The sequence below is a fragment of the Mauremys mutica genome, chromosome 6 (genome assembly GCF_020497125.1).
Source record: "Mauremys mutica isolate MM-2020 ecotype Southern chromosome 6, ASM2049712v1, whole genome shotgun sequence".
In the NCBI taxonomy this organism is placed as follows: domain Eukaryota; kingdom Metazoa; phylum Chordata; order Testudines; family Geoemydidae; genus Mauremys; species Mauremys mutica.
In genome coordinates this window covers 20,789,877-20,934,055 of record NC_059077.1, presented here as the reverse complement: position 1 = coordinate 20,934,055, position 144,179 = coordinate 20,789,877, and the positions used below count along the sequence as shown (strand labels likewise).

At 41.7% G+C, this 144,179-nt stretch overlaps 2 protein-coding genes across 5 annotated transcripts; both read right to left on the bottom strand.

Annotated features, from left to right (window-relative positions):
- Positions 1–6,263: 6,263 nt before the first annotated feature.
- Positions 6,264–41,388, bottom strand: LOC123372854 (O-acyltransferase like protein-like). Its single transcript, XM_045021396.1, has 15 exons — positions 41,241–41,388; positions 39,792–39,931; positions 36,711–36,789; positions 33,169–33,307; positions 32,839–33,077; positions 31,113–31,292; positions 29,276–29,378; positions 27,868–27,969; positions 25,812–25,977; positions 19,012–19,091; positions 16,398–16,511; positions 13,457–13,586; positions 9,907–10,093; positions 7,196–7,338; positions 6,264–6,395 (listed from the first exon to the last, which is right to left on the bottom strand). Exons 1-15 carry the CDS (start codon positions 41,386–41,388, stop codon positions 6,264–6,266), a joined length of 2,082 nt encoding a protein of 693 aa, XP_044877331.1.
- An 11,572-nt stretch (positions 41,389–52,960) lies between these two features.
- Positions 52,961–136,781, bottom strand: ZNF532 (zinc finger protein 532). 4 transcript variants are annotated; one of them, XM_045021880.1, is made up of 11 exons: positions 134,573–134,952; positions 134,200–134,404; positions 133,677–133,785; positions 92,235–94,585; positions 84,067–84,248; positions 80,228–80,404; positions 72,189–72,351; positions 68,657–68,935; positions 59,231–59,343; positions 57,239–57,386; positions 52,961–55,233 (listed from the first exon to the last, which is right to left on the bottom strand). In XM_045021880.1, exons 4-11 carry the CDS (start codon positions 94,563–94,565, stop codon positions 54,739–54,741), a joined length of 3,888 nt encoding a protein of 1,295 aa, XP_044877815.1. In that variant the 5' UTR covers positions 94,566–94,585; positions 133,677–133,785; positions 134,200–134,404; positions 134,573–134,952; the 3' UTR covers positions 52,961–54,738. The 4 variants fall into 4 exon arrangements, with proteins under 4 accessions (XP_044877815.1, XP_044877818.1, XP_044877816.1 ...); XM_045021883.1 differs by lacking the exon at positions 133,677–133,785; XM_045021881.1 differs by lacking the exon at positions 134,200–134,404.
- Between the last annotated feature and the right edge of the window lie 7,398 nt (positions 136,782–144,179).

Here is a 144,179-nt window from a genome sequence, read left to right as displayed (position 1 = left end):
TAGATTCCCACTGGGGTTAGGAGAGTCTTTACCCCCCCACACACACACATCAGGGCCTCCCCATCTACACTGCTATTTATATCCATTCTAGGGGCCATGTAGTCTATGTACTTTACATGCCAACATCAGGAGTGTGCGGGGTTGATGCGCCCTACATTGCTATCCCCACTGACCCCAGTGCAGGAGGCATATTCAAAGGGAAGAGAGCAGAGCCTTGGTGTGGAGGGGTCACTCGGTGATGCCCCCTCACAGCTAAGTATGGTGCAGTAACACTGTCAACTCTGGCACCCCCTCTAGGCCTGTGGTGGTTTGCCCCGTCTCATAACTCAGCCTCCAGCCAGGGTAGTCTTGCGGGGTAGGTAAGAGTCCAACCAACAAAGACTAATGCTATTATGCAAAGTTCTTCATCCCCACCCTGAGCTCAACAGTCCTTGCCCTCTTGTCTCAGGAGGGCTTTTACACCCCCTTTCCTTGGTGGCAGGTAGGGAAATTGTGATATATTGTGATTTTTGGTTGGTCTTTGGCTTTTTGGACCCCCCCACCCGCCATCTATAGCGTGTGTGTGTGACAGCCAGTGTTGCCCACGCACCCACATTTATTGGGTAAGGTGATTTTGGCTCCTGCTGCAGGAGCTCTGACCCCCACATCTGCCCAGAAATTCATTCTGCCCTCCACCCTCATCAGTTCATCCCCACCTCCCCCGAGTCTCACCTCTGCTCCTCCTGGGGTCCTTCATCACCCTTTACCAGGCCTGGGGGGACTGCAGCCCCCTTTCCAGATTGAGGGCTCCAGAGGCTCTTCATCCCCACTCTCTTCTCCCAGGCTGGGTGCTGCAGGAAGGGTGGGGGAACGAAGAGTGGTGCTTCCCATTCCCATTGCTCCATAGGGGGGAAGAAGGAGATGCTAGTTTTTTTCTGAATGGCTCTGGATTGTAAGGGGGAGAGGGAGAGAGCTCTGCCAGCAGCAGCTCTGATTGGTTATTCTGCTCCAGGAGGCAGGCAAGTGGGGCCAGCAGCCAATCAGAGGGTTCAAATTTGCTAACAGGCCGGAGCTTCTCACATCATTCAGGAGACTGTACCATGCCACCTGGGCAAAAATCTCCAGAGTTGGCAACTGTCTTTCACAGAGCAGGTCATCCCAGGGCTTTGTCCTCGGGGGTTCCGGCTTCTTGAGCTGCTTCCCGCCCAGTGTGCAGTCCTCCCTTGCCCCTGCCCCCAGCTGCCTGGTTCCCAGCCTCTTCTCCCAATTGTTTGCTGGTCAACAATTAGCTGCAGCTGGGGAGGTAGCTACTCTGTCCTTTAACAGTTCCTGCCCCCAGAGAGCTTACAAGAGAAATGCCAGTGTAATTTATGCAGGAGTGTGGACCAGCCAGCTGGCCCCAGGATTGAGGGAACATGATAGGCTTGAAGTCCTAGGTCCCCTCGTTCCTCCCAGGTCCTGCGCTGAGCACTGATCAGACAGACTGGAGGATGTAGCCCATAACATTTAGACTCTTCATCATTGAACAAAATGTTCTGAAAAGGTTAAAAATATAGATGAAGAATGGATTTTTCAGCAGAAGATAAATTTCCTGGCAAACTGTGACGTTACATACTATGGTCACTGCACAACAATCTCCCCCACATGGGCATAAAATGTGGCCTGCCTGAATCATGAGACTTTAATCAATATGTCAAAGGAGAAACTATCTGGTTTTACAGAAGCCATGGAGATTAAATCTCTCCCCCAGAGCAACGTCTTTCAGGATACTAGCTAGATAGTTTGGACAGGCAAAACTGGAAGATTCCTGACTTGTAAACAAGCCACAAAGATAGACAAACAGGGGTGCTTTAAAAAAATATAGACACAAGATGGATGCTTAAAAAAGTAAAAACCGTGGAGAGTGATGAATGAGTCCCTTTGCATGTATCTATAGAGCCCTGCAAATCTGAGGACCATGTTTGTGGATCGCAGATCAGATGAGAATATAAATTGTGTATATGTGCAGGGCTATCTTTTTCTAAACACGGCTAGAAGAAATCACTATTTAACCCTTGTGTTAGGTGTTTTAGCATGCTGCTACTGTTACTATCACAAGGAAAATAATGCAGCAGCTGAATAAATCAAACAAGTCAACATTCCACACACAAAGGTATTTTAATAAATTTACTCCAGAACATAGTCTACAACTCTATAACATACACAGAAAGGGTGGGAGATATTCACAATAAGCATGTGCTTGTACCTGCTGAAGTTAAGCTGAATTATTTCATCGTATTTGAAAACACCAGATGCATGCTGGAGTATTTACATTTAAGATGTATTTCCATGCTTCCAGGTTTCTATACAGCTAACAGAGTGGAGATTTGCACATACTATTATGACGACACTTCCTTTGAGCCAAGGAAATAATCCTGGCCCGTCACCCCAAAGACACCAGCAGCTTTCAGGGACCAGGGTCTGACTGCTGCTCACTACCAGTACTGGGTCTGGCAGAGAACTGGACTGAATGAATGGTATTTTGTTTTTCCCTCTCCTGGGCATGACCATCACCCCAGCTTCTGAGCACAGATCTACCTTTACTTCCTCTGGAGTGCTGGATGGGAGCAGTGTCTTCCTTATTCCTCTAGTTATTGACATGGGACTTCAACTTTGCCTTCTTTTGGCTGCTGGGAAAGTTAAGGCTTTCCCCCTGCCCTGAGACACAGCCAGAGAGGAAGGGTGGAGAGACCATGTGATAAGTTAATTTTGTCATATGGTTCCATCTGACATGCACTTTTGACCACCTCCTCTACCCTCTGCCATCTCCCCCAGGACTTATTGAAGTATTCCCATACCCAAACAGCTTCAAACAGCGACCATTTATACAAAAATTAAATCAACCCAACAGGAAAATGCTTCATTTGTCCCACAGATGTGGAGTTTCCCCCTCTCACACTTAACTTTGGTCCAAAGCCCTTAGTGGACAAGGTCATTCCTGGTCCAGTGAGAAATTGTTTTATATTTTAATACAATAATAATCATCTCACGACCTCAAGGGCTAGAATAGGTGCTTTATCTCACTGTTGAGGGGAGATGCTCTTCTTTCTGATGGAAGCTAGCACTTCCAGGCCAGGGAAAAAAGACTTTAAAGTTGTGGGGTCAGATCCTCAGCTGGTGTAAATTGGTGTAGTGCCATTAAGTCAATGGAACTATGCCACTTTAATGGAGCTGTACTGACTTATATTAGCTCAGGATCTGGCCCATGATTTTCTTAGGTTTAGAAATGCAATTTGGGGTCATTTTTAAAGGTTTTGATGGCTCCCTCAAAGCCCTTTACAGCTGTATTCATGGCAACTATCACACTTGGCCTCCCAGGCTGAAGCATACAAATATAATTCTAGTGCTTTAAAAATTTTTTTTTAAACTGTTGTAAAATACTTTTTTCCTGTAGCTGATACGGCATATACAGAATACATGATGCCATGATATGCTGGACAGTTTGATTGGCATTCATTTGGGGTGACATGGATAGCTTGCGCTTGGCTTCACCAGTTATCAATAACATGCCCATCCCAAACTCATGCTGATAAAGCCTTTACAAGAAGGATGACTCAAACTGGAACGGGTACAAAGAAGGGCCACTAGAATGATCCGAGGAATGGAAGGCCTGTCGTATGAAAGGAGACTTGAGGAGCTCGGTTTGTTTTCCTTAACCAAAAGAAGGATAAGAGGAGATATGATTGCACTCTTTAAATATATCAGAGGGATAAATACCAGGGAGGGAGAGGAATTATTTCAGCTCAGTGCTAATGTGGACACGAGAACAAACGGATATAAATTGTCAGTCAGGAAATTTAGGCTTGAAATTAGACGAAGGTTTCTAACCATCAGAGGAGTGCAATTCTGGAACAGCCTACGGAGGGAAACAGTGGGGGCGAAGGACCTCCATGACTTTAAGATTAAGCTGGATAAGTTTATGGAGGGGATGGTATGATAGGATAACGGGTTTAGTCAATAACGTGCCACACTGGTAATTAGTACAAAGGGTCAATGTTGGGATATTGTTAGCCTTTTCCAGAGGGTCTGGCTGGAGAGTCTTGCCCGCATGCTCGGAGTTCAGCTGATCGCCATATTTGGGGTCGGGAAGGAATTTTCCTCCAGGGTAGATTGGCAGTGGCCCTGGAGGTTTTTCGCCTTCCTCCGAAGCATGGGGCAGGGGTTGCTTGCTGGTGGATTATCTGCTATTTGAAGTCTTTAAATCATGATTTGGAGCATTCAACAGCAGAGTCAAGGGAGATAATTAGTTCAGGAGTGGGTGGATCGGCTTATGTGGCCTGCATCTTGCAGGAGGTCAGACTAGATGATCATAATGGTCCCTTCTGATCTTGAATTCTATGATTCTATGAAATACTTACACAATTGCTCAGTTATGAAATCTCCAGTGATACAAAGGCCACTCACCTTTATTGTTATTTATTACTAATTAGGACCCTACCAAATTCACGGCCATGAAAAAAAAAAACGCCTCATGGACCATGAAATCTGGTCTTTTGTGTACTTTTGCCCTATACTATAAAAGTACCCTATACTATACAGTAAGAGTGTAGAAAAGTACAGAGCGTTTCTCAAACTGGGGGTCCTGACCCAAAAGGAGGTTGCAAAGCTATTGTGTGTGGGGACCCTTTCTTCTGTGCTGCTGCTGGTGGCAGCACTGCCATCAGAGCTGGGCACCTAGCCAACAGCCACTGCTCACCAGCCGCCCAGCTCTGAAGGCGGCGCAGAAGTAAGGGTGCAATAGTGTGACCCCCTCTACAGCCTTGTGACCCCCTTTTTGGGTGGCGACCCTCAGTTTGAGAAACACTGAGTCTTAAGGGATTTACATGGGCCTATTTTGCCGTTTTTAAATACATATACGTGTTTTGTTACAACACCATGACATTTAAGATTTAAATATCTGAAGCCGTGAAATTCAAGATTTTTAAAATGCCATGACCGTGAAATTTACAAAAATGGACCAAGAATTTGGTAGGGCCCTATTTATTACATGTATTACAGTAGCACTTAGAATCCCCAGCCAAGCCAGGGCCCTATGATGCTAGGCACTGTACTGACTCACAAAACAGGCCCTGCCCCAAGGAGCTCACAGTCTTTAGTTTAAGACAAGATGCAAGAGACACGAGACGCAAACAAACAGCTTGTGGTAACAATAATTTACCTGTGTTTGCATAGAGTGTCTGTGCAAACAAACTGTAGGAACAGAGGTTTGTTTGGTTGGTTGGTGATAGAGGTAGATAAAGATCAGTAGTTTCAGCTTGCTACTTGCCTAGCCATGATCACCTAATAATGTTTCACCAGTATCATGGTAAAGGTGGGATCTTAAGGCGGGATCTGATCTGATGGGTTAGGCCAGGGGCGGGCAAACTTTTTGGCCTGAGGGCCACATCGGGTTTCTGAGATTGTATGGAGGGCCGGTTAGGGGAGGCTGTACCTCCCCAAACAGCCAACTCCCCGGCCCGCTATCCGACCCCTCCTGCTTCTCGCCCCCTGACGGCCCCCCTGGGACTCCTGTCCCATCCACCCCCCCGTTCCCTGCTCCTGACTGCCACCCCATCCAACCCCTCCTCTCATTCCCGACTGCCGCCCCGGGACCGCTGCCCCCATTCAACCCCCCAGTTCCCTGCCCCTGACTGCCCCCTGCCACCCCATCCAACCCCTCCTCTCATTCCTGACTGCCCCCCTGGAACCGCTGCCCCATCCAACCACCCCTTCTCCCTGTCCCCTGACCACCCCTGGAACCCCTGCCCCTGAGTGCCCCCCCACCCCCATCCAACCCCCCCCTCCTTCCTGACTGCCCCCGGGACCCCTGCCCCCATTCAACCCCCCTGTTCCCCGCCCTCTGACCGCGCCAACCCCTATCCACCCCAGCTCCCTGCCCCCTTACCGCGCTGCCTGGAGCACCGGAGGCTGGCAGCGCAGCTCCCCAGGACAGGCAGCCACGCCTCCCGGCTGGAGCCAGCCATGCCACCGCGCAGCGCAGAGCAGTGGGTCAGGCCGCGGCTCTGCAGCTGTTCGACCCAGCAAGAGCTCACAGCCCCGCCACCCAGAGCATTGCACCGGCGGCGGGGCGAGCTGAGGCTGCGGGGGAGGGGAAACAGTGGAGGAGGGCCCGGGGACTAGTCTCCCGGGGCAGGAGCTCAGGGGCCGGTCAGGAGGGTCCTGTGGGCCATAGTTTGCCCACCTCTGGGTTAGGGCAATGGCCTTACACATATTTTCAGAGCACCATTCCGCCTTTGTTTTCCCTTTTACAACAAGGCCTTCCCGTGAAATTGACATGTCAGAGACTGCTTTAATCCTTCAAACGGCTTCTCAACCAGCACGGTCAATGCCAACCCGGTGATGAACGTCATCAGACAGTGTCCGAAAAACAGGTAGAGCTACAGGGAAAAGCACAGGATTGGTTAGAAGGGTTTCGTATGTGGGTTCAAAACTTTAATTTTCCCTTTGTTTTTTATGCAGATTATTAGTTCATTGTAGCCAGGGGATGCATTAAGTCAGTAATAAAATATCAACTGTGTTCAGCATGTACCTTAATCACTATAAAACTGAAGAACAAAATATCTAGAGCAGGGGTGGCCAAACGTACTTACTCTCTGAACCGCATACAACAATCTTCAGAAGTTTGAGTATTGAGGGTGTGTCTGCTGGGGCTTGGGGCTTCAGCCCCATGGGGAGAGGGGTCTCGAAGCCCCGAGGCCCACCACCCTGCTGCAGGGCAGAAGCTGTGAGCTCTCCGCCCCGCCCCAGTCTGGTAGGTGGATAATGGGAGAGGGGCTCCACGAGCCACATTTTAACTGTAAAAGCACCGCGGTTTGGCCACCCTTGGCTACAGCAATGCAGAAAACACATTGGGCCTGATTCTTCTCTCACACCTTTGTAATTCACACGTAACGCCTTTGAAGCGAATGCTCTTTCACCAGGTTCATACTGGCATAAGAAGAAAACAAGCCTTATCTATGAACCAACTGATAATAGCTCTTAGCCGACAGAATGTGCTGTCACAATGAGCACTAATGTATTAGAAACAAAGTCTGCTATAAAAATAATGTAATTTTCAACAGCAGCTCAAAGATTTAATAAAAACACAAATGATAATAAACGTTAATCAATCGTGTTTCATTTAACAACGAAAAAACAGATAGTAATATCTCCTGAAAGATCAGATAAGCCCACTCACCATGTTTATGTCTGAGTAGTGCATAAGAGTTTCCTGAAGTCCATTATAAAGTATGATTAACATCGGATGCACCAAATAGCAGGCATAACTAATTTTAGCTAGCAGAGTCCAAATGTCCCATGAAAGCACCCAGTTAGCTAAACCTGTTGGGAATAGAGCAGAATATCTGTTTCACCCGGCACCATACTGGTCCCTCTTTAAAGCCTGCAACAATTTTTACTAGTTTTCTTATCCTTAAAATAATAATAAAAAAAATCCGTGAGAGCTAGACCAAAACTGTACACTTTACAACAAGCACAAAGCAGACTAATTCTCAACGTAGCAATGTGATGGAGTGAATGAAACAAGCTTCCAGAACAATGTGAAGTTGATGCATGGTTGGATTTCAATTTTATGGATTGTTTCATGAGAAAATAAGACATGTTTAACTTTATTTTCTATTTATTTGAATGCATACATTTTTGAAGATTGTCTTAGACATTTTGGGCGGGGTGGGCGGAGCTATTCTACAGATTTACAGCCAGATAGCCTCACTTCAGCAGCAAATTCAGGCTTTTATTTAAATTCATCACAGCCCTCTTTTGTATGTTGGGTGTTTGTCCATACTTCTGTGAAAGGACATATCCAATAATGCCCTGATTCAGCAAAGCATTTAAACACATACTTACACATGTTCTTAAGACCAACGGACTTGAATGGGGTTGGAGCACATGCTCATGTGCTTTGCTGAATAGGGATGTACTTTAGCAAGGGCTGAAGTACTTTCTGAATTGGGATGCCTATGAATGGCATTCACTCCATTGCACAAGACCAATGCACCACCTTAGCAACATTTAAAAATTCTAGCTACGCTTTTTTAGAGACAGACACAGCCAAAGCAGTTAAAACTTGAATGTTGGCTTCCCAGTGAGGACTGGTTCCTATCAAGGGCTGGTGTTTGAGGGTGGGAGTTTAAAAAATGAGCTCATATGCAGTGGCCATGTGCTACAATATTTACCAGAGCTTTATAAAGCTCTGTCCTCTCTGTGACATCACTGTCTCCAAATCCGGCCTGAGCAGGGTGCTAGGCAGGAACAAGGCCTGATGCCGGGACAGTTTGCATGAGAGGGATGAAACACACACAGAAAAATCCTCCAGGTATATTCATCAGCGAAAGGAGAAATCATAGGTGTGAAAAAAATCACGTGGAACTCACAATTTTAGGGTGTCTCAGTTTTCCTACATTCTGCAAACTTCTGCAGATTCTACCTTTTCATTTAAAAAAAGAAATAGGAATTTCACTTTCCCCATTGCTGTGAACAGTAAGCTCTTGAATAAATGAATTTGTTTCAGTGCAGCTTCTCTGCACTACAGCAAACCACAGTTTGGGACTATTTTTCTCTAGCTCCACTGCTACGTCAACATTTCTAACCCTGTTTGCTCTGACACTGACAATTCCTGCACTTTGGTTATTCAACTAAAAAGTGTTCCACTGAGGCTGGAAGACAAATCCTATAACACACGGGGGCAGAACCTCAGCTGGTGTCAATCAGTAGATCTCTATTGAACCCAAAGGACCCAGGCTGATTTATATTAGCCGCAGATCAAGTAAATACAGTGTATAGTCTATTGTTTCTTCCATCTACATCCTTCCCATTGTTTCTCTCTTTCCTCTCCATCATGCCATCCCCGTGTCCACTCTTCTTCCACGTCTCTCTCTCCCTTACCATGTCTCTCTCTTTGTGCATCCTCTGGCCCCTACCTTTCCTCTCACCTCTCTCTGTCTGCAAGTGCCACCAGAGCGGCCAAACTAGATGCCTTGCCACCTGTTCTGCATGGATGTGCTTCTGCTCCTTGCTGAATCCAGGTGAGCTGCCTCTGCTTAGTGGGACAGTGTGCCAGAAGAAAGGACAGTCACATCTGAAGAGTGGGAGCCCCACCACAGCCCCCACACCTCCAGGGCCCACACCAGCAAAGCAAAGAGACAAGCACGATGCATGAAGCAATAGTGCCGCTCTTTGAACTAAGTTCAACATTTGGGAATGTCCAGAGCTGATCCCGTCTGAGACTCTTGTAGTATTGGGACGGTAGAAATGGTGTGAGAGCACATGCAATTTTATGAGTAGGTCAGAGGACCAAATCTGGGCCCAGGTTAAGGGCCTTTGTGCCCCTTCAGAAGCACAATGCAGAGTTGACTCAAACAGGCAGCTCAGGATTCCTCCGGTGGAGGGGGACCCTTGGATGGCATAAATGTGGTCGAGCTGGGTTCATGCCTCCCACTTTGCCTCTCTCAGCACAGGAGGCAGAAGAGGGTTTGTGGGCAGGGCTGGTATTCACACTGCTCTACCCAATCCTTGACCAGCAGATTGATTGCTACGGACTGCTCCACTCAGAGTAATGTGGCAAATCTTAGGCTGCCCTAAGTTATACCAGAAGACAAAATGACACCTGGTAGCCCCAGGATCAGGGAAATGGAGAGATGGTAGAAAGCCAGCTTTCTCCCTTCCCCTTCAGCTGTGCCAGTGTGAGCTTAGCCCATATTCGCCCCTGCACTAATTCCTATTTGCTATGTGCTCCTCCTCCTCCTCCGTAGCAGAGGATCTGGGCTGTGTAATGCACTGACAAAACAAACCAGCAGTAAGAGCACGTGCAGGTGAGCTGGACCATTGTTTAAGCCAGTCGGTTTTAAAGAATGGATTTACAGCCAAATCTGGTCACTAACTGTCAGGTACCTCCATAGCCTTCTTGACATGCAAAAATGATCCAACCAATTGCTGCAGCCCACAGGGTCCGGTGAAGTGCTTGATAAATTACAGCAGCAGGGGAATAGGAGTTCATGGAGTCTTCTATGGTATATGCCAAAGAGACTACCGCTAGCATGGCAAGCATTGCACAAAGCCACCCCAGAGAAGCCTGCACCTGTAGAGATGAAGAACAACATGCTTTGAAACAAATATTCTTAGTGAACTCTTTCAATAGCTCTGAATGAGCTCTTCCTTTTCATCTAACTGTTTCCCCCAGCTGCAGTTCAGTGCTTTATCCTCGTGCACCGTGTTACCTTTCTACCCTTTATTTCCCAGCTGGCAAGTTTCAACCTTGTCATGATGCCTGATGTGACTGCTGTACCTCTGGGTACCTCGCTCTCTCTTTCTACCTCTTCCCTGCTGCCTTCCCATTTAGTGGTCTGCCTTCTTCATTCTCGGTCATAAGCTTCCTCTTCACATGCCCTAGAGTGCATCAGCCTCTCTTGTCAGATCACGGCCACTGCTCCTCTTGATATTGAAGTGGAGCTTCACCCAAGCTCATCAATGACATTTTCACATTGTTCTAAAAGAAATCCCAACCACCACATAATATTGACAATCAAGGGGATTGTCTCAAGTCCCATGTGTGCCAAGCACTCCCTGGCACAAAAAGACTGCCCCAGGAAGAGACGCGTAGTCATTGGTTCATCCCAATAGAATTGTTTATTAATGTGATTTCCTGATCAGCCATGCTTATTACTTTGTCTTCCTCCTCCTCTTTATAGAGAGTGTTGTCTGACTCATTCCCTGCTTGTTTCATTATCCTTTGTCCTCACCCTGGAACATATACGCCTTTGCCATTTGATGGAAATGCAACTCACTGTTGGTTCATTGTTTCCTTACAATCTCAGAGCAAAACCTTCAGTCTTCACTAGGACTTTCTGCCAGAGTGGGTCATGAGTGAGGACTGCGGGATTTGGCAGCTCAGTCAAACAAAGTGAGCTGGTAAGTTCAGTTCTTTTACAACAATGATGCTAGTTTGCCTCACAGAGCTAATTTGTTCATCACATGGCACCAGTATATTTATAATCACTTTTCTCCAAGAGAAATAGCAAATTCCTTCCATTGCACAGTCTGGTCTATTGTTTTTTAAAACACCTGGAGGCAAAACACATAAACATACTGGAGGTCAGTTTGGGGGCTTTACAGTAGTTCCAAACAGCCGGAATAAGCAACTGTACCTGGCTTCTTTGAAAAAGACACCAGTGTGGCCTGGTTTGATTTGAAGGCATTTTTGATGAATCATCTCAAGATGCCTTGCCAGTGTAAAAAGGACTGAAATGGTGCCTGCTATTTTAAACGTCTGTCCTGCACTGGGTCATTTGTATTGCACTGCAGCATGACAGTCGTATTCTAACTGGGGCCCTCCACAAAATCAAGATGTGCATCTCATAAGGCTATTCCCATTGAGTAAAAATGGCAGTAGGTAAATAAAACCAGTATTCACAAAGTTCTTCACCAGATCTTAAGAATGCCCAATAATAGGATGTCTAAACCAGTAGGTCTCAGCCTTTCCAGACTACTGTACCTCTATCAGGAGTCTGATTTGTCTTGCGTACCTCCAAGTTTCACCTCACTTAAAAACTACTTACATACAAAATCAGACATAAAAATACAAAAGTGTCACAGCACACTGTTACTGGAAAATTGCTGACTTTCTCATTTTTACCATCTAATTATAAAATACATCAATAGGAATATAAATATTGTACTTACATTTCAGTGTACAGTATATAGAGCAGTATAAATAAGTCATTGTCTGTATGAAATTTTAGTTTGCATTGACTTTGCTAGTGCTTTTTATGTAGCCTGTTGTAAAACAAGGCAAACATCTAGATGAATTCCAGGAAGACCTCTGCACATCCCTGGTTGAGAACCACTGGTCTAAACAACCATTTCTTTCCAGGGCAAGAGACAGAGAGGACAACCTAAAGGTACACGCCATAGTACAATAATGGCATTATTACATCTGAATATAAAAGAGCTGTGCAAATGAGCCCAGGATAGGGATGATTGGCCCTGTTTGACTTCTGCCTGATGGTGTGGGAAAGATGATTGATGATGATGATTCACAAAGTAACTTTTAGCTGTTACTGGTACACATGGTTAGATTCAGAAAGCCTAGATTTTTCTGTGGGGAGAAATCCGGACAACTACTGGAGAATGCAGCTACTTATTTTAGCCTCAACTCAGCAAGGTACTTAAGCGCTCACCTAACATAAGTTCACGCGTAGTTTCACTGAAGTAAAACACTAGGTATACGTTTAAGTACCGTGCTGAATCAGGGCCTTGTCTAGCAGTGCACTTTGCCTGCAGCTCATTATACCTATGCCCCAGAGGGAGTTGATGATTAAACCAGAAGAAAACTCATATCAACATCAGGCTTTACAGTCTTTTTAGAGACCCAAAGGCGCCAACTCCGTGGGTGCTCAGCCACCGGGAGAAAAAATAGTGGGTGATCAGCACCCAGGAGCCAGAGCTTGAGTATGGAATGTGATGAGTTCTTGGGGCAGGGAGTTCGTTTATAAACAGAGGCAGGGTTATTAAGATAACAAAAGGCTTCTCATTACATTAAATTAAGCATCGTTAGATAATCCTGAAAGCATTCCCAGGCACTCCAGTTAAAAGATAGGAAACAAAGAGTAGGAATAAATGGTCCATTTTCAGAATGGAGAGAAGTAAATAGTGGGGTCCGGGAGTGGCTTGTGCTGTTGAACATATTCATAAATGATCTGCAAAAAGGGGTAAACAGTGAGGTGACAAAGTTTGCAGATGATACAAAATTACTCAAGATAGTTAAGTCCAGAACAAACTACAAAGAGTTACACAAAGGGATCTCACAAAACTGAGTGAGTGTGCAACAAAATGGCAGATGAAATTCAATGTTAAATGCAAAGTAATGCACATGGCAAAATACAATCCCAACTATACATACAAAATGATGGGGCCTAAATTAGCTGTTACCCATCAAGAAAGAGATCTTGGAGTCATTAGCAGGAATCCTTCTCACTGTGCCTGTATCATCCTGAGCTCATTCTCCAGCTTCAGAAGACTTAAAAATTATCTCCAGTCATCAATGGGACAGATGCAACTGAATAATGTAGCTGTCCTTAACGTGCGTCAAGACCATACCAGGAAACTAGATGTAAATAAGATTGCTGACAGTGAGGAATAATGTCTTTAAACTGGGATGTTAGTAAAGACAGCTTGTAGGTGATTGCAAGAATTTTAATATACTGTAATTCATGATAATGTAATTATATAGTTCATAACAATTGAATGATTATTAAAATATTAAAGATACAAATGACAGACACCTTCAGTAACTAGAATATGAAAGAAGTGTATAAATATGCTGAAAATAGCCTCAGCCCAAAACTGGCAAAGTGTCCCCTCCACCCAAACACACACACCTCTTCAAAAGCACCTACTAGCAAAAGCAAAAGTCAGTGCCTATGTAGAGGCTGCATCCATGTACCTTGTTTCTGAGGATTTGTGCTTGTTGGTGATACATGAAAAGCTCCAGAAGGACACCAACTAGAAATGGACCATATCGACAGTAAGGTTTTGTATAGTATTCTGTGAAATACATCACTGTGGACATTTCCCTAAAAGTAAATAGGAAAGGATTATGCTGAAGTTCTGAGTGAACAGTAAGACAGTTAACTATTGTTCATAAAGAGGCCAACCTTAGGCCTGGTCTACACTAAAAAGGGGGTTCGAATTAGGGTACGCAAATTCAGCTACGTGAATAGCGAACTACTCACCCGTCCAGACGCGGCGGGGTCGAACTCCGCGGCTCCCCCGTCGACTCCACCACCGCCGTTTGCAGTGGTGGAGTACCGGAGTCGACCGCAGCGCTTCCGGAGTTCGAACTATCGCGTCTAGATCAGACGCGATAGTTCGAACTCCGAGAAGTCGAACTCACCGCGTCGACCCGGACGGTAAGTGTAGACTAGCCCTTAGTGCATCTATTCTTAAATTGTGGTTCTCCAACCATAACTGCTGCAAAAATGGCACCATCTTATTCAACAGCTCTGCCCTGTATTCAGAGCTGTATGTGTTTGTTTTAGGGACAAATATAAATGTTTACTACTTGCTACTCCTTTAAGCAATGCAGGGGCACACAGCATTGGGAGAGCGAATGAGATCCTTTTTTATTTGCTGGTTTTTAATCTTACAATTTCTCCCCCACCCCATAAAAATGGAACTAAGCATCGGAATGGGCTCAGCACTGAAACCATTCCAAACAGTGTATGGTTGTTACTGGAGCTGCTCAAAGTTTTTCAAATGAAAGCCTTTATTTCAAAAATCAGGAATTTCACAATTTTTAATTTTTTCCCGATTAAATTGGAAAATGAAATGTTACTCATTGTTTTTTCTTTCCCCCTTTGTTCCTCCCTTCCTTCTTTTCAATGGCATTTTATCAGGAGTTTTGTGATATTTGGTTTTTCTGAAAGCCCCAGCTCCTGGAGGTATGCGATTAAGAAAAAAATCTCAGCTTTCATTAATAAAAAAGTAAGTTTCTTGCCCTCATGGTTGCAGAGTAGAGCTTGAACAAGTGAACCCTAAAAAAACCTCAAAAACCAGAAGGCAAAATAAAAGAACCCCAAATTTGTTTACAAAAAACCCACCACACTTTATGATTTTTAAGGCAATCTGATCCTTTTTTAGGGAAAAGGGGGAGAGCCTGAGTCATGATTTTTGAAAGCTTATGGTTGGCAATACCACTTCTTCTTCAACTTAAAGAATCATAGAAATGTAGGGCTAGAAGGTACCTCAAGATGTTACCTAGTCCTTCACTCATGCTGAGTCAGAATTAAGTACACCTAGACCATCAGTGACAGGTGTTTGTCCAACCTCTTCTTAAAAGCCTCCAATGTCAGGCATTCCACAACCTCCCTAGGAGATCTGTTCCAATGCTTAACCTTCCTTATAATTAGAAAGTTTTTCCTAATATCTAACCAAATCTCCCTTTCTGCAAACTAAGCCACAGTACTCCAGCTGAGGCCTCACCAGTTCCAAGCAGAGCAGAACAACTACTGTGGCTTACATACAACACTCTGTTAATACAACTGTCCCAAGCCCAGGCTGTGCCTCCGTTTCCTCTTTTGGCTGTATAAATCAGTCCCAGGTCAGACTTACTCAACAATAACCCCTTGTTCAGGGAGTCTGTGTCTTTGACAGCACTCTTGATCTTCCTACTTCCTTCCCAGGAGCCAGGCTCAAATTGTAGGCCTCTCTGATCTAGAGGCAGTCACCAGCTCTCTTCCTGAAGCTTACTGACAGAAGCGCTCCATTGTCTCACTTCCCAAGGGACTCTGACAGTTTTCTTGGGGCTTTTACTGTCAACTCTAAACCCTCATACATGGCTGGTCTACATAGAGGCCTAATCCACCTCCTGTGAGTTCCTCCAGCCTGCAAGAGCCACAGGGCATCTCTATATTCTCCTCTTTGTATTGTTCTATCTTTCTAACTCAGCTGCTCCATTTCTAATTAGCTAAATGATCACCACCTGGAGCACCTGATTGCTCCCAGGTATTCCCCAGGGGGGCATCATAGGCCAGTTAGGCCCTAATCCTTCCTGAAGAGCCACTGATCCCATGACAATAATCCAGAATGACATTTACTTTTTCACAATTGCATCCCAGTGTCGACTCATTCAATTTGTGATTGCTATAACCCCTAACTCCTTTTCTGCAGTACTGATGCCTAGTTGATTATTCCCCATTTTGTATTTGTACATTTGATTTTTCCTTCCGAAGTCCAGTACTTTGCAATCGTCTTTCTTAGAATTTGATATATTATCAAATACTTTCAAAATTAATGCATACCTGAAAAGAATGATTTTTCCTTTTACAAAATGTCAATACGTTTTGTTTCTAAAACCTAAAGAGGACAAACAGAGTCTAGAGAGGTTAAATACCTTAGTCTGGAATGCTCTTTGGCTCAGACTGCTTTGGGTGAATATTGCTTTTTTATTAAAACAATGTATTTTGTTTATTCAGATTTAAATACTAACTAAAAAGATGCCTATCCAAGCTTTAAATTCTCGGACACCCCATTAACAATCCAGTTAATAAAATTATGTCGTGCTGTAATGCTGGCCTAGAAAGTTAAGATAATAGGAAGGACTACACTTACTTAATTGTGACTGAACCTTTGTGTTAGGAAGAAGAGGGGAGAAGCTGCTGTTGAGTTGGCCATGCCTGGCTTCAACCAGGTATTTGAAAAAATGTCTTAAAACTGAAGACTTGTATATATTGGAAATTTCTCTCTTACTGTTATGACATTACAGAAATCATCCTTTGAATAGCTATTCGTCCTGAGTATCAACATTGTGGCCGAAGAGCTATTCAAAAACTAATTTCCATATAAACCTAGTAGTAAGAGATGAAGAGTATTTGTAGACCCCTTACCTCATATCTGAAGGAGATGCAACAGGAAGACTGAAAAATGATGACAGCAAGGCTGTAACAGTGAAAGATGCCAGGAACAGAGTGGTTCCTAAGATAATCAACCCACATTTGCTTCTACAAGTAAAATGTAAAGAAAAACATTTTTAACATCCAATTTTCTGATCTCTTTGCAAACATTTCTTTCATCCTGTAATTTTATTCCATTTGTTCCTTTTCTGGAGTCTCAAAATAATTTCTTCTAATTGTGGCACACAATCACTTTAGTGATCCGTTGTAAAATCTTGGTGTATCTCATTGTAAATGTCATGAGATCTGATTATTAATGCCACAACTGTGCAATTATAAGACCCTGATGCATTACAATACTTACCCATGTGCTTTAAAGGGACACGCTTTTCTCCATCATTGATTGAGGGTCATATTGTTTGTCGCTGTTCAATTTATTTACTTGATTAAAAACATCTTCAGAACATGGTATCAATGATAAAAAATTGGGGGTTTATAGCTATATGACAGTTGAACAGACAGATACTAATATTTATTGTTAGCATGTAAAACCAAAGCTGAACTGAGAGGCCATTGAGACTGAATCAGATCCAGAGTGAGTCTTCCGATCAGCCAGAAAACTCAGTGGGAGTCACATCTCTGAAAATCAGGCCAAAAGTTTGTCAAGATGTGTACCCAAAACCACTTATGAAAATTTGACTGCAGCCCTATCACATGCTATAGGGCCTAGTAGAATAGATAATGTCAAGGTGAGAGTCTCACCTGGAGGATCTGATCATTTCTTGCACTTCAACAAAGCGATAATGGAAAGCATCTAGCTTTTACTCAGTTCTCTTGAGACAGACCCTTCTGTGAGATGTTCACAGCAATCTTAAATCAACAATTCATCATATTCCTTAAGACTTTTCAGAAACCATATACAATTGAAGCTTATTATATTGTGTTCTTTGGGGGAAAATAGAGAAGCCAAAAAAAAAAAAAAAGAGGCAGAGAGATGTGTAGTATCTGAAGCATTGTTCAAAGCATACAGAATTTTAAATTTGACAAGAGACACAGGACCGCTGGTATTTAGAATTAGCATGTTTGATCTCAAGGTATTGATTTCTCAATGAACAACAGGAGGTGTTTTTGAACACACACACAAATACAAAGTAAGGATGAAATACTGGCCCCATTATACTCAATCGCAAAACTTCCTTTGACTTCAGTGGGGCCAGGATTTTACCCTAAATTTCTAGGGCAGTATATATACTTAGGGGGAATCGGGTGATATTTATTTTAGCCACTCCTGATCTGCAGACAACAGGCCAGATTTGTCTGAATGCAGCCTGGACAGAGCTTGGGGAGACTATCTCTTGGGTATTCCTGATGTTAAGATTAAAAAAGCAAAAGCAAACAAAATGTTTAAAATACCTTTCTGGCCTTTTTATGCATCATCATGAATCAAAAAAGGAGATCAGTCCAATTTAAAAAAAATTCCATTAGAAATCATCTTTAAGGACACATCTTTATGCATGACATAGCCATTAGCAGGGGCAGCTCTAGACATTTCGCCGCCCCAAGCATGGCGGCATGCCGCGGGGGCGCTCTGCCGGTCGCCGGTCCCATGGCTCTGGTGGACCTTCCGCAGGCGTGCCTGCGGAGGGTCCACTGGTCCCGCGGCTCCACCAAAGCTGCAGAACCAGCGGACCCTCCGCAGGCACGCCTGCAGGAGGTCCACCGGAGCCGCAGGACCAGCGGACCCTCCGCAGGCACGCCTGCGGGAGGTCCACCAGAGCCGCGGGACCAGAGGACCCTCCGCAGGCATGCCTGCGGGAGGCTGCCTGCCTGCCGCCCTCCCGGCGACCAGCAGAGCGCCCCCGCGGCATGCCGCCCTAAGCACGCCACTGGCTATTAGAGAGATGTGGTGGGTGAGGTAATATCTTTTACTGGACCAACTTCTGGTGGTGAGAGAAACAAGCTTTTGAGCTACACGGAGCTCTTCTTCTTGACTTGAAGAATAAAAGATATTACCTCACCCATCTTGTCTCGCTAATATCCTGAGACCAACATGGCTACAACTACATATGACAGCCACTGACACAGAACATCTGCAGAAAATACTTGGCCAGTAACAGTCAACCCTTCAGTTCCTAGCAGTTGTAGTGGCATATCTTGGAATAACAGATTATCCAGCAGCAACAGTAATGGATGGGCCACTCCTGCAATGACAGCACACAAGCAGACTGCTGTGCCATATGAAGCCCATTTGACTTCAGAACCTATCTATATGTTATCTAAGTGCAAAATACTATTATTTTTGCTATTAATAAAAATGATCGCAGACTGTCTGTCTGTATAAAACCTCTTTCCATATTTTTTTCAGTATCAGTTCTCTGCACATACAACTTGCATACCTCATGCATCCACTTGACTGAAAAAAATACCCTTGCAAAATATTCAAAGCCTAAACTATATCCAGTATGTCAGAAGAGAGGCATATAACTTTCCCCAGTATACAGCACTCGTAAAGTGCCTTTTAATGAACTGAGACTCTCCACTGGAAAAATATGCTAAGTCTAATGTGCCATTTTTACGGTAAACAATCTCACTTTCAAAGAATACTCACCTAGCATATAAAAAGATCACCAAAGGTGTTGTGAGATAGAACTGGAAATCATTAGCAAGATACCATGTCCATCCATTGCACTGAAAATAAAAGTGTTCAAGCTTTTATCACACTCTGGGTTATTACAAAAAATGATTTCCTACCAAACAGCTTTCTGACCTAGTTTTGACATTAGTGTCCACTGACGTAAACAGGAAGCCATGTTTCATGCAGAGCACTATTCTTGGATTTGCTTAGTTCTTCAAGAAGTTCAGCCTCCTCTTTTAGGGCTTGTCTACACTACCACGCAGGGTTGATCTAAGTTACGCAACATCAGCTACATGAATAGCGTAGCTGAAGTCAACGTACTTAGATCTACTTACTGCGGTGTCTTCACTTCGGTAAAGCGACAGCTGACGCTCTCCCGTCGACTCCGCTTGCACTCCTCGTTCTGGTAGAGTACCAGAGTCAACGGGAGAGTGGTCAGCGGTCGATAAATCGACCCCTGCTGGATCGATCCTTGCCCTAATTATTAGACTAATAATTAGACTCCCTAATAAAGGGATGAGATAGATCATTCCAGAGAGATCACATGTACAGCTTTGTTTAGGCCGACAAAGAAAATAACTTTTAAAGGGAGTAACTTGTGCATGCATGCAGAGTGGGATTAGAGAAGCAATGAGTTTGTAGCCCCTCCTTTAGAGAGAGGCTAGACCCCAAAAGCATCTAAAGCTGGTGCCTTGCACCCTGCTCCAGGCCCATAGGGAGGTCAAGTCCTACAAGGTTCCAGTTCCAATACTGATATGCATGCAAGGCCTTCTCACTGTCCTCTGACCAGGCTATCTTGAAGATCACCTTTCCATCAATAATCCATCAAAACCTTGAGGACATGAAAACACTCAGGGTATGTCTATACTACACTCTCAGCCTGGGCTGTGGCTCAGCTTTTCACCCAACCCCCACTTCAGTCCACACACAAATCAGTGTGGCTCAGGTCAGCAAGCACTTGGGACTTGGGTCCTAGAACCCTGCTAGGGGAGTGAGTCAGAGCCCAAGTCTCGCTGTAGCTGTGGCCCAGGCCCAAGCCCTGTAATTTTGCAGTCTGGATGCAAGTCAAGCTGCAGGATTTAAGGATTCTGGGCACTGAAACTCCCTGTTGGACAAGATCAAAATGAGACATGCTCATATGGTGACCAGACAGTAAGTGTGAAAAATTGGGACGGGGGTGGGGGGGTAATAGATACCTATATAAGAAAAAGTCCCAAATAGCGGGACTGTCCCTATAAAATGGGGACATCTGGTCACCTGACATGCTCAGCCTGTTTTCAGAACCGAGTGCAAAACCCACCTTTTTACAGATGTGAAACAGTAACAGACGTTGAAGAATGAGGTTGAAAGGAAAGGAGGAGGAGAAAGGAAACATGGTATCAATGATAAAAAATTGGGGGGGGTTATAGCTATGTAACTGAGGACTTTATCATAACCTTAATTCTGGCATTTCCTAACTTGTGTGGGCTTGATATTGCAACCATAACATTCTTTTAACTGAGGGGTGTCTGTTTTTGATGCAATAGTATCATAAGTGAGTATGACCCATGACAGACAAATAAGAACATGAGGTCTTAAATTTACCATCTATGATGGGCAGATAACAAAATGACAAGAAACCATGAAGAGAAGGAAGCAGTGGAGAGAGAACAGTAAATAATGGGAAGGAAATTTAGTTGTTAGGAGACTGATGTTTTCCAAGGAATGTAGCTCATATATATTTCTTGGGGGCAGGGACCTGTGTTTGTACAGTGCCTAGCACAATGGGGTCCTGATCCATAACTGAGGCTCCTAGGGGCTACCGTAATTAATAAATAAAATAATAATACATTTCAAGGGACAGTTTTTCCCATTATTTCTAATCATAGACTATCATGGTTGGAAGGGACCTCAGAAGGTCATCTAGGCCAACCCCCTGCTCAAAGCAGGACTGATCCCTAAATGGCCCCCTCAAGGATTGAACTCATAACCCTGGATTTAGGAGGCCAAGGCTATATGGAGGGGTGTCAGAGTGGGAGTAGATAACATGGCAGTGCGATTGGGGTAGAAAGCCACCCAAAAAAAAAAGAGTTTGGAAGAGAGCTTTTGAGGAGCGGGAGGCCCTTTGGTACATGAAAAGAGGAAATGGCAGAAATCGAGAGCAAGCTTAACTGACTGTTCTTAAGAGATTTCCAGGCTAGGTTTGCAGATTCAAGAGATTTGGATAAACTTTGGAGAGGCATCCAAAGTTTTGGTTGCCTGTCTGAATTACACACAAACGCCAACCTCCTGTTCACCCCTCGGTAGCTGACAGTGCTCTTATAGTGCGAAGTTATGTTCACTAACTGCAAATATAGAGCCAAAGCTTGAAGTCTTTACTCAATTTTTACTCTTTACTTAAGTAAAACTCCCTTTGATGTCTTAATCTATAATTCTTCTGTGACGCTGGCAGGCCAAGTGCCCACTCTTACCCATGCTGCAAGCATTAGCTAAGAATTAACAAACTCAGAGCTGGAGACCAGACCAGTTCACCTGTATGTTAATTTGCTCAGCGTAGCCATTCCTCTTGTAAGAATGTAATTAGTGTTTAGAGTCTATGAAATGCTTGTAAATTGCTGCATACCTTAATCTCACTTGTAATGTCTGTATTCCAGGCTATAAGAAAATATGTAAGCTTTGCTTCATAACTTTGAAAAAGTTTGCTCTGAACTTGTGAACCCAGGCATGGGAACCATCCTCCCCCTCTTTCCTTTGCCTCCTCTCCCCCACCCATCCAGAAGGACTGTCAAAGTCAGATGGGCCAGCAAGGTACATCGTAATACAAAGGATTGGTTAACGGCCCTAACGCACCTTGGAAATGCTAAGTGCAAGGAAGTTTGCCCTGGGGACTTGAAGGCTGAATGAAGGAAATAAAACAAAGGCTATGTCTGCACTGCAGAGTTTTGTCACCAAAAGTTATTAAAGCGCTTTAATTAAACTGCTGTTGCATGTCCACACTAGCTCCTTGCGTCAGCAGAGTGCATCCACACTAGCAGCTCTTGCATCGACACAGAGAGCAGTGCACTGTGGTAGATATCCCACCGTGCAACTGGCTGCAGGGTGCTTTGAGAAGGGTTTGCAATGCCTCATGGGGCAGTTACAGTTTCACATGATGCAGGTTTCTCAATCCCATTATTCCATGGGTGTCCTACTAGATTGGCAGCTGCATTTCAGCTGAGGTGTGTGTGGTGGTGGTGGGGGAAGTGTGTGACGGGGTGCGTGTATGTGTGTGGGGAGAGACAGAAACAGTGTGTGTGTTGGGGCAGCATGTGAGAGAGTGTGTGCGGGGAGTGTGTATGTGAAAGAGACAGTGTGTGTTGGGAGAATGTGTGCATTGGAGGAGAGTGAGTGTGTCGGCAAGCTGTCCCCTAAATTCAGACAGCCGCTGGAAGCAACCAGTCCTGAGGCAGAGGGAGGGGGACTTGTTCCTTTTAGCAACAAAACTCTGCAGTGCATAGGTTTCTGGAATTAGGGGTGCTGCAGAACCCCCTGTCTTGACGTGGTTTCCATTACAGACAGGGTTTGCAGTTTGGACCAATCACTCTCAGCACTCCCACTACACAAATTGTTCCAGCTCCCCTGCTGCAATGTAGACAAGGCCAAAGCCACAGGAAAATTTTCCAACTCTTTGCAGTTGGAACTGAAGCCAGAGCTCTCCTGGGGTTACCTCCTGGATCTGCCCTGAAAGACAGTTTGAACTGACAGATCACTACAAGTCTGTCACTCTTAGGATTTAGATGGTAATTCATTTGTGTATACCTTTGCTTACTTTAACCTGTAAATAACTCTTATTTCTGTTTCCTAGTTAATAAACCATTAGATAGTTTATTACACGACTGGCTACAGGCGTTGTCTTTGATGTAAGATCTAGGATACCAACTGATCTGGGGTAAGTGACTGGTCTCTTGGGACTGGAAGCATTCACTGTCATGAGCCACTCCAGAGAGTGAGACAATTGGTATAGTCTTAGCAGGATTCACATGCCAAAGGTCAATTGCATAGGTTCCAACTCTGTGGGTTCTGTGGGGGTGGAGAACCCATGGGGGAAAAACGGTGGGTGTTTTGTGATGTGCAGGGAGGCTGGGAGGGAGTGGGGAGAAGTGAGGACACGGTGTGCTCAGTGGTGGGGGTAGACCTAGGTGGAAAGAGGCGGCACTGGGGCGGAAAGAGGAGGGATGAGGCCTTGAGGGAAGGGGTGATGTGGCAGAGCCAGCGGTCGAGCACCCCTGGCACTTTGGAAAGTCGGCACCTGTGGTCAATGGATTTATAGATCTTAACCCCAGCACTTTTAAAAGTTTTAACTGGATATTGAGAGTTTTTAAGGGTTAAAGATTAGTCACAATGAGTAAATCACAGTCATCTTGACAAAAAAGCCCATCAAAAATTATGTAAAAATAGGGGACTCTCCCATAAAGAGAAAGGAACTGAGAGCTTTACTTGTAGATTTTGATGGAGCAGAGTCCAAGTACCTCCATAGTTAGATGCCACAGAGACCACTACCATGGAACGGGTTGGGCTGAAGTTCCTGGAAGCCCAGAAAGAATGTCAGCATCAGATACTGATGGTGGGCCTCCAAATCAAGAAGACAGAAACCGAGGAAGCTGAGCAGAGAGAGCCTCCCAAAGATGCCTGGAACGTATGGCAGCTGTCCAAACCAGTGCTGAAATGGAGGAGAAAGCTCTCTGCAGATGCATGGAGCAACTAGTGACTGATGAGAAAACTTCCGCGTTGCAGCTCAGAGTACTGGAACAGCAAATGCAGCAGCCTCAGATTGTGAGTTCATCCCCTGTCAACAGCTGGGAGTTTGAGAGACTGCGTGGGACCCATAAGATTCCAGAGGATAAATGGATGCCTGTCCTCTTGACCAGATTTATTGGGAAAGCCAGACAAGTTTTTAATGATATGGAGGAGGGTGATACTAAGGTGTATAAGAAATTTAATGAAAATGTATAGAAAAGGTTTAAGATTACCCCATTGATTGAAGTATGGAAATCTTAAAATGTTTGGCAATGTCACTCATGGAATATATGTATGAGATATTTAATTATATGAAAAATGGGTGGTAGGGGCAGGGGCTGAAGTTAGCTATGAAAAACTGTTTGAATCATAGAAGTTTAGGGTAGTAGGTCATCTAGTCCAACCCTCTGCTCAAAGCAGGACAAATCCCCAGACAGTTTGATCTGGTGGCAAAAGAGCAATTACTAGGGACAGGCACTGATGAGGTAAAAATGGCCATCTGTGACAAAAAGCCTTCCACAGTTTTGAAGACAGCAGAAATTGCTGATGAATATATTGAGTGAAAGGCTCATGAAGCTGCAAACTCCAGGGGAAGGGAAATCCTCCTGTTCCCCAGGTTAAGAGGGATGAGGGGGTTTAGGAATAAACCTAAGACCAACTTCATTAAAGAACCGCAAGGGAGCCCAGATTTTAAAACCTTTTACCTAAGGGAAGGCAGGTAGTCTGCCATCACTGTGGGGCTCCTGGCCACATAAAACTAAATTGCCCAAAACTTAAGGGGCACCCACTTCCCCCACGGGGAGTGCCAATGCTACCACCTTGATCTCAGAGGAAATTGTAGGGGAATGACAATGACCTCATTAACTATATTAGGACTGAGTCTTGGGAAGATAGTGAAGAGTGAATGGCATTGAATGTGCTGAGTGAAGAGATGAGGCATCTCAAGTCATTTTGATTAAGGAAAGTTTGGTAAGGGATGAGGACAGACTTCCTGGCAAAAAAGTCTAAATGTTTTAGCTTTGGCTGAAGTTTCTGTGACTGTGCCCCGTCTAACGGCCACCTTGAGCGGGGAGATTTAAGGGTGATGTTATCTTAGGCATCAGAAATTTGCTATTAATAGGTAATAACATTTTAGCCATATCGAAGCAGGCTAGTGTTATAACACAGTCCCGGAGAGAGCATGGATCTGATCTACCTGCTTTGTCCATGGACAGCAGGGAAGGTGGCAAAGGGGGGAGACGTGCCCTCAGTCTGTTGACAGTTGCAATTTGCCTTCTCAGGGGGAATTTGGAAATCCTTCAGAGTCTGCTCTGAATTTAAGTGAGACCCCAAATGAGTTTGTGAAGGCTCAGCAAGCTGACCCATCTCTGGACCAAGAGAGGGTTGCAGCTCAGAATAATGCCCTGACCGGGGAAGGAAAAGGTAGACACTCACATTCGCGAGCCACTCCAGACAGTCTGACACCACCCAAAGACATCAATGGGAGCTTTGCCTAAGAAAGGACATCAGATTTGACCATGTGTGATTTGTTATAGTAAATCATACCATCAAGTCTGGTATCCTCTAACAATCGTGAATACTCAATGCTCCAGAGGTAACTAACCAGGGCTGCCCAGAGGATTCAGGGGGCCTGGGGCAAAGCAATTTCGAGGGCCCTTTCCATAAAAAAAAGTTGCAATACTATAGAATATTATATTCTTGTGGGGGCCCCTGTGGGGCCCAGGGCCTGGGGCAAATTGCCCCACTTGCCCCCCCCCCCCCCCCGGGCAGCCCTGTAACTAACAACAATTCCATAATTCTCCTAGCCTGTAGTAAAATGGGCTTATTTCTTCTTTATGATGTAGTGATCATCCATTAGAGCAAAAGAGGAGATTTGCTTACCACTATCTTAGCAAATATGACTACAATTGCAGTTATTCATCATAAAATTATCCAGCTACAGCGTTCGACTTCTTGTGCTAGTGAATTAAGTTGGCTAAATAAATGAGGTGTGAAAAAATATTTTTGTTTAGACTTACTGATTCTGTTACAGAAATGAAATTGTTTAGAAGAAAAAGATTGGACCACCACACCCTTCTGCAGTTATCCAGATGAAATTTGGAGATCTCCCATACCGATCCCCAGGGAATAACAGAGTAAAGTCCAACTAAAAGACATATGGAATACATATGGAGTGGCTGAAGTCTGAAAACACAGGAAGAAGGGAGTTGATTAGGTTTTATAAAGGTTCTTTATGCATGATTTAGGTAGGAGCTGCCACCATTTTTAAGTGATTGCATTTTCATGCTATATAATTATATTATTGTATGTTTGTAAATATAATACAATCAAAAGAGATTCATTAAAATGTATACATGGTGGATGAACTTGTTTGGAATAACTCTGTAATCCCCAAGGTTTTTGCATTTATACTGTGACTCCAAGGACTTTCCAGGTCTCTGTCTTATTACCATGGGTGCTGTTACCTTAATGTATAAATGAAAGCCTGTCATGGGGGGTGGGAGTGGGGGTAACAGACTTGCCACTGACTTCAGTGGGAGATTTTCTTTCACAAGGAGTACTGAATTGGGTCCTCAACTGTGTTTAGGCCTTGGCACAGGCACTGAGTTGACTGGGAACACAACCCACCCAGCTCCAATGATAATGTCCTAAAATGTGGTTTTACTAGACCTGCAAGAAAGAAGGGATTTCAGTTAAAAACATGGGCAATAAGTCTATGGGGTGATATGGGGCAAGGAAGCAAGAGGAGCACTTCCCCAGCGCCATCAACATTGTAAAGACCCACAAGAAAAATTACAGTTGAATCCAGATAGAGATCCTGAGTCTCTACTACACCCAAGCTGTGCTTGGATATAGTGAAGGATGGCTTCACGGAGCCAGATGTGGCTCTCTGATTCAGAGCTGTGGGGTCCTGTTCTGATTTACACGTCTGATGCTGATGGTATAAAATCCCTTGCACCATTGGAGGTCTGGGCATAGCCTCTTGTCCCAGTCCCACACTCACATGGCCACTTTCTTTGTCTTATGGTAGGGGGAGTGGTGGCTGATGTACAAGGTGACCATGTACATCACCTTCTTTATTCCTGTTTGCTGTTACTTTGCTTTCACTGAGAAAGAAAGGGGGAGGGGGGATTCTCTCCAGAGATTGATAAGTTTAGACCCTGTATTGTTCCATCTTGGTTACAGAGACAGTGACTTTTCTTTTTTTATTCTTTAATAAATTCTTTTCTATTAAGGACTTGGTTGATCTTTCTTTGGATTCTCAGGGAAAGAGGAGGGGGAGGTATCCCTCTGTAGTTAGATCCTGGTGTCTCTCCTAGGAAAAGGGAGGGGGGAGGAAACAGGGGGGGAATGGTTTATTTCTCCTGGGTGTAAGAACTCCATGGATTTGGGGCTCTTGGGATCCCCAAGGATTTTGGGGAAGGACTGTGTCCCAATCCACGTTTCCTGATTGGGTGGTGGCAGCTTTTACTAGATCTAAACTAGGATTTTAGTTTAGAGGGAAACCAGTGCAGGTCCCCACATTGGAACCCAACAGATCTAAGTGGGGGTGTCTGCACCATCTCTGCACCAGCACAGAGGGATCCACACCTGGGAATCTTTGGCTGGGTTAAGGCCATGTTGAACAAAATGGCCCTAGCAGAAAGTTCAGGCTACACAACCATGCGGGGGAAGGTTGATCCTGTGAGGTGCTCCACACCCTAAATTCATTGAGCCTGATTTGCATTCATACTCAGGCCCATTTACACCACTCAGGCGTTTACGACCCACTTTCAGGGCAAAGAGCCCTCAGTGTAAATGAGAATCAGACCAACTGACTTCATGAAGAATTAAAGGGACATAGCACCTTGCAAAAATCCAGCTAACAACACTTATTTCTGTTGCTACCATTAATATCTCATACTGCAGATAAGCCTTTAAATAATTTTAAAGAAAGGAAGCGAAACATCCTCAATATAAGACTCTCACATCACTTTTTTTCCTTTTGGTTTTACTCTTCTTTTCTTGCTTTTAATTTCTAAACTGGGAACATTTCTGCCAGACAACTATAAGAGAAAATATTGTTGAACATACCGGGCTAGTCGATAACAAAGATATTTCAGTGTGACTTCCAGGGTGATTCCTTTTTCTGAGTGATGAACCATGTTTAGAAGTGACCTGGAACTCAACCAGCCACTGGAAACAAATTAATATTATGTTTAATATTTCCCCAACTTTGGAGACTGTCCCTATTAACAGGTTTCTTGTGAAAGTGCTAGGTTAATAGCACCAGAATAGGCCGTCCTGGGTCCATAGGGGAGATATAAGTTTTGTTCTACTGCCCCACCAGTGTGGTACAGACATGACCAGATTCTCCATGCCCACTCGATCCTAGGCTTCTATCCCAAAATTTCTGTCAAGTCTGCCAATTAAAGCAGTGTCTTTCTGTGTGTCAGATTTGGACACCAGCCCTCAAGGAATTAGACCAAGAACACCAATCCATTGTATATAGGCCACCGAACAGCCACTAGGTGTTCTTAAAAAAACAAAATGCAAATATGTTTTCTTTCAGATACAGATTATTATGGAAGCTTTGGCTACAATTCCATACTTAAGGCTGAGTTCTGTTTTTGCACTTAGAGCAGGGAATCAACCTCTTTGGTTTTGTGTGAAAAACAGAATATCCTCCCCAAAATTACAGCACTTATTCTTAGAGTACAGAATGAATTTTCTGAGAATGTACAAGTAAATCTGTTAATTAATTTATGACTTGCAATTAATTAAGAACTTGGACCCAGATCCTCAAAACAATTTGTCTCCTAGCTTCCATTGATTTCAATGAAAGTTAGGAGCCTAAACACCTTTGAGAATCTGGGCCTGGATCTTTTAAGAAATTTTGCATGTGTGTCAGTCCAACGAGCTTAACAATGGAATTACACAGGCACTTCAAACTTTTCATGCAGTTAAAATTAATTGAAATCTTATGGCTGGGCTATATTTGACTCAGTTATGCTGGTGACTCAAAGCTTTATGGTGAAAATGATAGAACTCAGATCTGTTAGCTCCAAACCACATGGCCCTAGTCTGAATGAAACCAGACTTTCTCTCAGCTTTTAGCAGCACCGGCCTCTGACATACAGTTGAGCAATTCTGAGTCCATCCAGTTAAAGAAAGGGGTGTAGATACATGAGACAGTTCACTAATACAAAAGCCAGGGATACGGAAACACAGGCCTGATTCACCATTGCCTTGTGTAGTTATCTGCATTGTGCAAAGTGGATCTGAATTCTACCAAATCAGACTTTGCCACTCACTTACACCAATGGTACCACCTGTATTCAAGGACTACTCCGGGTGCAAGGCAGTGAAAACTGGGCCCACAATGTTTACAGAGCAATAAACCATACTTGCTAGTAGTTTAAATGTCAAAGCAACCTTTATCAACCCACTAGAATGCAAACAGTCAGAGCTTAAATAAACCCAGATAATTTAATCTTATTACCTGATCAGAAAAAATGTATCAACACCTAAATAAAAAGGTCCACTCCGAGAATAAACATATATGGGATTTTTTAGCACTCGCGCTTTCCATTCCAACACATTATCTGTAGTGAAATATAAAATATATAGTAAAAAAGTAAGAAACAAACATAGGCTGATGTGTTTTAATAATGTCACACAGGGAATGCAGCATCATCTAGGAGATAGAGAGAGCACTAAGGTGGGAGTCAGGATTCCTGGGTCTTATCCCCTGCTCTGTTATTGACATGCTGTATGATGTTGGACAAGTAACCACTCTGGGCCTCTGTTTTTCCCATAGATGAAATGGGACAATAACGCTTATCTTCTGTAAAGAACCTTGAAAGCCATAGACGAAAAGTGCTATGTAAGTGCTAAGCCTTCTCTTAGGTTTGTCTATGCATCCATCACCCTAGTGTCTAAATACCAAATTACACCTCTACCCCGATATAACGCGGTCCTCGGGAGACAAAAAATCTCACCGCGTTATATCAAACTTGCTTTGCCCCCCCCCGTTCCTTGTTCCCTGATGGCCCCCTCCAGAGACCTCCATCCCTAATCACCCCCAGGATCCCACCCCCTACCCAACACCCCTGCCCCTGACTGCTCCGACCCCATCCCCTCTCCTCCCCCCCAGGCACTCACCAGCAGTGGCGGAAGCGAAGCAGCCCAGCCTCAGCCCGCTCCACTCCGCCAGCTTCCAGCTGTGGCACTCTGCTTCCCGCCGTCAGTGAGTGCAGGGAGGTTGGGGAAAGGACGCCCCCCCATACTCACCTGTGGCGGGAAGCGGAGCGCTGCGTCTGGGAGCTGGCGGAGTGGAGCGGGCTAGGGCTGGGCTGCTCCGCTTCCGCCGCTGCTGGTGAGTGCGGGGGGGATCCCTTCCCCCAAACCCCTTCCCCCGAGCGACACAGCTGGGGCCGGGGCGAGGGAAGCAGAGCAGGCTGCTCCTGGCCCCCCGCTAATCCCCCGGGCCACTTTGGGACTGCAGGGCCCCCAAAAGTGCCCTCCCACAGCTCCTGCCCCCCAGACCCTGGGGGGGGGAGTAGCCCTGACCACCGCCGAGATCCTCTGCCCCTTGTCGAACCCCTTGGCCTCAGCCTGGCCCGCACCCTTAACATGCTGCTCAGAGCAGCGTCAGAGCTTTACCACCTTGTATGTGAACCCGTGTTCTATCGGGTTGCGTTATATCGGGGTAGAAGTGTACTTATAACAAATTACTATTTATTTCCCTAGGAATTCTTGGTTTAATACCATCCAGTCCTACATAACCAATTCCAATTACATTTCTCAAGTTGCTCCAGCTCTTTTCTCTCTCTTTTTTCTTTTTTCCTTTTGGATAAAGTTTATCTGTGACAATTTTCCACCTGAATTACTCCTAACCAGAATATAAGGCTTTCTCCATAATCCTCTGTCATGGAGACAAATGTGGAAAATAATCTTCAATTTCTCCATGATCTCTTTGATGGACCTCTTTGCACCACGACTGGTCTAGAAGATCTGTAGACTTTCTATTGGGCATCATCCTTATTATTTCCTTTAAAGAAACTCTTTATTTTTCCGCTGTGGAGCATATAGCCTCACAGTGAGCCCTCTTGCCCGTACTACTTCCTCCTAATTATTTAGGCCTCCTAAAAAAATAAACATAATTTGCTGGCAACAAGTTCCCCTCTGCTTCCCTAGGGGGATGTTTACAGTCTATGGAGTATGTACCTGACTTCCAAGTATGTTATAAAACTGTGATTTGCCTGTGAGCACACAAAATAAACACAGGTCTTTCTTTAAACCCAATAATGTATGTTAATTTGTCACATCCCCCATACCTAAATTCTGCCAGGCTGCCATCTGACTGGTGTGTCCAGAAATTATCCATGCAAGACTCAAAACTCGGATACCATTTAGTGCAGAGCAGACACCTTTAGAGGATTTCACTGTCCATATCGTTGGAAGATTCTTTTGCAGGGAAAAGCATTTTAGAGTGCTGTCCAAAGCACCTAAAAAAGCTAGAATAACAAAGATGAATTCACCCTGGAATTTTTAACCAATTAATTTTGTATCATTAACGTAAAAATGGCATTTCTCTTTTTCCAAGGGCTCCATTTTACTTCCATAGAGTTAATGAGTGTTTTGCCGTTGTCTTTGATCCTGATCCCAAAACCATTAAAAACAATAGAAAGACTCAGAAGGGATTTGGATCAGGTTCCTTAGCAAGTGGAGGATTGGGCCCCACAACATCAGGGAGGTGATATTTAATGACAAATCAAGTTGTGATAGTTTGGTAACATATAAATCATGTAAATAATTTAATTAGGCCTTGTAAAATCCAACAGAGGAATAACCAAAAACATCAAAGAAAGAAACTATTTTTCAAATTATCAAAGAAAATTGGATAGACTTTTCCTTAAAGATAGATTTTGCCCAAAATATTACAGATTATAATAATAATTGAACGGTTTCAATATTGTCAATGAGTAGTTTCAGTGAGATCTTGTGTCACTCTCGATTTATACAGATAGTAATCAGTATTTTCCCCCACACATGGTATTCTGACGTAGATAATTTATAGTCAAGGCTGATCCAGGGATTAACGTGCCCTTACACAAATTACATAACAATTAAACAAAAAACTGTTAAGCATTAAAAATTATGCAAGTGACCAGTTGATTTATACAAATATTCCACTAGCCATATACCAAGTACATTCAGTGAACAATAATATTCCCAGGGAGGAAAAAACCCTACATATTTCATGAACAGCTTTAGCTCTGATACACAGCACACGACCTTTCAAGTTATATATCCCTGTGTCTAGAATGGTTTTTGAGATGTAATCCAATGTCCACTAAGAACCAGACTTGGACCACCTAACTCGGAGCCTGATTCTGCAGCCATTATTCACCCGAATTAATCACCTAAGCAGTTCCATTTACTCCACTGGGACAACTCATGTGAGTAAGGATTCATCATTTGAGTAAAGTTTGGAGGATCGGGTCCTCATTTATTGTCTTTGATTTTTCTAATGTGAGCCCGATCCAAAGCCCACTGAAAAGACTGGGAGTCTTTCTATTGACCTCAATTAACTTTGGATCAGGCCTCTTCTGCTTTTCATTTCTTTTTAATATTTGGGCATTGAACTTCTTTTCAAACTAGTATCTATTATATTTATATATGTACCTTTGCCTTTGACATCATCAAAACATTTGATTTGACTATGGCAATAAAATGACTAATAGTTAAAATATAATAACGTTTAGGGATCCACATTCTAAGATCCAACAGGATTTTTTTGCTATGAATCCAAACCTTGTACAGGATAGTTTTAAGCCACAGCCATTTCTTGTAATATAAAATATGGAAACCAATATTGAAGCACTGGTACATTTATGATACATGTTTGATGTGCTCTTTAAAAGAGATATCTCCAGGTGATATCTAAAACAAATCTTGTATTTTGTTACAGTAGAGCATTTAATCTATTATTTCCCAAATGTGTACTATGTAAAGTATGACTTGACATGCTTGTGGTCTTCATACAGAGAAAATACGTACTTTTCTTTGTGTAGCAGACATCATCAGAAACAACTGGCAGCACCGAATTCATTTTATAATGATTCCTTCTGATATCTCCCTTTGATTCACTCTTATCTTTCTCATTTGAAGATGTGCTCCCGTAATTTGCAGAAGGTAAATTATCTGCTGGTGATTCATCAAATTTCACTTCCCACCTCACAGCGGCAGCATAAACAGTTCCAGTGATTGGTAAGACAATAAACACAATGCTAACAAACCTGGAGGAAATAAAGTTCATTACTGCAGAGTGACAATCACTTTTATAGGACACGTTTTTAAAACTGATGTCCCAAACCCTCCCATACTCACAAACAAATAGCAGCAAACGCATCAATAGAAAAAAGGCCTTTAGCACATCTGGCTACACTCACAACTGAGACTGTAGAATTCAAAGTGAAGAGAGATGGGAAAGGTGATACAAAAGAGATGGTCTTGAATTGAAATACATCTGTCAAGAAAGAATGAATTCATATTACAGTCCCAGATAAGGCAGCTTTTTTGATTATAGATCTTAGCAGCTTGTTCAAGAGAGTAAATGGTAAGATTTGTTCCTTAAGGCCCAGACTGTATTTCTGTTTAGTACAAACAGTTTTATTAAACAACTGTTCATCTGTAAGCCCAAGCTGTAAACAAATTTTCTCTTCCAAGAATATTAAACTTTCGGCAATTATTTACTGATACTTATCATAGACAGTAACTGCAAAGCTCTGGGGAAGGCAGGCAGGGTTCAAGATGAGTGTCTGGTCCTTTTTGAGGGGTTCTCTGAAGGACTTGAGTGACACCTGAAAACGATACTCCATCTTTACTTTTTAGTTCCCACGCCTAGAGCTGTCCTTTCATAGGAGCATGGTCACGTTTTTGGGCCTAGTTGTTTTGACTTGTAGAGCCAGTTTGGACCCTTAGCTTGGATTCTTGAGGATGACAAGATCCTAGGTGTTGAATTTTTATAGGCCTTCACTGCGTTCCAAGCACTATCATTCCCCCCCGCCCCCAAAACATGTGGGGTTGAATCTGATTTTATTATTTAATATTGTTATTATTTTTGTTACTCCTGATACTATATGTAACACATTTGGCTCAGATTTTTGAAGACACTTAAGAGAGTTCAGTGCCCCCAATGAAATTCAGCATGAGCTGGGTCGGGTGCCTGACTCTCTTAAACTACTTAGGATATGTCTCCACTGCAATAAAACACCCGGAGCTGGTGTGGGTCAGCTAACTCGGGCTCGTAGGGGTCAGGCTGAGGAGCTCTACAATTGCAGTGTAGATGTTCAGGCTAGGGCTGGAGCCTGGGCTCTGAGCCCCCACGAGGGGGAAGGGTCCCAGAGCCCAGGCTCCAACCCAAGCCCCAGTGTCTACACTGCAATTTTATAGCCCCAGATCCTGAGCCCCAGGAGCCCGAGTCAGCTGACCCAGGCCTGCTGGGAGACATGCTCTAAAGGTCCAACCCTGCTACCACTGAACTCAGTGGCAAAACTCCCATTGGCTTCAATGGGAGCAAAATCAGACCCTTAGTAAATAAGAGACTATGTTTATGAAAAAATAAAACTAATGTAAGACAGCTCCCGCCCCTTCTGCCATGTAATTTGATCCTACTGCATAGTACTCTCCCAGAGTACCACAGCGTTGTGGGAAATTTTTTAGGGAATTATCGTTCATCCAGCATCAGTAGACACGGCCTCCTCGTTGGAGGAACACAGGACATTTTAGCTGTGGGAAGAATACACATTTAAACTCCGAGTTAGCAATATTGGCTCCACTTCAGGAGATACAGCTCAGGAGGAGTTGGTGGAGGCTGTGGTAATTTCTGGTGGCCTCCCACTGCTGGGCTGCTGGCTCAGAACAATCTGAATGCTCTGTGGCTGGGCCACACCCCTTTGATTCGCCACCCAACTTCTCTGTCCCTCACAGCTGCTCGCCCAGCAGAGGCCAACTCCATTACTCTCTGGAAAACAGACAGGCCCAGCAGGGGTATTTCCTGGGCCTGGTTAAGCTGGTTTGGCAGTCACAGCACAGCAGGCAAGCCAGTGGAAAATACAGCTGGTTGAAAAAACAGGAACCAAAAAAAAATCAAATATTGTCAATAGTGTTATAAGGAGATTGGATTTTTTTAAAAATGACAATGAATTTTTTTGGAAAATCAAAACCTTTTCAACATGCTGTACTGCCAGGTGGTGCCGGTGGAGGCCAGAGCAGGCCTTTACCTCCAGAAGTTTGTTTTCCTTCAAATAAAGTACTATTATTAATAAAGGAATTGTCGGGCTGGATCAGGCCAGTGGACCCATCTAGTGCTATTTCCTGTCTCTGACTATGGTCAGTATCAGCTGCGTCAGAGGAAGAAACCTTGCCATAAGCAATAATGGAATAATCTGCCCCGCTGCCCCAGGACAATTCCCTTCTATCCCCAATAGCTAAAGGGTGGATTATGTCAGGAGGGTTTGTATTCCTTCCAAAATGCTTGTGTTGGCTTGGGTTTAATTTTTACTGTTATAACCCTGGATATTCTTGTTATCAATATAAATGTCTAGTTCTTCTTTACATGCGGTGTTGTTGTAGTGTTGTCTGCCCTGAAGAAGAGCTCTGTGTAGCCTGAAAGCTTGTCTCTCTCACCAACAGAAGCTGGTACAATAAAAGATATGACCTCCCCCACCTTTTCTGTCTAGTTCCTCTTTAAATCTTCAAACAGCATGTTCCAGTGCTAATTCTCCATAATGATAGAAAAGTGGCCCAAGTGGACAGAATGGCAGCACAGCTTGGTATGAATCAAGTGTTCATTTTCTGTGAATATGGAAATTCAGTAACTATCAGTAGAACAGGACAATTAAACATGAGAAAGGCCTATTAGGTTATCTAGCCCATCCTCTTCTGGCAGAAGCTGAATAGGTAATCTGTTTGGCATGGAATGCATAGATTATAGGGTGCTGTAGCCAGTGTATTTAGCTCTGGAAAGTGTATTTTTAACTAGACTAAGAAGAAGCTAACGTACATAGGGCCAGGTCTTCAGCTGGTATAAATCGCATAACTCCATTGTCTTGAGTGGAATTATGCCAGTTTATACCAGCTGAGGATCTGGCTCAAACTCTTTGCCGAGTATTGTTATAGTATAGTAGTGTGGCAGTATACTGGCAAGAGATGACTTGAATAGAAAACAGGAGTTGATAACATTTGTTAATAATTATTTGTAATATGATGTTGCTTGGAGGCCCCATCATTATTGAGGCCCTGCTGCGTTAGGCACTGTCCATACATAACACAAAGATGGGCAGGATCTCAAAGAGATTACAACCTAACCATATGACAAAAGCCAATGGTGGGGAATGGCACAGGGTTATAATGAGATCATTATGATCACAGAACAACAGCTATCTAGCCACTGTCAGTGTTTGGTAGGCAAACTGGAAGAAGTGTTAAACAGCGTGGGGAGATGAAACTCATTAGTAATTCATTATTTTACCTGCTGCATATGACAACGTTACAAAATGTAGGGGTGAGATTAAAGTTAGACAGGCACTTAAAGCTGGTTAGGGTTATAGTGAGTGAGGAGGGCTTTTATGGCAGTAGCGATCTGTCTGGATCCTTTCACTGTTTGTTCTCAGAGGTTGTTGGATGAGATTTGCAAAGCTACTGATGAGATCTGGACACAAAATTCCCATTAAAATTAATGCAAACTGAGTGTCAAAATCTCACAGGTAGTTTTGAAAATCTCTTAATTTAACACTTGGGATTTTTGTAATTTTTTGTAAAGAAAGTAGAATATTGTTTCTGGATGCTGGCTGGACTCCACCAAAACAAACTCTCAACCTCAACTGTTTACTTTTTAAAGGGTTGATAAAAACACATGCTTTTCTTACCTAATATTGCTAATGTTGTAATGTCTTCATCGTGGCAGGAGTCAGGAACACATATACCAATACTGTAATCAAACCCTTCCTGGAAGACATAACTCTCCTTAGCACTTTTTGCCCAAAATGTTTACAAACAACCTAGGCTGAGAGGTAGGGTCCATCCTCTGCCTAGGCCTCTAAGGGAGTTAGATTCCCTAAACCCATAGAATTTCAATGGAATTTGAGTGCTTCTTTGAAAATCTTAGCCCTAGTCAATATTTACAAGATGTCTGTAGAAAGTTAGTTCCTCATATGATTGTGTTTGGTCCTTGCTTTGGTAGGCACACAAAAAAGGCACAAGGAGCCTCCAAACACCACCACTGTGCAGGGGCCTGGTCCAAATGTATTCCAGGCCGGCACCACACAGAGTGCCAGCCACCCCAAAAGGGCCAAGGAAAAGGCATAACCATTCCCTATCCCCCTCTGTAACTGGCTAGTGGTGCTGGCCAGCAATGGAGGGGAATGCATGTGGTACTCAGGAAAAGGTGGTGAAAGAGTAATGCTTCCCTGAGCACTGTTACTCTCCAGCAAGTGTTAGTGTATCTGCCCTAAGGGGAAAGGGTGAGGTGACTTCCTATCCCTATGAAGAGCCAAAGGGATTGAGTGGGAGTCTTTGTAGCTGGTGACTCTCCCCAGAATAAAAGGCAAAATGAGGCAGCAGCCATCTAGGGTGACCAGATAGCAAGGGTGAAAAACCAGGATGGGTTGGCGGGGGGGTAATAGGCACCTGTATAAGACAAAGCCCCAACTATTGAGACTGTCCCTATAAAATCGGGACATTGGGTCACCCTACAGCCATCTCACCTCCCCAGAAGGGCCTGGGTGTGAGGCACTGGGGCTCAGCAGGTAGCAAGCGGGGACTCACTAGACAATTGCCAACTCACCAAGAACAGAGTATAGCAAAAGTAAAGTTTTGGAGTAGGCTGTCCTACAGCCCGGAAGGGAACCGCCACAGCTCAAGCTGGCTGATCTGTCTCCTGTTCTTGCTATGGACCTGGCTTGATGGTCAGATTTGCTAAAATCTGATCCCATCATTGGTTTTGGGTGAGTTTAATGTTCTTGCCAAACACTCTTCACTGGCCCAACGTTAACTCCAATGTGATAGCCAGATTCCGAAGTAGGTGGCTACATTCCGCCAAACTAAATTTTTCCTGCTAGTTCAGTCAGTATTTCCTGTTCTAAACTATGGTGTAGAGTTGATGTGCTGGATTCTACCAAAGCAGTGACTGCATCTCAGTGATGGGTCAAGTGATCTCTGGCCTGCCTCAAATGGATTTTTGTGGGGCTTAGCTAACATACCCGGTACGTTAGCTCCTCCAAGGAAAGGTGCTGTAGAAAAGCAAAGTATTAACATGATCATTATAATGTACTATCAGGTTCACAATAATAATTAAAAACAAACAATGCAAATGTCAGACAAAGAGCAAAATTGTATTCAAATATTTTCTTAATCATTTATGACATCCATTTCCATCAAAAACCACTTATCTGATTGAAGACATCAGATATTAATTGTGTATTTGTTGCTTATTAAAAAAGAATGATTCAAATCGGTCTCCATCAAAATTTGCTGTCTCCTGCATTTAAGATTTATGAATCTGACTATAACAGGGTTTAAAAAGAACTAGATAAATTCATAGAAGATATGTCCATCAGTGGTTACCAGCCAGGATGGACAGGGATGGTGTCCCTAGCCTCTGTTTGCCAGAAGCTGGGAATGGGCTACAGGGGATGGATCACTTGATGATTACCTGTTCTGTTCATTCCCTCTGGGGCACCTGGCATTGGCCACTGTCAGTAGACAGGATACTGGGCTGGATGGACCTTTGGTCTGACCCAGTACGGCCATTCTTATGTTCATTTTGGGTCATATTTGAACTTACAAAATATTGAAAGAATTTTCTTATCTTTACTGTGTTTCTTATGTTGATCATAACAAGTATATACTTTTTAATTTTTATTTGTTTAATGTAACACATTTGAAACATATCATGTTGACAAACAGTGCTGGTGGAATATCTCTACATGCAAGTAACAGAGTGGAGGCCGATTTACCTTAGCAATCCCTAAAAGTATTTGTGATGGTTAAGGATGAGATTTCAGTTCCTCCAGTGTTCTTGGAAGTAAGATATTTTCAAATGTAGGATCTGATACTGCTCATGAAACTCTCACTGAAGCCAAGAGGAATTCCACATTGCTCATTTTACTGTTACTTCATCCTCTCTAGTACCCCTACCTCCATTTGTCTATTTGGTAAACCTGCCTAACACCTATACTGTGACCCTCTGGAGTAGGGACTATCCTCTTTGTTACTTGTTTGTACAATACCGAGCACAATAAGACACCCCGTCTTCATTGGGATTCCTGCTCACTGCTGTAATAAGTAAATAATAGCAAACAAAGACATCATCATCACGCATCACACACTTGCATCATCTTTTACATTTGAGTTTGGTTGAAAACTAACTTAAATTTGGAAGCCTTCTTTGGCATGTAGAATCCACTGTCTCAACCCTTTGCAAGTGCAGGATTCCTAATCAGAAACCTAGCAATTTTCAAAAGAAGTGTAGGAATGAAGATAAGTTATTACTGAAATGTAGTCAATTATTTTACGTCAATAAACTATCAGATGAAGGCTGAAGGGGCAGTTGACTTAAAATTATTGTAATCGTGAATTCTCAGACAAACTCTATTTAGGTAGAATTTATGGCTTCGTAGTTCAGATTGTAAACTCTGTGCAACAGGAACTGTCTTTTTTGTTCTGTGTAGGTATAGAGCTTAACATCAGGTTCCGATCCACGACTGGGGCTCCTGGGTACCACCACAATTCAAATAAATAATAATTTCCTGAAATTCAATTCCAGTCATTATTTTTGCATACTGAAGAGCCTGATTCTATATTCCTTGCATACTCAGTTGACGTCAGCAGGGGTTTGGTTTCATAGGTGACTACAGGATCGGCACCTAAGCATTTACGCAAGTTTTAGTCAACTGTAGCACACCAGTATAACATCAATCAAAATAATATAGTACTTGAAAAGAGTATACCTGCTGCACTTGCAATTTGCAGTATTGTCCTTGGAATTTACCTGAAGGCACCTTGGCAGACAGACATTCAGTGTAGGATCCCAGTCTGTCTGTATTTCCACCAAGGATATTGCTACCAAGTTTTCCCAAAGAATCGTACACTGAAATTTCAAAACAAATATACTGAGTAAATAAAGGTCCTTAGACAATGCTGGAAGCTCAAGCCAGTTTAAGAGGTATGTTGCCTGCCATGCATCCCACAGGAAATTAACACTTCTTTAAAAGTCAGGCTGTCCAATCAGAGAACTCTTTGATAATACAAAGTATGGTACCAACCTTACCACTGTCTTGCACTTGAACTAAAATTTAGTCTTGACCCAGTTTCATTAGTTATGAAATAAACTCTGTGGCAACCAGAATTTCGTTTCTCAGTGTTATCAGGGGAAAAAAAATCATGTTCACACCCCACTCTGAACTGTTGTATCCTTCTGTTCATAAAGCCAGGGGTTTTCAGTTACCAGAAGCCCAACCTAAAATAGCTTAAAATAAAATGAGACCTTTGAAGTCCAGTATCACAAAACATTTCAAGGCTAAAAGAAATTTCTGTGTATCTCCACCACTGAGAAGCTAGGATTAACCCATTGAAATGAGGAGAAATGTCCTCTGCAGGTTTGCAAGGTGCTTCCAACATACATCACAGACAACCGCAAAATAATGTATTTCATCTGCCATCATGTTACCTTCTTAGAGCTTGGTCCTATAATTGAATATGTTAGTACAGACCCCCCCACCACGGAGCTCTGTGAAACTGAATGTTACAGTCTGTGCCAGTACATCAATCTGCAGGATTAAAGCTTTAGTGAGACAATTGACTTCACTAGGACGCCCATCTGAGGATGGCAAACAAGATTTGATCCTAAACTGAACTGTTTAAAGGAAGGTTTAAAGCAGAGTTTCCCATTAAAGACATTCCTTGCTATAGTTCTAGTGATCCCTGAGGAAAGGATGGTCCTAATGGAAGGATGGTCCAATGGTTGGCCCTCTAGCCTGAGACTTAGGAGAACCGAATTTCCTGCTCCACCACAGAGTTCCTGTGTGACCTAGTCTCTCTGTTCTTCAGTGCCCCCATCTGTAAAATGGGAACAGCTTTGGGAAAATGGGAGATACATCTCTACCTCGCAGGGATGTTGTGAGGATAGGTACCTTAATGGTTGTGAGATGCTCAAACAGTATGGTAATAGCGGCCATATAATTACCATAGGTAGATAGATCACAGTTAAATTCCTACCTCTTGGATTCTATATCCCTCACCATTTATATCTGAGACCAAAATTGCATCTGTGGGTTCTTAGAAATACAGAAACAGATCAGCCTTTCCATCTCTGCTCCTAAGTTTTGTAATGTGGTCACTAGGTGGCATAGCCAAATTTCACCCTTGTAAACATACCAGAGGTAGAAAAATGTACTTACTCATGACTGCATACGCTTTTGGTTCCACTGCATTCAGATCAGAAAGAAATTGATTGGTGTCTTCCAAACATCTTAGAGAAACATTTCTTACAGGAGAAGCATAACGTATTAGAGGCATCAGAAGGAGGATTAACAAAGAGACCGACATTTCTCTACTTCTATTTTCCCTAGGCTCTTCACTTGTGTCCCTTAAATATATCACAAGATATATGTAAGGGACACTTGTAATTTCACACAGGTCAGAGGAAAATGTGATACTTCCTTATTCTTAATATGCATAGACACGACATGCTTTCCAAAACAGCTGCAGAGCGACAGAAATGTGCAAGCGTGAAAAACAATTTATGCACCTACTTTCTGTTGAATAAAACACTCTCCAGTTTCCTGTGCCCTTCCAGCCACCTGCCATCCATTAGCCATGCAGATCAAAACTGACGTTCAGTCTGGATACTGCTTTTAACCATGTTCTCTGTGTGTGTGTGTGTGTGTGTGTGTCTGAGAGAGAGAGTATGTGTATCTTTTTACACACATACACAAACACACACACTTTAATGGTGCCAATTTAGTGCTTACTAATATAACCCTCCTGTGAGGGAGAGTCAGCAGCAAAAATTGCTAGGTTCAATATCTAGCGGTTCCTCTTAACAATAAGAAACAGAAGCAGCTCGAGCACCCATCCAGTAATCCAGGAAAATTTACCATCACCACCTTTGGGTGCCTCTAAAAGGCCATACTTCCCCACTAGCACTCACTGAGACTAGTGTATAACAAAAAAGAGCTTTTATTAAAAGGGAACCCAGCATTAATTTGGGCAAACACCACAACCCCATTCGAAAGCATGTGACCATAAGCAAACCCAACTTCATAGTGCATTGATCAGCATCCTTTGCCTCAGTTTCCCATTTGGCAGTGAGAAAGTCCAATGAACGAATGTCCCTTTAACACATCACTCCCCTCTCCCTCCACTGCACCCCACTCACAGTTGGTGGCCCTTGGTTAGTGACGACCCATAGTCCAGAGGTGCATTCACAGGGTTCACCGCCCACCCTGGGGGGAGGAGGAAGTGGCATTGAGCAATGCCTCTGCTGCTGTTGCCAATCCTGCAACAGGCTTAGAGCTGCCGCTGTCTTGCTGCCACTGCCCTTTCTCTGCCACTGCTAGCTGCTGTCTCATTGGCACCACTCTCTGCTGCTGCCATCACTAGGTACTGCTGTGAAATCACATTCTGAGGTTCCACCACATAACCCAGCTTTTGGTGATTTCAGCAGATAGTGGGGAACCTCATCACCAGTATAGTTAGTGTTGTCCTTCTCTGGTCTTACACAAGGTCAAAGACTTAGTCCCTAAACTTGTTCAGCAGTGAGAATGGTGCTAGGAACCACTAACTGGAAACAAGAACTCTTAATTAAGCCTAATCAACTCTGTCATTAAATGCTGGAAAGGAACAAGTCAAGTAGTGACTAAGACTCTTCAGGTAGACTCCACAGCACCAGGTAAAAACATCTATTCTCACCCATTCTCCTCTTCCCTGATATTTGGCATCCCTACCCTCTGCTTAGCAAGAGAGGTTCAGTTGAGGGTGACCCCCTCAATCAGGACATGCTAAGCACTGTTCTGCTCCCCCTAACTTGTACAATAACGATAACAACATTTCATTACCCCTTGAGTGATTTATAACTCAAAACCAGCCAGAATTGATCATTTTGGCAAAGCATCTCCATCATGCTGCACACCCAGGCAGTGTCTAGGCAAACATGGTCTTCTGCTAAAGTCTTTACCCCCAGTGTGCCACTAGATGTCAGGGAAGAGCTCATTCAGGCCCTGCTGACACTGTCACTGAACTGACAGTGCTAAAGAATTTGGCCCAGATCCTCAAAGATAGGAGTTGGAAGCCTACATACCTATGAGGCTCTAGGCCTGTCTCTCTATCTAATCTAGGGAACTTATATGTCCCCCCATTACCATAGTATCTGAGCACCTCACAGTCTGTAATGTATTTATCCTCACAACATCCCTGTGAGGTAGCGAAGTATCCCCATATTTACAGATGAAGGACTAAAGCATAGAGAGGCTAAGTGACTTGCCCAGATCACACAGGAAGCCTATGACAGAGCAAGGACCCGAATCCAAATTTTAGGCTAGTGCCCTAACTCAACCATCATTCGTCTTTGTGTTTAGCTTGGTTTTAATGCTTTACATGAGTTATGATTAGATTGCAATGCTCTCATTTCCTAACCAAAAAGATGTGGCTAATTAACTGAAATGAGCATTTCTACATCATTTTAGGAGTCAGGTTTCACATCAGCAATTTGTGAATGGAGCAACAGTGCGAAATGTGTTGGCGAGGTGAGTTTGTAGCAGCACTGACACAGTTTTGACCCTGAATCTGCCGCTAAAAGACAAGTAGAAAACTGCATCTATACACAGGGGACCATACATAAATTAAAATATCCAAAACTGTTACTTGCATAAAAAGATTGAATGTTGCTAGTTGGCTGAGTTAGCATGTTACCTCATGTGATTGGTTAAATAAATACACGAAATAAAAACATTTTGCAACAGGCCATTGTGCAAATCAGGTAAAGCATCTGAGGCTCTCCCCAGTTTCTGGAGAGTTGTGTGCATTAGCACTTACATAAATCTTTACAAACTTTACTCAACAACTCTGTTGTGGTAGGTAAGTAATATTAGCCCCATTTTACAGATGGGGGAACCAAATGAGTATAAGATGGGTAAGTGACTTGAGTAAAGCTAGAGAGGGAGCTGGTGTCAGGTGGGACTGGAATTCAGGAGTCCCTTGCTCTCTGTGATTTTGTGGGTGCCCCACTTCTGACCCCTTAGAAAGACCTGATTTTCAGAGGGTGGGTGAGCACTTTTTGAAAAATCAAGCTCCTTCAAGGAGCATATCATCACTAGTCATTTTTGATAACAGACACATTTACAAACCAAAGAAAATGTTCTTACCTCTGTTACTAACAACATAGCTTAGCTCATTGAAACTGAAAGATTATGTTTCAAATTCAATTTACTTTCCACTGCTTATATTCTTTGCTTTCATTTTGCATATCACTTATTGAACAATGTAAATTAACTAGTCAGCTTTATTCTCACAATCTGGAAAAGGGGTAAACAGGTAAGTGGCAAAGTTTGCAGGTGATACAAAATTACTCAAAATAGTTAAGACCAAAGCTGACTGTGAAGAGTTATCATAGAATATCTGGGTTGGAAGGGACCTCAGGAGATCATCTAGTCCAACCCCCTGCTCAAAGCAGGACCAATCCCCAGACAGATTTTTTGTTCCAGATCCCTAAATGGATTAAACTCAAGGATTAAACTCACACCCCTGGATCTAGCAGGCCAATGCTCAAACCACTGAGCTATCCCTCCCCCAGTTATGAAGGGATCTCACAAAGCTGGGTGACTGAGCAAGAAAATAGCAGCTGAAATTCAGTGTTGATCAGTGAAAAGTAATGCACATTGGAAAACATAACCCCAACTATACACATGAAATGATCTAAAGTAGCTGTTACCACGCAAGAAAGAGATTTTGGAGGCATCATTGATAGTTCTCTGAAAACGTCTGTTCAATATGCAGTGGCAATCAAAAAAGCTAAAAGAATGTTAGGAACCATAATGAAAAGGATAGATAATACAGTAAATATAATAATGCCTCTATATAAATCCATGGTAAACCCACTCCTGGAATACTGCATGCAGTTCTGGTCATCCCATCTTAAAAAAAAAGACACATTAGACTTGGAAAAAGTACAGAGAAGGGCAAAAAATATATATATTGGGGTATGGAACAACTTCCATATGGGGAGAAATTAAAAAGACAGACTGTTCATCTTAGACAAAGAGATTACTAAGGAGGGAATAACAGAGGTCTATAAAATCATGAACAGTGTGGAGAAAGTGAATAAGGAAATGTTATTTCCCCCTTCACATAACACAAAAATCATGGGACACCCAGTGAAATGAATAGGCACAAGATTTAAAACCAACATAAGAAAGTACTTCTTCACACAAAGCACAGTCAACCTGTGGAACTGATGGCCAGGGGATGTTGTGAAGGCCAAAACAATATCAGGGTTCAAAAAAGAATAGGTCCATCAATGGCTATTAGCCAAGATGGTCAGAGATGCAACCCATTGCTCTGGGTGGCCCTAAGACTCTGACTGCCAGAAAATGGGATACTGGGGTAGATGGACCATTAGTCTGACACAATATGGCCATTCTTATGTTATTTACCTCAGCATATGGTGGTCTTGGTCTATGGGTTTCTGTGGGAACTGGTGTGGGAGAAATCTCCCACTAGGCCAGAGAGCAGCAATGGTGCTACATATCTGCATTACCGCTAGTATAGCTCGGAGACTTCATTAAATCCCATAGTTTCTGCTTCCCCAATCCATGGGGACAATGTTCCAGGGACCTGTATAGCAGTAGAAAGCTTGAAAAATGTTCTGATATCTATAGAGCATTTTCATACTATATCTATTGTGTATAAATAAGCATAACAAGTAAAAGGGGCCTTAATTTCAGACCATATTGCTCCCGAAGGCTATAAAGCCCATGTATCATGACCATAATAAAAATGTCACAGTTCCAAAGTGCTTCCTCATGAAATATAAAATCCATAACTGCTCACCGAGGAGCTCTTTATTCTCTTTTTTACCTCTTATGGTAAGAGTTATTGTTGTCACTTGAGCATAGAATAAATATTACAAGTAAAACTGTGTTAGGTACATAAAATCTATAGAGAGGAAAGTGTAAGGGATTGGATTGGTTAGGAGCTTGATAATTGGTCATACTATCAGGATCCCAACAAGGCCAGTCAGGACCAAGAGTCAGAGCAGGGGCAAACCTGAGGCTGGCAGTAGTGGAGGAGCTCATAGTCAGGCCAGGGTCAATACCACAGTTCAGAGTCGGAGTCAGATTTCAGGGTCCCGGTCAGGAGGCAAAGTCCAAGTCAAGCCAAGGTCAAAGCCAGGAGTTCAGGAACAGAAATGGTCATAGCAGATACAGCAGACCCACGCTGTTGCCTAGATGCTGCCTAGAATGCCCCGGGGTTTATATAGGGTGGGGAGCCAATGAGAAGCCATGAGGCTGCTGCCTGTCAGACCCCACAAGGTGGGACTTCCCATGGTGTGTGTCCAGAGCAGGCCATGGAGCACAAGCTGATTACAGCTGTCACTGGGTGGCAGTATGGTGCTGCTAGCAGCCTGGCAGCTTTGCAGGGCTAGGTTCTAGACCTGGGTTTTTCATATAGAGCTTTTCACTGGCTTAAAGTAGGCCCAAGTTGTAGTGACCTAAAATTGTTGCTGGATGGAGTACAATGTAGGTAACGTGTTTGGTAATCCCAGCCTAGTATCCACATCACAGAACCACCACAACAAACTAACACTGATTGACAACCTTAATGCAGCTTCAGAGCATATGTCTATACTGCACTATGGGCCTGTTGACTTGGTGTTTCCAAGCCTGCTTCCGGACATCCAACTGCACTGTAAACCTGGGCATCGAATTGCTGGGCCTGGCTCTCACAGCCATGTAACACATCCATACTGCACTACTCAGACCGTCTGCCACTTGAGCTGCATCCCCCCTGCAGAATGATGGGGATTAGACCCAAGTCAGCAGGACTGGGGCTCTGACCCACCATCCTAGCAGGGTCCTAGCACCCGGGTCCTGAGTGCTTGCTGACCTGATTCAGATTGATTTATGTGTGGACAGAAGGGGTAATTGGATTCAACCCTCAGTCAGAACCTGGGCTTAGTGTGCAGTGTAGACATACCCAGAGATGCCAGGGTCTAAATGGACATGAAGACTAAAATTTTCCTTCAATCATAAGGGTGGTCCCTGCAGGTCAGAGCACATTGTCCAGGCAGTGTTTGGTTACTTACATGGTGACCACACATACAGTACCTCTTCTGTAGATAACACATTTTATTGAGTCTGTCTACATGTACTACACAGCAGTAGCACCAAGTATAAACCCTTCAGTTTTTATCCTGATCCTACTGGAGTCCCTGAGTATTTTGCCATTGATTTCAATGGGTGCAGGAACTGGCCTTTCAGGAGACTGAAAAGAAAATAAAGATCATATGAACTCAGTTGCTTGTCTCGTCATCATGTCCTCAAACTATACAATGAGGCTAAGCCAAAGGATTTTAGTGGTTGTGTTTTAATTTCCAGGATGAAGTAGAAGTACAATATACTCTGATCCCACTATGTTCCTTACCACCTTATGTTCACAGCTGACCCGGTTGTTAATCACTGGGAGAAAGACATTGGGTGAGATAACCTTTATGGGCCAGGAGAGTGTCTTTGTTCATTATGTCTAGGCTCTAGAAGGCATATTATGACTTTGTTTTAGATGTAGCCAATTGTTTCCAATATTTGTACCTACTTGCTATTAGTGAAGCCCTGTTCTTTGTTAAATAAACATATACTTATTTTCACTTTCAACAAATCTAAGTGTTGTGAGTTAAGCAGGGGGGTAATCCTGAGGTGAACCTGTTAAGCTGGGTGTACTGTTCTCTTGGGAACAGAGTATCTGTAAATATGGTGAGTGTCCAGTGGAACACGGGATGGGCACAACAGGGGGCTGCCCTGAGGACTCGGGGGTTGGAGCGTTCCTATCACTAATCTGCAGAAGGAGAGAGGCGCCTGTGTAGACTGAGGAGAGTGCGTGTGTTGCCCATGACTAGTGGAGTCAGGGAACTGACCCCCGATAGGCACAGATAAGGCTCCCTCATGCTCAGGGTAAGGGGGCCTCACAACCCTGGGTATTACCAGGAAGTGTCACAGTTGCTGGTTAACTAAAGGTCTCTCTCCAGGCACTTATATACCAGATTCTAAGAGATTCAAAAGTGAGGCGGTTGGAAACAGGCAAAGAAAAAGGTTATATGGTTTGTTATTTTCAGCTTGTTTAGTAAAGGAAATAAAATGAGTGCGTAAACGAGAAACATACTCCGCACTAAATAAGCAGCAGCTGGAGCAGCTGTGCGCAGCTCTGGAATTAGACGTTGAAGGGAAAAGCATTGAAGAATTGAGATGTTTGCTCATGGAGCAAGAAAAGTTGCGTACGGGACAAACAAGGCACCCTCATGCTAAGGGCAGGTGGTTGTGTGATGCCTCACAAACCCGGGCACCCCCAGGAAGCATCGCAGCTTGCAAAGGCACTTTGGCAATCACCTGATGTATAAAATGAGGGCTTGAACGTGGTCCTTGTGGCCCTGTGGGGGATGGTCAATAAATTGGGAGAACATGGTGTTACTGGCATAAGTTATACTTCACCCTCAAGGCGTGATAGTTGGTGACCCTGAATTGTAGCTCAGCCAAAGAGTAGCTCTTGTGGCTCAGAAGGTCCAGGCACCTGAGCTCTTTATGATGAGCAATAGATATTTGTTGTCCATTTCTTTCATTAACTGCGTTTACCATCAGGGAGTTCTGGGGTGGGAAAAAAGATAATCTGAGCCTTTGGCTGAACTTTTTGTCAGCCCTCTTGTACGTGGGTGGGATGATAGCAATGTCTGCCACGTAGTATGGACTGATGACAAGAGGGCATCATTAACAGGCAGGCTATCTTTCCTTGAGACATAGTATGCAGGCTATCCACCAGAAAGAGCTGAAGCTCCTGTATCTTCTCCAGGGGAATTTGCAAAGTCACACACACCTTTCCCCATCAGTTCTTGAAAGACTTCAAAATCATCTGCATAGAATGGGGAAGGGGGAATAACTGCCTTGTCTGGAGAGAAAGAGGATTTATTGCAAGGAGGTGCTTCCTCTTCATCTCTTAGCGCTTGATCCTCTGAAAGGTCTCCGTGAGGAACAGGGGCTTCCTGGGGAGGAGGTTCCATGGAACCAATGGCTGGTCCTCCTGATGGAGCCTCTTACTTGAGGGTATGCTATAAAATTGGTCACTGCAGGGGACCCAAGGGTTCCAGAAAGCCCAGTGAGGTGTGGCATTGGGAAAAAGGAGAAGGACCCTAAGGGTGTTCCAGACATGGTTTACAGGTTAGGCATTGGCTAGCTCCTGGCAACTTGTCCTCTGGGTACATCACTGGGGAGGGAGATTGGAATGGGAAGGTGGTGCAATCTTGGGTGGAGATGGCTGATTCCAAGGATGTGTCATCCTGTGTTCAGTGAAGGGGCTAAGGGTGCCACTACTAGTAGTTGAGTTGGTACCAGTAGTCGAGTCAGCATCAGTGGCTGAGTTTTTGTGAGAGGGTGCAGCAGCACTGGTTGGTAAATTGGTGAAGGCGGTGTCAGGGCCAGGGCATGGGGGGTCTGGCTTAGGGGTTAGCATCAGGCACAGGCCAAGGGTCCAGGAGCCAATTACCAGGAATCAGGCTGAGATGGAATAAACCAAAGGGCAGGGATCAGAAGTCAGTAACCAAGAGTCAGGCCAAGTCAGGATACCAGGAGATCAGGTTCAGACGATGGAACCAGAAGGCAGGAATTAGGAGGCAGTTACCAAGCGTCAGGATACCAGGTCAGGCTCAGAAGATAGGACCAGATAAATGCCAGACCAGCTATTCATGGCAGGGTGAAGCCCAGTTGTACAGACAACTTCTTGTTTCTTCCTCTGGGTTAAATAGGGGCTGAGGCCCAATCCAGAGCTCAAGCTATTTAGTTTAAGAAGAAGAAGGTTAAAGGGTGACTTGGTTACAGTCTATACATACCTACATGGAGAACAATTACTTGATAATGGGGTCTTCAATCTAGCAGAATACAATGCCATCCAATAGCTGGAGGTGAAATTAGAGAAATTCAGACTGGAAATGAGCTGTACATTTTTAACAATGAAGGTAATTAACGATTGGAATGGATGGATTATCCATCACTGGCCATTTTAAAATCCAGATTGGCTGTTTTACGAAAAGCTACTCTCTAGAAATTATTTTGGGGAAGTTCTATATGACCTGTGTTATACATGAGGTTAGACTGGATGATCACAATGGTCCCTTCTGGCTTTGGAATCTAAGAATCTGCCAGGACATGCGGGCATCTCAGAGACGATTCCCACCCCTTCATGTGCTGGTTGAATATCTCTGAGCTCCAGTAGGTGTATGTGATGAGAGCTACAAACCCCACACAAAATACAGGCAGTTAAGACCCTACCTGCCTGCAGACACTGAAACTAGCCACGCCCCAGCTCAGCTCTGAGCAATGCCAATTATGGATCCACACTCTCAGCTGCCGTGACTAATGGGGACAAGCCCAACTATGCAGAGGAAGGAACAGGAAGAGAGAGGGTGAAAGAGCTTGGGCCTGCTAAGAAGCAGTAACTTTCTCCCAGCCAGCAGAATTAGCAGCAGACTGCCTCTGAAAGCCTGTTAGCCCCCTCAGAGGGACAAGCAAGGTAAACAGACAAAAGCCCTGAGGATCAAGGGCCCTTGGACTCTTTTTAAATGTATGTTTACAGTAAGGAGACCATATTTTGGGAACCAAATCCGGGGGCACACAGGGATGGGACCACAACATGACCAACAAGACAAAAACACTGTTCAGGAATGTCAGTTTTCCATACCCACTGTCCGTATGCCTATTTAAAGAATCTCTTTCTTGCCTCTGCTGCCAAACGCCATGTTGTGTCCCCGGGCAGCGGCTTGTGCAGCCGCATCCCAATGGCAGCAGCGCAGGGATGGGGGGCAGTGAGCGGCGATGTTTGAGGGGGACGTCTCCACCCCACGTGGAGCCTAATATGTCTCCACCACAACCTGCCCCTCCAATCAGGGAGCAATGCGGTGTCATGTGCTCACTCTGCAGACCAATAAGAGGGCGGCACTGTAGGGGCCCTACTTCAAATTCTTTTCAGCTGCCCATGGAGACAGCTGGGCCATGGAGTTGTGACTTGTGGGCCCCAGGCCTGACCAGGCAACCTGGCTGGTAAGTGCCTGATGGAGTCCTGCACCATCCCCTTGTGCTGGGGCACTGAGTGCGGCACAGCCCCCTCCCCGGCCACCACACCCCAGCCTCATGCCCCTCACCTGAGTGGCCCCGAGCCCCACCTCACCCCGGCCTCGTGCCCCCTGCCCCATAGCAGTCCCTGAAGCCTTTCACCCTGGCCTAGTGTACTCCCCTGAAGTCTTGTCCCCCAGCTCATCACTAGATGTCAAGGGAGAGCTCATTCAGAGCTTACATCTGGTGTAGCTAATAGTAATAACAACAATAGTGGAAGCATTCTGGATATTTCTCTCCAACGTGCTGAGGGATTGTGCTGTGTTTGTGCATTAGACACATAAACCAACATAAGAAATTAAAAGCAAGGGTATTCAGGGACGAGTTTTGTGAACCGGGGACTCTTCCGGGGACCATAGTTTGCCCAGGCACACAGTCCCTCGTCCAGAAACGTCTGGTCACCTTAGTTTACACACTGCCTTTTTCTTGCCAATTTGATTTGAACCACCGTTATCTGAGCTGAGTGCCCCAGATTGCTTGAAGTGAGACTTTTGCCTAAGAGTATGTTCATCGCAGCTGACTGTGTAATACAAAAAAGTTTCATCCTTGAATCATTGTCTATAGGGGGACTGTCCTGTTCAATGACCCCCACAGCCCACCCAGGAGTCTTGATTCCATGGTAGCACAGAAAATAGGAAATAAGTTGTGAACTGGGTAGTTTTGCATCATGGACCCATTGTAGGAGTGCATGTTTGACTGGGGAAGGAAATATATCTGACAGAAAAGAGAGATGATGACGTTTTCTCAGGATAAGTGACTAGAAGACTTAAGAATAGCCTGACTTGGCAGATCAAAACCACAGAAGGTGGAAAGTGCCATGACCACCACAGGAAACCCCTCCATGAAACTGCACTTGATGAACAGAACATCCTGGAGGGCTACCCACAGGGGCTGTATGTCCTGAGATACGAAATCTTTCTCTGCTTTGGTGTAGATAACCATCCTGAGATGGAGGTATTTTCCTGTCGGTAAGGAGCCCTCTCCCTCCCCCTCTCCCCCACGTTTAGCTTGTGCTAAGAATGCTCTTAATAGAATGTCATCTAGCATATTTTCACCTGAAAAGGGCTGGCCGCTTTTCTAGCATTCTTCCTTTAACTTAGCAACGGAAGGGGGGGGGGGGGAAGAAAGAAGAGAGCTGGAGAACTGCTTCAAGGAGTTGGATGAGACACAGAGATGGGATGGTGGGGCAGCTATTATGGTATTCTCTCTCTTCTTAAAAGGCATGTGTGTGTATTCAGGGCTTACGGAAATTTGAAATCTTATTTATTTAAATAGAAGGTATGTTACTGATAGTGACAGGTTGTATTTCCATATGCTGTTCTACCAATGTCTATAAACCAATGTCTATAAATCTGGAAGAAATGCTTCTAGGAGTTAGGGACTTGTTCAATCCCTGTCTCCCATTAAACCTCTGCTGAAATTACTATCAAGGAATGCCAATTCTGCCAACCTGGGGTTTTGACTAGTACCCATTACCAAATATCTGAGTTCCATCCACTTAATAGATTGGCAAAATGAAATCCCTAATGGACAATTTGTGGCAGATTCTTTGATGCACACATGCACACTTGGAAACTGGACTGTGACCACCAAACTCATTTCACATAGCCTACCTAAAAACTTGGAGCCACTACTAACGTGGCAGTTTTTTGCCCTGTATGTAGTGACATAAAACCATTGGTTTGGGGTTTCTCCTTTGTAGGTGTACAATAACGGAAAGGGAACAGACAACAAAAAGTATTAATAATGCCTGTGCAAATTTAACCTTTATTATCTGTTCACTGTATACAAAACACCATTGCTGCATAGTGATAACTTATTTGCTGTACAGTTGACAGTGCTCATCAACAAACAAGTGTTAAAGAGGTATACACTTAACAAAAGGGCAATGATAGCCAGTGCACATAACTGACAAAAACATACCAGGAACCTGCAACTTCAGCTATAAGCTTTAGCATACAGAAGTACTGCATAACCACCTAATACTTGAGTATGTATAAAGGGGATAACAAGCATCTATTAATCAACCAACTTAGGAACATGGATGGAGAGAAAAGGTAGCGCTAAAGTTTCTGATATACAACACAGAGTGGCAAGAGGAATTTTTACATAGATGCTCAGGTTTCTAACGCTGTTAGAATTTAATGATAAATAACAGAATCTCACAAATCTTTAGGGGCAAAATGCACCACATTTATTTACATATGAAATGTGTTTAATACAGTTATAATGGACATAGTGTATAGTAACATTTGACAGCAGCAAGACTTTTAAAGAACCGAACAATTACTACAGTATATCATGCGGATATCTATATATACACAATTTTTTTTTAAAAAAGATACAAAATTTGTTTAGGGATACATACAAGGTATAAAATGCAAAAGCAAACAAACAAAAATATAACTCTCACAGAGAACTATATATGAAAGGGACAGTATGGTACCTTTGCTGTACTTCAAGAAAGCATAACCAGTAATTTTAGGTATACTTTTTGAAATGACTGAACTAGTTTCAGATGGTCTGTGCTAATGTTGAAAGGCCAACTTTTACTTAAATAAGCTGGTGTATTACCTTCTTGATAGTTGTGGTTGGACATAACATTGAGCACCAGAACATTTGGCATTAGCATACAGAGCTGGGATATACCAACTCACACAGCCAAGGAATTAAACTGTTTTCTTTCAAAAGCCAGAAGAATGGAAAATACACAATGCTGTGTACTCGCTTCTATATAATGTTAAATAAATTATATGACAAAACCGACCATAATTATAAAACGTATTTATCTAATTACATCTTATTTGTTTAATCCACAGCAGCCCAGCTCTTCTGTAACAATTTTAACTTTGTGTGACCTTAAAGACCTCCTTGCAGGGCCTAAACAAATTATGTAGTGATGCCCAGTTGTCCAGTAACATGTTTTCAAAAGTGCAATGACTTTCTAAGGAGTATGCACCCTGAATAGTAAACACTTGGTATTTCTGGTGTTACTGCCTAAACCCAACACTGTATTCTCTATAGATGGAGTGACTATTCCTTAGGGAAAGATTTTCAAAACTGCCTGAGAGATTTAGAACAAGTCCCGTTGATTTTCAAAATCTTCCCTATACCTAAAAGCACTGCTTTCTGGTGCAGTTTCATTAACTAAACTTTCTTTCAGAAGCATTTCATATATAAAACAGTTTAACGGAACCGAAGGAACTGCCCCTGTATTAAGAACTCTGTTGTAAAGAAACTTACTACAAAACAAACAAAACAAACAACTGATTTTCCACTAAATATCAATACAAACACGTAACAAAGAGTATAAAAATTGTTAGTTTAAATATATACAAACTCTTTTCAACTCAAATACTGTTTTAATGCTTATTGAGCGTATAGACAATGAGGTGAAGAGGATACATTTATGTAGAATATATTGCAACAGCCTGAACCGTACTGTTAACACTATTATACGGAGAACTTTCTGTAACAAAAATGTCATTTATATTCCAATGTGGAGACGGATTTTTGCTTCTCAAATATCTGATCACTTTTCAGCTGAACTCAATCTTTTAGATTTAATGAAGGCCATGCCATGTGTTCTCATATGAGTATTTAAGGCCGCTTCAGTTTCAAATGTCTTTGCACACACTTTGCATTTTCGATCTGATACCATGTTGTCAGATGATTCATCTTCATGATTGGGTTTATTTTCTTGTTGATTATCCTCCCCAGATCCGTTCTGTTTCGATACTGGCTGAGGCTCCTTCAGCTTATGTACAATGAAGAGATGCCTGGAGAGAGATACATGAGAGGTATAGCAGAGGCCACATTCCCTGCACTGATACGAAGAGCCATCAGATTTGTGCTGAGGGATATGTTCATGAAATTGAAGAAGATTTTCTGTTGTAAAGCCACACACAGCACATTTGTGGACTTTAAAGACATTTATCTTCAACTTCTTCAATGGCTGCGTGATTGCTCCTCTGGGAGGCCTGAATTCCAGTACAGGTTCTTCCAACTTACGCTTTGGACTGGGAACCTAAAAAACAAGAAAAGTGTATTTTATGCAGTTATAAATACACAGTTCTTCTCATGAATATTCACCACTTGTGGACTTAAAAATCTTCCATGGATATGTTCCAATAACCCCCTGCTAAATCCACTCTCTCAAATAATAGAAACAACCATCTATGTCAACAAGAATCAGTGCAGATTCATTTTGCTAGGTAACAATGCGCCAAATGCTGTACGAACATTAATAAATGTTTTCCAGTATTACTGTATTAAAATATAATATTCAATGCTACAGTAATGATGGACATATTTAGGATATCATTCTATCAGCACTTTAGTGCTTACTTTCAGAATCTCAATCTCAATCGGATTTGATTTTATTCCATGCATGATGATGATGACTGTAGATCACCTCCTGATAATTTGTGGCCAAAAGGAGATGCTGGAGAAAGATGACTACTAAGTACAGTTTTTGATTACTAACGTACTACCAATCTGTTTCTTCATTTTATTGCTCAAGAGGCATATTTTTCAAGAATCCTTCACTTACCTATTTGGCCCAGAGAATCCATGTTATATTTCAAGACTATATACCTAACCTGACCCTATTTTCAAAAATGTTTTTAGAAAGGGGGGAAAATTTCATGACAACATTTTTTAGGGTAGTGAAACAGTCACTCAAAAATTCTCTTTTAAAAAAAATGTGTGCTGGTGTCACCACTATCAGCCTGTGACTCAAAGATGTGTATATTTCTTAGTGTACAGAATGAGTTTATCATAAAACACTGAACAAGTGTCATTAACATTCACCCTATGCAACTCAACAGCTCTGACAGCACCCTAGAGCCATTTTAGTTTTCTCTTCACTCCTAACATTCTTCATCACACTGAACACTAATTCCACTCTACTATTTATTTCTGGTAAACACAAAGCACATTTTACTCAGTATGGAAATAAATGTTGATTAAAAAAATACAAACATTTGATTAATGTAATGAAAGAAAATGGGACTATTCCAGGTGTCCTGAAAGAAATTCCCAGGCATCAAATGAAAAACGAGGCCTGTCTCAATAAAACCAAGATACTTAATATATACCATGAACATTCAAAGCTCTGTTTTTGGATCAGCGTTCCTCTGACCAAGGAGGATTGTTCAGTGCTAGTCAACACCACTCACTCATCCGGCACTGCAAGACGACTGCCTTATTCTAGGGATTACTGCAAATTTTTCATTTTTAAATTACTACTTTAAACTAAGCCTAAATTGGTATTATTACTGTGTGATGGCTGTTCGGCGTCCTATGAGTTTGGTGGTGCCAGTTTGCCAGTAAACATATGTCCACATAACAAAGCTACCATGAGTTATCAATAAATTGGCATCACTGTTAGTTCTAGCAGGCAGAACAAGGACTGAATAATCAAGGAGACTGCGCTAGCCTCTCACATGCAGGGGTGCTCCCTCCAGCACAGGACTGAGGCACACTGACACAGTATTCTGAGGAAGGTTGTGCTTCTAGCTTCTGCTTCTATCTAAGCTGTAGGTGTTTGGCTGATAAAGGATTTGGGTTTGCAGAGCTTCCAACAGAGCACCTTTAAAAAGGTGCTATTGAAACAACTCACCAAGACAGAGGCTGAATTCTCTCTCACTTAAAGTCTTTAAATCAAGACTAGATGTCTTTCTAATAAACATGCCCTAGTTCAACCACAAGCTGTGGACCTAGGGAGACTAGATGTCCCCATTTTATAGGGACAGTTCCGATATTTGGGGCTTTTTCTTATATAGGCACCTATTACCCCCCACCCCTGTCCCAACTTTTCACACTTGCTATCTGGTCACCCTATAGGGACCTGATGCAGGAATTACTGAGTGAAATGCTTTGGCCTATGTTAAACAGGAGATCAGATTAGGCAATCATCATGGTCCCTTCTGGCCCTAAAATCTATGTATCTATAAAAAGGTCTAACTTCACACAAACAAGAACGGACCCAAAAATGCATTTTTTGAAAGAGGCACTCCTAAAGTGTTTACCTTTGTGTCTTCTTTTACTTCACTTTCTTCTATATTGGTTGATTCTGTCATTTCTTTCACATCAGGGTCTTTAATGCCATGCATCAACTGAATATGTTTTTCTAACATCAGCCGCTTAGTAAAAGTGCGTCTTGAATCCGGGCAGTGCCTGTTTAAGTGCAAAGCAGACATACATATGGTCAAATGTTTACCTTTTTTATAAACAATCTTTTTTTTTTAAAAGACAGATATGAAGTAGTGCACTATATCCAGGCACCATTGCAATTTGTTAAAGAAAATGCCAATGTTTTTCTAACCAAGTTTGTATACATAAGTATTAAAAAGTAAACAGAATTACCAAATACACTATTAATTACAAATATTTGAGCAAATTAACCTCTCTCTCTTGCTGTGGATATCTCTGATGTAACATCCTAGAAACTGACATACTGGGAGACAAAGTGAAAACTGAAGTATCTCAGCTCTTTCCCCCATTCTTCTGTTCACATCACCAGTGGCTAAAATCAGACACACTCACTCTTCATCTCCCCTCCCCAATCCAAGCTTCACCTGGGCAGCAAACATCTCCTCTACAGTCTGAAATTGGATTCCAAATATCATTTGTTTTACTAGTGCCTAGGGAGTCTTATTTATAGACCAGGACCCCACTGAGCTAGGCACTGTAGAAACTTTTCAGTCTGACCTCATCCCTGGATTCTTCTAAGTCTCTGGACTTGATTCACCTCCCTCTTTGAACCAAGCACCCCTTCATAGCTCCATTTCCACTTCACTGGTGCCTGCTGTTCTTGGCATGCATCCAGGTTGGTCAAGAGAGCAATCTTATCTCCCCATCTGGCTTGCTCCCTCAGCTGGAGGTGGTTGTGAGATTGGATATTATTTAACATACCCCAAGTGATGTTTGGGTTGGGGATGGGGGTATTGTAGAATGGTTCCTGGAAGGGGTGTGCCCAGAAGAGAACAGGGGAAAGAGATATATGCCAATATTCTCTTTCAAAATATCTCTCTTTTCAGGAATTAACATTTTCTATGATAACTAGATTGCTAATTCAAAAAGGACAATATTCTTTATGATACAAGCAGATGATTCTGACATTAAAATGAACATACACATTATGTTTTCTTTTAAAGGCGATGTAAGTCAAAATAGGAGCTCTTGATGCTCATCACGTGACGAATGGAACAAATGGAACAGTGGCCAACCAGATCATATAATGAGTGACTAATGCAACTTGATACTACTTAGTAGGTCAGCTGAAATCAGCCTGAAATGGATTTAAGAGTATGGCAGATCTTGCCCAATAACCAAAGAGGTGACATACCCATTACTATGCTAATTATTTTAAGTCCGTAAAGCAATATGCTAGATCAATGGTTCTCAACCTTTCCAGACTACTGTACCCCTTTCAGGAGTCTGATTTATCTTGCATATCCCAAGTTTCACCTCACTTACAAACAACTTGCTTACAAAATCAGACACATAAATACAAAAGTGTATTTATATTAATGAAAAATTGCTTGTTTTCTCATTTTTACCATATAATTATAAAAGAAATCAATTGGAATATAAATATTGTGCTTACATTTCTGTATAGAGTATATACAGCAGCAGAAACAAGTCATTGTCTGTATGAAATTTTAGTTTGTACCTGACTTTGCTAGTGCTTTTTATGTAGCCTGTGGTAAAACTAGGCAAATATCTAGATGAGTTGATGTACCCCCTGGAAGACCTCTGAGTACCCCCAGGGGTACACATATCCCTGGTTGAGTACCACTGTGCTATATTATACATAAGTGGGACAGTCTGAATACTCCAGTTGTCATTCAAATTCAGATTGACCCATGCATTCATATAATAAGTTAACTGATCTAACTGAATTAATTAGATGTTTGGTTTTGCATAAACAAGAAGTGCAGATAAACTGACAACAGCCTCTACTTTTCTCTTTACCTTTGGCTCCACTGATCTTAAAAAACATTAAAAGTAGAACTTACGAGCAGGTATAAACTTTCCTAATGCCTTTGTGTTTGATACGATTGTGGCGACATAGACTATGGGATGAACTGAAAGATTTGTCACATTGTCGACAAGGATGTTTCTTCATTTGCTTTAAAGAAGGGAAAAAGAATAAAATATTAACTAGCAAGGTAATCAAAGACAGCAGACATTTTCAATCTTTTAAAAATAACCAAGTAAGGTTACTTACCAAGATCTTTTATTCTTTGAGGACACTGTAGGAGTCACTGGTCCCAGAACAATTTCTAAACTGTGTGACCATTAAGAGGCATGCACACACCTACCAGCATTGTAAATTGTAATTAAAAAAGAAATGCCCTTGCCCCCTTTTCAATTCTTCTCTGCCACCAAAGACGAAGGGGAAAAAGGGAGGATCGGTTTGAATTTACATAGGCAATGTTTTCAGATAATTCCAGTTACTTTTAAATAACCCTTTCTCCACTGCCAAATTACTTCTGCAGATCTTCACTCTGGTAGATTAGCAAGCAGCAGACAACTGCAGGAGGAAGGATGAGGGATAATTGAAAATAGACTGAAGCACTGCTCTGCCAAATTTGATGTGTGGTGATTTCATCTCACAACACTGACTCACAGGAAAGATCCCTGAAAAGGCATGCAGAAAGAGGGGGTATAGCATGGCATTCCATTGTAGGACATAAGCCTTCTTCATAATTTCGAGGATCTAATGGTTTTATATTATAGACTACCATGTGGAAGGAGGTGGGAAAAACAACCCCAAAAAGGAAGGAAATAAGCAGAACAATTTATGTCAGTTCATTCTGAGCTCTCAAGAGATTTTTTTCAAAACTGTACTTGCTTGAAATGGATGCAGCTGCAGGTGCCAGCATAAAAGCCCTCTATTGTGTTATGTTTCTCTAAAAGAGAAAAGATTAATGGAATCATCTGTAGTGATGGTACTCCTCATGAGAATGGCCAGAGGGTCTCTAACATCACTGGTCTATAATTTTTGAGAAGTCGTCTGCTTCAGAGATAAAATGTGATATTTATTATGTATTTTGATGTGCTGAATTCAAATATGACAATTAAAACAACTGATTGGCTACTGTTTCTAAGATATTTAAGTTTTTACATTTGATGTCTATGTATATTGTGTAGATAGTAGAGTTTTAAGCATAAATTGTAAACCTAGGTCTTTTCATGTGTTTATGGTTGCTTTACATTATAATATTTCACCCTTCCTGTTTATGTAACACTTTAAAAATCAGCAAAAGGGTTATCTAACTAAAATTTATTATGGAAACAAAAGGCAAAAAACTATTACGTACATAGTTTAGTCCTATTCAGTGTCTACTCAGTGCTTCTTGGCTTGTCTCTTGTATTCATTAAATGGAGCATCTCTTGTCACTGTCCAGCAATAGTCTCCAAGCATTGATGGGCTCCATTTGCCCTGATAGCGTTTCTCCATAGTTGCAATGTCCTGGTGAAATCGCTCGCCGTGCTCATCGCTCACTGCTCCGAAGTTCGGTGGAAAAAAATCTAGATGAGAGTGCAAAAAATGTATCTTTAGTGACATGTTGCAACCAAGGCTTTTGTATGCCTTGAGGAGGTTTTCCACCAACAACCTGTAGTTGTCTGCCTTGTTGTTTCCGAGAAAATTTATTGCCACTAACTGGAAGGCTTTCCATGCCGTCTTTTCCTTGCCACGCAGTGCATGGTCAAATGCATCATCTCGAAGAAGTTCACGAATCTGAGGACCAACAAAGACACCTTCCTTTATCTTAGATTCACTTAACCTTGGAAATTTTCCATAGAGGTACTTGGAAAGCTGCTTGTGTTTTGTCAATGGCCTTGACAAAGTTCTTCATCAGACCCAGCTTGATGTGTAAGGGTGGTAACAAAATCTTCCTTGATTCAACAAGTGGTGGATGCTGAACACTTTTCCTCCCAGGCTCCAATGACTGTTGGAGTGGCCAATCTTTCTTCATGCAGTGGGACTCTCTTGCACGACTATTCCATTCGCAGAGAAAACAGCAGTACTTTGTGTATCCAGTCTGCAGACCAAGCAAGAGAACAACAACCTTCAAATCGCCACAAAGCTGCCACTGATGTTGGTCATAGTTTATGCACCTCAAAAGTTGTTTCATGTTGTCATAGGTTTCCTTCATATGGACTGCATGACCAACTGGAATTGATGGCAAAACATTGCCATTATGCAGTAAAACAGCTTTAAGACTCGTCATCGATGAATCAATGAACAGTCTCCACTCATCTGGATCGTGAACGATGTTGAGGGCTGCCATCACACCATCGATGATGTTGCAGGCTACAAGATCCCCTTCCATGAAGAAGAATGGGACAAGATCCTTTTGAGGGTCACGGAACATGGAAACCCTAACATCACCTGCCAGGAGACTCCACTGCTGTAGTCTGGAGCCCAACAGCTCTGCCTTACTCCTGGGTAGTTCCAAATCCCTGACAAGGTCATTCAGTTCACCTTGTGTTATGAGGTGTGGTTCAGAGGAGGAGGATGGGAGAAAATGTGGGTCCTGTGACATTGATGGTTCAGGACCAGAAGTTTCATCCTCTTCCTCGTCTGACTCAAGTGAGAATGATTCTGGTGCATCAGGAATCGGCAGTCCTTCTCCGTGGGGTACTGGGAGTATAGCTGATGGAATGTTTGGATAATGCACAGTCCACTTTTTCTTCTTTGACACACCTTTCCCAACTGGAGGCACCATGCAGAAGTAACAATTGCTGGTATGATCTGTTGGCTCTCTCCAAATCATTGGCATTGCAAAAGGCATAGATTTCCTTTTCCTGTTCAACCACTGGCAAAGATTTGTTGCACAAGTGTTGCAGCATATGTGTGGGGCCCACCTCTTGTCCTGATCTCCAATTTTGCAGCCAAAATAAAGGTGATAGGCTTTCTTAACCATAGTGGTTATAGTGTGCTTTTGTGATGCAAAAGTCACTTCACCACAAACATAGCAGAAGTTATCTGCACTGTTCACACAAGTACGAGGCATCTCTGCTCACTTTGGCTAAACAGAAATGTGTCCTTTTGCAAAATCAAACACTGACAAATAAGAGAGCACGACACTGTATGATTTCTAGAGCTGATATAGGGCAATTTGTTCAGCAGAGTGATGTAAGCTTCGTTATGATTGCATCATCCATGACTTCTAGGAATAACATGATGCAATTCATATCATGTATGACGCAATACCAGCTTCAGATTGCATCATTCATTGTTTTGCCTAAAAAGCAAGTACTGTCCAAACCCAGTCATAGATTTATTCATAGATCCAGTCAAAGATGTATTTTAGTCCTTTCTGGTTTAAATTGAGATCCCTTCCCTTTATAACTCACTTATCCTCCGCTATTCCCAAGTCAAGGGTCATATATACTGACCCAATAGCATATCTTGAAAACTAGAGCCAATCAACAATTTTAAGCATCATTTTTGTTGTCAGTGACCCAGAATTAGTAAAGTTTGACGACAATTATTTCAGAAGCATTTTGGCTGTAGAGCAGTGTATCCAAAGAACACTTCTTCCCACTTATGGGCTGCAAAAGCTCAAAGAACAAGCCATTGTTAATGTCCCCTGTAACTGATTTAGCATATCACCAATCCAAGAACTCAGCAAGTCAGTCCCTTAAATAGCAGGTCTATCACCTTGAGCTTGCAGGAAAGACACTGCTCATTCATTGCACACTCAGAAGACTAGAAGGTTTACAATTAGAAGTTTATCTTCGCAGCCATAATTTAATTTTATTGACAGCTTAAACACTTCAGAAATTGATAAGTTAGTCCCTCACTGGAACAGAGGATTGAAAGAAAAAGCCCAAAGAAAGCTAACAGATCTAATGGATCACTTTGACTTAGATGAGCCTTCAGCTGAGCTAATTAGAACCAGGCTCCTGGTTCACTCAAATTATCCCCACCCTACTAGGAGACTCTTAGATCCAAGGACTCTCTGGGTCTGAATATGCAACAGATCTGAAAGAACTGGGTTGGACCCTGGGTTGGAGCACTGAGCCCACAGAAGGAAATCCAGATCACTCAGACACTGAGCTGAAGTGCTCTGATTTGAGGATGGCTTATACTTGCCATTCAGGTTCAAGTGAGAGGATGGCACTGAGACATAATCTGATCCAGAGTCTGCCTGGTGCCTAGAAGGAGAAATATCTGATATCTAGGATCATTTCTTCCTTTTCTGACAGAGACCACACCTTTCCTCCAGAGTGACTCAAACTTCCTCTCCTTCCTCTTTTTCTCACGGGTACTGGCCAGGTAAATCAGAGTCTTCCAGTATTCCACTTGGGACTTCTGAGCCGAGTTCTTGGATCAGTGCTTGGGAACTAGGCTCCAGAGGTGAAACCATCTATTCCTAACCAACAGATTCAAAGGAATGAGCAGTAAGGACTTTTCCAGGAGGATGACATTCAGTTTCTGGCTCCATTCATTCCTATCCCCTGAAGCCAAATGGCCCCTACATAAATGCCAACTCTTAAACAACTCTCAAACCCATATGTTGATCTCATATAGGCATTTCAATATGACAGGAGGTACATGTCTTGAATGGAGAGCACTTGTGTAGATCTGCCCAACCTAACTTAAAATCCCCAAACAATCCTAAATCCTAACTTTACAACAGGCTGAGGACAAAAGGGAATGTTTCCATATTGCTTGTGCTGCCAAATATAAGAGAAATTGAAGATGATTTTAGGGACAATTATTTCATCTCTATAGTTTCGAATGCCAGATCGTCAGCTGGTGTGCACATCCTCCCTAATGGTCACACTGCTTAGGAATGGCCGAAGGACCTCTGACAGATAATGGAGAAAATATATCAAATGGGGTTAATCCTAAATTAGAAGTTTTTTACAGACACAGTCCTGTCTGACCCCAACTTCCATTTTATATTTAATCTTTAAAATAATGACTCCTTAAGCCAGTTGAAAAATTTTTTAAACCATTTTCTCCTGTGATATTGCAAAATTATTAGTCCCATTTTAGGGATTAAGACCCTGTTCAGCAAGGTATTTAAATATTTGCCTAACTTTAAGCATGTAAGGAGCCCCACTGAAGCTTATGGGACTACTCTCATGCTTACAGTTAAGCACTCCATAATTGCCCTGTTCTGGTCATTCCGCCTGAAGCAGCTGGCATTGGCCACTGTTGGAAGACAGGATACTGGGCTAGATGGACCATCGGTCAGACCCAGTATGGCTGTTCTTATGTTTTTTAAGTACCATGCTTCTTCAGGGTATAAATCCCTTGTACACGTTTCTAAAAGAAAAGAAATTTGGAGAAACATGAGCTGAAGACAGTCTGAAACCACATTTTTAGAATATATAAATGCCTGTGGTATGCTTTAAGGTTCAGCAAGAGCTACGGATGACTACTTCTCATATCATGGTGAAGCCACTAATGTGTTATATGGGCATCCAATAACGTTATACCACATTACACCCCCATGTATTCTCTTTACTCAGCCTATTTCAGAGGGAAAAAAGCTTTTTTTTGAGAATTTAATTGTTTTTATTGGTACTATTTTTCATATCCTCCACCTGTAAAGCCAGGCATCGTTAGTACCATGAATCCAACTATACAGGCCTCCCTGGGAGAGAAAAACAACAAATACATTTTTGAAAAATGGGAAATTCATTTACATTGTTTCACACAAATTTAGTCTTTTTTCTGTGCTGACATTTTGAAGGAAAAAAACGTAATTACAATTCTGAATTTTGGAATTTTTCAGCAAGTCCTACAGATTTTAGAAATCTGTAAAAACTACCTAAAATAGTTTTCTATACATGATAATATCATGGTTTTATATCTCAGGACTGCTAGACCTAGAAGGAAGGGACATGTCTCGTTGGGAAGCTAGAATTCTCTCCTTTTCCAAATATACAGAGAGAAAATTCCGTATATATATTTCCACATAAAGCTCCTATATCTAGCCCTCTTTGGTCATGAGATATGAACCTGACACTAGTGCAACACAGAGTAATGTCTACTTGCACTGCAGGCCATTATAATTTTCAGGAATTTCCACAACGGGGGAAAAAAGGAAACATTTCTCTAGCATATTTTGTTTCTTTTGTAAATGTCTGTTACAAGCTGTTTCGATGTTTGAAATGTCAGTAGAACAAGTCAGAAAATGTTGGTAACTTTGAAGAAGAAGAAGAAGAGATTGTGCACTTGTGTAGTAATTGTGGATCTGCGAAAAGTATATCCCTATGGATGATCCACTTCATGTGTGTATGCACCTCTCGAGCCCTTGATCAGAGATTTTCCATTAACTGTGTCTGTTCAGCCCGCACATGCTCCCTATATCTTATTGTGTTGGACACTGAAGCTATATGGGGATGTGCAGGCGAACTGCCCTCAGGTCCTTCTCCACCCAAACGTTCCATAGAGAACAGTCCAAAGCGGAGGGGAAGGAGGGCAGGTAGTGGAGCACCCAAGGAGGACACATCTTGAGAAACTGCAGTTACTGCACAAGATGAGTAATCTTTTTTTCTTTAAGTAGTGTCCCTATGGGTGCTTCACTTCAGATGACTTCCAAGCAGTATTCCCAGAGAGAAGAGGAAGTTTTGGAACTGAGTCTAGAACTGAAGACAGTACTTCATTACCAAGTGCCACGTCGGATCTAGTGGCATGGATCAAAGTGTAACATTTAGAAAATGTATATAATGAAGCCCATGTTGCAGCCCTAATATCTCAGATTCTGACACATTCCTAAGTAATGTTGTGGATGTTGCTTGTGATCTGGTAGAATGTGTTATCACCCTTTGCAGGGGGTGAATGTCTACAGTACCAAAACTAGTGATAATACACCCAGATATCTATCTTGATAGATACATGATCTGTGCACAGAGACTATCTGTGAAAGAGATTAACAATCTAGGTGACATTTCAAAATTGTTTGGTCCTATCTAAATATAAAGCCAACCCCCTTCTAATATCCAAGACATGAGAACAGGTCACATGCAAAGAGCTACACAGTTTTGGAAAAAAACACTGATAGATGAATGGATTGGTTAAGGTGGAACTCCAACAGTACCCTTAGGTAAAAATTTAGGGTGTGGACATAAATATACTTTATGCTTGAAGACCTTAAAGATCAAGGCTCCAATCTCTCTGATCCTACAGGCCGACATTAAAAAGGCTTCCTCCGCAGATAAATGAGCAGTGAACAGGTTGCCATTGGTTCAAATGGAGGTCTCATAAGGTAACTGATTATGAGGTTGAGGTCTTAGGTTGGGGTGGGAGGAATGGCATAGTATTTATGAGAGGTAGTTTCTACCTGGTAAATTATGTTTTTTATTGCCCCTGGAAAAACTAGTTAGTCCCAGTTTGCGAGATTTTCTATTTAAAAAATTGCTTCATTTATATTTAATATTAGTTACATATTCATAATGGGATTACATAAAGCAGTAGATTCAGAGATTAATTTTGGGATGTAGAAAGCCAGGACTTTGGTTTGTCTGTTACAGACAGGTCCTTAGTGTATCTGAACTCTTGTGGTATCAAGTAGGAGAATGGTACTGACATGGTACTGAGGATGCAGTGGCCAAAGCTTACGGTGGAGGAGAACCTAACAATGCAGGCATCAATGGTGTTTGGAGCCATTGCTTGCTTGGTTCCGAGGGTGCTGAATGGGTAGTGACGGAGGTACTGATGGAGGGCTGAGCCCAGTGGTGTCAGTTTGGAATGTTTACACATGCTCTCCCTGTGCTGTGGCCCTTTTCGAGCCATGTCTCTCCTTCAAGCTCTGGGACTTTCCAGCTCCACCAGTACTGGAGGAGGAGTCCTTCGACTCAACAATACTAAGCTGAGAGGTTGAGGCTTTGGAGACCGTAAATCTCGAAGAGGACCTGGGTTTTTTTGGAGCTGGCTTCTTAAGATGAGAGTCTGCACTCCTCTTTTTAGAAATCTTAGCTGAAGCCTCCAAAATCTTCCTTTTTCTAAGGGGAAGTGTTCACCAAGATTGAAGGAGTGCTCGATCTGTCCAGAGACACATGTACAGAAGGTTTTTCTAACCTGATTCAAAAGCTGTCAAAGAGAGTGATCCATCCTCAACAGTCTGAGTTTAATCTCCTTTTCCTTCCTTAACCTGGATTTGAGAGCCAGGCAGAAGCTTCACTTCTGGGAGATATGGCACTCACCCAAGCAATGGACACACTTACAGTGGCTATCGCTAACAGGTAGAGCCTCTCGGCAGGAGAGGCAGAGTATGAAACTTGACGAGCCAGGCATGCCCTGCCTGGAGAATGAGGCTCCCCGAGGGGAGGGAGAGGAACAAAACAATCCTTTCATTACATATCTCTAACTAAAACTATCACTAATAACTAACCTATACTAACTAAACAAACGATAGGAAAAAAGTGTATACAAGATAGCAGAGGCACGTTCAAGGCGGACCCGCTCAAGCTCTATCTCAGGCCAAGGTGGCTGAGAAATAACTGACAGGGGTTCAACCACGCATCCCTGTATATTCTCGGTGTCTGGCATGAGGAAGCTTTTGGAGAATGTGAAGGCCAAATGGACACCTCTAAGGGAAAATCTCTGATCAAAGGCTCAAGAGGCGCATGGGCACCTGAAGAGGAGCACTCATAGGGACACTACTCGAAGAAGAAAAATAGGGGTTTTTTGGTGGATTTTTTTTCTATTTTTTGACTAGCTCTAAATGTTATTAGACCTAGAAGAGACAGTCAAAGATGCATGAGGAATGCAACATAGGTCTGTAATTTACAACAACCATACTCATCTGGCCAAATGAAAACAAAAAAATTTATGTCCTCTGGAACCAAACTGTTAAAGAAGTGTGGGGGAAGGGAATGGGAAGAGAATCCAAAATCTGTTTAGCTGACTCAGAAAAATTTCATAGGAACTTTTTTCAGTCATTCCATCTGTTCTTGAACAACCTTTTGTATTCACTAAATCAGGGGTCCCCAACCCCCGGTCCGCGGCCCGGTACCGGTCCGCGGCCTCTTAGAAACTGGGCCGCGAACCGACCCAGTGGAGCTTCCGCAGGCAAGCTCCAGCTGAGCCCCGGGAGCAGCGGACCTCCCGCAGGCACGACTGCGGAGGGAGCGCTCGTCCCGCGGCTCAGCTGGACCTCCCGCAGGCACGCCTGCGGAGGGTCCGGCAAACGAAACCGGTCCCTGGACCCAAAAAGGTTGGGGACCCCTGCACTAAATAACCCTACAATTAACTGAGGGCGATGAGAGTCTTTCAGTAGAAACTTAAAAAGCTAAGCAACATAAAAAGAAAAAGGAAATGGATACAAGAACAGGGAAGAAGAAAATAGAGCACAAAATGAAATAATCAGAAAAGTTATCACTATTTATAAAGGTCTATTGAATTTGAAAAAAATAACTGTTTCTATTTTAGTATTAATTCATTTAATTTGGAAGCTACAGTAATTTACCTTTCCATGCTCCTTCCTCATGTGGGATATGTACACATCTCTCTGAGTGAAGAGTCGATCGCATTCCCAGCACGTCCAGCCAGGGTTGGTTACTTTTTTGGGCTCTGCTTTCTTTACAGGAGAGGGAGATTTCTTCTCCAGCTTTTCTGTTCCGTTGATGGATTTTGTATCCTCTTTGTTGTGACTGGCTGAGTTTTGAGTTGTGGGTTTAGTGCTCAGGAGCAAATTTATACCCAAGTTTGGTGGCCCCTCAACACTTTTCAATGTTCCATGCATAGACTAAAATATAAAAAATAAAAATGTTACAAAAGAGTTTGTGGCTAAAATGTAAAAAAGTTATCCGACTAAAGGCTTTACTTCTTTCTATCCCTCATGATATAAATCTATTTATCAGATCACTTGTAATATAAGGACATTCAAAACAATGTTTAAATAAAAACAAGGTTGTAATACAAACAAGCAACATAAAAACGTGTGAGTGAGAGTTTAACTTGCTTTTGGGGGGGGGCTTTCTTAAAAGGCCTTCTTTATCCTGATTAACTCTAATTTTTCATTTTACTTGCACAATAAAGTAGAACAGTCTTCCCTAATGTGGACCACCTGATCTATAGTCTAGCTTATGGTTTCCTGTAAAGATGTTTGCATTGACAGAGTTTGGGCAGCAATACTGGGAAAGAGATACAAGTAAAGACGGCTTGTGAAAGATTAGATAACTCAGTTAATAATCCCTTTCAACCATGAATTTGCCAGTCAGGAGATTACCTTCACATATGAAAGTCTTGCCTTCCAATTGCCAGTGTTCTCATGGTCTCTTACTCTGTCCATTACCTTTGCCTTGCTGGCTTGCATGTCCAGCCACTCTGAATATAATCATCCTATCTTATAGCTGGGCTGAGCAAGTTGTCCCAGCAGCCAAAACCATTCAATATGTTGTTGAACCAGAGGAAACTGATACTGGGATATAAATCTGATAGTCTGGTTTTGCTAAAGTATCTCAGTATTAGGCTCTTCTTTGTAGGATAACCAGATGATTCCCATTGACTGTTTGCCAGGTACTTCACAAATGTCATACTCAGCTGTGCTGTGGGACAGAACTGTCTTTCTGTTTAAGTGGTCTCTACAGAAATTAATGCCATTTACTTTCAAAACCAAAATGTTTCATTAAAAACTGTGACTAAAAAGATAAGGTGCTTTCACTTCACCCATTTGACATCCAAAAAGAAGAAAGGTTAACTCTTTTTAGCATGTCTAAATAAGGTACTAGCTAATATAATTAAATCTATTCCCACTAACAAGTTGACAAAAACTCTATGAAAGATGATGAAAAAAAGACACAATTTCTGGGGTGTGGAGGAAAGGTGTAAAAATGGTTGCTCATTTTGAAGTATTCTGCACATTTTTAACTTAAGATAATGTTAGCTATCAGAGTCAAATGTTTTATTCTGTACATACCATATTCTTTACATACCAAAAAAACTACATTAAAAGAACATTAAAATTGCAAAGTCAAGCACTTAAAAGGCTGCCCAGGCAAGCTTAATTCACCCCTCTTATTTGTATCTATTATGAAACAGTCTTTAATTACATGATCACACATTTTTTTTCCAGAGTACCCCACCCTCAATGAAATGGCTGTAAGAATTTTTAATGTGAACAAAACAACGTATCATTCCCCAATGTTGTTCTCAAGAATAGCTAAATCATTTTCAATGAAATTAAAAACCAGCCTGAGGCATACAAGATTTCAGCCCGAACAGTAAATATAGCAAAGTGATAAGCAACTAAAAACAGGGCCTTATAATGGAAAGAGTTAAGCAATCTTAACTATAGGTGTAGCTATCAACTCTACCTCTGCCTTAAAATCAATTGGTTTCAAATATTGAAACAAACAAGACATATATAACTATATATGCATATGTGTGTATATGCCACTATTTATTCCCGTTTAGAACTGAAGAAGCTGCACACATCACAAAGGGGATGCTTTCAGTAAGTTGCTAAGGGAAGTATATCCCCTTGCTTGATGGTTGAGCAAGAAAATGATGCAAGAGTTAGATATGAATGCAAATAAAGGTCTAGTTTAACAAACATTACTGCAGGTCAATAATAAGGAAAGTATCAACAAGATTATGAAATAAATTCTCACAGAAAATGTGTCACAGGTCTTAAAATGGGAGCCAACAGAGGTTTAGAACACTGAAAATACCTTGTCCTCACTTCTCAGAACATCTTTTGTCATCCCATACATTTGACAAACATGCTATTTTCCCTCATTTTCAACTATAGGATAAAGTCACCTAAGAGCAGTTACATAACCTGAAGACAGATGTATGAGAGTGCATGCAATGGTCAGGAGGTAATCATGCACCACAGGGGCCCTGTCTGGTACAATATTTGAAACCAGTTTTTCTGGAATACAAATTGCCATACTGGGATCCAGTTGTTTATGACATCATATTCGCAGCAGAAAACCCAGGAATTTAAAGAAAAAATCATTTCTAATCTCCTCCCCTATCTGGGTGTAGATGAGAAAGAACTTTAGGGTATATTGTGTGTTTTTAAAAGAGCTGGTTTCTCAGAATTGCTGTTCTTGCCTTCAGTGCAAATCTCAGCTACTTCCCAGGTAGTAAGTGCCATAGCTCAGGCTGAAATTCAATGTGCTGATTTCAGCAAAGACTAGGAGTCTGATTCTCCACTGCCCTGCACCTTGTTAAGTCATTTATGTCAGTGTAAAGAAAATGAAAAGTGGATGTCAAATGCCACTATTCTGGTTCATACCACTTTACAATGGCGTATGATGACACGTGGTACAGGGCAATGATGAATCACACTCTTGTGGTTTAAGGAATCGAAGAGTTCCTAAGGCCTCCAGTGCTTTAAAAACAAGGTATAGCAATATATTTAAAATAAATGGCTAACCAGTTGCAGCAGGGGGGTGGGGTGGGGTGTTATTGTCTCTTAATAACACAGGTTGGAAGGATAACAGCCAGAGTTCTCCAATAAATCGTCTTCTTGTGTAAATATAGTTATGAGATATTCTGTTAAATTTTACCTTCTAAGGGTATATATATTTCTGCATCCATACAAGTAGCACAATGCTTCTCTTATCAGTGAGTTCTGAGTACAGAAAGCTTGATTCTGTAATGAGCTTAGCACCATCAACTCCCAACTGACTTCAACGAGAGCTGATGATACTTAGCACACACTGTAGGAGATGCCAACACTTAGCAGGATTGGGTGCATAAATCTCATTTTTATAATATATCATCTTGTATGCAGTACACACAGTCACTGGCACTATATAAAATACTAATGTTCACACAGAGAAATCGAGTTAGTGACTAGAACATATAGATTCTATATTTTAACTGCTTAGAGATATTAACTGCAAATTACTCTTTAGGAATAACTACCACCTATTGCTTTTAGTAGTTTTCTCATAATTATGTGCTTTTCTGAGATGATTTTGTGTTAGGCTTTAAACATGACAAATGCTGTATAAAAATTCAAATGAAAGGAGATGCCCACACACCTTGATATGATCCATCATAAGTTGCTTCTGTGCATATAAGAGAGAACAGTCTGGACACTTGAAAACAGACACCTTCTGGTTTTCAATGTGTTGATCAAAGTGGCGATACAGCAAGGGTTGCAGGGTAAACACAGTGTCACACATGGAACATTTATATATTATTCTAAAAACAGAAGAAGTTCAGTAAATAAAAGTCAGTCATCCTGATCACTTATCAGCAGGAATCACTGTTAAATTTCTTTTCATCACAGATGAGACCAAATGTATGTATACATGAACATATTGGTCTGTTGTGGAAAATCAAAAATGAAAATGATACAACTAATTTAAGAATAATCCTCAAAATGGAAAGTAAAGCAGCACTCAAGAAAAACAGTATTAAAATCCAAAACCAATGACACATTTACACCTATTTACAACCGTTATACATATAACCAGTAAACGCTTCTGACAAGATTTTCCCAACATATATATCTTTAGATCTTTAATTCACATTTATAACAAAAGGGCTGTTGGTCTACCTGACTTTGGAATTCAAAGGCACTAACTTGAACAGGTTATTGATTTGATCAAAAGTGTTACCATGTTAAGTCAGGTTCACTTTTGGCTTAGATGTGTCTTCTCAACTTCTTGAACTATTAGTCCAATCCTTCCAGTCTCTTTGAAGCTGAAATTTCACTGGAAGGCAGCCTTTCTATTTGGCAATTTAAATTTTTTCATCAGCTACCTATTTCAAAGCATTGTACAGAAATGACCAAAGCACAGCTTCTAGTAGTGCTGATGGAGGACTGCTGGAAACAGCAAAAGCCAACTGTGTAATTTTAATAGTAAGTGTATCAACTTCCTTCCTGTATTACAATATTCTCATAAAGATGTTAACTAGCAACAAAAGTACATTATGAGTCAGCTGATGATTAGGTAATGCATACATTCATCCAGACTTTATAAAAAGGCTGGTGAAGAATCTATGATAGTAATTAACAAGGACCAAAACAGGCTGAATTAGTAAAGGACACTGTAACAAGCAGTCTCTGAAAGCGAGTTAAAATGACAGCATAATAATGGTTCCTAAAATTAAGGAAAAATTATGAATTAATCTTGAAATGGGTATAATTTCAGCAGAATTCTGACTCTGTCAAGCTCCCCACCAATAAGTAATAAACCAGAATGAAACTAGGATGTGCTAATGAAATGGAGAGATCAAGTCAGTTCACAGAGAGGGTAACCCTCTGATCTAAGTGAAAGAACTAATACTACATAATAATGGTTTGAGGCTGGTTGCATTTTGCCAATGATTCTGCAAACAACGTGGAATGTTATGCACTGGTTTTCTTTTCATGATTTTTTGTTTGTTTGCCTATTTTCATGTTTGGCTCTCTATAAGAAGTTATTTTAATTTTTAAATTAAAATGCACTGTCAAGACTGGTAGGTCCAAAATGTATCCTCTTTTTTATATATCTGTTTATAAAGCCCATGTAATTCCCTTTATTTCTTCAGAACTGTTGTAATTTTTCTTTAGAAAAAGGAAACAAAGAAAATGGCAGTTGAAAGGGAAAAATAACATAGAAGCATAGGAATTGCCATATTTGATCAGACCAGCGGTCCGACTAACCTAGTATCCACTGACTGTGGCAGTAGCACCCACTTTATAGAAAAGTGTGAGTATCTAGAGTCCTCTGACATTTTTTCATCATCAACATTTCTAAAATTTACTTTTTAAATGTTAATCATAATTTTCCAATGTTAAGAAATATTCAGCTGAATCATACTGGTACTGGTTGTACTTTGTCCCTAAACTACTGGAAGAGCTAACTCTGTTAAAGGGAAATCCTCAACTCAGTGCCCCGTCAGAGCACCTGAACGGAATGCTGGAGAGAGATGCAGAGCAAAGGAATCTTCCCACGACCACAGAGCTATTTTGGACATGTACCATGCGCATCACTTAACCCCTAAGCATTCAGTAGCACCTGTGCCCATAATGCATCTATAGGGGATGGGGAGAACCCAAGGGTTCACATGGCAACGTGTTCACCTTCCACCATTTGGCACACTGAGAGCTGCTGTGTAGCTCTATACTTTATAGGGGGTGCACACTCCCAGTGATGGCCCGGCTCAGCAGGAATGCAACAGTTTAAAATGGTAATATTTTATTCACAGCATTCTTCATTTTTATGTGAGAATATACAGAGCTACTCGCTAGCAAGAGTATTTGTAATTTTCATTTATTCATACATTTTGTAAAGAAGACGTGTATTTCCATCAATAATAACAGATGGCATGTGACTCATCTCTGTTTTACAAAGCTAATTAATAATTATAACCAGGTTTGGAAACTGAGGAACGGGAAGGTTAAGAGACTTGAACAAGGTTATACACCACGGCACTGACCCTCCAAACAATTGTCACCTATGGCAGCACACTAGACAGAACACTAGAATCCTGACTTCTGATACCCATCACTACCCACTTGATTACTAAGAAGAGAATAAACTAAGAAGAGAATAAAACGACATCATTCTGATTCTATACAGTTTGAGTGAGAAAATGGCAGAAGTGGAAAGAACTCAAAGTTAATATTCTTACTCTGACTATAAACATATATTTCAAATAAAATCGTGTACATTATAAATCAGAAAAACCTCGTAGGTCATCTAGGGTACAGTTCCACAGCCAATGACTTGAGTGGAAACTGTTTCAGGCCCCTAATCTATAAATTTGCAACTACTGGATTTTTATTATTGTCAAATGGTGGAATATTATGTTAGTACTTTTTAATTTGCTTTGCTTTGTGATCTTTTCATTGTATTTAAAGTAAATTAATCCTTGAGTAATCACTGCATGTGTAATGAAGCAACACAGTGCTCATTAGCTAAACCAGCTAATACTGATAGGAGAAAATAAATCTGCTACTGAGAATATTACACCTCTTTAAAAATATCTGATTCTTAATATTCACATTTTAAATAAACATTTAAGTTAAAGTTGCTCTGCTTTCGCAGGTCAAAATCTTCCCGATAGGAGTCCAAATTCCCAAGTCATCTATTTTCAGAATAAACTCAACTAATTTAAATTGATACACATATTCTGTATGGTATGCTGTATCATGGTAGACACATGGATCCAATTCATTACAAAATATTTCTTTCAGCCACATTTTCAAAGTTAGGTATATATACAACTGAGCACATACATTTGTGAATCAAACAAATAATGTGAGTCAATACCAAATGTGTCTAGCTAAGGCCCTGATCAAACAAAGTACTAAAGCATGTGTATAAGGGCTATGCTCGATAAGGATCTAAATTCCTGTACCCCCAATTCAACAAAATACTGAAACACATGCCTTAGTTAAAGCTCATGAGTAGTCTAGTTGAGATCAGTGAATTGGGGCCTATATGCATGCACATGCTAAATATTTCCTCACAAATATTATGTACCAACAACTGTATGTGGGAAATGAACTTATTTCAATCTGTGAAAATCTGGCCAATAGAAATTCTAAAATTTTCCTTAGAACAAATAAACATGGAATCTATAGGTAGATACCTGAACATCACATTAAAAGACAATCAGTAATTTTAAAAGGTGTCTCTACTAGGACATGGCATTTCTCCTTCCAATAATTTATTTTCTAGAGAAATGATAATTGTGCAATAACGTACCATATTGTGTACCAACAGTCTAATGTTATTAATAAATTGGTTGCATAAATATTAATTTCCTCAAGGTTTAAAAGGAGATTAACAATAAAAAAATCTTACTGCTATTCCTAAGAGCTCATACCAGCTACAAAGAAAAAGTCACACAGGAGCTTCTTTAGCCCATAAAATAAATTAAGCTATCCCTGACGAGATTGGTGTGTGTATGTGTGTGTAGAATTAAAATAGAAAAAGCCTTCCTTTCCCCCATATTAAAATAATCTCATTTGTACCTATTCAGAGCCATTCTACCTAATGTGGTTTTTCATAAAACAGGTTAAAATGAAATTTAAGAAGTGAAATCATATCTTATTTGCTGCATCTGTTCTGATAAACAGGCATTAGTAATACAATTATAAATCATGCAATTCCACTAAATGCCAAGGGCATACAGTGGCTTACTTAATGCTCTATCTCCATTAGTTCCTGCAAACAAAACAGACGGTATGAGCAGTTGACTGCCCTAGCTGCAAACACAGTGCACATCCCTGTGTAGGGTCAAAATTCACCTCCATCCTAGGATTTCATTTTTGTAACAAACAGAGGAACAATAAGGCAACTGTAAGTCCACTTGCCTATCAAACTTTCCCTCTGACACACCAAAACCCTGTGTCAGGAGAGCCCAGGCCTGAAGCCTGTTTTCCCCTTCAGCCAGAGGAGGGTCCTTCATTCATTCCTGGACAGGTGTTTCAGGGGTGGCTCCAGCCCTTGTCTTCAGGACAGACCTATAAATCCTTCCTGACCCAGTCCACCCATCACACACCTTATTTTTCTGAGGTGCTGAGCACACATAATTCCCAGAGGAATTGCAGGCCGCGGTTTCTGACCAATGGGAGTGGTGGAGCCGGTTGGCCGCGCTTCCACCTAGAAACTGAGGGAAGGGGATGTCGCCACTTCCGGGGAGGTGCAGAGCCAGGTAGGGAACCTGCCAGCCCTGCCAATTCCCCCCTACCCCAGCACCAGCGGGGCTCCCAGGCTGCGTGCCCCCCCCCCCAGTGCCCGCGGTGCCCTTGGGCCCCCCCATGCAGCACCCGCAGCGCCCCCGGGCCACCCCCCCTCTAGCATCCGTGGCAGTCCTGGGCTGACCCCTCCCCCCAAGATTTAGTCAGGGGTGTATAGTACAAGTCATGGACAGGTCATGGGCCATGAATTTTTGTTTACTGCCCATGACCAATCAAATGACTTTTACTAAAAATACCCATGATTAAAACATAGCCTTAGTGATAACGTATCATCTGCTGGTGTTTGTGAAGGGTCCGTTTAGCCCAAAAAAAAAAAAAAAAAAAAGCATTTTAAGAGAATCCAACTGTTAATTCTTTAAATAATTAGCTATAATACAAATGTATAGAGTCCTGCAAATCTGCAGATACCTGCTTTATACCAGTGGACCACGTTTGCAGATCGGATATCAAATAGGCTCTACAAATGTATTCCACAAAAATGCATGTTCCTCCTTCTGCATATGGCTCTAACGATACACCAGTTCATACTCAGAAAAAGCATGTCAGTACATATCTACAATTAGGGGAGCCAGCTCAAAAGAATTAACCTGTGAACATGACCTGATATAGCTCAATACGGTCAAGATTTATTCAAGATATCTTTTGAACTCTTTCAATGTGAAATAGTCACTTGTAATTTCTGATTTTAGTTTTTTTTTGCTGGCTGTGGGAGGGCCCTCTGGCTCCTGCCTCTGCTCTGGCTTACAAACTGCTCAGAGACCCTTGTGCTGGTCAAACATCTTGTGTAGTTTATTTACAATATGGGTTCCCAATACTTTCATACTATATACAGCTCTGCTTCAACAGTCCTATGGAGCCCCCAACTCCTATACCAAGCAGGGAAGGGCAATCTCTCTCTACCTCCTTCCTGTGCCTAATAGCTTAATTAGCCTTCCAGCTCTCCTCCACCACAAATTAGGCACAGCTCTGTTTAACCAGCTCCATTCTACATTGTTTGATTGGAGCTGCTGTGACCAGAGTACTGAATCAGCTGTTCTTGCTTAGCACTCTGTCACACTGGCTTTTACTACTACTAAAAAATCACATAACTAAAGAACTGTTTCCACAGCAATCTAAAAGTTTCTGAATTAAATGTTGACATTTCTGAGCCTACTGTCAGAGATGCCATCTTGCTAAAAAGGAACATAATTTGCAGCAATGGAAACATGGGAATTCAGGGTCAGAGCCCATACATTAGTTTCAATTCTGCTTCAATATGGGTTTGAACAAACTGAAGAATAAAAATATACACCTCTACCCCGATATAACGCGACCTGACACAATACGAATTTGGATATAAAGCGGTAAAGCAGCGCTCCGGGGGGTGGGGCTGCACACTCCGGCGGATCAAACCAAGCTCGATATAACGCGGTTTCACCTATAACACGGTAAGATTTTTTGGCTCCCAAGGACAGCGTTATATCGGGGTAAAGGTGAACTTTGGAATATTAAACACGACAGTGTCAAGTTTAAAAGGCTTAAAATTAGACATAATGATGCATGCTACACTGTTCTTTTACTCTGCCTCCTTGACATTTTTTTTTGAGCATGCAAGGTACTGAAATACAGAGTCATGCTCTCTGCATTTCAGAGGGTGAGATAGAGTAGAATTCTTGAATATTTTAATACCCTACATTGGAGAAGGCAGGTAGAGGAAGGACAGCTTTGTGGCAAAGGCACTGGGTTGGGATTTAGGAGGTATGTAGATTCCACTGAGTTCAGCTGGAGCTTTACGCTCAGTATTTCTGAAAAACAGGATCCTGAGGCTCAAATCCTAACTCTCCCACAGACCTTGGGTAAATCACTTACTCTCTTTCTAAACCCCTCTGCAGTAAATGCTTCCCCATTTAACAGAGGAATTGTTATGCATCAAAAAAGGCACGTGCAGAGACAGACCAAGGTGTATCTGCCTTGACCTTGACAAGCAAGGTTGGAGAATGTTTAGTGGTGGGCCTCTCTCACTTAACTGCAGTTGGAATTCTCTTTTTCTTGATGACATGTGGGTCTTGTGAAGGTGCAAGCCTAGCTCAGCACTCCCAAAGGTTGTGGCTAGTAGTGAAGACAAGCCAGGTAGAAAACACTGATGTGGGACAACATCTCCTGGAGAAAAAACACATCTTGTCATGAAATGGCCTACCTGGGAGAACTCTACAGCCCTGCGAGCAAAAGTGACTGAAAGAACCAAGTTCTCTGGAGTCATCTGCTCTGCAATATGTTAAGCATTTATCTTTTCTGGTTTGTCAGGCAGGCATTATGAAGCAGAAAAGTGCAATAACAGTGCTGAGGAATATTAATGATTATTAAGCTACACTAAATGGAAAAGCTATATTAACTAGAGTGCATTCTAGAAGGTGTGGAAAGCAAGGGCTCTTTCTGTTCAGTTTGAAAGGCAGAGCTATACGGAGGAGCTTGGGAGAGAAGAACTAGATGTATGTAAAAAATTACTGCAATTTCTCTGGTACCTTTGAATGCTGGTTGACATGGAGAACGTGTGGACCTAATTTAACATAATCAGAGAGACATTATGCTAGTTTCTAATTTCTTTAAGGCTTGTGGTGTTTGCATCCTAAATTAGAGACCATTTCCACAAAACCATAATATTACACTTTTGTCCTGCAGAGCAATTATAATATGGATGACTTATCACTGTAAGCAAAATACTTGCTGATTCACCTGTACATTATATTCCAAGTTTTAAATCAGAATCAAGTCATTCATAATTATGTCAATTTATCAATATTATTATTGCACTGTAAAGTTATGAATATACCTTTATTATATCACAGCATAAACATGCAATTATTTTACTTATTAATGAATAATAGTATGTTGTGAAAAAAATGTCAGTGACCATCATGGTTTCCTCAGGTTGTAGGCTTATGCCAGCAAATAGAACATTAGACGGAAACAGTACTCTGTTAGAATTATATATGTCTCAACACATTTCAAAAACAGCAAATATGTTAATGGTTTGAACTGTCACTGCTGATACTCTAGTTCCTGATTAAAAATGCAGCTGATTTAAAATCATTTAGTTTAGCAATGGAAAAAAAAACACTGAGCCAGACTGAATACAGGTAGCTTCTTGGGTGCAATTGTATCAAGTTTTCTGTACTGCTATGGTTAAAGAAATCTTATTGTTATGTTCATGGAAATCTTACCTTTGCCAAATAAATGACTAGAAAATGTGACATGTACTCCACACATTATCAACAGTATGATAAATTGCTGGTTATGCAGTATGTGACTTTTAACATTATAAATACAACAGAGAATGTAATTTCATTGGTTATTAAAATATAGCATTAGAGTAAGAGCAAAAGATTTAATATTTCTTACTTTGGTTCTCCTATCTTGATACCAGGATGTTGTGTATAGGCATGGGAATGTGTGCTGGGTGCAGATTTAAATGCCATGGGACAGATAGGACACTTGTAGAAGACTTCACAGTGAGAACCTTGAATGTGAGACTTGAGTGCAGCCACATCAGAGTACACAACATTGCAATGTACACAGCTGTAAGAGGAGGGGAAAAGAGTCAATATAACATAACACAAAAGTGTACTAGAATATGTGGAATCAAAACTGGGTTTTAGGCAGATGGAGGAGGGAGGGTTATGTATTCAATCTGATACAATCATATGAATTGATTGGTTAGAGTACAAATCACAGAGACGAGGTGGGTGAGGTAATAGCTGTTACTGGACCAACTTCTGTTGGTGAGAGAGACAACTGTTCCAATAAAAGATATTACCTCAGCCACCTTGTCTCTCTAATTTCCTGGGACCGACACGGCTACAATAATACTGGAAAGTACAAATCACACATTAAGATCCAACAGAAACAAAATGGTTATAGACCTAAAAAAGAAAAAAAAGATAAGAATAATTAATTTGCAAGATCTAATGCCAGAGGACAAGATTTGATAATAGCATTATGCCAACAATAGACAAAATGGCCAATGGAATCTATTCCATCTGTTGATTATAAATAAGAACTTTTTAGACCCTATAGGTCCTAGAAAATACATTTTTATCAGGAGTAGGGGATTGTATGAAGAACCATATTGCAATCTTGAAGCTACCAAAAATGAAATACAAAAAGAACAACAACTTTACTATATTTATTCAGGTTTAATTTTAATGAAAATGTTTTCTTAACTGAGTGATTTTTCTCTGTACGTAGTCAAATCAATATTTGGACAGAGAAGAGTAAACTTAAATTCAGAGTGATTACACAGGAGCTTTACATCAGGTTGGGATTCTGAAAACATTTTTCTAAAATATGCCTTTGAAATCTTAGTGTCTGACACCTTCCCACAATTCAATCTACAATAAAGCAAGTAACATAAATTGAATTAATATAAGAACACAGGAATTTCCATACTAGATCAAGTCAGTGGCCCATTTAGTCCAGTATCCTCTCTCCAGTACTAGCTGCTTCAAAGAAGTTTCAAAAATACCCTGTAGTGGACAATTATGGAATAACTTGCTTATAGGGAAAGTTTCTTACTAATCCCAATCTTTTGGAAGTTCGCTTGAAGCATGAAGGTTTGTATCCCTTCCAAACTTTATTTCTATCTACTATAATTATGGAAGTTCTCGTTAGCCAGATAAATGTCCAATCCTTTTGACACCCACTAATCTGCTGGCCTCAATGTTGGCAATGAGTTCCACAGACCAATTATGCATTGCATTTAAAAAAATTCACTTCCAATTTCATTAACTGTCCCCTTCTTTTTATATTAAGAGAGAAAGGGTAAATTCACTTATTATATATCATTTATTATTTTGTATCTATCATGTCTCTACCTGTTCATATCTTCTCTAAACTAAACAGTTCCTACCTTTTAAATCTCTCTTCTTATGGAAGATTTTCCATGCCTCTAATTATTTTCGTTACCCATCTCTGAACTCCTTCTATGTCTGTTATATCCTTTTAGAGATACGGTGATCTTATGGAAGAGAGATAGCATGATGATATAGGAAACAATATGCCATTTTTCAGATATGGCAAGCCAAAAGAATTAGGAAACTTTTCGAAAAGTGAAAGCACAATTTTTGAGCACTCATATCTCACAAACACATTGTCTCTGAGATACCTCAAAATTTCTAAAAAAACCCTCTACTTCAGCATAACAGCATATATTTGAAATTTCAGGTGATTTTGGCTTAAATCTGTTAAAGATGGGAGGGGCTCAAATGAAACTTATAAATGAAAACGAACTTCCATCTTTACTACGGACACACACCTCTCCACAACACTAACTTTTAAGTATCATCATCTTTTTACATTTAACTCCATATTAGTTCTACTTCTAATGTGCTAGTGATATCACATTCAAGAGGATTTTTTTTTCTTGAAATGAGTTTTTTTCCTTATAAATAAAATAATCCACAGATATAAGCATCCACTGCTGACTATAGTCTGCATGTCTGCCTGAATACAGAAGTAGCTCTGCTGAAGATCTGGGTCCCACTCAGGTCCGGGTCCCCCCTCCTGGACTCTCTGTTGCAGCAGCTTTTTCTCCCCCAGTTTGAGAGAATCCAGCTTGAGTCAAGTGAGCTGAATTTCCTCAATTTAATTAGCTCAATCAACTAGTCTAGATCACTGGCATCAAACAACTTCCTTAAATTATCGGACACTGTTCAGAAAGGCTGGAGGAAATACATCCTTCCTCAAGAGAAAGTTTGGTGTTGATGAGGAGATTCTGAGGATTCTAATAAGGAAGAAGATGGATTTTTATTTTACGCTCATTGGATGGAGTGGAGAAAAAGCAGGGCGGGGGGGAAGAAGCCAAGTGCTGCCAGCGGAACGAAATATCGCGTCCCGACCAAAGATCGATTGGGACGCGGGACAAACACCTAAATATCGGGACATCTGGTCACCCTAGATGGAAGACACAACAGAAACCTCCCCCTTCTTCAGAGCACCCAATTACTCAGGAGAAGGGGAAGAAGGAGAGAGAGAATAATCAAAAGAGACTTTGGGGCAGATGAGAGTTGAATCTTTGGCCTGACCTATCCAGGTCACCAAAACCAGAAATATCCTGCCATAACATCTGCCTAGATGCAGTAAAAAGACTTCATCCTCCGCTCAGAGTAACCTTAACAGAAAACTTCTCAGTCATCCTGATAACTGAACTGTGTTTCCTTGAGGGGAAGACGTACTATCGGCTGGTGGGATTCTAAATCACACCACTCTACCTTTAGGTAGCCAGTTAAGATTGACCGCAAGACTATACTGAAGTGCTATGCAGAAGCCTGCTGTAGGAGCTTGGAAAAGGGAGGCTCTTCTGAGCTGTTGCCTTGGTGCTGCTTTGAGTTTTGGTGGAATTCTAGGGAGTTTCAAGGCTGCTCAGTGCAAGGCTAGAGGTTTCCTTGATATTCCTCCAATCCTTATCACCCCACTGACAGTTGCTTCCTAGCAGAAAATATGGGGAAACACAAGAATTAAAACAGGAGTACTTCCTGGTTTTTTTGCGGATACAGACTAACACGGCTGCTACTCTGAAACAAGAATTAAAGACTCTCAACAAAGAGTCAAAGTAGCAGACTGTTGCACTCTGTGATGGACAATGTGAACTGGTTTAAAGAATAGTGTAGTGGAAAATCCAGCAGTGGAAACCTGGACTTCCCCAACTGGGAAGAAAGGGTGAGAAAAAGAGAGGGAACAAAGACTTCAACAAAGTTACCTTCTGTATCTGATAGACAAATGGAATACACCCATTAGTGCTTTAAAGATACTGTCTAGCAGTAAATACAAAAAAGATTATGATTATTCTACCAAGACTACCTAAAAGTCAGCTTATGTCTTTTTTTTAAAGAAACTAAATTAGTAAAACATGTCTGAATTTATTAGCTTAAAAACTGTATGCCTTAAATATGACCTCTCATGGCTGGATGAAATTAGTAATACTCTGATTGAATACCATACATCAGCTGATCTCCAAATGCATGGCTGACATCCAGCAAGAATTTTTATCCCAAAATGTGTAGTACAAATAGTACGTAGCCATGACAACTTTAAAACAATAAAACAGCATCTTGCAAGCAATTTTCACAATAAAAAGAAACTATTTTAGTTTAAGTTTGAAAAACAGAGAAAAAAAACATTTATATATGTGTGTATGTATATATATAACAACATATTTTAGTTACACGTGTGATCATACTGACCGAAAACCAACTCTTCGTGTGTAATGTAGGCAGTTCTTAGTGACGTGGGTCTGGAAGTGGACCGATCTGCAGATTGCTCCACATTCAGGACACGTATATGGAGATTTATGCTGATGAATTCTCTGGTGTGATGCAAAACTGCACTGGTTAGGAAGCAGCATCTGGCAGATATTGCAAGTCTTCTAAATGATAGACCAAAATAGATAAAACAAATGGTTTGGTTCAACTATATGCTTTCTTCTGTCAAACATTACAGTACATTTTTTTTTTAAATCTGTGTTATGGTTGTGATATAAACCAACAAGAGCAGGCAAATTTAGATGTAGGCCCTAGTCCTGGATCCCTTTGTCAGATAGAGGCCTCTAAATTGGACATTCTGGGCCTGATATAAAGTCCCCTTTACACACCACTCTGGCACTGTGAAGGAGCCTAAAGGTCCATGTGAACTATATTTATGCCCTTAACTCAGAGCACCACAGAAAAATCTACTCCACCAAAATAAACTTAAAAATTGAGTGTTGTCTTTACTTTTAGATCTCCTTGCTTATGTTGTTTTTTAATTGTAACATCCAAAGTGCAACTTAATTGTGTGTGGTGGAGGGGAAGGTTAATTCATTTTTTTTCTTTAAGAAGGTGGTTTTAAATATATTTACCCACAAGACCAGAGAATTGTGTATGCATTGTAAATATTGCACATGTAGATAAGAACTACATTTATATAAAATATTTCTAAAGCTTTTCTTTGAAAAGGAGTCTCTGTAAGTGCAGTAGCCACTTTTCCAATCTCAAGCAATTATTTTTGGTTTTCAAACTAAAAAAATCAGTAAAATCCTTTAGTACATGCTGATCACTTGTCAAGTCAGAATCACCAGTACTTTCTGGCTGCTTTGTGCCATTCCAGGGATGGAATACATCAGATGTAAACACAGATTTAAATTGGGTTTACAGCTCCTTTCCATCACTGGAGAGGCAGAGAGAGGCTGAAGGGTACCTGTGAATCTGGCCCACATACGTTTTAGTTACATATATGCAAAAAAGCATCTCTAAATAGCTAGGCTACGGTCCTGGACAGATTTATGCTCAGTGCCTGACTTCAAGCACATGAGCAGTTCCAATGACTTCAACTGAACTATTCACATGCTTAAAATTAAGTATTAGATGTTAAGTCTTTGCAGAACAGGATCCCTAATTCCTCTTTTTAATACTTTGTTTTTTAATAACAAGCTGGTTATAATAAAATAATAAAAAAATTAATAATAATAATAAGTGATTGATCCAAGGCAGAAAGCTACAAGCCCCAAGCTGAAGCCTGAAATTAAACTAAAAACTAAAACAAGCACATCTCTTAGGTCCTACACTGTAAACCAAACTATGATATACATAAATAATGGATAGCTAATGTACAGGGCTTCTGGTACTTTTTGGTGTTTCTATTTTTTCTTTGCTAAAAAAAATTAGAGTAAGGAGGTCATTGTCCATGAGAAAGTACAACTTTTTAAATGTTCAATTTCTGCTCTAATGGATTTTAGGATCATTTTTCAAAAGTGCCCCAGGACTTTCAGTGGGACTTATGCTCTTGAGTGATTTAGGCACTTCTGAAAATAAAATCGAGCCTCCTAAGTGATATAGGCGCTTTTGAAAATAAAACTTTTGAAAATTTTACCCGTAATGATGTGCATATTTTGCTAAAACACAAAACAAAAAATCCTCTATCAATTAGTCTTACAAACAGACTTATTGATCTGATTAAACAAAATTATAATTATGAAATAATTCAATAGAGTGTGTTTATTCTTGCTGTCCCCCTCAAATGGTAGCCATGATATGAAAATGACCATCTCCTCCAATTCTGGACCATTTTCCTTTGAATAATTTTGTGTTTAATAGTCCAAAGCTGCTCCTTCACAATATGTTGCAATTATAGTCGTAACAGTAGAATCAAAATTGCAATTGTAAACACAATAGTAGAATGTTATAAGTAGGGCCCTACCGCATTCACAGCCATGAAAAACATATTAGGGTCTTTTGTGTACAGATTTCACAAGGGGAGACCTGCATTTCTAAACTGGGGTTCCTGACCCAAAACGGAGTTGTGGGGGGTTGCAAGGTTATTTTAGGGGGGTTGCGGTATTGCCATCCTTACTTCTGCACTGCCTTCAGAGCTGGGCAGCCAGAGAGTGGTAGTTGTTGGCCGGGTGCCCAACTTTGAAGGCAGTGCCCCGTCAGCAACAGCACAGAAGTAAGGTGACAAGGGGGAGGGATAGCTCAGTGGTTTGAGCATTGGCCTGCTAAACCCAGGGTTGAGAGTTCAATCCTTGAGGAGGCCACTTAGGTATCTGGGGCAAAAATTGGTCCTGCCTAGTGAAGGCAGGGGGCTGGACTCAATGACCTTTTGAGGTTCCTTCCAGTTCTAGGAGATTGGTATATCTCCAATTATTACCTTTTTTTATTACCTTTATTACCATGCTGCACTGTTGCCTTCAGAGGTGGGTGGCTGGAGTGGCAGCTGCTGAACGAGGGCCCAGCTTTGAAGGCAGCAGCAAAGAAATAAGGGTGGCAATACCATGCCATTCCATCCTTACTTCTGCGCTGCTGCTGGCAGCAGCTCTGCCTTCAGAGCTGGGCTCCTGGGCAGCAGCTGCCGCTCTCCAACCACCCACCTCTGAAGGCAACAGTGCAGCATGGTATGGTATTGCCACCCTTACTTCTGTGTTGTCGCTGACGGGGCACTGCCTTCAGAGTTGGGCACCCGGCCAACAACAGCCGCTCTCTGGCCACCCAGCTCTGAAGGCAGCACCACTGCCAGCAGCAGCAGCACAGAAGTAAGTGTAGCAGCACCACAACCCCCCCTACAATAACCTTGCAACCCTCCAATAACTTCTTTTTGGGTCAGGACCCCTACAATTACACCACCATTAAATTTCAGATTTAAAGATCTGAAATCATGAAAATTACAATTTTTAAAATCCTATGACCATGAAATTGACCGAAATGGACCCTGAATTTAGTAGGGCCCTAGTTATAAGTAGCTTACGTATGGTGCTGACTCATCATTATTGGCAATTGAGTCTATGCACCCATGTAAAGTTAGGGCCTAAACCTGCTCCCATGTAAGTCAGAGTTTTGATACTGACTACAAAAGCAGCAAGAACAGGCCCTTAATAGCTACTGTGAACGATAACATTAAGGGGTTTGTTTTTTAAAAGAATATTACTAAATACCATGAGCCAAAGTAATCCCCCAAATAATTTAACAATTTGAGAATGTTATGCTTATTCTAACATGGAATATACTTTTTATTAATATTATGGTGATTCTCCACCAGGGTCACAGGCACGTTCTGGTAAAGATTGCTTATCTGAGTAGGATTGCAGGATCAGACCCTAAATATATAAGGTGAAATCCTTGCTTCATGGAAGTTTGCCTTTGACTTCAATGATGCCAGTATTTCAGCTATAAAGGGATTCTTTTTTAAAGACACTATTTTGTACTACTCTCTAATTTTAGAAACCTGACAAGAGTCAAAGTAAGTTCATTTTTATTCCTTTCATAATGCAGCATCTCAGTCTAAATGCTTTTGAGGACCCATGCAAACCCAGAAAAAAATTATATAAAGTTTTATTTTAAAGAAGAATATTAACATGAAATATCTTGAACTCTACACTGAATTAGGGAGTTTATTTTTAAGCAGCTCACTTTTAAACTTTATAATCTTGATGGCCCTATATGTTGGAGCATGGGCTTGTTCTAAGCATGTGCCACAAAATGTCCTCATTTCACACACACACACACACACACACACACACACACACACACACACACACACACACACACACACACTTTAAAAAGCCAAATATTTGTTCTTAATTGTCCCAACAAATAATTCCTGAAACACTGAATTATGACTTCCATTACTAATAGAACTAACGTGGGGTTTTAATTTTGTGTTAATCACAGGCTTAAGGGCAAAAGCCTGACTAACCATAACTCTATTTAAAATGTTCTTACCACATTTATTGAGCTTCAGTACCACTGCCACAATTTATCTTTTGCCATCTACGTATTAACAAGCAGTAATACAATAGTGGAGAATCTGGAGTATTCTTTGATTACATAAGAAAATGGCAAAACAAAACTTCTTATTCCAATAATAGAAATATATGGATTTTTCATATTCCTTCCAAAGTATCTTTGTTTGCAGCACTACAAAAGAAAACCTGGATGTTACGCCACAGAAAAGCCATACACCATTACCAATCCACCAAGTATTCCTCAGTTTCAGAAGTGACAGCAAGCACTTTGCATAATTAGTCTACAACACTAACACTCCAGAATGTCACAAAACTCCAGCAATACTAGTTGTCAAAGTAGGCAGTTTGCTACTTTAACAAGTGTAGAAAATATTTGTAGTTGTAGCTGCTTACAAGAAGACACTACCAGGGAATTCTACAAGCCAACGCTTCTGCTTAACACTTTATGTTGGTCTTAAGGTGGGCCTGAATTTCCACGTCTATCATTCCAACCCACATAAGAACAAAACATGTTTTTCTCAGTGTGACAAGCATTACGTCTTAATTTAGGATCTAGGAGTAAGGAGGAAGAGGCTTGGGGGAAAATGGTGGTGAGGAGAAAACCCCCCCCCACAAGACCAGTTAAGACATATTAAGGGGTATTGGTTACACAGCTTCCATGAGAGCTATGCAGTTATACCTCTAAGCCTATCTTACCTGAACATTTTATTACTTCAAGTTCACTATCTTCAAGTTCACTATATAGCCCACTGGCTCAATCCTGCACCTACACATGAGTGGGCCCATTGAGTTCAATGGGACTACTTACATGAATAAAGTTTGGGCTTGTCTACACACTGTGGCAAATAACTCTAACCGGGTGTAATTTGTGAAGCACTCTAATTGCTCCATGTGGGCCCTGTTGGCATGCTCTAAAAAGTACCTACTTTGCACTGACATAGTTCTATACTGCCATGTAGATAAGCCCTTATTCATCTACAGTATTAGACACATAGTCCGTTTCTGCAGTGGTTTGTGTGGATCTTTCACAAAATAACACAGAAGAGTTCCTATAATATATGGAGAAGGACCTCCATGTTCAAACAGTTGGGCCGATGGGGTTTTTTGGATATTTTTCTCTTTCCGAAAAATATTTTTGAAAAGAAAAAATTATTATCTAAACTAAACCAAAACACAACATTTGTGCTACCTGCATTGCAAGAGTAGTTAAAAGGACACTGTGAAGATTGGTAACCTCCAAATAAGAGTTACTGTGCTTTCTATTTGTTTGCAAAATCCAAATAATTCCACATGTTCTTCCCTCATCCCCCCCGAATCAATCCACCTTTTCCAACCTCTTCTCCACCCCCCACTGCCCCAAAAAACAAATCAGTGCTAGCAACCCACATTCTTGAGCAACTTTACAATAATAAGCCAGTGCTAGGTACAAGGAAGAACAAAAGTCGATAAAGAAATAATATTTCTCTTTCAAGTTTCTAAAGGGATATTATAATCAGAGAAAAATTCAAAAATTATTAATAAATACCCAGATAATGTCCTTCTGCAACAATGCTTACAATGATTGATGATAGAGCACAAAAACATATCTTGTCAGAAAAATGTGATATACTGTCGTTACCTAAAATGGTCGTGTTCATTAAAGCTGCTTTCACGTTGGGCATTGCATCTCAGTTGTAATACTAGTGGTCAGAGAGGTTAAAACCATGTCTGACAAAGGAAAAAGACCACAATAAATAGGAAAAATAATTCAGTTTTTTAAAGAGGATTTTGCAAACAACAGAGATTTATAACATTTAAAATTTATTTATTATCAGTGTCCTTTTAAAAAAAGAGAATTTAAAAATTTCTGCCCTTGCAGTGGCTCACTGAAATAATGGAGGCTGATGTAGCTAAAATGCTTGTTTTTTTCTTTGAAAACAGAATATCACATGGCCAGACACTAAGGCCTTGTCAACACTTAAACTTTTAAAGAGGTTTTGTTACCAGTTAGACACAGCCATGTCATTTACAAGTTATATGCAATACAGTCTAGTTTGCGTCCCCATAGCAGCTTTTCTGCCTTCACAACTGTATTTGAATGTCTGCACCTCTCATTCTGCCTGCTCAGGTTTATTCTGGGGAAATCTGGGCTGCTGTCCCATAAGCCTCAGCAGAGGAAAATGTGTCCAAAGGACATGCACACAGCTCAGAATAGCAGCGCATTAGGCAAGAACATCCTAGTTTAGGGACAACTGGGAGGAAACAGCACAAGCCACACCGATTACACAAACATGAATATGTTGTTCTGCCCACCCTGGCAAAACCACCAACAAAAACCCAGCATGATCGAGAATTTTTTTTTCCATGCTTTTCTGCTCAACTTTGTTCATTTTATCCTTACCTCATCCTCCCAGCCCACCCGCACGCCACGTGTCCTGTCTGATATGTAGCTTCTGAGCTCTCTGGGGCAGGGAATGTCTTCTTTGTTACTTGCTTTTACAGTGCCAAGCCCAATGGGGACTTGATTAGGTGGGGTTCCTAGGCACTACCATAATATAAATAATAGTAATGGATTAGTTACAAAAAAGCCAACTGTATGCCAGCCTAGGCCTCTGACAGGGTTAGCTGACCAGTTATGGAGTTTTAACTATGTTGTGCATCGGCACAAAATATATTTAGAGTCAACCATGCCAATAACTGGTTAAACGCTTGGTTAAAAAGTATAGTGGGACCTAAGGGTGAAAATTCACCATTCCATCTTCTTCACCCAAAGCCTGAGTAATCAGACTTTATGCAGGAATCTCTACAGCATTCAAAGGGTGGGAATTCGCACATAGCAACCCAGAGTAAGGCCATGAGATTTCACTACAGGCCCTCTGTAACTATTATCCCAGCTAATAGCTGGAATAGCATCTGCTACTGTGTCACATAATCCACGCAATCCTGGATTCAGTGTTTCCACACTCATCTACCTTTATATGATGAGCTACTTGAGGTGATGTTTACAAAGTGTTGCTTCACAGACATCCCAGGAGCACAGTCCCACAAGGAGTCTTAAATAATATGGAGGCCCTTGTAGAAGCCATCTGCATCTGTACTATCAGAGGATTTCTTACTAAGTGCAAAAGCTCAGCAAGTCTACCCCTGCCATTGCCTGTAAGATGAAGAATGTTATACCACACTCCTGTCTCTGTTGATCTGAGTGTATTTTACTGGCTTTCCATTCACACATAACAGGAAGTTGCAACACGAAAGCCAGCGAAATGCTTTGAAATACAGTAGAATCCTTTTTAATTGGCACACCCCAGGGAAAATCCAAATATGCCAATTAAGCAATGGTCTCAATTATCAGAGGCTTATAGAATACATTGTGCATTGGTTTATTTCACTTTTATTTAATAAGTTTTTATTTAAAGTATGCAATGTACACAATATTTTTAAAATACTATATTAAGATAAATTTGACTCATTTTACCAACCATAAGAGAGAAAGAAAGCAGTAACAAGTAAACAAATGGGCACACAGCTGGAAATATATGCTAGCAAACACCACTTTTCACTTCTATTTTCAGAAGGCCCGCAAAGCACAGCAGGCATATCATTTAAATAGAGTTAGTGTGCCATTTATTCATTGCCTAGAATCACTGTAGCACCCAAATAAGCGCCTAGCACACTTACGCACTACAAGTAATAAAAATTGAAATCAAATCAAAGACACAATCAACCATAAGACAATCGTTCCCATTAAGTGAGTGTACTGTTAAGGAGGGTGCCAATTAAGTGGATTCCATTGTATATTTAAATTCCAAAGCATAATAAAGGATCACTACAAATTCTCATTACCAATATCAGTATCTCAGGGCACAGTTCTAAGAAACTTTGCTAAATCTTAATTTAAAAAACCTCCACCACCCTTACAGATGTAAACTTTTAAGACCTGGATTGAATAAAATTTTTCTAACAGTATACTCCAATTCTGAAAACAATGACATTCACTATTTTGTGCTTGCAGTTTTTTTTTCTATTTTTTAAATATTTTTTCAAGTATTTATTACTTCTCTCAAATGAGGTATGAATGTTTAAGTGAAAGCAAAAAACATATTCAAATCTCCTATTCTTACTGCTGAAACACTGGAATTTAAACATAAGATACTCTACTTGTCCACTTGTGTCTGCAGCCTGCTGGAAATGTGTAGCAAGAGATGTCTCATCTTGGAAAACTTCATTGCACTCCAAACACTTTAGACTATGTCTACAGAGTTTTGATGGGTCTTCATCTAGAGGCATAGCTGGAATGATAGGTGTACTTGCTGGGGCTGATATTACTGTTCCAGTTATGCCAGACTGTATCTTGGTTACAGTATGTGTGCCAACTCCCATTGGGCTTTGAAGAGTAGACGATGCAGCAGTATTGCTTGAAGGAGACGCTATCATTTGATCTGCTGGGACTGGTTTTAAAATCAAATGAGAGCACTGCATTACAACTCCTTTTTCCTTATGTCCACGAGCATGGGAAAGAAGACTGCATTTATTGTAGAAAACTAAATTTTTTGTACAATGGTTACATGTCACTTCAATTCGCACACTCCTCCTATCATAATGCTGTGTCAGACTCTTTTCGAGAGCAAACGAATCACCACATTCCAAACACTTGTAACCACGTGTTGGTAATGTTATGCCTGCATTGGCAGGAGGACTGAGGTTTGGGACGTAAACTGGGACGGGATTAACACTACTCAGCACCTTATTGAATGCTTCCACTACAGAACTCTGTAGAGATGATACCACCTGGACTCGCGACACTTTTTTAGAAGGCTGTGAGGCTGCTGCAGAAATTATTGCCTGCTTTATTTGTTGCTGAGGTTTTGTTAGCACTTGGCGGAGTTCAGAAGTGGTTTGAGCACCTTGAGGCAGAAGATTAAGGTTGGCAAGATGGACTGTCTTTGGCACAAGTTTAGCACTGGCAAGGCTTGATGCTGGCACCACAACAGTCTGCTGCTGTATAGCATTAGCAGCTTTAATAATGGCACTACTGGCACTTTGCACAGAAGCAGCAGATATTACAGTGGCTTTCACTGTAGTATTGTTAGCAAGCTTCAGATTAATAACTTGTGAACCTGCTGTTTTAACTGCTGAAACTGGGAGAAAGGCAGTAGCCACAGGTTTAATAGTGACCTGTTTTGGTGCAAGTTCTGCAGATGCAACTGCATTAGTGACAACTGCTGACTGGAGAGGTGTCCTAGGAGGAGAAGAAAGAACAGCAGCAGACGTTGGAGAGGATAGGAGAGATGTCATGGAAGCTACCATGGAAGCAGTTTGCTCTGGCTTTTTACCAGAGTCCAAATCAACTTCTGGCAACACTCTTGTAACTGTTCTCTTGATTTCCCCAGAGGAAGTCTTGATGGTTTTTATGCGAACTTTTGGAATGGCTGGCGTTGACCCTGCAGGAGAAGATGGAGACCCTTTGCTACTGTTTTCACTTGATACACTTCGGGGACTATCAGGTTGTTTTATAGATGGTTTTTTAGCACCATCAATAAGACTCTGAGATTCAGGTGATTTCTCAATAGCCCGGGGACTTTCATTCATGTCTTTTGGTAATGGAGAAGATTCTCTTGAAGTAGACTGTAATTCGTTACTGGTATCTGTAGCTGCCTTTTTAGCACTCAGTGCTGCAATTGCAGCAATGCATGAAGAAAGCTTTGCTGATGACTTTGCTTTGGACTGTGAAATGCTCGCAAGATTTGTTTCACCTTTTTCAGTACCTAGTTTTCCATCAAGTACCCTGTTTTCAGAATTGTCTTTTAGCAATTTGTCCTCTACTTTTCGGGCTTTGAATGATTCATAGATACTTAAATTCACAGAGTTTGTTTCTGTTTCTCTTTTAACACCTTTGTTTTTATCTACATTACTTGAAACTGAAATTCCAGGTTTAATCAAGTTTTCCCCTCCAAGCATCTTTAGTTTGTCATATTCCTGCTGAGAAACTGATCCTGTTAACACATTTGCTCTGAAATTTGCACGCATCTCTTCTTTATCTGGAGGATCATCCACTTCTATTTTTTCATCATCATCAAATTCTTCAGCACTTGAGATTGGGCTAAACTGGTTGAAAGCTGAGTCTTTCAGAGTAGCCTCAGAGGCTGACCCCTCCTCTTTCAGACACTTCCCTTCATCTTTACCATAACTTTCAAGAGCAGATGCTGTTAGAAAACCATTATGTAAGCCATTGCCTGTGGAATGGTGGCCATCCTTATCCACTCCTTCAGAAGAATCAATATTACGTACATTTTTCACAATGACGCTCACACCAACATCTGATGATGATGGCACATGAGAATCTTCATCTGTATGAGCATTCTGTTTTATGTGGTTTTCATGATCATCATGTCCAGACTCAATAGCTGCTTTAGGATCAACCATGTCTGGGATGTCAAAGGCTGCAAGAAGGTCGTCAAAGTCGGGGGTCTTCATATCCCCCATGTTCATGTATTTGTTTGGAAGCAAATCTGTAAAAAGAGCAGAAAATCTTTATGTCAGTATATTAAACATCAAAACCATATTTTAATACAATATATATATAAAAATACTGCCCCTATACATAGTTTGCAAATAGTTTTGCGAAGTGTTACCACACTTATTTCACCCATGAATGTACAGAAGTGTTATAAATCACAATTTCTTTTCAGAAATTAGAAATTATGCAATAGCTGTCCAGGTCCAAGCGAACATGCCAAATGATTACACTGTGAGACCAGCACAAAAGAAGCCTTTGGGGATTATAATTTTCCCTTTTATTTTAGATTTACACTTTCCTTTCAAAAGCACCCTACTCCTGTGCTTAAAAGCCAGACACCTCTACATTATGGAACTTAAAAACCTAGATCTCTTACACATTTGTACTTTTCATGGTTAGGCAAACCACTGAACATACACAAAGACTGTAGATCAAATGCACTTTTAAAAATGCATTGTTCCATCACACTATCCTCTATATGACTTGGATGTCCAGAATACTCACTTTTCAGTACAGCTATGAAACAGGTTCCATCAGGATTAATTCCAATTTAGTATATATATTTAGGTTGATAAGTTCAGCTCCAATTAAATAGACAGAGTAGAGAGGGAGGTGTGTTGCCCGCTATTTGACATCTATTGACTGACACAAGATGGGTGATGTCATATCTTCTACTGGACCAACTTCTGTTGATGAGAGACAAGCTTTTGAGCTACACAGAGCTCTTCTTCAAGTCTGGGAATGGTACTCAAGAGTATCATAGCTAAATATAAGATCAAACTATCGGTGACAGTCTTGAGTACCTTTCCCAGACCTGAGGAAGAGCTCTATGTAGCTCAAAAGCTTGTCTCTGTCACCAACAGAAGTTGGGCCAATAAAAGATATTACCTCACCCACCTGGTTTCTCTAATACATTGGGACCAACATGGCTACAGCAACACAGCATATCTGGCGACTGAATCAATTAAGGTCATGAGGTCTTTGCAGTACTGGGCATTTGAACTGTCTTTACAGTAAACAGTTAACCTCAGTAAGCTATTTCCCAGACTATTTTCAGTCACCTACCATGGCCCCGAATCCTGCAAAGATTTACACACATGCTTAACTTTATGTACTCTGAGTAGTCCCATTGACTGTTAAGTACTTTTGTTATGGTGGCTGCCCTTTGTTAACTGTGACACTGCCCTGCAATCTTTCCTTTTTCTCTGCAAGAACTAGGCAGACTGAAATTCCTTTGAGTTTACAAAAGGGTGGGTTATTAATTAGCTGCCCCCAGAATATTTTCACAAGGTTAGAGTATGAGGAGTACCTGTAAAGGACCTTTTGCCCCCCTCCCACTCTAGGGTTAAAATCCTGTTAACTGAACTGCTTTTAAACACATATACCAACATCGTTTGCCTGACCAGTGGATGTAATGCAGTAACATTTTTCAGAGGGTCTTTAAACAAATGCATCCTAGACTAGACTAGACTAGACTTCATCTGACAAAGTGGGTATTCACCCACAAAAGCTTCTGCTCCAATATGTCTGTTAGTCTATAAGGTGCCACAGGACTCTTTGTCACTTTTTACAGATCCAGACTAACACGGCTACCCCTCTGATACTTGACATCCTAGACTAAAATACCGTATTGAACTCATTTGTAAAGTAATGATATTTGGGAAGACAAGCCAGTTTTTGCTAATGAAAATAGAACATTTTTGGCTATAAGGAAGCAGACCCGGAGACTGTAGCAAAGCAGCAAAAAACTTTCTAATTTCAAGTTTTGTCCTGGGAGCTTCAGATGGACTAAAGTTCAACTACAGCCTTTAGAATACCTAGTGCTGGGGATAGATCTGCCTTGTGCAAATTCATAAGCACCTGAGAAGAATCTTAGCTAAGGCCTTGTCTACCCAGAGGAAACTTACCAGCACAGCTATTCTGAAATACTGTAGTTATTCTGCTATTGCTAGTCCAGTACAATTTAACTATTCTAGAATAACTCACCCGTGTAGACACTCTATTCCAGAATAAAAGTGATTTAGCCTGGAATAACTACTCTGCTTCCAAAGTACTTTGGAAGCAAAGCAGTTACTTCAGAATAAAGTCATATTTATTTCAGAACAGTGTGTCTACACAGGGATTTTCTGTTATAGCTGCCTGTCAATTTCCCCATGCACACAAGTCCTAACTCTCTGAAAACCTGATATGAAAGAGTCAGGAGCTTGAACTTAGTGGCATGCTTACTTCCTGTGCAGGATAGGCAGAGGACTCTGCTTGCTACCATTAAAGCAGCTGTTTGACAGGATAAAATTAAAAGGGAGTACTGGGTCTTGTCACATATAGTTAACAAGAGCAGTGATGGTTCAGACAATGCAGCAGAATGCAGGCCATGGGTTCCCACCTAAGACAGAATGAAGTACTAGCGACATCTTTATTGCTTGTGCTCCAGTGCTTTGATGGGCACATGGTGTGGAGAACAAGCTGCTACTTATTGAGTGAGGGCTCTCCGGCTATAACTTCAGCACCTTGTACTATCAGTAAGTATCATCCATGTATCACTAGGGGAAATCACACATTCCTCTTTATTTCTACTAACCAGAAATCTTCACTCACTACTCACTTAACTCCTTCCATGAATACATATACCTGGTCTAAACATAATACCTAGACTTCCCTTCCCATCTCAGGCCATGGTCACAGCATAGGTATTTGGGGTAGAAAGAGGAAAGAAGCTTGATTATTGAATTCTGGCCCTTGTATGTAAGGGGAACAATAAAATGGCTTTGCAGGGGCTCCAGCTTTGTTAGCGTTAACCATGAACATAACATAACATCACAGATAGTTAAAATACAACTGGAAGATGCCTTTGTTGGAAGAACGCAGTAGTTCTCAACTATTTCACTGACAACCCAACCAGAGAAAAACAGGATGCCGGGTCACAAATTCATAGGATCTCCTAAAGACCATATACACAAGTTTTGATTTTCAATGGAATTTAAAATATCTTAATCTCCCCATGGAGAGATATCACTAGCCAGCTGCTCAGATTAGGTTTATTGAAGCACACTCAGGATGTGATACAAGTAAAATAAAATAAGGTATTAAAAATAAAATTAACAAATTTACCAGGTTATTGTGGTGGCGGTAGTGGTGGAGGTTGGGTTTTTCTTTTTGTTTGGGGGACTGTTTGTTTGTTTGTTTTTGAAGGGGGGAAATGGGATAGGACTGTTTGAATGGGGTTTTTTTTCTCTCTTTTTTAAAAACAATAATTCTGCATACAGGAACTACAGCATGCAGCTCTGTGACTATTCAGTAGCCTTCCTGCCTCTCTGGTGCTTCCATCTGTACTGAAATATCCAAAACATGTTATTTCACGCCTATATCCTCAGTACTTTATTCTCTACATAATCAGCGCTAGCCCATGCCTATAGTTTCCATTTCTGGTATACAAGGAAGATTCAAAGGTCTGAGCCTTAGGCGATGTAAACCAGTGCAGCTCCACTGAAGTGACCTATCCACTATCTTTCTCAAACTTACCACAAAAGAGAGCTTATGTATGTGTACAGCAATAAAAATGTAAAACAGGCCAAGACTTTTAAAAGTTTAACAGAGACCTTAGGTCCCATCCCTATTTCAGCTGTACTGATGCTACTCACTGCTACAGTTCTCTTGAGGTATTTAACTGCAAAAGCTAAGGATTCTGCTCTTCACCTTAAATTTGACACTTAGTTCAAAATCTGCTTTTTGACACTGGTTGAGTAAAAATGGTTCAGGATCTAAAAATGAATCTATCCTAAAGCTTCAGCCACCATTAAAATCTGTTTGGCTTAACTAGTTTTAGAAACAGAGAGCAGCATTTTAGAAAAATGTCCCCCATATAGAACAGCCCTACAACTCTTGTCTTGGGCCACATCTGGAAGAAATTATCATTACTTTAAAGAATGACAGAGGCTTCACTAATATGACAGATTATGTTCCACGGATCACCCAGAAGGGCTCCCCAAACCATAGTTTGAAAAGATGATGGGGGTGGGGGACAGGACTACATTTCAGATAATCAAGGCTGAGTTGCAACAGAATTGTTTGCTTGTGACATTTAAACATGTGTGTTCAGTTTCTGTAACTCATTTTATGTTATCAGAGGACTGGGCTCCCTTAAAAGTTTTTCAGATGTATTGAGATGTGATTTTTACAGATGAACTGACCATCCATCCTGAGATGGGCTACAGTCTTGTTATAGTAAGTACAAGTGTTTGGGAACAAAATAATGCATGTCTAATAGCTGTATTTGGTGCCCCGATACACTGGTGATGGACACCTTCAAAAGGCAGGCAGATAATATAAAAGTCCAAAGACCGGGAAAATTGCCATTTTGTCTGTACAGTGACTTGAGGGTCCAATCCTGCCACTTTTGGAAACTCACATGTCTACCATTCAGCTGATAGCTAACAAGTATCAGGAAGTTAGTTTCCACTCACCACCCCACCCACACTGCATCCAGGACTGCACCTATGTCCAGATATCTTACTGATGCTTGGGTATTTACATGCCTCTGAAACATCAAGCACAGGCCATTTCTGGAGACAGGATACTACTGGGTCTGAGGTATCTTTGGTTTGATCTAATATGGAAAACCCTATGGGCTATGAAAATCAGGAGACAACCTTGTGCAGCCCAGGAATTTAGCTGTCATGTGGCAGGCAGTCATCTGAGAAACACAAGTCTACTTGTAATAGGATTTGGGTAGCCTGGGAGTATCAGCACTTCTACTGTGCACCACTCTTGGCGAACCAACAACTAGCCATTCCATGGCAAGATACGGCTGATAGTTTGTGACAGTGGAATTGACTGCTCAGCAGACAAACAAATGAGAGAGGCTGGAGACTTTCCCAGGGGTTAAAAGGGAAGTTTTAATATAAATTAGAATTTTCATATTATATGTTGCAAGTATTTAATCTAAGCAATAATTTTTTTATTTTGTACACAAACCCTGACAAAGCTCTTTTTTAAAAAAGTAACCCTGAAATTCCTCACTACTAAATAAGCTCAGCCATCACCACATTACATTTACTAGCCTGCCACCTCAGATCAGTTCAGTTGCCATGGACTTTGCAAATGCTACTGTGGAGGTAAATAATCTTTTCTTCATAGTCGCAGCATAGGATTTCAGAAATTCTTTGTGCTCTGATAGAAGAGACTCTGGACATCCATGCTGGAAACAGTACACAAAGAACTGAACGCAGCTAGAACTTTCAAGGACAGCCTTTAGTGGACCTATAATCCATGTTCCAATAGCTATTAGAAAGACAAAAGAATATCAGATACCACCATCATGTTTAAAACATAGGATTGATGTAGCCAATAATGTCAAATACTGTGCTGAGGTCAAAGAGGAAAATAATGTAGTGTAAGGGAGCCAAGATCAGAACAATGGGAGGGAGTAACTGACCACAATAAGGAGTGTAGTTTCAGTGCTAAGGAAAAGGCAGGAGATATTGAAATGGATTGAGGATGTGGTAGGAAATGACGTCATTAAAAGATAAGATCACTACTTCCTGTACTATATGGAGAAACAGTAAGTAACACATCGTTAACTTGGGGATGGGTGGTGGTTTTGTTTTGGAGGCCAAGAGTGGTATGATGGCTGTAATTTTGAGAATTAACAGTGTCCTCAAAAAAAGAAATGGGGAATAACAGAGGTGATGATAGAGAAAACTGGGTAGAGAGAAGAAATGGTTCTCTTTGTAGGACAGATGTCATGTGATGAGGGCAGTGGCACCAGAGAAAGAACAAGTTGCTGATAGCTACAGGAGATAAGAATTAAAAGGGTTTTCACAAATATAGCAGAGAAGGGAGAATACTTCTAGTGAGAAAAAAGAACCATATAAAATGAGGATGACTAAAAATGGCAAGGCATGTGAAATCAGTTTTAAATCTGTCTTTAACAAGAAAAAGAAAGTTTGGAAAATTAGGAAATAATAAAGAGGTTGTAAAAATACCTATGAATTAGAGCCGTCAATTAATCACAGTTTTAATCGCACTGTTAAACAATAGAATTCCAACTGAAATTTATTAAATATTTTTGGATGTTTTTCTACATTTTCAAATATATTGATTTCAATTATAACACAGAATACAAAGTGTACAGTGCTCAGTTTATATTACTTTTTATTACAAATATTTGCACTGTAACAATGATAAACAAAAGACACAGTATTTTTCAATTCACCTCTTACAAGTACTGTAGTGCAATCTCTTCATCGTGAAAGAGCAACTTACAAATGTAGATTTTTTTTTGTTACATAACTGCACTCAAAAACAAAACAATGCAAAACTTTAGTGCCTACAAGTCCACTCAGTCCTACTTCTACTTCAGCCATTCGCTAAGACAAACAAGTCTGTTTACATTTATGGGACATAATGCTGCCCACTTCTTATTTACAATGTCACTGGAAAGTGAGAACAGGCATTTGCATGGGATTTGTAGCCGGCCTTGCAAGGTATTTACGTGCAGATATGCTTAACATACTTGTAATCAAAACTAAATATATATAAATAAATATAATGTGAGCACTGTGCACTTTGTATTCTGTCTTGTAATTGAAATCAGTATATTTGAAAATGTACAAAACATCCAAAAATATTTAAATAAATGGTATTATATTATTGTTTAACAGTGCGATTAATCATGCGATTAATTTCACGATTTTTTTAATTGCACAATTAATCGCAATTAATTTTTTAAATTTCTTGACAGCCCTACTATGAATAAAAAGCAGGAATTAGAATGAAAACACGGTCGATAAAAATCAAGCTTTTAAAAAAATCTGGATTTTTATTTAAATTAAATGTTTTTTAAATAAACCTATTTTAAATTAATTTGCAACCGACAACTATATTATGGCCTAAGCTTCTTATATTAAAATTGTGTAAATTAAATACAAAAAATTAGCATTCAACACTGAACTGGAGGAACTGGCTAAGCACCTGGAATCAGACTGTTGAAATGCTAAATCAAATTTTGACAGCAGTAGCCTCTTCTGCAGAAGCACAGAAAACAATGTATTTGTTTAGTCAACCAGTTCAATTCAATGATTAGTTCATTCAAAGTTAAGAAACCAACTGGGATTTATTTTCCTTTTCCAACCTATGGGGGAAAAAAAACTAGGTGAGAGGATGAAATCTACTCGTTTTAAAATCTTGAAGGACATGATGACCAAAACCAATCAGTTCAATTCATTAACTATAGACAATACTTCCTTTGTTTAATAAATCGGTTAGTTTACAATGCAAAGAAATCTTTCATAATTTTTTTTTGTTATGTATGCACCATATTTACGGTAGTTTTATTTAACAAAAAGATTTAAAATACTGGTGTTGTGCATTTTTAATTGATCTGAATTTCTATCCAACTAGAGCTTGACAGGCTCACATGTTAAAAATTAACCATCAAGTAAATAAGAAATGCATTATTCACCATTTTCTAACATACACAAAATGTAAAAATTAAGAATTTGAATAAATATAACTTACGCTTTATGTAATAGCTTAATTAATGTGTATAGATAGTGCATCCTCCTGGTTACCAAAAAGAAGGATCAAATTTAATATGAAGGCTACATTTAGTTCCCAATCAAAATGTTTTAACAGTTAACAAATAATGTGAATTAACCTTTCTTTAGGAAAATAACTAAAAAGTACAAATTCAAAAGAGGATTACAATTAATGATTTAAATCATGATTCAAGTAAATGATTTGAAATTGCTTTTAAATAAATTCACTTCTTGAAAATAATACACAATTGTACCTCACTAATTCAGACTTTTCTAATCTGCATTTCTTGATTCAGAATAATTCACCTTCTCAGTAAAGACTGTTAGCAGAGTATTGTACTCAAGATTTTATTACTTTTACAAAAAACATACTGGTGCACTGTAGCATATAAACCAGTGTTTCTCAAACTGGGGTCGCCGCTTGTGTAGGGAAAGCCCCTGGCGGGCCGGGCCGGTTTGTTTACCTGCCCCCTCCGCAGGTCTGGCCGATCGCGGCTTCCACTGGCCGCGGTTCGCTGCTCCGGGCCAATGGGGGCTGCTGGAAGTGACACGGGCCGAGGGACATACTGGCCGCCGCTTCCAGCAGCTCCCATTGGCCTGCAGCGGCGAACCGCGGCCAGTGGCAGCCGCGATCGACTGGACCTGCGAACGGGGCAGGTAAACAAACCGGCCCGGCCCGCCAGAGGCTTTCCCTACACAAGCGGCAACCCCAGTTTGAGAAACACTGATATAAACAAACTACACTTTTCAAGCATAAAAAGTACATTTTGAAATAACAGTAGCCTTATTTTATTGTTTGTGCACTTAATTACAAATTTACAAAATTTTAATTTATTCAAAATTATAGTTGCAGCCATTAGTGTGAATTACTGAATTCCACTGTATTCAGATCTGGTGGTCCAAATGACATACATTTGTGTTAAGGAAAGTATAACTTACCGAATCACTGACAATAATTTTTGAAAAGCCAGAGAATTAGGGAGACATTGAAGATTAGAAACACTTGTTTGTCTAGTTGTCAAAAAAGATAAGACAAGTGACCCTGATAATTGAATCTGGAAAGTGTGATTTCTATCCCTAATGAAAAAAAACGGACCAAATACAGTTAAACCTATAGTAATCGACCACTCAAGCATCAACACAAAAAGTGGTCTCTTAAAAGAGGTAGACTTTTAACGAAGAGGGCTGAGAATTCTATTTAATTAATTTGGCCCTACAAAAAAATTAAAATTAATTAAATTAATTAAAAAATTGTGATTAATCATTGTTCTAATTGCACTGTTAAACAGAATACCAATTGAAATTTATTAAATATTTTGGATGTTTTTCTACTTTTTATATATATTGTATTCCATATTGTAACTGAAATCAAAGTGTATATTTTTTGATAAATATAAATAAATATAAAGTGAGCACTATAAACTTTGTATTCTGTGTTGTAACTGAAATCAATATATTTGAAAATGTAGAAAACATCAAAAAATATTTAAATAACTGGTATTCTATTATTTTTTAACATTGCAATTAATCGCAATTATTTTTTTAATTGCTTCACAGCCCTACTTTTAAAACTTTTAATACAAATGCTCATATTATTGTAAAAACCGATTTTAATGTTAAAAAAGTCACCTGTAGCTGAAACACTGAGTTAACTGCATGTTATCCTACACATATAGTAGATGAAATAAAAACATAGTTTGTTATTTTTAACAGCTGTTTTGGATTTCAGTATAAAAATATAAAGGAATGTACAGCACCTAGTCTCGAGCCCTGTGCACAAACTATGGTGCCCATCCAGTAATTTCACGCACTCAGATTTCTGAGCCAATGTAGAGCCCTATTGACTTCAATAGGTCTCCATACCAATGCAGATTATGTCTGTGTGGAACAGCTTGAAGGACCCAAGTCATGTGGATAAAGCGAGTTTAAGGACACTAGTTCAAAGACACCAGTTGCCCTTAGGGAAGGCGCTGTTGTATTGAGACGAATTCCAGGCAGTTTCAAAACCATAATGAAGGGTGGTTTCTAAACAGAGATAACTGAAAATTGTAAAATGCTTGATGTAGTTATAAATGTGGCTTTTAACACAGTCTTCACAGTAACAAGAGAGACAAAATTAACAAATAACTGAACCATCAGCAATAAGCAGCATCAAAGGAACACGATTTTTTTTCTTTTGTTAAACAGAATTACAAAGGTACTAAAGAGAATGCAGCATCAGAAATGCAAAAGGCAGAAGTAGTCCCTGAGCCTGTTAAGTTTCTGGCTCCATGTTTGTTGTTATTAACATAGGGATGGGAGGAATTTCCTATTTATAACCCAGTACAAAATTTATTGCAAGCTGTGGGCACCAACATATATCTGCTAATGCCGAGCGCTGTGGCATAAGCCCCTCCAGACACACACCACGAGGGATTGAAGGCATAGGCGCCAACTCCGTAGGTGCTCTGGGGCCAGAGCACCCACGGGGAAAAATTGGTGGGTGCTCCCCGCCCAGCTGACCTCTGCCTCCGCTCCGCCTCCTTCCGAGTGTGCCATGTGCCCGCTTTTTCCCCCTAGCTCCCAGCGCTTGTGCCACGAAACAGCTGTTTCACACAACTCGGGGGGGAGAGGGAAATGTGGCGTGCTCGGGGAAGAGGCAGGGCGGGGCGGAGACTTTGGGGAAGGGGTTGGAATGGGGGCAGGGCAGGGGTGGGGAAAGGGTGGAGTCGGGGCAGGGCCGGGGGGGCACGAACTCCCACCTGTGCCAGGGAAAGTTGGCGCCTATGATTCAAGGAAATACAAAGAACAGTGAAACAAGCATTTAAAACTAAATTTTTACTAGAAACTCACAATTGCATACAGATATGCGCAAGGGTGTGTAAAATAAGAACCAATACTGCTTTCCCTTTTAATACACCACACTGTACAAATCAGGCATGCCACATCATAACAAGCTGCCTGTAAACAGAAAATTGTCCACTGTCGGGGAGGTTAAGTGTAGTCCATGGGTGACAAAATCAGTGTCTGGAGTACAACCAGGAGTACACCCAGGAGGTTGTATGCAGTACAGAAATGTGCCAAGAAGATGGGGGAGGACGGAATGTTTACGCGTAGTTCCTGGGTAGATGCATTCAGAACAGCCTATCAGTGCTGTACAGAGACAATCATGTATGTGGACAATTGTGCAGCATTCTGTTGATTCCTTCATGAATTCTGAGCCAATCCTGGGCACTGAAACAGCACTTTTTCCCTGTAGTAGGGACTCCAGATAGGCAGACAAATTTCAGGGAAGGGAATATTTCCCAGGCCCTCCTCTATAGGTCAACAGCCCACTCCACTCGTACATATGCTGCTCTGTCAAGGAACACCTCTGTCTCAGACACAACTGTCTTGCCACCAGAAGCTTGGAATAAAATCCCCCTTCGCCATTCTGGGACCTCTAGGATTGGTGATGTCCTCAAGAATGTGGAATGCCTGAAAGTATAGAGAAGGTTTATGTAGAAAGCTGCACCAGCCCTTCAACAATCCCCAAAAGGCCAAGGAGCTCTGTAATTTTTAAACAAAATCATAGTAAATTGTAACTTACCATTGTCTGTGCAGTCTTTTCACTGTGATTAACTGAATTTTGTCTAAGGAGCTTCTGGAAGCTGAGGCATTCCTCTCAGAATCTACACGAGCTCAGGTTACAAAGGATCATTTTTAGCTTGTTGTTTCACGAGGCACTGAACCTCTCTGGGAAACACAAACAATAATGCACACAGTCTGATATCTGCTTTTAGACTCTTTCAGCTCTGATGGTCCTGCCACCTCAGCAGCATGGGCCCACTTCAGCAGGCCCCTGGGATGCAGAACTGTCACAGACCAGTCCAAGCGGAAGTGTTTCTAGACATTCTGATTTTTTAGATTTAATTGGAGATATACCAATCTCCTAGAACTGGAAGGGACCTTGAAAGGTCATCTAGTCCAGCCCCCTGCCTTCACTAGCAGGACCAATTTTTGCCCCAGATCCCTAAGTGGCCTCCTCAAGGATTGAACTCACAACCCTGGGTTTAGCAGGCCAATGCTCAAACCACTGAGCTATCCCTCCCCCCAACAAGCAGGTGCAGTGCCAGAGGGAGAAAGATTTGCGGCAAGTGGAAAGACACAGGCAGGCTGCAGAGTGAGAGGACAGAGTTTCAGTACATAAGGAAGATTTGCAGCACAGTTTCTGGAGGAGGAATATCAGTTGAGGAAAAAAGACAGAGCTCAGCCGAAAGACCTGTTCGAGACCTTATGCTTTTAGCCATCAGAATACAGCCTCTTGCTGCACCTGCACCACGGCCGGAATCCCCCTCCGTGGTTCCATGTGCTGCAGACCAGGAACACTTTGGACAATTCCATGGTTGGCTGGCCCATGCAATCAGGACTTAACAGCAGTTGGATACGGCAAATCTACCACATGCAGATCTCCAGCCCATGCTAGCCCCCTCCTCCTTGCATACATACAACCACTTGCTGACCTCTGCCCCCGTGAACAGCTCCACCCACCTGCTGTGGCACCAAGTGCACACTAAAGGTAGAAGAAAGGCAAAGGAGAATGGGGGGCCAGGGACACTCAACAGTAGGAGTTGATAGTGCAATCAGTTCCAAACAATTTGGTTTAATATTGTGTGTTTCTAATAAATCTTCAAAAAATAAAGTTTATTTTATTAAGAAATTTTATTGGCATCACTGCACTATATCATGTAATGTATACTTCAAATAATAAAAAGTTATCACATAAAAAGGGAAAACTCGGAATTTGTATGCAATCATTATTTCTCAATAAATTTCTCTAAATCAAGCCATACTCTAAAATCCAGTGCTTGCCACTTCATAAGCTGTCATGATATTCATAACTACAATGCACGGCTATCAACCTCCCACATACATTTCATTGCAAGATGTAAAGACTGTGCAAGCATATTCATAAACTTAGTATTCTCCCTCTTCCATGAGTCCATGATGTGGAAGCACCAAGCATCCCTGATTTGTGTGCCTAGATGCATCCTGTCCTAGCTGTGATAGGTGGACTTTCTGGTTGAGTGCACCAGTTCAGCAATCCATTACTGTAATAGCTCCATGGACAGGCACATGGCTCACCTTTGGCTTCACAAGTATTAGGAAGAGCACAGCAAGCCACAATAATATGGACAGCATTCATGACAAAGGCTTCCAAATGTGTCTGTAAACAGTGCCAGTGGGATTTCAGTCTGCCAAATACACATTTAACTGCCATTCTGCATCTGCTAAGAATGTAACTGAATGTTCTTTTGCTGGTCCCTCTGAGATCAGGATATGGTTTCATACCCAATGCAAAAGGGGATATGTGGGGTCCCCCAGAATAACAGTGGGGGCAGTAACTCCATTTATGACAATGTCATTTGGTGGGAATAGTATTCCAGTCTACTGTAGACTCCTGACCACGGGAAAACCATGGCATCATGAACATTTCCAGGGTAGCCCCCACTAGCATCCATAAATAGGCCTCTGTGGTCCACAAGGGCCTGCATAATAACGTGGAACCCTCTGCAGTTTATGTACTCACATGTTCCTTGAAGAGGGCAAACAATGGGCACATGAGTCCAGTCCATGGCCCTGGCGCAGTTTGGAAACCCCATTCTCTCAAAACCACCAGTTACTTCAGGAATATTGTTTTGGCCTGTTTGGGTAAACCACACGCCTGATTGGCTCCCAAACCTCCATGAACACTTTACTCACAGCGACTTTCCAACGCCAAACTGGTTAGTGATGGACCTGTAGTAGTCTGGGTTATAAGCCAGCTTTCAGACGGTTATAGACACCCACTTCTTGACTCCTACGACCACCCACATGCATTTGTTGTGATGCCAAAGCCTAAAGCGGCCACATCTGGAGAGGGTGGTAGGAAGCCTGGGATATAGTGGTTTGACTCAGGTCTGACTCAGCACTGCAGTTTGGAAGCTGGAGCCCTAGGTTTGAGGCCGAGCTCCAGAAATTCTAAACCCAGAATCAATATGCAGTGTGGAGGCTCAAGGCCTGGGCTTGCAAACCCAAGGTTCATAGACTAACACTTACATTGCAGTGTAGATGTACCCTGAAGGTCAACACTGGACTTCAAATTAATCTTGGTTGTGCAATGTGATCTGGTAGCAAAAGAGGACAATGCATCTTTATGATAAATGTTGTAGGCTATGTCTACATTGCAATATAGGAGTGTAATTTCCCTGCTCGTGCACACATACTTACCCTACCTCTCATTGAGCTAGCATGAGCACAAATAGCAGTGTACCCCAGTAACACTGGCAGCAACAGCGGAGGAACAGTTGAACCATGCCAAATATATACCCACTCAGGTGGGTATGTACTCAGCACAGCTCAACCATGCTTCTACTGCTGCTACCAGTCCTACTGCTATTTATATTTGTACTAGCTTCATAAGAACTAGTGTGAGTATGTGTACACAAGCAGGGGAATCACACCTTTACCTTGCAGATATAGACATAAAGGCTTCATGTGAAAAACCAGGTAGGTTAGTAGTCTCAATATGGCTTTGATACAGCAATGTCTAGAATATTAATTCAGTACGGGACCCTCATTACCAGAAAGATACAAAAAGGTTCACAGAACAAAAATGATGACAGTCAGAAAGAATAAGAGCTTAGAGACTACCATAAAACTACTGTAAAAAGAAATGCAGAGGTGAGCCAAGATCAACAATCATGGACATCAAAATAATTTGTCTCTACCTTCACCATGTCTGTCACTCCTAGCAATTAATGTTCCAGAGGGAATTTTCTGTATACGTTTCCTAGTGCTTGCATAAAATTGGGGCTTAGAGGAGAGCTAACAGACTGATGTTCAATCCAGATAAACCTAATGTTGGTAAATGCAAGACATGGGCCATAAAAACTGAAGATTATATGCACATTTGCAATTTAAGGATCTTGCTAGAGCCTAGGCTATTCAGATAGGAGCTGTAGCCACATTTTCCATCTGTTATGGTAAGATGACTGACTTTCTTTCATTTGAGGATCTTGCTACAGCAATACATGCCTTTGCCACCTCAAGACTATATTAACAGGCTGTGCTCTAAACAGAGATACATTTTAAGACCATCTAGAAACTGAAGCTAGCAAAGAATGTGGCAACCCACTTATTGGCCGTGTTTCTCACTAACAGCACATAGTATCAATGCTCCCAGATGTGTTCTGGCTGCCTGCTGATTTCAGAATGGATTTTAAAAAGACTTTTTAAAAAACTTAAAGCCCTGAAGAATTTGGGAACTGCCTATCTGAGATGATTTCTCTGACTAGAATAAACCTCTGCATTTTAGATCAGTGAAGATGCTCAAGCCCACTTTGTTTTAAAAAAATTGGTGGGGCTTTCGGGCAGGTTATTATTTTTTCCTGAAGCATCCTAGACTCAAGAATTTGCTCCACTCGGTCTGCCAGACCCCAACATTGATGATTATCCAGGCATGCTGAAAAGTCCATAAATGCTCACAGATATTTGGGAAGGGAGCTAGTTGAGGGAGAGAATGAAGTCACAATGTATGTGGGAGTTATTATAGGTTCATTGGCAGTGGCTGTGTTGAATGTGATAATGTGAATTTTATATATTGTACTGTGTATTTTATAAATATTAAAAGTGCCTAGAGCCAAGGATAGGCTCTTCGGTTATAAATGAAAACAGACCATTTTTAAAGTTCATCCAAATCACTGAGGACGTTTGTGTTTTTCCATCTGGTCTTCTGTTTTCTTGGCCTTATACTGTTTCTTTAAGAATCAGAGATGGGGATTGGAGATTTGCATCTGCAGCAATTCCACCTTTGAGGCAGCAGTTGATACCTGTATTAGGCTTGGTCAGGGAAGCTATTGCACAATGGACAGCAGTGATCAGAAAGGAGGAATTAGGATAAGGAGAGGAATGAAACCTTCATGAGCACAAATCCTATATTTAAATCAAGACTGGATTTTTTTTTAAAGATATGCTAGAGTTCAAACAGAAGTTATTGGATTGAAATAGTAATTATTGGGTGAGGTTCTTTGGCCAGCATCCTTCAGGACTTCAGCATAGATTAAAATGATAGTTAAACAGTCGCACCTGGCCTTAAAATCTATTTCTTCCTAGGCAAACACAGCCAGTTTAACAATTCTGGAACACAAAGCCATATGTAAAATGTCCATGGATGAAAATAATAAATTAGAATTGTCGTTTATCATACACCAGCAGGAAGCAAAAAGAAAGCAACTGAAGCCTAGAGTAACTTATTAGTAATATAATCATAGTGCCGTGGAACCCCTGTCAAGGACCAGGATCCTATTGTGCAAAGCGCGGTACACACAGAATAAAAAGACAGTCCCTGCCCCAAACAGCTACACTGCTTCCTTTCCTTAGTGCTAAGTATAGATCTTCTCTTCATCATCTGTAAAGGAGGTAGGGGACATAAAAGCTACTAAAACATCCACTATAGCAGATCCTTGAGACTTTGAGGACTAAAGATATTTGCAAGCTATTACTTCTGCTTATGTACAGTGGATCTGCTAGTGTGCTTGAACTCAGTGAACTCCCTTCGTAGACCAGCACTCAGTTACATTTCTCTTCTGCAAGGTCTTCGCTGAATTGCAAATTAGCATGGAGTCTACCCTGGTTGGCACACTAAAGGGAGGGACATGTTAACAGGGAACTCGCTTTCAGTACACGGCTAGAAGGAAATTGTCGTGCTGCTTAGACCCCTTGGCTTTGTGCTATGTATTGTCAGCCATGATTCAAGGTTGCCTTACCAGAAGGACAATGCTGATGTTCCTCAAAGACAATATGTAAAGAGAGACACCAATTACTAGCTAACTAGCTAATATTTTAGAAATTTAAGAAAATATCCATTTCACTGATTTGGGGAGCTTTGGGGGGGGAGGTAGGTAAAAATGTTCAGCAGTATGAAAGGTCAGGAACCAACAAGATTCTGGCTTTGGGGATATATCCTTGATTCCCTTGCCAGATTGTAGGACTCACCCCAAACTAAAAAGAGTGACTGCTCTGGTTTTGACCCCCAGACACAGAATCCACTTTAGGAACAGAAGATGTGGTTTAAATGAAGAAAGCACTATTGACTATATCATGGGAAACAAAATTCCACTGATAAGTATCCAGCAGTTCTTTTTCCATCTCCAGTGTTTTTGATTTTATGATGCAGATTATCAAAACCACTGGTAATAAGACTATAGGCACAAAATATCTTATGCACAATTTCACAAACACAGACCTGTTTGCTTCTACAAAGAGAACCATTTAAAATGTTTTGGATAACAATTCAGTGTTAGAATATATAGTGATTTATTTTAGGAAAATGAATGTTGTATTAGAAGTACAGCCCAGCTGGATTAAAACTAAATTCTGTACTTTCGAGATACCACACAGACATTTTATTTTTATGCATTTCAAAGAAACTACAAAGTTAAAATCTGCTTTGTTTAAGATTTTCTTTTAATTACACATTTTGAACTTTTTACATATGACAATAGCAGCATAATAAAAGTCCTCAGATAAAATACTGTGTAAGACTGAAACTGTCCAGGTCAAAACAGGAATTTTGTTCCTCCCTCACTAAGAATTCAGTTAAGTTTCCTTCCAAAGCTGAAAAATAGCTCAAAAGAACTTGCATGCTGTAACATTAGGCGTGGTTAAGGTTAAATGTTTAAACTTCACCAAAAGAGTACATAAGGCATAGTTCTAAATGTCGATCAAAAGAAGGTAGATCAATTCCCAGTACAGGTGGGAAGGAATGGTGATCCTGGATGCTTAGTGAAAAACATCAGGTAAAACAAAGTTTACTTGTATCTCACATCCAGGCTCACCCTTCCTACTATGCGTCTTTCCCATTCACTGGACTTTCAAAGAGTCTGTGAACTCAACTCAGCCGGGAAAAAGCCACATACATGCAAGTGGCCAGTATTCCCACTTGCTGAGTGGATGAAAAGTTGTAGTCAGAGCTTCCCTTCACCTCAGGAAAAAGTACTGCTACTGCTCTTCCCTCTTTTAGGCAGGCTGTTGTTCTCAGGCATCTGGGACCAATACCTTCCCAGCTTAAATTACATTTTGGCTCTATCACAGCAGCCAGGCATTTGAACCCTGATTCCTCCCTTTTATCTCAAGGTCCCTTCCTGATTATTCCTTCATCCTGGAGAGCTCTACTTCCAAGCATGATTCCTGGCAGGTGTTTTAGGATAAAATCAACAACAATCTGCCTGCAGGCCAGACCACTGACTTCTACTCCTGCCCATGCCTAATATGCAGTTTGCAAAGTCCATTACAACAGGGATAAGGTGACATCCTGATTTGTCATGAAACCATGATCTCCCAAGAATGGATTATTCACAGAATATCTGCCTTCACTTTCTCCATGAATGGAGCCCAAATTAGGAGACAGGTAAAAAGTGAAAACCCTTCTGCCTGAGGGCTGCCACTAAGGCTACAAGTGCTTTGGTAAAGATTTGTAGTGCACTTGAGAGAGCAAGTGGACTCACCTAGAATGTAAAATGGTTAAAACCATATTTAAGTCTGAAAAATATTCTGTGAGATGTGCAAACATGGATATGTATCTCAGATTAACAGAACAGAAAAAGTTTGAAGTTCAAGGCCACTCATTTCTGCCCAGACTTAGAATGGAGGACAATTACCCTGAAATGCAACTTCCTTCATGTCTGCTCTCCACCAATTTTGGGGTGCAATACATAAAAACAACTTGTGTTTGGGGATACTGATTTAATTTTATAGCCTATCCATTCTTGATTATTTACTGAACCCATCTGACCAATGCGATGTGGGGCCATTTAGTATTCAGATCAGGGACTCTCTCACTTCAGAGGGGGTGATACAGAATGAGATCTCTCCTAGTCCTACCTCCTCTAGACCTGTTTGATTTCCCTCTTTTGTACTGGTTGTCTATTCTGACTACCTGGCAAAGGACTTCCTGCTTTTGTAAAAGGACTTGAAATCCCTTTCATACTACTTGAGTTACGAGAAGCGTTTTCTCAGCTTCTCTCAAAATTCAGCCACTACTTTGTCTACGGATCACTCAAAGATTTTTTTCTCAGAAGTTTTCCAAAGAATGTAGGAGTTATTTAAGCCTGGATACTAGTCTTCTAGCAGAGTGCCGAAATGCTTTCAAGAGACCATTGCATAACAGAGAGTAACACCAGTGAAGTGGATCATATGAATTAAGCTTGCTTTTCTGACAGCGTGTGGTGGGACCTCTCACAGATCCCATCCCAGAAAAAAAGGCAGAAGATGCTATAGGCCCCAGGGATATAAGAACATAAGAACATCTATACTTGGTCAGACCAAAAGGTCCATCTAGCCCAGTATCCTGTCTTCCAGCAGTGGCCAATGCGAGGTGCCCAAGAGGGAATGAACAGAACGAGTAATCATCAAGAGATCCATCCCGTCACCCATTCCCAGCTTCTGGCAAACAGAGGATAAGGAAAATATCTCTGTCCATCCTGGCTGATAGACATTGATGGGCCTATTCTCCATGAATTTATCTAGTTCTTTTTTTAACCCTGTTATATTCTTGGCCTTCACAATAACCTCTGGCAAGGAGTTACACAGGTTGACTGTGCGTTGTGTGAAAAAAGACTTCCTTTTATTTGTTTTAAACCTGCTGCCTATTAATTTCATTTGGTGGCCCCTAGTTCTTGTGTTATGAGAAGGAGTAAATAACAGTTTCTTATTTACTTTCTCCACACCAGTCATGATTTTATAGACCTCTATCACATCCCTCCTTAGTTGTCTCTTTTCCAAACTAAAAAGTCCCAGTCTTATTAATCTTTCCTCATACGGGAGTCATTCCATACCCATAATAATTTTTGTTGCCCTTTTCTGAACCTTTTCCAATTGCAAAATATCTTTTTTGAGATGGGGCAACCACATCTGCACACAGTAGTCAAGATGTGGGTGTATCATGGATTTATGGAGAGAGGCAATATGATATTTTCTGTCTTATTATCTATCCCTCTCGTAATGATTCCGAACATTCTGTTTGCTTTGTTGACTGCCACTGCACATAGAGTGGATGTTTTCAGAGAACTATCCACAATGACTCCAAGAGCTCTTCCTTGAGTGGTAACAGCTAATTTAGACCCCATCGTTTTACATGTATAGGTGGGATTATATTTTGCAACATGCATTACTTTGCATTTATCAACACTGAATTTCATCTGCCACTTTGTTGTCCAGTCACCCAGTTTTGAGAGCTCCTTTTGTAGCTCTTCGCAGTCTGCCTGGGACTTAAAGTTCCGGAGAAAAGAAAATCTCCTTTGCTTCTATGGATGTAGTGAATGTTCACAACTGTTCACGTTGTTTCTTTGAAAGTGCCTAATCAGAAGTAATTACATCTAGAGAACAGCATGAAGAGGGTCCATTTTTGAGCTGAAGGGAAAATTCTGCCTTGCTGTTTCATTGCCTCTTTATTTTCTTCCTGTTTATCATTTTAACTCAGTTCATCACACGCAAGTTCCAGTGAAGCAAATCACTGGTATGACTGTAGCATCAAAACAAGATAGCAAGCCCCAGTGAGCTATCTATAGACACAGAAAGTGGGACCCAGGGCAAGAATTCAGTGGTTTGCCACTGGGAAACACTCCATTTCTTTGGATCTTCTGGGGCCCGCACTACATGGCTGCTGAGATGGAAAGGCAGAAAACGATGCTCACCCTTGTAGTACTGTATGGGAAGAAAGTTGCTGCAGCAGGAAATCTATGACTGGGGGCACTTACCACTACTGCCCTGGTTTCCTAGAACCTGTGTTGAAATATTGATTTATTACAGCTGTTGTGGATCTGGAAGTGGGGAAAGTTCACATATGCCATGTTGAAACACCCTCAGGCGGTTTAGTAGCGGTAGCTGTTTCCCTGGTGTGGGGCTCCATGCAGAGGGGTTAATGAAGGCACTTTGGATTTAAAGCGATTCTCCGTCACTCCTCCCTAAGCTCTGTGGCTGAACTGGTTTGAGTTGGAGAGACTCTAGTCCTAAGAGCAAAACAAACAAAACTATCCTTTCAAATACTCTAGTAGGGGAAAGGAACAAGAAAATCATTGTTGTGTCCTAGCTTTTTTGTCTGCGATTTCACTTAGAGCTGGAGCGACAGGACTGGTGCAGTGCCTCAGACAGGAGACTGGGGAAAAACTATCTTCCAGGAATGAGGCCAAGCCACTATAAATTAATGCTGAAACTGAAAAGGTTTTTTTGGTTTTGTTTTGATCTGTAAAGAGGAAAACTGAAAAATCAGTATAAAACAGCCTGATGCCTTGTAGGAGATCTGTCAGCCCAATGTAGATATGGAAACAAAATAACCTGGCAGCCTCCTCAGTGGATGAGCTTAGCTCTATACCAGACCAGATGCTCCTCGACTTACGCAAGCATTCTGTTCCAGAACGCCTTGCGTAAGTCAAATTTTGCGTAAGTCGGGGACGTATACTGGACAATTATGCAAAAAACACCCAACGCTTATGGAACTTTTTCCATAAGTGCAGGTTTGCGTAACCCGGGGAGCATCTGTACTAGTAGCTCAGAGGTCTGGTTCTGCCCTCTCAGTTACAAGCAGACACGACTGACTGCAACTTCTGTGGAACTGGTTATGCTAAACAACCTTTTTTCTTCTCAAATTACTATTCAATAAATCTAGAGGTTTCTAATGATCACTTCTTGATTACATCTTGGGCCTCATATGCTCAGTCCTTAGTCTCCTTCATTCCTCCACTATTGTTGATACAGCTGATCATCCTCTTTCCTCTTTGATATCCTGTCCTTTCCTCTAGCCCAGAGGTGGGCAAAGTAGGGCCTGCCACATCTGGCCCGCGGGGCCATCCTGCCCAGCCCCTGAACTCCCGGCCGGGGAGGCGAGCCCTGGGCCCCTCCCCTGCTGTTCTCCCTCCTCTGCAGCCTCAGCTCAGCCCGCCGCGGGGCAGCTCAGCACCAGCGCACCCCCCAGGGGACGGGGGCAGGGGAGAGCAGGGAGGGAGGCTCACCTGCAGCCTCGGGAGAGCAGGCGGGAGGTGTGGGTGGCGGGAGCGTGGTAAGCGCAGGCCGGAAGACTCAGGAGGAGCACCGGGCGGCCACGCAGCCAGCCACAGAGAAGCGGCGCTTTAAAGGGGAAACCACCGTTTCTCTCCGGCTACGCCGCTGCCCCTGCTCCTCCTGAGTCCTCCGCCCATGTTCGCAGGGCCACATTCCGAAAGGGGCGGAGGGGGGTAGGGGGTCCCGGGAGGGGGCAGTCAGGGGGCAGGGAGGGGGGGTTGGATAGAGGGTCAGGTCCCAGGAGGCGGTTAGGGGTGCAGGGTCCAGGAGGGAGCAGTCAGGGGACAGGGAGGGGGAGTTGGACAGCAGGTGGGAGTCCCGGGGAGCTTGTTGGGGGCAGGGATGTGAATATGGGTCGGGGCAGTCAGGAGGAGGGTGGTTGGATAGGGGATGGGGTCCCCAGGAGGCGGTTAGGGGCGGGGAGTCCTGGAAGGAGGTGGTCAGGGGACAAAGAGCAGGGGGGTTGGATGAGTCGGAGGTTTTGAGGTGGGCAGTCAGGGGGCAGGAAGTGGGAGGGGGCGGGGGTCAGGCTGTTTGGGGAGGCACAGCCTTCCCTACCCAGCCCTCCATACCATTTCACAACCCCAATGTGGCCCTCGGGCCAAAAAGTTTGCCCACCCCCGCTCTAGCCTTTGTAAAACTGTCCTTTCTTTAGTTTTCTTCTTACCACTAACTGCTCTTTCAGTGCCCCCTCCCCTCTCCACTTTGTGGGACCTACATGGGTTCAGGGCCCCTTCTTCTCCCTCTCAACCTTATAGTCGAGCAACATTATTTGCTCACCCAATTTCAGTTATCATTTCTATGAAGATGACTTGCAAATTTACATTTTCCACTCCTGACTTGTGTTGTGCTTCCAACTGAATTTTAGGCTGCCTCAGCAACCTCCCTTTAAGATATTTTGCTAACAACTTAAGTGTAACGGTAAAAAATAAAGCTCATTTTCTCCTAAACCTTCCTCACTTACCCCATTTTCCTTCCCTATTATCACCACCATCCTCCTTGTCACTCAGACTTTAAATCTCTGTGTGATCAATTCATCTCCTACTCTTCATTCTGTCCTCTCATGCAAGCTGTGTACAAATGTTGCATTTTCCCCTCCACATTTTGAAGATGTTTCTCTCTATCCCAACAACTAAAATTACCTTTATTCCCTGATCTGCTCCTATCTAAACTACTGCAACTTCCTCCTCTCCAGCCTTCATCATACCCACATCATCTTCTCTCTCTCTCTCTCCTGTCCATCTAAACCAGTTGCTAAAACTAGCCCCCTGTGACATAAAAACCATTTGGCAACGGGTCCCCTATTCTTTGCAAATGTCTCTCACCTCAGACGCAACAAACCCACAAGACCAAATACATGTCAAAAAGTGGAATCTAAGTCAAATTATGAAGGATGAATTTAAAAAAAACAACAAGAATGTAGGGGAAAAATTAAAAAGGCCAAGGCACAAAACGAAATGAAACTAGCAAGAGACATAAAGGGTAACAAGAAAACATTCTATAAATACATTAGAAGCAAGAGGAAGACCAAGGACAGGGTAGGCCCATTATTCAATGGGGGGGACAATAATAGAAAATGTGGAAATGGCAGAAGTGCTAAATGACTCTTGTTTTAGTTTTCACCAAAAAGGTTAGTAGCAATTGGGGATGTCTAACATAGTGAATGCCAGTGAAAATGAGGATCAGAGGCTAAAATACGGAAAGAACAAGTTAAAAATTACTCAGACAAGTTAGATGTCTTCAAGTCACCAGAGCCTAATTAAATACATCCTAGAATACTCAAGGAGCTGACTGAGGAGATATCTGAGCCATTAGCGATTATCTTTGAAAAGTCACAGAAGACAGGAAAGATTCCAGAGGACTGGAAAAGGACAAATATAGAGCCAATCTATAAAAAGGGGAATAAGGACAACCAGGGAATTACAGGCCAGTCAGCTTCAGTACCTGGAAAGATAATGCAACAAATAATTAAGCAATCAATCTGTGACTATCTAGAAGATAATAAGGTGATAAGTAACAGTGAGCATGGATTTGTCAAGAACAAATTGTGCCAAGTCAACCTAATAGCTTTCTTTGACAGGGTAACAAGCCTTGTGGCTGGGGGAAAATGGTAGATGTGGTATATCTTGACTTTAGTAAGGCTTTTGATACTGTCTCACATGACCTTCTCATAAACAAATTAGGGAAATACTATAAGGTGGGTGCATAACTGGTTACAAAACCATTCCCAGAGAGTAGTTATCAGCGGTTCACAGTCAAGCTGGACTGTCATAACGAGTGGGGTCCAGCAAGGATCAGTTCTTGGTCCAGTTCTGTCCAATATCTTCATCAATGATTTAGATAATGGCATAGAGAGTACACTTACAAAGTTTGCAGATGATACGTAGCTGGGAGGGGTTGCAAATGCTTTGGAGGATGGGATTAAAATTCAAATTAGCTGGACAAACTGGAGAAAAGGTCTGAAGTAAAAATGATGAAATTCAATAAGGACAAATGCAAATACTCCATTTAGGAAGGTACAATCAGTTGCACACATATAAAATGGGAAATGATTGCATAGGAAACAGTACTGCAGAAAGGGATCTCGGAGACACTGTGAATCACAAGCTACAAGAGTTACGAACTCCAGAGTTATGAACTGACCAGTCAACCACATACCTCATTTGGAACCAGAATTATGCAATCAGGCAGCAGCAGAGACCAAAAAAACAAAAACAGTACAGTACTGTGTTAAACATAAACTACTAAAAAAAAAGGGGGAAAGCAGCATTTTTCTTCTGCATTGTAACATTTCAAAGCTGTGCAGTCAACGTTCAGTTGTAAACTTCTGAAATAACAACTACTGTATAATGTTTTGTTCAGAGTTACGAACATTTCAAACTTACGAACAGCCTCCATTCCTGAGGTGTCCATAACTCTGAGGTTCTACTGTAAACAAATCAACAGTGTAACACTGTTGCAAAAAAAGCAAACAACATTCTGGGATGTGTTAGCAGGAGTGTTGTAAGTACGATATGAGAAGTAATTCTTCCACTCTACTCTTCGCTGATATGGCCTCGTTGTGTCAAGTTCTGGGCGCCACATTTCAGGAAAGATGTGGACAAATGGGAGAAAGTTCAGAAAAGAGCAGCAAAAACACTTAAAGGTCTAGAAAACATGACCTATGGGAAAGATTGAAAAAATTGGGGTTTTTTAGCCTGCGGAAGAAAAGACTGAGAGAGGACATGATAACAGTTTTCAAGTACATAAAGGTTATTACACGGAAACGGAAGAGAAACTGTTCTCCTTAACCTCTGAGGATAGAACAAGAAGCAATGGGTTAAATTGCAGCAAGGGTGGTTTAAGTAGGACATTAGGAAAAACTTCAAGTCAGGGTGGTTATGCACTGGGAGAGGTTGTGGAATCTTGGGAGATTTTTAAGAGCAGGTTACACAAATACCTGTCAGGGATGGTCTAGATAATACTTAGTCCTGCCATGCATGCAGCACACTAAATTAGATGAACTCTCAAGGTCCCTTCCAGGCCTACGATTCTATATCTTACAGGCTATTTATTCATAAAGAGTAACATGTTTGGTATCTACAGAAAGCTTGTAACTTGTCAACATTCATAGTCATTGTGAGATGATTGTATGGGTAATAGTTAAGGAATAATGTCTTTATGCTGAATTTTTTTTTTTATGGACTTGGGAGTAGAAATTAGTTACCAGTATGGTTTACAGGAGCAGTGGTTTAAGGTAAACTTGGTAAACACTGCCCCTTTGGGTGCACAGAATCTGGAATGTCTATGCGTAGCCAGTGTCAGGGGCTGAACGTCACAGGGGAATGAATGAAAGAGACTCAGGGATTTGGGTGATGGCTTGAGAGGTTAAAAAGCAGGTGGTGTCAGGGAGCTGACATCAAGCTATTCCAAGAAAGACTCCCTCCAGCTAGAGAAAAGGCATAACAAGGCAGTAGGTAACAAGGCGACTCACACTCCTGGGTGCCCCAAGAACCATCACACCTTTTTCTCCATGAATCTAACCACATTACACAGTCTCTCAATCCTTCTTCTGGCTCCCTCTTTTCTGCTCCATGAAATCTAACTACCTTGTCCTCACCTTCCAGGCCCTACATAGTTCTGCCAATACCTACATAGTAACCCTGTCTCCTTATTCAAATACCTCTTCAATCTCTGCACATCTTTTGCAATTCTCCACAAGTGAGTCTACAATTATTATGGGGGATAAGGGGGCTTGAGACATTCAAAATGTGCATATGCCTACACACACACACACAAAAAAGGGCAAATTTCTGACTCTAACCTTTCCTTCCTCACCTGTTTCTCTCCTTAACAGTTGTTGTCCAAATTCATATTATGTCTAGAACTAGGCTGTTAACTATTTAGGACAGAGACCACATTTTTCTATTTGATCTGTAGAGCGACCCAGCACCAGTTTGAGTACTGTAAAAATAATAAATAGTAGTAATGTGCAGGGAGCTTATCAGTGGCTAGCTTGAAGTGTTTGTCAAATTGGAAAATTTCCCAGCATAGCTATGCCTAATTGGTTATTTCAGTATAAGTACCAGTGTGGACATTCTACTCTGGAATAAATTAACTTTTATCAAGTGTCCCCACAAAGAGCTATAATGATGTACCTACAACGGAATAACTATTCCCATGTAGCTGTGTCAGCAAATTTTCCCACATAGACATGCCCTATCTCCCAGTTAGAACATCAATAATGGATATCAGTTCTTAACACCAGCCTAAACAAAAGCAAGTATGTTAGCAGTGACAGCTGATCAATAGTTCTGATGTTTTGCTGTTAATGCCAAATATGTTAAGGCAAACAAAAGCAGTACACTAGTTTTCATGAGCTATCAACTAGCAGAACTTCTCCAGGAAATAGGAGTACCCACAACTCAAACTGTGATTCAGCGTGGTTTGAAATACTCAGAAGGCAACTAGGATATGGTAGAAGCCAACTTAACCTCAATCAGTAATGCCTCTTATCCCCGCATAGCACACAAGGCCTTTCTGGCTTATCAAAAATCCCACAATTTGTTACTATGGGACAGCCAGAAGAAACACTGCTTCAGAAATGCAACTATTACAATACACAAGCTTTTTGCTCTCTATCCTAATAAAAGAACAGGAGTACTTAGTCTCTAAGGTGCCACAAGTACTCCTGTTCTTTTTGCGGATACAGACTAACACGGCTGCTACTCTGAATCCTAATAAAAGTTATTTACCCTACCCATAATACCAATAAAGTGATGAAGTCAGTTTCCTTAATATCTTTGTTGAAGTGCTAGTATGTCTCACCTTCAGACAAATTTGCACCAAGCAACAGAAGCTAAATATAATTCAACATAATAAACAATTATTAAACTTAAAAAACAAAAAATCAAGTTTGGCTCTATGCATAAATTGCAATGAGTAGAAGAAATGTTAATACCAGCCTCTCAATTTGCACACGTTTTTCAAAAAAGTTCTGTTTTTCTTTAGAAAACAGAAATCTCAGCAAGGATACTACTGGCAAAATCTTCCCAATATTAAAACTTTTAAATTAATGCTCATTGCAAAGAAAATCATGAATTACATTTATGAACTGTAACTAATAGTTGATTGTTGCCTAAAACAGTTTAAAAATTTATTATTCCACTCAAAAAAAAGTTAAGGATGTTCAGCTACATTTCCCGAATCACTAAAAATCAAAGACGTTACCAGTTAAGAAAATTAATATCCAAACCTAATCGGTGACAGGTTTCGCTTCCAAACATAATATTCAAGTACACTCAGCCTCTCTAGTGCCACAGCAAACTTCCTAGCCTTTCTAAAATACTGCCACCCACAATGAATATATTCAATTCTTTAACACACTCATATGCACAACCTTAACTCTGACCTCAAGGTCAAGCTGTTACAACAACAGAAATAACACATTACATAGTTTTACTGTAAAACTATTGCTATCTAAAAAAACTTGGAGGCTAGAGTTAGGAACATGAAGACAAAACAAAAACTTGTATCTGGGAGTAGACAGCACAACTGGGTGTATTCCAGCAGCTTTTCCCCTCTTGAGACAAGAACCCAATATGAGCTCAGGTCCCAAACAAACATATCTTTGGGGATATTCCATAGCCTTGTTTGTTTCTATCACAAAAGCAGTGTGTACCTGGAGAGCTATGCTGAAGCAGGGCCAAGACTGGCTATAAGAGTTATGGTTGAAGTGCAGTAATAGGGAAGCTTGTGCACCTCCTACCATGCTAAGCTAGACCAAGTTAATTATATATTTTTTCTCAAAACGAGTACAAATTTCAGCCACCTTTTTTTTAAAATCTACTTAAGGACAAACTACACGGCTGTATGTTCAGAAATTTAATTTAGAGAAATCCTGGAGAGGGAGGTAAGAGAAGAGTATAAATGAATTTCTATGATGCTATTTAAAACCCACGTTGCTGTGACAATGGTGGTGCACTTTTGCTTTAGTTAAACGATTTTTATGCTAGTTTCATGATTCAAGATACTGAAAGCAAATTAGGATGATAATAGAAGGAAAAAAATTGAAATTTCAAACTTCACCACCCATTAACAACATAATGTATTATAGTCTGGGAGCATGTGTAATTCTGTGGGCAAGTTAATGATAGAAAGGTAAAGAAGACATCATTTGATTCATAAAAACCTACAGTATCACAGTTTCAGTCTTGTCACCCTCTGCAGCATGGCAGGAGGGACTTTGTGCCCTCCACCTCACAGCTTCAAGTCCTCTGGTTGGTGAAAATTTTGATAAAACAATGTCATTGGAAATGGATGGAAAGTTGGGTACCATTTGAAAGTCCTTTCTCCTACAAACACAATGGTACCAAACATGAAAAACCTAGAATAATGTGTGTGTATATATCAGGGGTTCTCAAACTTCATTGCACCGCGACCCCCTGTTCTGACAACAAAAATTACTTCATTACTCCAGGAGTGGGGGAATGAAACCTGAGCCCGCCCACGCCCCACTGCTCAGGTGCAGGGCCAAAACCCAAACTCCACTGCTCTGGGCAGAGGAGCCAAAGTTGAAGCTCCAGGGCTTCAGCCCCAGGCACAGGGCCTGCAACGTGAGCCCAGCCGCCCAGGACTGAAGACCTTAGGCTTTGGCTTCAGCCTCGGGCCCCAGCAAGTCTAAGACAGCCCTAGTGACCCCATTCAAAGAGGGTCCCGACCCACAGTTTGAGAACTGCTGGTTTATATTCAAGAAAATATATTTTTTATTCAACTTTTTAAAATTATACTTTTTACTTTATAATAAAACCTTTAGTTCTAAACACTAAAGCAGGGGTCGGCAACCTTTCAGAAGTGGTGTGCAGAGTCTTCATTTATTCACTCAAATTTAAGGTTTTGCATGCCAGTAATACATTAACGTTTTTAGAAGGTCTCTTTCTATAAGTCTATAATATATAACTCAACTATTGTTGTATGTAAAGTAAATATGGTTTTTAAAATGTTTAAGAAGATTCATTTAAAATTAAATTAAAATGCAGAGATGCCCAGATTGGTGGCCAGGACTCGGGCAGTGTGAGTGCCACTGAAAAATCAGCTTGCGTGCCACCTTTGGCACGCGTACCATACATTGCCTACCCCTGCACTAAAGAATTGGCTGGCAGTGTAGTATTTTGGGTAAGATCTACACTAATATTAACCTAGTAATGCAGCTGACCTTTTGGGGTCAGAAGAACATTTTGTATAGTTTTTAAGTAACTTCTCACTGTACTGGACCTATGTCCTGATTGGCAGCCAGAGAAGGAATGCAATAAAAGGGGCTATGTGATTTCTTTCAGCTTCTCGATAACCAGTGTGGGGGATCAGCAGCACAGTTTGTGACTGGTTTGGGAGTAACACTGAAGTTAAACTCACCAAACTGGTGGTTATCTGCTCTCTCTTTTGCAGCCTGCCCTGACATTGGCATTTTAAATGAGGGCTGCCCCAGGTCACAGCCATCATTGGCAAAAAAGAAATGGTTCAGTGATACTGATTATCAGCTTTGTTTATTATGCTAAAAGAGTTGTAATGAGGCACTGGTTAAGACATCACCAGCAAGCCATAAATTATGGGAATCCATCCACAAATAGCCGGCACATAATTATGTCAGCTATATTATGTAACTAACTACAATCCCAAAGTAACTGATTACAAAATTCTTGTTTTTACTTTGGCCTTGATTATTTTTAGGCGTCAATGGGGAGCTGGAGAATACCAACTAGTAGCTGAATCTTTGGAGAATACCACTGTGGCAGACCCGGTTAAACACAAGAAGCACACAAAAACTGAATGTGGTACGGTTGGAGAGGAAGTATATCTAGCTTCAGGAAAAAGTTGAAGATGCCAGAGAAAGTGCCTGCTATGGGCAAGATTTGTCTTATACTACGTCCCTGGGCATGCGTTTTGAGAAGAACACCTGTTTCTTTTGCAGTAAACCGAAAGCCCAAAGGCATCCATTAAACACTGTTTCAATATGTGACACTGGTGAGACACTATGAATCAATCACTCTTAGAGAGAACGTTGCATGGAAAGTAAAGTGAGTGTGCACTGACCCAAAAGGAGTCCACGCCTAGGACAGTGCGCGTCACATCGACTACTACACCAACAATGTATGTAATGTGATGTGTCAAAAGGTAAAATTCAAGAGAAACAATGGCTGATTTTACTATTGCAAACTGTGCGACTCAGCTAGAGTTCATAAATTGCCTCACAGAGTCTTTAATTGAGGGGAAAGTGGTGGCAATAGCTGATGCAGAGGCTAAGTACAGAGAAATATGTGCTTTGAACTGGACTGAAGAGGAACAGATGCTTAGCGGAAAGGCTCTTAAAGCACTTATTGAAGATGAACTATGGGGTAGGGATGTAGCTTTTAGCAACCCTATCCACAGAAATGAATCACAGCGTTTATCCTTAAAAGCTGCAAAAGACATGGTGCTATGAAAAGCGGAAGAAAGTGCTGACGTCAACAGTTATATGCAGCTGCTAAATTTTTATGGAAAAGTGTTCTGTCCTGCAGTACGTGAGTGTTTCAGGGATCCATAGCTGATGCCAAACCTCAAAAAAAAATTGCATGACTTGTAGTTCTTCTTTAGGTAGTGCATCAGTGGTTGCAGTGACTTCAGCACCAGAAGTATGACAGTAAGCAAATGGAGCCCAAGGCTGTCATTTTATCACAGAACCTCATGTACGACTGCTTGAGTGAAAGACAGGTTTCTACGACAACTGTGTGCCACAGGTGCGTAATCTACCACTACAAGTGCTGTTGGAAAGACTGAATTGTCTTACTGGAAAGCATTTGATTCAGCCTCCAGAGATTCTCTCTTCACTCTGAACATGCTTGGAATGGCTTTGACAGTCATTGATGAGGTCATAAATGCAATGGAGATGTTCATCTGCTGAGTTTACCATTTGAAGACCAACATTATGACACTTGCAGAGCTACATTGGTGGATGTTTTCCAAGAAGCAGACAAAAAGAAAAAAATTGCCATCAGCAAGGGGAGCATTTATACCTGGCATCAAGAAGGCAAATCATCAAGCAATGGAATAGCTCCAGGATGATCAAGCACATCCAAAACTACCCTCCCCTATTGGACACAGATGTGTCTTGGAGGATAGACTGATCACACCAGTTATGTGCAAAATACCACGTGCTTCCCAATCAATCCTTAAGCTAATCAAATTTCTGTGTGCAAACACCAGATGCTCACCACCCCTGCTAATGTTTGGTCAGCAGCCTTCCTTGTACAGAGATGTTCAAGTGTGGCTCAGACGAGTACAGTGTGACAACATGTCTAGCAGTGGTACCCTATATGGAGACAACAATGAAGTTTACTTTGATGAATGTTTTCAGTCCTACATGTCAAGGCTAACTTCCCTAGGATCATCAAAGATCAGTGTCTTTTTTTATGTAAGCAATGCATCCTGGATAACTGGAAAAAGGCTAATGTAGTGCCCATCTTTAAAAAAGGGAAGGAGGAGGATCCGGGGAACTACAGCCCAGTCAGCCTCACGTCAGTCCCTGGAAAAATCATGGAGCAGGTCCTCAAGGAATCAATTCTGAAGCACGTAGAGGAGAGGAAAGTGATCAGGAACAGTCAGCATGAATTCACCAAGGGCAAGTCATGCCTGACTAACCTAATTGCCTTCTGTGATGAGATAACTGGCTCTGTGGATGAGGGGAAAGCAGTGGATGTATTATTTCTTGACTTTAGCAAGGCTTTTGATACGGTCTCCCATAGTATTCCTGCTGGCAAGTTAAAGAAGTATGGGCTGAATGGACTATAAGATGGATAGAAAGCTGGCTAGATTGTCGGGCTCAACGGGTACTGATCAATGGCTCCATGTCTAGTTGGCAGCCGGTATCAAGCAGAGTGCCCTAAGGGTCGGTCCCGGGGCCAGTTTTGTTCAATGTCTTCATTAATGATCTGGAGGATGGCGTGGACTGCACCCTCAGTAAGTTTGCCGATAACATTAAACTGGGAAGAGTGATAGATACGCTGGAGCGTAGGGATAGCATACGGAAGGACCTAGACAAATTAGAGGATTGGGCCAAAAGAAATCTGATGAGGTTCAACAAGGACAAGTGCAGCGTCCTGCACTTAGGATGGAAGAATCCCATGCACTGCTACAGACTAGGGACCAAAAGGCTAGGCGGCAGTTCTGCAGAAAAAGACCTAGGGGTTACAGTGGACGAGAAACTGGATATGAGTCGACAGTGTGCCCTTGTTGCCAAGAAGGCTAACGGCATTTTGGGCTGTATGAGTATGGGCATTGCCAGCAGATCGAGGGATGTGATCGTTCCCGTCTATTCGACATTGGTGAGGCCTCATCTGGAGTACTGTGTCCAGTTTTGGGCCCCACACTACAAGAAAGATGTGGAAAAACTGGACAGAGTCCAGCGGACGGCAACAAAAATGATTAGGGGGGCTGGAACAGATGACTTATGAGGAGAGGCTGAGGGAACTGGGATTGTTTAGTCTGCAGAAGAGAAGAATGAGGGGGGATTTGATAGCTGCTTTCAACTACCTGAAAGGGGGTTCCAAAGAGGATGGATCTACACTGTTCTCAGTGGTACCAGATGACAGAACAAGGAGTAATGGTCTCAAGTTACAGTGGGGGAGGTTTAGGTTGGATATTAGGATAAAAATTTTCACTGGGTTTTTACAGTCAGGCTTGACAAAGCCCTGGCTGGGATGATTTACTTGGGTATTAGTCCTCCTCTGAGCAGGGGGTTGGACTAGATGACCTCCTGAGGTCCCTTCCAACCCTGATATTCAATGATTCTATGATAACATAACATTTTCTCAAATATATAGCTACATAATTGTTCTTTGTTTGTCATGTTTGCTACCACTATGTTCCCTGGAGTGGGGTTCTCAACCTTTTTCTTTCTGAGGCCCTCTCCATCAGGTTATAAAAACTCCACAGCCCACCTGTGTCACACCAACTTTTTTTCTGCATATAAAAGACAAGGCCGGCTTTAGAGGGTAGCAAGCAGGGGAATTGCCCAGGACCCCACACCACAGGGGGCGCTGTGATGCTACATTGCTCAGGCTTTGGCTTCAGCACCTGTTGGTGGGTCTCACTGCCCCGGGCTGCAGTCCCATGCAGTAAGGCTTTGGCTGTCTGCCCAGGGCCCTAGTGAATCTAACACTAGCCTTGCCTGGTGGACCCCTGAACATAGGCGGCACGTATAAAAGGCCAGGAGAGGCTTAGCCTCCCCAAAGAGCCTGCCCATCACCTTTGGAGTGCACCACCGCCGAAAGGGTGGGCGTCCCACCTGCGGTCCCGCATGTGCTCCCCTCCGAGGCCCCAGTCTGACTTGTCCTCTTCCCATATCAGCTCCACTGGTAAAGGAGCCTCATAGGAGGAGGTGAAGAGGGTGGCTGGCTCGGCTCCACTGGTAAAGGAGCCTCATGGCTGGCGGGGACAAAGAGGTGCATGAGTGGCCAGCCGGCTGGCAGGCGCCAGGGCAGAAGAGGTGCACGCATATGAGTGGCCAGCTGGCTGGCCGGCGGGTAGGGAGACGGGGCAAAGAGGCACACACATGCCTGTGAGTGGCCAGGCGAGGGGAGGGCTCTAAGTGAGGAGGCAAAGAGGCGCGTGAGTGGCTGGCCAGCTGTCTCGGCTGGCGAGCAGCCCCTGGGGAGGGGGCAAAGAGGCGAGTGAGTGGCCCGCCGGCAGGGGGGATTGGGTGCAAGAGAGATGCCTGCGTGAGTTGCTGGCCAGCCAGCGGGGATCTGGGGGAAGGGGCAAAGAGATGCAAGCGGCAGGAGAGGGTCTTGGGGAGGAGGAGAACAGGCGCAAGCGGCAGGTGAGAGGGCTGAGAGTGGAGCATGGGCAGGGCTTCCAGGAGAGGAGGCTGAGCAGAAGTGAGTCTCAGGGTGGGGCCACAGCTTCCCCAAACAGAGGAGTCATGCGTTGCCCATGAAATCTGCTCATGGCCCCCCAGGGGGCCCCGGGCCCCGGTTGAGAACCACTGCACTGGAAAAATGGCTTTCAAATAATAGCAAACTCAACCCATTTCTGACGACACTGTATTATCAAAATCTCCACCAACCAGAGACATGGAGCTGAGAGCCAGGGGAGACAGCAAGTCCCTTCTGCCACGCTGGGGAGGGTGACACTACTAAAATTATGATTCTGTAGAGTTTACAAATCAAATGACACCTCCCTTACCTTTCTATCACTAACCTGCCCATGGAATGAGATTTGAGTACATTATACTCCCAGATTATTATTGTTTGGCACTGTAAACTAAAGGCAACACTAAAAGCAAATTATCAAATATATATGATGGGATAAAAATTGCTGTAACAAAAATTTAATATTCTCTCTTTTTAACTCATTTCCACATTATCCTATTTCTGAAGGCCAGCAGAACCTTGTTAATCCACACTAATACCTGGGAGACTGATTGTCAATTACTGACATTTTGTGAATTAGCAAATACTGTAAGACAACAATTAATGAAGACAATGCATCACAAAATGTACTTTGTTGATTTTGACAGTTGTCGTTTGGTTTTAATTATTTACAATACTTCATAGTGTACTGTGATATATTTTGTAAAAATGAAGTCTTGAACTCAAGCAATGTGCCATTTTAAGAAAACATCTTAGGAATGAAAGCATCTGAAGTCTATAGATGGGCTGGTGAAGCCATGGAGACCCCAGACACATACAGGTATCCACGCCAGACAGAAAATAATCATAGTGTATTTCTATAATTTGGCAGAGAGAACAGCCAAGGATGTAGGTCTATGCATAATAGTTTCCACTGGGACACACAACTAATTTGGGTGCCTCAGGAGGCATTGGTCTGCATCCATTTATTCACATAGGGTGCAATAGCTCCAGACAGGCTGAGCAGAGAGTTGGAAATCAGCATTATGTTCCCCAAGCTTTCTGTAGTTCCTAGAGACAAAGCTCTTTCAAACAGTCTTTGTTCATGAGTTCAGGGTTTGGGACCTTAAAAAATACAAAACTTTTGTACAGAATTCGGCTGTGAAATCTTTACTATAAGGTATGGCAAGCCCACTATTTGCATATACACCTTAGCTGAGTTTTACAGTTATGGACTACCAAGCAATGGAAAGCGAACAATGGTCCACTATCACAAAATTATGTTTGTTTTGATCTCTAAAGAGAACTTAAGTAGTTTGCCATTTGCCAACAATTTCCTATGCTTGTAATAGCTAACTGTTGGCAATTGTTGTTTTGTTTTTAAATTATGGATACTATATCTTGGAATTTTTTAATGTCTGATTTGTTGAAAGGTTAGTTTTTGTTTTCACAATTGTTATAATTAAACTAACAAAGCCTCCATACTTAAATATTTTAAAAAAATCAAATCACACACTGATATTTTCTACTATTTAAAAAAAAAATCACTGGTGATTTATGACTCTTCGGAAGCTTGAAAATCTACTTCCTCCTCCAATCATCATTTGTCTACAAAGCAGCCTGTTAACATAGAATTAACTTTTTAGTGGAGACAGAGGGGGGAGAAAGTGAAAGGAGAAGAACGGGAATTTTCTGGAATTTCATCTGGAGTTCTCACTCCTAATGGCCTACTCCTTGGTTGTGTTTTTGTTATTGTTGTTGGGGTTGTCTTTTGTACTTTTTATTAAGGCAAAGTTACATTGTTCAGGATCAGGTTAATATTCAAAGAACCTCACCAACTGGCTTGCCAAACTTTGTTATTGCCAATCTTTGGTTGGCAGGAGGGCAGATTTTTCACTAACATGATAATAATAAATAGCATTTACCAGTAGATCTCAAAGCACTTTACAAAGGAGGTCAGTATCATTATCCCCATTTTAGAGATGGGGGAACTGAGACAGGAAGTGACTCGCCCAAAGTGACTCAGCAGGTCTGCAGCAAAGCCAGGAACAGAACTCAGGTCTCCTAACTCCTCATCCAGTGCTCTATTCTCTAAGCCAATGGTCCCCAAATTTTTCAGGGGTACCCCTGTCTACACGACTGCCCCCGGGAACAGGGCCAGGGCTCCCGTGGAGGGAGTGGGGAGGGAGACGTGAACAGGAGTAAGGGGACTGGGAATGGGTTTGCTGCTGGGGGCAGGGGCTGGGGTCAGGAACGGAGCCGCGACTGGGGGCAGGGCTGGGAACAGAGCCCCGGCTGGGGGCAGGGCCTGGGCTGGAAGCAGAGGTGGGGGTGGGGAGGGGCTGGGTTAAACTCCCGCCCTGCCCCCCATGAGTGCTAGCCTGGACCCACCATGCCCTCCCACAAACGGTCCTCTGCACCCCCTGCCCCACAGTCTGGGGAGCGCTGCTCTAGTCTAGGCCATGACAAAGCACTGCTTTCCCATCCACTCTCTGAAGCTGAGCAGACCACCTCCACAGTAAAACCGTGGAGGAAGATGACAGACATAAAATTGCCTACATTTTGCTAACAAATTTGGTTAAATATGGTACGTCAAGTTTTGGGTCCATCAGCCACTATAGTTTCTCTTTAAACTGAAGACAAGCCCCAAAACCATCTAAAGCCACGAAACTTCTCTTTTTGCATGCTGTTTTGAAAGATTATTACAAAAATAGCCCTCTCCTACTCTGATATCTTTTGTATGTAAAATGGGCTGAAACTAAGTTACAGACACCTGAACATAAGAATTTATAATGGTAACTTAACAGCTCCTGATATCCTGAATCTAATGAAAAAGAGAATAATATTCTAATTACACTTTCTTCCATTTATTTCCTCCACTCAGACTAATAGAGTCTTCTGCGAAGTGGATGGCAATTCTTGCTCAAAAGCAGCATGAAGCAGCTACAGGGAAACTCAGTGAGAGCACTCCAGATCAGGCAAGGCCTGTCTGCGCAACACCAGCAAAGAGAACAGGCCCTGAAAACATTAGGGTCAATATTTTCACATTCAGTTCCAGGAATCAGTATGCATATGTATGTTCTACCTTACAGTCATACTTCCAAGAAACAGAAACCTAGCTGTTTCATTCAAAGGAGACCTGGAACCTGATAAATCATTATCCCTCTGTTCAAGATCAAATACCCGAGATAATCCTCAATCCAAGATGAGCTCATGATTACTGATACAGAGGACCAATCCTCTAACATTAAGCAGCATTTTCAACTGAAAAGGCTGGCCTACGTGGAAAAAACAAAGCCACCAGAAGTACCATATAAACCAGCATCTATTCAGGTTTCTCATGTTACAGTATAAACTTCCTCGCAAATGTAAAATGTAAATAAGACATCCTTTCAAAAAATAAAAATAAAAAATGCATAATGCAGAACTAGTGCCAAAATCCAAATAAAACAGATACACTGAGTTTTGTTCAATTCAAGTACCTACAGTTTTAAAATAGTTTACTATTCTGGTGGGGAAAAATGAAATGAAAGGTGTTCCCATGTAACCATATGAATTTTAGCTGACACTTGGAAAAGAGCATGCATCATCATCAGCAATAAATACTATTCCTATTATGCAACATGGATTCCTGTTTGCAAGCAGAATTCTGCTACAGATGTTTATAGTCAAATATAGAACCTCTGCACTCAGAAATTATGTAAACTATTAAAAGAAATCATAGCACAGTGATTTGTTAGGCATTTTACTCCACCATGCAAGCTGTTCATTACCCTATCAAATTTGAGAAACACAATATATTATACCTACATATAAAACTATATAAAATATATTCTGGCTAAACATTTAACATGCCACTTTCATTATATCACAATTCACTTCCAAATACCTTATGTAATCTACTGCAGTCAGAAATAAAAAGGTTCCTTTATATTTGTCACTCTTTGATATTGACACCCTACCTATCAACAGCTACCATACAACTTACCCAATCCAAAAATTCTCAAGGCTTTTAAGACTGTCTACTTTATTCTGCTAAACACAAAGAAAAAAAAACTCATTTCACACTAGAATAAAATACATTTTCAATATTTTTCCTCCATATTTTTCTTGAATGTAGATTTATAAAACCAGCTTACAGCCAGGACTGGTTAGCTTTGTGAAAATCATACTGGATAAGATTTGAGAGTTGCTGATTTCCTGTTTTAGGAAATAACAGCTCTAGCAAAAGAATCCCCAAGGCAAAATATTTAGTGTTCCAGTGTGTAAGCTCTAACAGCCTTTGTTCTTCCCTTTGCTATAATCATTACTGCTTTCTTCTCTCCCTCTCCCTCTCTCTGAAGCCTCCAGCTTTCAGTATAAGATGCAAATGCCAGCTCAAATCTGAGTACACATTTATTTTTTAGATGACAAAAAAAACCTGTCCATTATCCATTGCTGTGAAGCTTTGGTTAAAAGTAGTCATCCCTTAGCAGCTGATGCACTGCCCATTCCTATCCTTATTTCATAACTGCTCAATATTATAATTTATGTCACTAATAATCCACTGGAACGCCATCAAAGCTCTAAAATATATCCTTTCACTTGGCTGCAAAATCCTCTCGGTGTAATACAGTTTAAGAAACACAATCAACTTGGTATGTTTTATATATATTATACACCTATACATAAAACATATATAAAATACCGGTATTACATTAAAGTCGTTAATTCAGAAATAATAAGTAAGCTACCTAGATTTGGCCATGCAATCAATATTTATAAATAATTAGATGGAAAATTCTAAATGTGTAATGCTGTACTGCAATGCAGACCAGTTCACTGCCATGTGGTCCACAATTTATGATTGTCACTCAGAGGCCTATTCTGTATGACTGAATAGTGAAAAAATCCTCCTGTATGAGATATATAAATGAAGATACTGTATTTAGCCTGGGTATCAGTAAGTCTTTACAAACAACAGTTTTAATCCCGTTAAATTTGGATGAGGTTAATAGTATTTCTTCGCCTACATTTAAACCATTGTTTCTTCACCAATGTGTCAAGTGTGCAATCAGGAGTCAGATTTAGTTTTTGTATACATGTAGCTTCATATTGTTGTTATAGTCATACTCAAAATGCCATATCTCACCTTGTGAACCTTGACCTTTGAAAGATTTTTTAGCCAATGCTCAGTTATTGTCAGAGATGCATTACCTCTGCAAATATGAAAGGGTTAAAGGCAGCCCCAATCAATAGGCCTACAAGAAAAAAAAAGAGAGAGAGAGAGAGTATGCCTTATAGCATCTTTGCAATGCTTTTATGCACAATTCTACAACAATACTGTTTCTTTTGGCCTTTAAGAAAGACACAGCACCCCCCTTCACATCTTATAACGAAGAAAACCGTAAGACAACACCCTGTAAATAAAACAGCATGCAAACAGCATTCTTCAGTCACAAGCATAACTACAATTACAAATCATTCAATCCATTTTTATTTCGTTTAACCAGTGTCCCACCCTTGCAAAGCAAAAATATTTTAATAAGGGTCATAAATCTCAGCTCTTGCCCATTCTTTAAACATAAAAAGGAATGAAAAGCTAAAGTAATCTCAGTTACTGCAAATATGTAAATTTATATACAGAATCCTTTATGACTACATTAGCCACATACCAGTGCTGTGTGTCTAAAGTGTGCATTCACATACTGTTTTGGGATGGTATCTTTCTGCAAGCTCCTCTGCTTTTGGCTGCCATGAAGGGAGGAAGCTATCCCACTGTAGTAGCTCAGTGACTGCATTGTGTTCAGGAGCTGATCTGCCTCAAACCAGTTTCAGCCGGTTCTGGTCACCCTACATAAAAAGCTATGGCAACCCTCGCTGAGTTGCCAACAAGTCCCTGAAAATCGCAGGGGCTCTTTTCTTCTTTGGGTGTGGGGGTGATTTCCATTATGTCCCCCTATTTCAAATATATCCCCACTGCATTCAAACATCCTTACACCCCAACTCCACCCCACAAACATTCCCTTCCTCTCCTCCCCCACTTACCTCCCACAACCTGGCTGAAAGCTGTGAGCTGTGTGTCTGTAGCTAACAAAGAGACTGCAATAAAAATCCTCATAGGATCTCTCTTGCTGCACAAGGCAGACTCGGCCGCAGCAGTGGGGTGACTGCTAACCAAGGTCTTCTCTTCTCCACTCCCTACAGTACAGGGTGGCTGCCGATTAACGTCATAACTGCCCCCTCATGCCAGCAGCTCTGGGGTGGCAGCTAACCAAGGTCTTCTCCTTCCCATCCTCCCATCTCTTCACAGTATTTGGGGCAACACTAATAAGTGTTTTCTCCCTCCACACATCATTTTTCTCCCCACCCCACAATCCACTTCCAGAAGAAATCACTTCTTTGTCCCCTCCCCACACCCAACAGCACTGTGGTGGCTTCTTTTGCCTCTAAACCCTCTTTTGGGCACTGGTGGAAAAGAGTTGTTAACCAAGGTCTGATCTTCCCCCACACCTTCACAAACCACAGGGGGCAAGGAGAGGGTGCTGCTAACTGAAGTCTTCTCATCTCCCACAACCCCCATCCCCAAATGTGACTCTGTCCTGATCAAGATCCGCTCAGCTCCCCAAAGGTCTGGAATGGCTCCTCATTAAGGCTTTTTCTGCACCCACCCCTCTCAGCACTGGGATAGTTCCTAACCAAGTTCCCCTCTTCCTCCTCCATCCTCCAGTCCAGGGCCTGGCTTCCTCAACACACACTTGAGGGTGGCTCCAAATCAAGATCTTCTATGCCCCCATTGCTGTCCTGTCCACCGTCAATCTTTTCTGTGCCTGTTCCCATGCCCTCAGTGAGGTGGTGCCTCAACATGATTTTCTCTGCACCACCCCAACCAATCCCTCCATTGGTATAACTTATCACCGGTTTCTTCCCTCCAACACTTCCTCTTAAAGAAGCAGCTCCTGACAAAAGTCTTGTCTCTCTCTGATCCTCACCCCATCTTCTCCCCACACAGAAGTGGTTCGTAGCCACAGTCTTCTCTACATCCCTCACACTCATCTCCTCCCCACTCTGGGGTGGCTCCTAATCACAGTCTTTTCTGGTTCACTCACGCCCCATCCCTTCCCCTTTCTGGGGCAGATCAAAACCACAATCTTCTCTGCATCCCTCGCTCCCATCCCCATGCCTCACTGCTCACCCCCATCCCCTCAATACACTGGGGGAGCTCCTAACTACGGTCTTCTCCACACCTGTCATCCTCATCCCTTGCTTGCAGTGGGGGGCTCCTAACCACAGCCAGTCTCCTCTACACCCTTCACCCCCATCCCCACCCCTCACTGGGGGGCTCCTAACCATGGTCAGTCTCCTCCACACCCTTCACCCCCAACCCCACCCTTCACTGGGGGGCTCCTAATCACAGTCTCCTCCACACCCTTCACCCCCCCCTCCCTGGGGGGGCTCCTAATCATGCTCCCTTCTGCATCCCTGACACCCATCTTCTCCCCACAATGGCAGACTCCCAACCAGTCTCCTCTGCACTCCTGGCCCCCATCCCCTCCACACTGGGAGGAGGGGGGCTCCTAACTAGAATCCCTACATGCTCTCCAGCACCAGACTAAAGCCCCTTCCTGTTCAGAGGGTAGCTGAGGCCTGGAGGCCGCAGGGGCCTTGCCTGGGGGAGAGGGCGCTCCCCTGGGAGGCCGTGGTGCCTACGCCCTAACCCCTCCAGCGGCTGGAGGCAGGGGAGCCGCTAACCACCCCCCGCCGTGCTGGACTTTGCAGCCGTCAGGCCTTGGCAGCTGTACCGCTCCGGTGACCTCGGCCCTGCGCGCTGGCGCCGGCTGCCTCCCCATTACGGAGGATTCCCCCCGGTGGAAGACAGGGGACACCCTTTCCCTCCCCCCGGCGGCCCCGCGCGGCCTGGGAGCCCCCTGGGCGGCGGCGGCTGCTGCAGGAGCGGCGGCGGCGGCGACAGCCGGGCCCGGGGAGAGAGCCGCGGCTGCCGCGCTCCAGGCCGCTCTGCCCCAGCCCGGCGGGGCCTAGCGCGCGTGGGAGCAGCAGCCAGGCCCTGGGGAGAAAGCGAACCCGCTGCATGCACACGCCGCACCCCCATGCAAACAGACCTGCTGCTGCCCTGCAGAGCCAGCGACCCGCACCCGGGGGGCTGCTCCTGCAAGGGGGACCTCGGGCAGACAGGGCTCAGGGCTCTCTCACTGCCACTGCAGCCTGCAGAGAGGCCTGGTTAAAAGATGGTTGAACATAATGGCAGAGAGAGAGAGAGACACTCTGGCTGGGACTGGAGGAAAAGGTGGGGGTGGGGGGGTGCCTCTGTGGCTTGTCGAGAGAGGGGAGAGATCGCCCGTGTGATCCGATTTTAAGCTTCTCCCTTGCTGGGAAGGAGGTTAGGGGCTTTTATAGGTGTGTTTAGAGCATTTCCTTTGACAATCAGGGACTCCTTGGGGGACAGAGGAGAGAGGGCGAAGGAGTTAAAAGCCAACCATACATGTCTAAATCGCAGACAAGGGGAGCTCAAGTGCACTTAACGGGGGATCTGCAATTTTGGGTTTTAAAAAAAAAGTGTTCTTTAGGAACCAGATTGAGCAGGCCCAGGCAAAGAGTTTATATATATATAGGTTACCAGCTGGGATTCATGGTTTCAGTTTTTCCAAATTGAAGACTGAAAATGGTGTTGGCTACAATGTCAGTTACACAAATATTAATTTAAAAAATAAATTAGCAGTGAGACAAGCTAATTTTTTTTCTTAATGATCACAGAAGTTGTTACAGCTATAAACTGAGAACTCAACATTTGAAATTCAGAGCAGAAAAAATCCCACTGACTTCAATAGGAAATGGGGGGAGGTAGGGAGCATGTTTCCTTCTTTCACAATCTTTTCTGTTTTATTCCATCTTTATCTATGTTAAAAAGCCTCCAGTCTCAGAGGGGTCCATTAGTTGTTACAGCACAGGAATCAGATCTGGGCTTTGTTTTCACCTCTTCCACTGACTTGCTATGACCACAAACAAAGCAAAAACTTTTTTGTACCAGTTTCATCACCACCTGTAAAATGGGGACAATATTTCCTTTCCTCACAGGGCCACTGTATAGCATTGTGAAACTATTTGACGTCCCTGGATGGAAGATGCTATGGAAGAATAAAAATTATTTACTGTAGGGTGGAAGAAAGGAGTTATTTTTTTCTGACTCCTGCAGTAATCAATTTACATCCTAAACATAAGATTTGATTAGACTTATTTTGGCATGCATAAAGGGACATGGGGAGGTTGAAATTCCATATTTTAAAATAAAATGTTATCTTTTTTATCAGTATCACTGTAGATTAATACACCAGCAGGAACTTAAAATATCTGCACATGCTTTTTAACATTATTGCCGATCATTTGCATTTCTCCTACTGTGGACACTGGACAATGAAAACAGTTAGTTTCACTTTTGTTTCTTGGCAGTTTTACTTTCTGCCTCACAGGAGAATGTTTAAATCCAATGTTAAGGGCTGGCTCATAGAAGCTGGTGCTTACAATCTTCAATAGAGTTTTGAATCTTAGCTGTTATAAACCCCTTCGCTTTTTTACTTTTTTTTTTTAAACAAAACGTAATTTTGTCCTATATTGACTTCAGTGTCCCCTAACTACAAATATTATTGATCATAAAATTATCCAGCCTCTTTAAAAAAAAAAGTATTCTATAGTATGACTGATCTCTTGTGGCATGAGTTCTATGAGCTGACTACAGGCTGCGTGTAGAAATAGCCTTTTGTTCATTGTAAAGCTGACTGCTATTAATTTCATTATTTGATCCTTTTTCTCTGATAATGGGACAGCATATTGTACAAGTGTACAGTATTAGTCTTTGAAACTTTATATATGAATGATTAATTATAGCATCACAATAATAGCATTTATTACATTTAAAATAGGTGTTACTATTTTACTCTATATACTTTGGCATGAACTTCTGGCATTTGTTGCAAGTATATAGAAATTTGTCATATGCACACTTGATAATCATGAGTGCTACACAAAAAGAACAAGAGTACTTGTAGCACCTTAGAGCAGGGGTCCCCAACACGGTGCCCGCGGCATCTTAATGCTCCCGCGTCCTGGCCCCCGGGAGAGCACCCATCGAAATGCCACAGCGGCATTTCGGCGGCGACGCCTCTCTATGACGCCGCTTGCCATCGACAAGTGACATCATCGAGAGGCGTCGCTCCCGAATTTCGGCGGGGACGCCTCTCGATGACATCACTTGTTGACGGCAAGCGACGTCATCGAGAGGCGTCGCCGCCAAAATGGTCCTTCGGCTGGTGCCCGCCAGCCAAAAAGGTTGGGGACCACTGCCTTAAAGACTAACTGTTCTTTTTGCGGATACAGACTAACACGGCTGCTACTCTGAAACCTGTCATTATGCAAGGCACTGCATTTAGCCCTATAGAGTGGAAATCCATCAACGCCATGAATGCTACAGTAACATTCCACATAAGACTGCCGAAAATAGCATAGATGCAAATTATCATTAAGGTACCATCTTATGGAAGGATGCTTTTATTAGAAGATTTGTTTGCAAAGGCCCTAGTTCTTCAGATTCATTCAATTGGGACAGATTATCCACCCGCATGTATGGGTTTGCAGGATCAAGACCTTAACTTGTTTATAATCTTAATCAAAATAATAAATGATTAGCGCAATAAATTAATTACAGGCACAATATTGATCCAGTGTAAGTTTGGCACATTTTAGAGTAAGTATTTGAATGAATTTGGCAAACAGTAATAAGAATAAACTAAGGCCGTTGATTAATCACAGTTAATTCACGTGATTAACTCAAAAAAATTAATCACAATTTAAAAAATGAATTGTGATCAATCGCACTGTTAAATAATAGAATACCAATTGAAATTTATTAAATATTTTTGGATGTTTTTCTATATTTTCAAATGTACTGATTTCTATTAAACACAGACTACAAAACGTATAGTGCTCACTTTATATTATTATTTTTATTACAAATATTTGCACTGTAAAAATGATAAAATAGTATTTTTCAATTCACCTCATACAAGTACTGTACTACAATCTCTTTATCGTGAAAATGTTACATAACTGCATGCAAAAACAAAACAATGCAAAACTTTAGAGCCTACAAGTCCACTTAGTCCTACTTCTTGTTCAGCCAATCACTAAGACAAACAAGTTTGTTTACAGAAGATACTGCTGCCTGCTTCTTATTTACAATGTCACCTGAAAGTGAGAACAGGCGTTCACGTTGCACTTTTGTAGCCAGCGTTGCATGTACGTGCCAGATGTGCTAAACATTTGTATGCCCCTTCATGCTTCGGCCATCATTCCAGAGGATATCCTTCCATGCTGATGATGCTTGATAAAAAAAAATAATGCAATAATTAAATTTGTGACTGAATTGTGTATCTCTTGTTCTATTTTACCCGCTTTCAGCCATATATTTCATGTTCTAGCAGTCTCGGATGATGACCCAGCACATGTTTGTTTTAAGAACACTTTCACTGCAGATTTGACAAAACACAAAGAAAGTACCAATGTGCGGTTTCTAAAAATAGCTACAGCACTCGACTCAAGGTTGAAGAATCTGAAGTACTGTCCAAAATCTGAGATGGACGAGGTGTGGAACATGCTCTCAGAAGTCTTAAAAGAGCAGTACTCAGATTCGGAAACTGAAGAACCCGAACCACCAAAAAATAAAATCAACCTTCTGCTGGTGGCATCTGACTCAGACAATGAAAATGAACATGTGTCTGTTTGGATCGTTATTGAGCAGAACGCGTCATCAGCATGGATGCATGTCCTCTGGAATAGTGGATGAAGCATGAAGGGACATATGAATTTTTAGCACATCTGGCACATAAATATCTTGCAACACCAGCTATAACAGTGCCATGAGAATGCCTGTTCTCACTTTCAGGTGACATTGTAAACAAGAAGCAGGCGGCATTATCTCCTGCAAATTGTAACCAAACTTGTTTGTCTGGGTGATTGGCTGAAGTAGGACTGAGTGAACTTGTAGGCTCTAAAGTTTTACATTGTTTTATTTTTGAATGCAGTTATTTTTTTGGACATAATTCTGCATTTGTAAGTTCAACTTTCATAATAAAGAGATTGCACTCCAGTACTTGTTTTAGGTGAATTGAAAAATATTATTTCTTTTGTTTTTTTACAGTGCAAATATTTGTAATAAAAATAAATATAAAGTGAGCGCTGTACACTTTGTATTCTGTGTTGTAATTGAAATCAATATATTTGAAAATGTAGAAAACATCAAACATATTTAAATAAATGGTATTCTATTATTGTTTAACTGCACGATTAATTTTTTTAATCGCCTGTCAGCCCTAGAATAAATTAGTTCATGTTCTAAGGGACTTGTTTTAATATTTAATCTAAGGACCCCATCTTTCATCTCGCTCTGCACAGGCACAGGCCTCTGTCTGTACTGAGCCAGTTTCAGAATCAGGCCCTAACGTTTATGACATCCTATTATCTTCCTGATAACCAGTAAAATGTTTTTTTCCCTGATGGTTTTAACATTAAATCAAAATGAAAACTAGTTTCTCTTCTCTTTTACTGGATCCCATATGCTGCTTGTATCTTAAGATAAGCAAGGTGACAGCTGCCAACAGTAGTCCTAGAAATATTAATATTTAAAATGTTCTGTTCAAATATGTTCTACAGTTTATACATGGGTAAAGCATTCCTGAGCATCCTGTCTTTCAGGCTGCTTTACTTTTCTCCTTCCACTCTGATGTCCTTGACATCTTTGGGGAAGGAAAACTCTGGGTACGTCTACACTGCAAAAAAAACAAAACAAAAAAAACCAAAACCCCACAGCAGCCAGGCTTAGAGCCTGGGTCAACTGACTGAGTTAATGCTGCCGGGATAAAAATAACAGTGTAGACATTCCTGCTTGGGCTTGAGCCTGGGCTTTGAAACCTGGTGACGGGGGTGGGTCCCAGAGCCCGGGGTCCATCCCTAGTGGGAATGTCTACACTGCTATTTTTAGCCTTGTGGTGCAAGCCCAAATCAGTTGACCAAGGCTACTCGCTGCCATGGGGGTTGTAGTGTAGATGTGCCCAAGGCCCAATATTGCTTTAAAGCGTACATATTTAACAATAAAAGAATTTTCAGTAGCATTTATGAATTGAGCCAGGCTGACAGTACCCAGAACAAGAATGTAACTGGCAACAGCAATGCAAACTTCTCCACAGCCAGTATACTGTTGTTCTAATTTGAAAGGACCTAGAGTAGAGTTTCTATTGGTTTTGACCTTGTCTCCACTGAAGAAGTTACACTGATAGTAACCCCTCAATCGATTTAAAGAGCACCTTGTGTCCATACATAGAAGTGCTTCAACTGATTGTTGGGGAGGCAGCAATTGATGTCACCCCCAGATTATTATAGAGGCAAGAACTGGCGTAGATTGTACTCATGCAGACTCTGTTGAACCATAAAATATCCAGCTGAACAGTAAAAAAATCTGGCTCTTAGTGACTGAGCAGCCTAAATCCCACTTTCAAAACTGACTTCGGCACTTGAGGTCTGATTTTCAAAAGTATTTAGGTGCCTAAATATGCAGATAAGCACCTAGCAGGAATTTCAAAAGCTCTGGAGCAGGCTAGATCCCTAACTCTCATGGGCACTTTTGAAAATATCACTAGGTAATTAATACAGTTACAGAACTGCATGAATAGCAGCTCATTTCAGCAAGTGGCACAACATTATTTCTCACCTGTAATTTGGCCTTCTTGTATGTACCCAATTCATGGAGAGTCGCAGGCTACATGTGAGACCATGTCTACATTACAGACATCATAGTGCTGTAGTTATACCACTGTAACACCATAGTATGGAAGTTTCCTACAACAATGGAAGGGATTTTTCTGTCACTGGCGGAACTCCACCTTCCCTGAGCGACAGTAACTAGATCAACAGATGCATTCTTCCATTGACCTAGCTGCATTTACACCAGGGGTTAGGTATTTTAGCTACGGCCTTCAGGGATGTGGATTTTTCACACCCCTGAGCTCCATAATTATGTCAACCAAACTTTTAGTGCAAACCAGGCCTGAGTCAGAACCATGTCTCTCTTTGTTGGTGACATCAAGTCATCAAGCGGTTAGAGTCGCTGGAGCCAATGTTGGTCTCTTCAGAACCAGTGATTTTGGTTTTAGGTCTGGTCATAGCATGGAAACTACACTGATTGTGTTAGTTGACAACTGCTTCCTGGTAATTAACTATCTGTAAGCTTCCTTCATTACTGTTGAGGTACAGTTAACTCACCTGTTGACAGTAGCAAAGATAGGCAGAGTTGCTTGAGTTTCTTTATTCCTTTTTCCCCCCCGAGAGATTTCTGAAAGTAGTACTGGGCAGTTGCTTGTCTACCCTGATGCTTCCCTCATTCAAGGTTCCATTCTGTCATCTCTTCTGTTCAGTGTGTATATTGAGCCATTAGAAGGCATAGGCTTTGGCTTCTCTGCTAAAAAAGATGAGCTTTTTACCTCACATTCATGAGCTATCCCAAAGTAAAAACACAGTGAAGACAAGGTACTTTAGTTTGACTACAAAGTAAACGAGGCGAGGTAAACCCCAGCCTGAGGTATCGGGCTGACTTAGCGAGTGTACCTCATAGTAAACCTAAAGTGCCTTGTCTTGCTATAGCCTTATCTTGGCATAGCTCACATGTGTGAGTTACCCTGAGGTTAAATCCACACCATTTTAGCAGTATAAACAAGACCTTAGTGGGAAAGTGTGGTCTCATTGTAGTGTCTTCAGTTTGCAGATGACACCTAGCCTTACATGTCCATCATTTCTGATGGGCCAGTTACTGGCAAAAGGTATCAGCAACAGGCTCAGCACCATTTAAGGGCTGCGTACAGTTTAAATGTAAGTGTAGATGAGAACCAAGAATATCTGAACCACAGTCTTCTAAAATGATGATAAATGGGTTTGCAGTTAACCTGTGCATTGCTGAACCTGTTGTTGAAACCTATTGTCAGCAACAGGTACTTCTGCTAGTAGAAGATCTGGCCTTTGACAGGGCCTTCCCTAGTAATAGCTGCTTCCCAAGGCCATAAATAAATAAATAAAAATTACAACACACATGCCTGAATATAGCCATTAGGGCACACTCATTGCTTCATTAATTTGTTGTCTGGTACTTAAATAGCACAGTGATCAAACTATATATAGATTAGATAGATAGTTGAGAAATACTTTCTATCCCTTAGAGGATCCTTCTTCAAGTTACTTTGATATAGCAATGGTGAGTAGCTGGAAGTGCGGCACTGCCTAAGCTGTACCTAAGCAGCACTGCCTGTAGCTATAGGACTTAAATGCCCAAGACTGTCACAAGCGAACTCCAGAAACCTTTGGGGTTTTTTTGTTCCCTTAAAGGCTGGTGGCTAAAAAGAAATCAGTACTTCTTTGTTATACCCATCTGCAGAAGAATCACTAGCTCCACAATATCAAAAGTAACCTGAAAACTGTCCTATTGAGAAGTGAGAAACCCAAACAATTTTCAAGTATTATAATATAATAGGAGATATACCAATCTCCTAGAACTGGAAGGGACCTTGAAAGGTCATCAAGTCCAGCCCCCTGCCTTCACTAG

What these genes read in the sequence shown, in the direction of transcription:
- LOC123372854 (XM_045021396.1), bottom strand. Translation starts at nt 41,388, where the DNA reads ATGTCGGTCTCTTTGTTAATCCTCCTTCTGATGCCTCTAATACGTTAT. An exon ending in GATACATTTTTTCTGATCAG is followed by an intron (nt 27,970 to 29,275) that starts GTAATAAGATTA and finishes ATTTGTTTCCAG; the next exon opens with TGGCTGGTTGAGTTCCAGGT. An exon ending in ATGTCAAGAAGGCTATGGAG is followed by an intron (nt 7,339 to 9,906) that starts GTACCTGACAGT and finishes TATTCCCAACAG; the next exon opens with GTTTAGCTAACTGGGTGCTT.
- ZNF532 (XM_045021884.1), bottom strand. Translation starts at nt 94,565, where the DNA reads ATGAACATGGGGGATATGAAGACCCCCGACTTTGACGACCTTCTTGCA. An exon ending in TGAGGAAGGAGCATGGAAAG is followed by an intron (nt 59,344 to 68,656) that starts GTAAATTACTGT and finishes CCTTCTTTAAAG; the next exon opens with CAAATGAAGAAACATCCTTG. An exon ending in AGGAAAGTTTATACCTGCTC is followed by an intron (nt 57,387 to 59,230) that starts GTAAGTTCTACT and finishes GCACTTAAACAG; the next exon opens with GCACTGCCCGGATTCAAGAC.